This window comes from Geotrypetes seraphini, chromosome 4 (assembly GCF_902459505.1).
Source record: "Geotrypetes seraphini chromosome 4, aGeoSer1.1, whole genome shotgun sequence".
Classification (NCBI taxonomy): Eukaryota; Metazoa; Chordata; class Amphibia; order Gymnophiona; family Dermophiidae; genus Geotrypetes; species Geotrypetes seraphini.
Genome location: NC_047087.1, coordinates 239,130,269 through 239,238,325, shown reverse-complemented (window position 1 = coordinate 239,238,325; position 108,057 = coordinate 239,130,269). Strand labels below are relative to the sequence as shown.

At 44.6% G+C, this 108,057-nt stretch overlaps 1 protein-coding gene across 2 annotated transcripts; it reads left to right on the top strand.

Annotated features, from left to right (window-relative positions):
* The first annotated feature begins 31,174 nt into the window (after nt 1–31,174).
* On the top strand, nt 31,175–107,735 carry LOC117360079 (broad substrate specificity ATP-binding cassette transporter ABCG2-like). 2 transcript variants are annotated; one of them, XM_033943717.1, is made up of 16 exons: nt 31,175–31,231; nt 37,596–37,896; nt 54,859–54,918; nt 56,928–57,042; nt 58,160–58,312; nt 64,146–64,303; nt 65,412–65,563; nt 67,637–67,762; nt 72,814–73,079; nt 79,183–79,265; nt 82,523–82,612; nt 86,080–86,204; nt 89,875–90,029; nt 101,518–101,607; nt 104,122–104,240; nt 107,450–107,735. In XM_033943717.1, exons 2-16 carry the CDS (start codon nt 37,616–37,618, stop codon nt 107,595–107,597), a joined length of 2,121 nt encoding a protein of 706 aa, XP_033799608.1. In that variant the 5' UTR covers nt 31,175–31,231; nt 37,596–37,615; the 3' UTR covers nt 107,598–107,735. The 2 variants fall into 2 exon arrangements, with proteins under 2 accessions (XP_033799608.1, XP_033799609.1); XM_033943718.1 differs by lacking the exons at nt 31,175–31,231; nt 37,596–37,896 and adding an exon at nt 39,778–39,864.
* Nucleotides 107,736–108,057: the final 322 nt, after the last annotated feature.

The window sequence follows — 108,057 nt, the reverse complement described above, 5'->3', positions numbered from 1 at the left end:
GGCTCAGGATGGTCCTGCTTCCCACATAAAGAAGACACACAAACCATTACCTATGGATAGCTTTGACATTTCTGGTGTATAAAAATTTTCTAAATGGGATCCTGTGGAGCTAAATAAATGTGTGCTAATCACAATGCACAGTTCGTGTTTCTTTCTCACTCATTTCCCACCCTATAACAAGATCTGCAGCTACTGTGTGAATTAGTCCATGCTATCATGCTAGTTTGGTAAGTTACCACTCTCATGTGCTAACAGCATGTGCTAATTCACACACAAATCTGCTTAACGCACTTTAGTAAAAGAGCCAGTTTGTCTTGTGTGCTTTTTACAGTATGTCACTGTAACAAGAAAACTTCTAAACAAATTTTTGGTTAAGCAAATTTATTTGGGGGGGTAATTTTATGAAGGAGTGCATAATCTTAGGCACAAACCCTCCGATTTATGTGTCCAAGATGCATAATTTAATTGAGTAACGAGCCCTTAACCATCAGTAATTGAGTGCTAGTAGCCAATTCCTGAAATTTGTGCACACATCTGACTGTGCACTATTCTATAAAGCAATGGCAGAAAACTCTACTCAAAAAGGAGCATGACCACTAGCTTGTCAGGGGTGTTATGAAAACTTGCATGCATCACAGTTGCCTCTTCAAAATGGCTGCCACAACCTCTACCAGCAGGCTCACAGTACTTTGGCAGTGCCGTGAGGCTGCCACCTTTTTGAAGAGGAGCTATGATGGGCATAAGTGAGTATTTCCCTGATGGACCACCAGAAATTGGGCAGATAGGTTAGGAGGGATCAGGGAGGTGGGGGGTAGGGAAGGTGCTCAGAAGGAGGGCTTTCAATGATGTTCTGGAAGGATAGGAGAGAATGAAAGTACCTTGAAACTATGTAGGTGACAGCTAATATTCAGTGCCAGCATTCGCATTGCTAAGTGACCAAAGTTAGGACTGCTATTTACACAGTCTTAATTGGTTGTTTATCTATGCGGACACAGGCACTGAATATTTCCAGTACTTGCATTGCTGTTAGCTCCTTTTGGAATGCCCACCTCCAGCCCATTTCAAATATGGCCGATCACAGCCGAAGTTCAATTACACTGCCAGTCAAGTGCTACTTGTCCACAACCAGCCCACTGAAGGCGATTTTAAGCATGCAGAAGCCTTCCCTGTCTGATTAAGTTGCTTAAACTCTCAATCCCATCCTTGCTAGGTAAAGGCAAATACACCAGCTGGAGAGCTAGTGAGAGTTATTATGCTTTAAATAAAAAGCTCCTTTTCAGCTACTTGCATCAGTATTTTCTAAAGAAAAGTAGCCACCTACTTTTCTTTTTAAAAATAAACTTAAAATAGGCTCCTTAAATAGTGTTGTTAGTACGCTTCCTATTATACAATTACCCTTTTTGAGTGCATTTCATACAAAGCCAAATAAGAGAATATGGTATTAGACCTTAATACGAATAGTGAAAAAATGCGTCATGCTCTGTCAATCATTATTTTAACAAAATCTCTTCAAAACAAAGTATTTAATTGTATATAATGATCTAAACTCAAAATACTATATGACAATATTTGTATTTATATATTATTTATCCAAATATATATGTATATAGTATATTTTTATTTTATATCTGCTTGATTTAACTAGTACAGTGTTATTCTGCAATTTGTTATCATTTCACAGGTAGAATAATTATATGTGTTTATTTATATGTTATCTGCAGTATATAAGATGAATACACTTACCTCTTTGAAACAGTAGTTTATCTCAAGTGTTTCAGGAATATACTGTGTGTCTGAAAATAAAAAGATTAAGATTAGAGCTATGAAAACTGGTGAACTTGTTTGGATGTACATAAGAACATAAGAATTGCCGCTGCTGGGTCAGACCAGTGGTCCATCGTGCCCACCAGTCCGCTCACCCTGCAGCCCCTAGGTCAAAGACCAGCATTCTAACTGAGACTAGCCCTACTTGCGTACGTTCTAGTTCAGCAGGAACTTGTCTAACTTTGTCTTGAATCCCTGGAGTGTGTTTTCCCCTATGACAGACTCCGGAAGAGCGTTCCAGTTTTCTAACACTCTCTGGGTGAAGAAGAACTTCCTTATGTTCGTACATAATCTATCCCCTTTCAATTTTAGAGAGTTCCCTCTCGTTCTCCCTACCTTGGAGAGGGTGAACAACCTGTCCTTATCTACTAAGTCTATTCCCTTCAGTACCTTGAATGTTTCGATCATGTCTCCCTCTGTTCGAGGGAGAAAAGGCCCAGTTTCTCTAATCTTTCACTATACAGCAACTCCTCCAGCCCCGTAACGATGTGGTTTCCTTTTTCATCCTGGCATCAAACTACCTTGGATTCAGGACCCTGAGCCACTTTCCTGTCTCACTGCGAGCGATGCAGTTCATAATTTCTGGTTTCTCAGTTTAAACATTTTCCACAGCCAAACAAGAGGAAGACTTCTATGCCTGATGAGTCTTAAGATCAGCAGCCAGTCCTACAACTTCTATTAATAACATTACAAGATGTACATTTCATTTAATTTTCTATACTCATCTCCCCAGGGAGATCAGACCAGTTTACATGAAGTTATTCAGGTACTCAAGCATTTCTCCGTCCCAGCAGGCTCACAATGAGGGGGGATTACCGTATTTTCGCGGATATAACGCGCGCGTTATACGTGATTTTACGTACCGCGCATACCCCTCGCGCGTTATATGCCTGAGCGCGGTATACAAAAGTTTTTAAACATAGTTCCCACCCCGCCCGACGCCCGATTCACCCCCCCAGCAGGACCGCTCGCACCCCCACCCCGAACGACCGCTCGCACGCGCTCCCACCCGCACCCGCATCCACGATCGGAGCAAGAGGGAGCCCAAGCCCTCTTGCCCGGCCGACTCCCCGACGTCCGATACATCCCCCCCCCCCGGCAGGACCACTCGCACCCTCACCCCGAAGGACCGCCGACTCCCCAAAAATATCGGGCCAGGAGGAAGCCCAAACCCTCCTGGCCACGGCGACCCCCTAACCCCACCCCGCACTACATTACGGGCAGGAGGGATCCCAGGCCCTCCTGCCCTCGACGCAAACCCCCTCCCCCCAACGACCGCCCCCCCCAAGAACCTCCGCCCGTCCCCCAGCCGACCCGCGACCCCCCTGGCCGACCCCCACGACACCCCCACCCGCCTTCCCCGTACTTTGTGTAGTTGGGCCAGAAGGGAGCCCAAACCCTCCTGGCCACGGCGACCCCCTAACCCCACCCCGCACTACATTACGGGCAGGAGGGATCCCAGGCCCTCCTGCCCTCGACGCAAACCCCCCTCCCTCCAACGACCGCCCCCCCCAAGAACCTCCGACCGACCCGCGACCCCCCTGGCCGACCCCCCCACCCCCCTTCCCCGTACCTTTGGAAGTTGGCCGGACAGACGGGATCCAAACCCGCCTGTCCGGCAGGCAGCCAACGAAGGAATGAGGCCGGATTGGCCCATCCGTCCTAAAGCTCCGCCTACTGGTGGGGCCTAAGGCGCGTGGGCCAATCAGAATAGGCCCTGGAGCCTTAGGTCCCACCTGGGGGCGCGGCCTGAGGCACATGGGCCAAACCCGACCATGTGTCTCAGGCCGCGCCCCCAGGTGGGACCTAAGGCTCCAGGGCCTATTCTGATTGGCCCACGCGCCTTAGGCCCCACCAGTAGGCGGAGCTTTAGGACGGATGGGCCAATCCGGCCTCATTCCTTCGTTGGCTGCCTGCCGGACAGGCGGGTTTGGCTCCCGTCTGTCCGGCCAACTTCCAAAGGTACGGGGAAGGGGGGTGGGGGGGTCGGCCAGGGGGGTCGCGGGTCGGTCGGAGGTTCTTGGGGGGGGGCGGTCGTTGGAGGGAGGGGGGTTTGCGTCGAGGGCAGGAGGGCCTGGGATCCCTCCTGCCCGTAATGTAGTGCGGGGTGGGGTTAGGGGGTCGCCGTGGCCAGGAGGGTTTGGGCTCCCTTCTGGCCCAACTACACAAAGTACGGGGAAGGCGGGTGGGGGTGTCGTGGGGGTCGGCCAGGGGGGTCGCGGGTCGGCTGGGGGACGGGCGGAGGTTCTTGGGGGGGGGCGGTCGTTGGGGGGAGGGGGTTTGCGTCGAGGGCAGGAGGGCCTGGGATCCCTCCTGCCCGTAATGTAGTGCGGGGTGGGGTTAGGGGGTCGCCGTGGCCAGGAGGATTTGGGCTCCCTCCTGGCCCAATATTGTCGGGGAGTCGGCGGTCCTTCGGGGTGGGGGTGCGAGTGGTCCTGCCGAGGGGGGAGAAGAATCGGACGTCGAGGGGGGGCATCAGGCTTTCAGAATGGGGACAGGACTTCAAGGGGGGACAGGCAGATCTTCAAGGGGGACAGGCAGACCTTCAAGGGGGACAGGACTTCAAGGGGGGACAGGCAGACCTTCAAGGGGGGACAGGACTTCAAGGGGGACAGGCACGGAGAGGCGGGGCAGTGCACCGAAAGTCAGGGCGGGTGAACGGTGAGTCGGGGCAACCAGAGGAGAGTCGGGGCAGTGCACCGAAAGTCAGGGTGAGTCGGGGCAACCAGAGGAGAGTCGGGGCAGTGCACCGAAAGTCAGGGTGAGTCGGGGCAACCAGATGAGAGTCGGGGAGGGCGAAAGGAGAGTCGGGGTGGCCAGAGGAGAGTCGGGGAGAGCGAAAGGAGAGTCGGGGTGGCCAGAGGAGAGTCGGGCAGCATGCGCGTTATATGCCTGAGCGCGGTATAGAAAAGTTTTTGTACATATCATCGTGATTTCTGCGCGCTATACCCCTGTGCGCGTTTTACAATGGTGCGCGTTATATCCGCGAAAATACGGTAAGTGACTTGCTCAGGGTCACAAGGAGCAGTGTGGGTTTGAACCCACAACCTCACAGTGCTGAGGTTGTAGCTTTAACCACTGCATCACATTATCCCCTTGACTGCTGGGGATCTTTCCCTTGTTCCTGTTTTATACAGCTTAGTCTACTCAGCTGACATACACTGAGAACAAACACACACACTGGAGAAGGCATGACTCCTGAAACGTAGTCAGTTAGGCCAGCATTATCTCTTTATACTACCCATACACCCAGTAAGAGATGGCTAGATCAGTGCTTTTCAACCCAGTCAGGCTTACAGAACATATTTAATGAATATGCACGAGATAAATTTGCATACCAGGAAAGCACTTCATGCAAATCTCTCTAATGCTTTTTGTGACAGGGACACCTGGCTAACTCTCCCTGAACCAGCTAGAGCCCTGTCCGGCCGAGTAGTTTGGTGTATGACTTTAATTATGCAGCCTAAGATTCAGTGCCTCCCATGCAGACTGCTGGACCTGGCTTTACTTGGATATGTTTCACAAATACCACATAGTCTTTAAAGGTGAAAAATAAAGGTTTCAGCTTTATTTTGCCAGACTTGACTTAAAGCAGTGGTCTCAAACTCAAACCCTATGCGGGGCCACATTTTGGATTTGTAGGTACTTGGAGGGCCGCAGAAAAAATAGTTAATGTCTTATTAAAGAAATGACAATTTTGCATAAGGTAAAACTCTTTATAGTTTATAAAAAACTTTCCTTTAACAGTTAAAAGGAAAGATATATAAACTATAAAGAGTTTTACCTCATGCAAAATTGTCATTTCTTTAATAAGACATTAACTATTTTGTCTGCGGCCCTCCAAGTACTCTATTTTTTTCTGCAGCACTCACATTTAAAGTTCAATATCTTTTCTTTCTCAAAACTGGCACATTTCAATCACTAAATTGAAAATAAAATCATTTTCCTACCTTTGTTGGTAATTTCATCAGTCTCTGGTTGCACTTTATTTTTCTGACTGTGCATCCAATACTTCTTCCCTTCTTTATGCTTCCTCCTCCAGACCTCATTCCCTCCCCCAACTTTTTCTTTCTTTCTCTGACTGTCTTTCTCTGATTCCGTGCCCCATTTTTTGCTTTGTTTCTGGTTCCCTGACCCCCTCCTTCTTTCTTCCTTCCTCCGTGCCCCATTTTTTGATTTTTTTTCTGGCTCCCTGTCCCCACCCCACCTTCTTTCTTTCTTTCTTGCTGCCCTTCCCCATTCCATCGCCGCCGCTATCGGGAACAGGCCATCTCCCTGCTTCTCTTCTGCACGGGGCCGACCAACTCTCGCTGCCCGATGTCAATTCTAATGTCGGAAAGGACGTTCCGGGCAGCCAGGCAGCGATTGGCTAGCCAGAACGTCCTCTCGACGTCAGAATTGACGTCGGGCCACCACAGTTGGTCGGCCCTGCAGGGAAGAGAACAGTGGACCCCCCCCCCTTGGTACGCCACTGGAGCAGCAGTGTGTCTGGCCGGCTCGTTCGTTCAAAGCCGCGGGAGGCGGCTCCTTGCGAGATCCGTGCCTGCGTCTGAAGCCTCTCTGATGTTGTGACATCAGAGAGGCTTCCGATGCAGGAGTGGATAGCGCAAGGAGCCACCAACCCGCGGCTTTGAGCGAACGAGCCGGCTGCTGCTCCAAAAGGAAGAGAATGATGGCCTGCAGACCGCGGGCCGCAAATAAAACCTGGAGAGCCACATGCGGCCCGCGGGCTTGAGACCGCTGACTTAAAGCCACTTATTTTTAACTGGTCGGGAATACAATTCACTAGTGAGGATTACAGTTCATTTCTCCTCCATGAGGATAGTAATAGCAGAGCTCAAAACTCTCAACAGAATATTGCAGCTCATTCAAAAACAATAATACAGAACCAATGAATCCAAATAGTCCTTTTCTTCCTGGGAGAAGGAGAGCTTTTGCTTCTCTTCCTCTCCCCTCCCCTGTGCCTGTGGCACACACACACACAAACCAATAAAAACCTCCAAAAGGCAAAAATCCTTTTCCTTCTCTCCCCAGCAGGGAAAAAGAAACCAAACTTTAATGCTGGCTTAACTCAGAATACTAGGCCCTTGATATACCAATCAGCATCGGTCCTGGATGCCAATTGCCTAGGCTGAATCCCAATTCTTTCAAAACCACCCGCCCACCCAATAATTATGCAGGGTGTCTTTTGCACACTACAGCCACTTCCCTGTTCTTCTTCAGGCAAAGTAAAATGGGCAAAATAGCCCCTTAACACTTCTGGGCCTCTCTTTTAAACACAGTCTCAAACATTAGAGAGAGAAAAAACATTCAAAAAACAAGTTTCTCTTAATGTCCCCCAAATGCATGAAGCTTCATCTGGCTTTGCTTTATACAGTTCAGCTGAGCCTGTTTCAAACAGCAACACTCATGTGCCAAGGCTCAGGTTTCCGTACAAAAAAAAACCCCACAGTCGGCAAACTTCCCCATTTTAGCTTTAAAACTCTGACCTGTTTTACAAGCTGTGCTGCAGTCCATGGCCTCGGGCGATAGCTGTGTTACAGGAGCCTTTTCCCAATCCATTGAGCTTGCCTCCAGCATAGGTAACTCCCCAGCAGGAACATCTCCATCAAAACTATGTCCATCAGTTCCCATGTCTCCTACTGACCTGCTCCTCCCCGGCTCTCCTGGAGGATAAGGGCCTAGACGTTTCAGGCCCTTCCCCCCTGATTTGCTTAGGTGAGCACACCTGAGGTTTCCTGGCTTGAAGCCAAGGCAGTTCTCTGTCTCTTCTTAAAGGGACAGGCTTAAAAGGTGCAGCACAAGTCTGCTTAACTTTTCTAGGCTGCACTACTGTAAGCTTGGGAATAGACACAGGGATAGGACTACAAGGCTGCAGATCAATGTCAGGGGAGTGCAGCGCAGTTTCCCTATCACAATATTCACTGTGGATATAATAAATACCCGACTGGCAGCTGATTAGCGGAGGAATGGTTGAGAAGAACTTGTCTAGAATGTGAAGTAGGAACTTTTATTCAAGGGAGAAAAGAGCAAAACAGCGGCAGACTGAAGACAAACCATAGAAAATGTTTTCTTCATGCAGCCTATAATTAAGCTATATAATCTGTTGCTAGTAGATATGGTCAAGGCAACTAACAGTGCAGTTCAAAAGAGGTTTGGACAAGTTCTTGGAAGAAAAGTCCATAATATATATATTTTTTAATATCTTTATTCATTTTTAATACTTTCATTAAGTGAATACAAGAAAAATACATTTTACACTTTATACATCACTTAAAATCCTTAGAATATATAATAAGATCAACACATTTTCCCATCAAAAATTATTATATAGTTATTGATGAAGTATATTCATAACCTTCCAAAAGTGCAAATGTCATATTTTTCATCTTTATAAAGAAATAGTAATCACCTATATAAATATTTAATTATTCAAAACCCAAACCAATCCAACCCACTCACCCCATCATTCAATTAAAAAAAAAAAAAAACCCAAAGAAAAATCCCCCCCTCTGGATGTGCATTTGATATAACAACAAATTCAAAACTATAATAAATCTACAAACGACATCAATGGGCCCCATATTAATTTAAAAATTTTCATATTTCCCGACAAATCAGCATTCATTTTCTCATATTTATAAATTAAACATAAATTTGCCCACCAGAACGTGAAATTTAAACGATCCCAATTTTTCCAGTTTCTCATAATTAATTGTATAGCTGTACCTGTCATAATTAAAAACAATCGTCTCCTATATTTATTTAGGGGATCTTTAACATACAATATAGTCCCACAAATCACTACTTCATAACCCCAATGCGTCTTTCTCATATCTTGGACATTAAGATACCTAGTTATGTTAAAGTAAATACTATTATTTTGGATACTTGGAAGGCCTTGAGATGTATTAACAAGTTAACTGAAATTCCTTTAGAACAACCTCTATGTCAATCTATATGGTTTAACTCCAAGATTCAAAAGTCCATAAAATATTGTTAGCCAGGTAAACTTGGGAAAAACCATTGCTCAACCCTGGAAATGAGCTATGGAAAATAGATCTGCTTTTTGGGATCTGCCAGGTACTTGTGACTCGGACCGTCTGGCTACTGTTGGAAACAGGATGCTGCACTCAATAGATCTGGGTCAGAGTCAGCCTGGTTTTTCTTATGTTCTTATTACAAAGCCCTAGTTAGCTTTTCACTGCTGATCGTCTTTGATTCAGGGATATTTACCATATCAGCTGCAGTTAAGCTTTTATATACCATTGCCCAGGGCAAAGTTCTAGTCAATGGTTCCGAGACAAGAATCTCTCTCCAACATGGAATGCTTTCTGAATGTATTACATCAATGAGGGACTCAGCAGAGAGAAGGCCTTAGTGCAGGCCTTTGAAGATTATTCTCCCTGGTGGCCGAGACTAATAAAGGTAAATTAAGTGCAAGCCGAGAGGAGGGTTGAGACATAAAGTTTAGGTGTGCCGACTCGCATGGGGGGCTGCTGGACTCGTGGGGGGGATTCTGCTGCTATGGCCTGGTCTGGGGACTGAATGGAAGGGAGATAAGGGCTGGAACTGGAGAGAAGAGACAGAAAGGGTGTTAGCCCTGCAAGGGGGGTAACTGGAGCTAGAAGGAATGGAAAAAGGTAATGGACCCATGTGGGTGGGGGCATGGGGCTGGGGCTGGAAGGAATGGAAAGAAGTGCTGGACCATGTGGGTGGGGCTGGGGCTGGTAGGGACAGAGGAACTAGACCTGCAGGGTGCTAGACCCATGTGGAAGAAAGCTGGAGCTGGAGGGAAGGGAAGGGAAGGGAGAAGTGCTGGATCCATATTGGGGGTGACTGGAGCTGGAGGAAAGAGAGAGAGAGATGTTGGCCTGCAAGGAGGAGGAGAGAGAAGGAAAGGGAAAGAGAAGATGCTGAGCCAAGGGGATGAAGGAAGTGGAAGTGAAATACTGAACACAGCAAAGGGAGGAAGATATGAAAGTATAAGGGAGTAAGAAAGGGAAGAAGCTGGACACAGGGAAAAAAGGGAGGAGGTGGGCATGGATGAGCGCATAGGGACAGGGACACAAAGGGGAACACTGCATGGGGGTGGTAAATGGACACAGAGGTGGGAGGGGAGGGGCAATGCTTTCCAGATGACGACACTAACACTCCTCATACATGCTCAGTTTGGGTCTAAGCGGCGCATGCTGCGGCAGGTGACTGCAATCACAGGCAGGCACTGCGCCCAGAATTGCATCTTTTTTTTAAAATAGGTACCTTAATTGTAGGTCAACATTTTAAAGACCTACATTTAAGACGCTAGTCTCGTGCCTATGGAGGCACATAGGGACACATATGGATGCCTAAGGCCACTTCTGGCGCAAATCACATCCACGCCAGCCTTAGGCATCTGTAGCCATCCCTATGCACTTTCGTAGGTGTGAAACAGGCACCTAAGAATGGCACCTGCATTTTTTTTTTTTACAAACGTGCATCCCGATTGGTTCATTAGACGGCGGTAGGACACCTACCACCACCTAACTTCGGGATGCTGATTCACTGTCTATGATGTTATTAAGCCTCATGGATAACAATGCTTCAACTATGTAACATCTCATTCCATAAACTCTGAGAATGAACAATATGAAGAATTAAAGCAGTGGCCACTATTTATCATATGGGAGCCATTTTACCAAAAACAATTGCAGGACATTTCTCGAATAAAGCAGCCAGTACCCTAATAATAACTTTATTCTTCTATACCGCCATCACCAGCAGTTCTATAATAATAATAATTTATTTTTATATACCGCCATACCCATGAGTTCTAGGTGGTTCACAAAAGTTAAGCATAGTACAAAAAACAATGCAAATCGTTTGAGATTCGACAAATTAAGTGCATACAATATAAAAGAAATACATACAATATAAGAAGACTACAACAATGTTAAAATGAAGTAAAAAGTTAAAAAAAATAAGATATATTAAAAACCCAGCCTGTTAAATAATTGAGTTTTTAACTGTTTTCTAAAACTGAGATAAGAAGAAGCTTCTAACACAGTTTTGGCCAGCCAGTTTACATAAAAGAGTACTGAAAATTCAGTGAAGAGTACAACTATACATAGGATACGTGATTACTTCCTCGAAGGGGAGTTTACATTATAATAGTTAAAAACAATCATTTAAAAACACAACAATAGAAATGCATACTACTGTATCAGGACCTTCTGATATAGATAATACATTTATCAAACAGATTAATCTTTACTAGTTCCTAGTACATAGTTCTGTGGTGAAATACATAAATTAATATTTCAAGACCTTCGGGATTAAGTAATAAATTTATCAAAAAAATTAGTCTTCACTAATTTCCGAAAGGAACAGTATGAGGCTTGATGGATACATTCACCGAACCAAGTTTGCAACTTGCCTGCTTGAAATGCAAGCGTCCGGGGAGTCATTTTTCCAGTGATGCAGCTTGCCAGGGCCCTCCGAGAACAAATCATATAACTAAAATTCATTCCTACACCTTATTCATTCCTACACCTTATTTCTCTTGTTAGGATTACATTTTTATGTGAATTTTGGGGATAACAGGGGAGATAGGAAGGTGAACATTAATACATATAAAATGGAGAATAAGGAAAAAGTTTCTCTTCTTACGATGGATGACAGACAGGCCTACGTGGCAAGCCTGGATGTTGTTCTGAGCAACATAGTAACATAGCAGATGACAGATTCAGCTTTGGTTGTTATTTCAATTTTTTTCAAGCCAAATTGTTTGTATTGGACCCAAGAAAAACTAGGACACCAGTGCACATGGAAGATTTTTATCTAATCGACATGACATTGTATCTTCAGGAAAAGAGGCACCTGGGGTTATGGAGCTCACTGTGACCCGGATAGGCTAATGAGCTCTGGGAAGTCATGTTGGGCTGTATGATTTGGACAAACTGGGCTCCTAGATTAGTGGGCTGTGTGATAGAGGAACCAAACTATGCCAATGAGGAAAGGCAATATGTGCCACCCCCTACACAAACACTCATACTCTCCCTCCAGCCGCCACCCCGACCCCCCACCCCCACCCGACACTGTCTGCAGCAGAGGAGATACCCAATTCCTCCTGCCACCACCCCCAAACTCCCACCCACACTGGCTGCGGCAGGAAGGATGCCCAATCCCTCTTTCTGCCACCCCCGAACCTCCCCAAGTCCCCTGGCAGGATGGATGCCCACTTCCTCCTGCCAGAACCCTCGAAACAAACCCCCTCCTACCCACGATAAGCAGAAGAGATGCTCACTCCCTCCTGCCAACAGGCTCCTCCAAACCCATGACAGCACTCCCCTAGACTTGAACCCCTCACCCTGACCCTAAAACCCACCCCATGGGAGTGGCTTTTGGTATCAGACCAATCAGATTGTTAGGCCACTCCCAGTGTATCCCAGAATGCACTGGGAAGGTGGCCTAAGACTCCATTTGGACCAGGTGCCTAAGGCCCCTTCTATGGGCCTTAGGCACCTGGATCAATCAAGGCCTTAGGCCCCTTCCAAGTGTATCCCAGGATGCACCAGGAAGAGTAAGGCCCACCATTGTGAAGAGGCAGGCCTAGTGGCCTGAGGGAGTAGGCATCTCTCCAGCTCGCCAAACTACAGAAGGCATGGGGGATTGTCGCATCTGGGGTGGTGGTGTCATAGGTTTGGGGGTGCCTGCTGGTAGGAGGGTGTGGGCATCCCTCTTGTCTATCATGGGTGGGGGTTGTTTTGGTGGTTCCAGTAGGAAGGAGTGGGCATCCCTCCTGCCGGGGAACTTCAAAGGGGGGTTTGGGGGTGGTGGCAGGAGGAAGTGGACATCCCTCCTGCTGGCTGACTTGTGATGGGGTTCAGGGGTTCTCTGCTGTGGCAGGAAGATTTCCTTGCCGCCATCAATTTAGCAGCCACATCAATTTGAAATGTAGGCCAGCATTTTAATGGCCTACATTACAGGCGCTTATCACGGCCCTAGAGAGACACCTAGAGCTGCATAAGCGCACCCAAGGCCACTTCCAGACGAAACCATGCCCACGTCCTGTATTGGGCAAGCTTAAGCATCCCTAAGCACCTCCCTGAACCCACGACAGATGCCTGTATTGTAGGCAGCCTGCCTTGGGATGTTGTTTTTTTTTTTTTTTAGAAAATGTGTGTCCTGATTTACTGGTTAGACAGCAGTAGGATGCCTACCACTGCCTACAATCAGGATGCCGTTCATAGAATTTACCCCTTACTCTCCACCCAGGGCAGATACCAGACGACTGGAAGCTAGCAAATGTCACGCCGATATTCAAAAAAGGATCAAGAGGAGAGCCGGGCAACTATAGACCTATGAGTCTCACGTCGGTCCCTGGGAAGATGGTTGAGGCGCTGATCAAGGATAGCATAACCCGGCACCTAAACACACACGACCTGATGAAAGCCAGCCAACATGGATTCAGGAAAGGGAAGTCATGCTTGACGAACCTACTTCAATTTTTTGAGACAGTGAACAGACAAATTGATAATGGAGAGCCGGTGGATATTATATACTTGGATTTTCAGAAAGCGTTCGACAAAGTTCCACATGTAAGACTCCTCAGGAAACTGCAGGGCCATGGAATAGAAGGAGATATACTAAGATGGATAGGCAAATGGCTGGTGAACAGAAGGCAGAGAGTGGGCATAAATGGGAAGTTCTCGGACTGGGAAAATGTGACTAGCGGTGTGCCCCAGGGCTCAGTACTTGGGCCCATCTTATTTAATATCTTCATCAATGACCTAGAGGATGGAACATCCAGTGAGATCATCAAGTTTGCAGATGACACAAAGCTATGCCGGGCCATCAAATCGCAGAAGGACAGTGAAGAACTCCAGAGTGACTTGAGCCGATTGGAGAATTGGGCAGATAAATGGCAGATGAAGTTTAATGTAGAAAAATGCAAAGTGATGCACTTAGGCAGAAAAAATAAAGAACACAAGTATAGTATGTCAGGTGCAACTCTGGGAAAATCTGAACAGGAAAAGGACCTGGGAGTATTAATCGATAGGACACTGAAGCCGTCGGTGCAATGTGCACGGCAGCGAAGAACACGAATAGAATGCTAGGCATGATAAAGAAGGGAATCACGAGTAGATCGGAGAAAGTCATAATGCCGCTTTATAGAGCGATGGTCAGACCACACTTGGAATACTGCGTCCAGCATTGGTCTCCATACCTAAAGAAGGATATCATACTGCTAGAGAGGGTGCAGAGTCGAGCAACAAAGCTGGTGAAAGGTATGGAGAACCTGGATTACAAGGAAAGACTTAAGAGACTGGGGTTGTTCTCCCTTGAGAAAAGGAGACTACGAGGGGATATGATCGAGACATTCAAAATACTGAAAGGAATCGACAAGATAGAGCAGAAAAAAACGTTATTTACAATGTCCAATGTGGCACGGACAAGAGGACATGGGCTGAAGCTAAGGGGGGACAAGTTCAAGACAAATATCAGGAAGTTCTGCTTCACACAACGAGTGGTGGAAACCTGGAATGCTCTCCCAGAAGAGGTAATTGCGGAATCCACCATTCTAGGATTTAAGGGTAAGTTAGATGTACATCTCCTTATGAGTGGCATGAAGTGACATGGGTAGGGGTAGGCTAGATGCACTTCTCTTTACGAGAAGCTTGGAGCGATATGGGGACCAAAACTATGCCAGGGTACACCTGACGGGGCCTCCGCGTGTGCGGATCGCCGGACTTGATGGACCTAGGGTCTGTTCCGGAGATGACGCTTCAATGTTCTTATGTTCTAAACACGCCCCCAAAGCTAAAAATAAAAAAGTATTTTTTTAACTCATGGGAAGCATGTGCCAAACTCAAAATTACCATGGGAAGCGTGAGCATACCCTGTGGCAGTGCTTTTTACCTTGTGGTAAGCACATGTTACTGCAGCATAGTAAAAAAGCAACTGAGTAATAAGGTTATTTACCCTAACCTTTAAAAAAAGATTTCTGGTTTTATTTGGCTCCTTCTTTTGTCTTATTGCACAGCAAGATATTTGTAGCATAGAATTTAGATTTTTAGGAAATTAGGGCCTCTTTTACAAAGCTGTGTGAGGGTCTGCGCGGCAAGTGCTCCAATGCCCATTCAATATTTATGGGTGGCGGAGCATTTACCACATCGACCCATGCTGTAGGGCTTTATATTACATTACATTACATTAGTGATTTCTATTCTGCCTTTACCTTGCGGTTCAAGGCAGATTACATAAGAATTATTATGATATTAAGAAGTATATATTGATAAGATATTAAGAAGTACTTAAGGAATAGTTTGAACATTTTCTAATTTGCTAAGGAGTAGTTGGTAATGCAGGAGGAGTTTGGAACATTATTGGTTGTGTTATATTGGTTTTATGTATTTTTTGAAGAGTGGGGTTTTGTTTCTTTTTTGAAGGTTTTGTAGTCTGTGGTCGAAGTCAGCAAATTGATGAGCTGTCGTTCCAGTTTCGCTGCTCTAGTGACCAGTAGGTTGTCATACATTTTTCTTCATTTGACATTTTTGGTTGGCGGGTGTGTGAATATTGTGTGGGTTCTCCTGTGTCTGTTTGAGGTGGAATGAGTTAGTAGATTGTTCCAGTAAGTAGGGCTGTAGGGGATTAGTCTTTTAAGGTTATTGTTTAAAAAAATTATTGGTTTTGTGATCAATGCTTCTTGTCTTATAATGTTATGCATGTTATTTGTAATTTCATTGTAACGCATGCCCCTCCCCCCCCCCACACACACACGTTTACAAAACCACGTAAGAGGTTTTTAGCATCAGCCAGTGCGCTAAATGCTCTGCGCTGCTCTGACGCTTATAGAAACTCTATGACTGTCAGAGCAGCGCAGAGCATTCAGTGCGCCAGCCAGCGCTAAAATCTTTTTGCACGGTTTTGTAAAAGGGGGGGGGTATTTCTGTTATAATTCACCTTGAACTTCTTTTGAAAAAGTATATAATAAAACATGTTTTAAAATAATAAAACTTTCACCTAGAATTTTTTTGTTTGTGTTTCAATTTAATGGCAGGGCATAGGGATTTTATTCTCCCAATAACAATTTTAAAGCACTCTACAGTAATTTCAACACGAGCCACCATAAAACCTGGCCCTGTATTCCTGTGCATGAACAACACCCTCAACAAGCAGGTTTCTGGTGCATTTTTCATTCATATTTGGAGGTACCTTTGCTACGAGTGTCTTGCCATGGTGTGTTATTGTATAAATGGGCCACTCCCTGCAAATTTCATGAGTACTTCCTCACAATGTTTAAAAGTTATGTAACAAATAAGTTCAAAACTCTAGAAACCAAGAATCTAAGAGTCACTGTTAGGAAGCATTGGGCAGAGAAGGAATCATAAGTAACTTCAGTTTATTGAAGTAACTTGAACAATCCTAAAAAGAAGTTTTGAAGGGATCTACTTTGCAAAGTATCATCAGAAACATCCCACACCAGCACCAGATGTCAACAAAATCCACTGTCTAAAGGTAAAAAGTGCTTAAAATTCTCGGACATCTTGTTATTGAATTTAGAGTGTTCGGAGAGATTTAATGGTTTCTCTCGGGGACAAAGTCTCCAAATGAGCTATTTTGTGCATAGTATGACTTTTAGAATTCTTTTCTGTATTTTTGTCAGTTTCAGATGCATCATCATCCATTAAGATGAATTTTGACACTTGTTTGTAATTTAAGCTATTAAAATTTAAGACTGAAAACTGTGTAGATACCTAGCTTATGCATAGATAATACTGCTAAATCACCCACAATGGACAGAAATCTCAAAACCTTGATTAGAAAAACGGCACTTAAGGCTTCAAAACACAACTTCCATTGTTCAATCAATGGAAATGCTTGCACTGATTTATGTCAGTAACAACAGTCAGGGGAAGGAAGTCGTACAGTGAAAGATTAGAGAAACTGGGCCTTTTCTCCCTCGAACAGAGGAGATTGAGAGGGGACATGATCGAAACATTCAAGGTACTGAAGGGAATAGACTTAGTAGATAAGGACAGGTTGTTCACCCTCTCCAAGGTAGGGAGAACAAGAGGGCACTCTCTAAAATTGAAAGGGGATAGATTCCGTATGAACATAAGGAAGTTCTTCTTCACCCAGAGAGTGGTAGAAAACTGGAATGCTCTTCCGGAGTCTGTCATGGGTGAAAACACCCTCCAGGGATTCAAGACAAAGTTTGACAAGTTCCTACTGACCCAGAACGTACGCAGGTAGGGTGAGTCTCAGTTAGGGCACTGGTCTTTGACCTAGGAGCCGCTGCGGGAGCAGACTGCTGGGCACGATGGACCACTGGTCTGACCCAGGAACGGCAATTCTTATGTTCTTAACAAATCACCTCTTCCACTCATTCCTCTGGAAACACACTGGACCTAATCTTTCTCCCAAACAGCCCAGAAATTGACCATAAAACATCCTTGCCGACAAACATCATGGTCCCCTGGACCGATCACCATATACCCGTATTTTCTCGCGTATAACGCGCGCATTATATGTGGTTTTTACGTACCGCGCATACCCTTGCACGATATACGCGTGAGAGCGTTGTACAAAATTTTTTTTACATAGTTCCCCCCCAGACGTCCAATTCACCTCCCCCCCCCGCAGGACCGCTCGCACCCCCACCCCAAAGGATCGCTCGCACGCACCCGCACCCCCACCCCGAAGGACCGCTCGCACGCACTCCCACCTGCACCGGCACCCCCACCCTGAAGGACTGCTCGCACCCCCACAGCCTCCTGACCCCCCCATCATGTAGAAGCTCCTACCGGTGTCCTGCTGCTTCCTCTTGGCGGTCCCGACACCCGACACGATCGACCCTGGGGGCGGGGCCTGAGGCACCTGGGTCCAACCCGACCATGTGCCCAAGGCCCCGCCCCCAGGAGGGACCTAAGGCTCCCGGGCCTATTCTGATTGGCCCAGGCGCCTTAGGCCCCACCAGTAGGCGGAGCTTTGGGACGGAAGGGCCAATCTGGCTTCATTCCGTCGTTGGCTGCCTACCGGACAGGCGGGTTTGGCTCCCGTCTGTCCGGCCAACTACACAAAGGTACGGGGAAGGGGGGGGTGGGGTGTCGTGGGGGTCGGCCAGGGGGGTCGCGGGTCGGTTGGGGGGGGCGGTCGGAGGTTCTTGGGGGGATGGTCGTTGGGGGGAGGGTGGTTTGCGTCGAGGGCAGGAGGGCCTGGGATCCCTCCGGCCCGTAATTTAGTGCGGGGTGGGGGTAGGGGGTCACCGTGGCCAGGAGGGTTTGGGCTCCCTCCTGGCCCGAACAACTAGCGGGGGGGGGGGTCGCCAGGGCCAGGAGGACTTGGGCTCCCTCCTGGCCCAATATTGTCGTGGAGTTGGGGAGTCGGCGGGGCAAGAGGGCTTGGGCTCCCTTTTGCCCTGATCGTGTCGGGGAGTCGGGGGGGGGCAAGAGGGCTTGAGCTCCCTCTTGCCCTGATCGTGTCAGGGGTGCCGCGGTTGGCTGGGGCAAGAGGGCTTGAGCTCCCTCTTGCCCCGATCGTGTCGGGGGTGCCGCGGTTGGCTGGGGCAAGAGGGCTTGAGCTCCCTCTTGCCCCAATCGTGTCGGGGAGTCGGGACCGCCAAGAGGAAGCAGCAGGACACCGGTAGGAGCTTCTACATGATGGGGGGGGTCAGGAGGCTGTGGGGGTGCGAGCGGTCCTTCAGGGTGGGGGTGCGGGTGCAGGTGGGAGTGCGTGCGAGCGGTCCTTCGGGGTGGGGGTGCGGGTGCGTGCGAGCGGTCCTTTGGGGTGGGGGTGCGAGCGGTCCTGTGGGGGGGGTGAATCGGACGTCGGGGGGCATCAGGCTTTCAGGGTGAGGACAGGACTTCAAGGGGGAGAGGAGAGTCGGGGCGGGCGAAAGGAGAGTTGGGGTGGCCAGAGGAGAGTCGGGGCGGACGAAAGGAGAGTCGGGCAGCGTGCGCGGTATATAAAAATTTCTGTACATAAATGTGTGTTTTTCGCGCGCTATACCCATGTGCGCGGTTTACACGGGTGCGCGTTATCTACGTGAAAATACGGTAATCACATTCGGCCTGCACACCAGAGTTAACAAGGCAGTAGACCAAACAAATTCCCAAGAAACAATTACGTTCGACCCAAAGTCAGTAAACCCAACCACATTTTCCCGCAGCATCTCCAAACTACAACTTAGCACAAACTCCCTAGAAGAGAAGACACTGACCTGGCACTCAGGCATTAAAACACTCTATGAGAACCTAGCAAAAGTCAAGGTGACCAAACCTAACTCACGATCATTCTCTTCACCCTGGTTTATAGAAGATCTGAAAGTACAAAAAAGGAGAGTCAGAAAAGCAAAACTCTCAGTGATGAGGACAAATCCTCCTGGAAAAACTTTCTGCAAAACTACAAACTAGCCACATATGAAGCAAAGAAAGCACATTTCTCCTATCCAAGGTCCCAAGTAGATTGAAGGCTATCTTCTCAATAATGAAAAACCTATTCTCCTCATCCCAAGGTCCAATGCATTCCCAGCAAACGAACCTAGACTGCAAATCCCTCTCCACGACAAAATATCAAAAATATGCGCAAATCTGGACTCAGAGACCACAGCACTCCCATACATCCCTGAGACTACCCAAGATGACAATCCACTCAAGATGGAAACCTTGAACAGTTTCAAACCGATCTACCACAACGATCTCAAAACCATAATCAACTCTGTAAGTCCCTGCAACCTCAATCCTGGACCCATGTCCCTCCACTACACTCCTGAACACAAACGAGATATACCTGGAATCCATTCTACCCCTAATAAACAAGTCCCTTACAACAGGTGTAGTTCCACGGAGCTGGAAATCTGCCATAGTAAAACCACCCCTGAAAAAAACAACCATGGACCCAGATAACCCAAGCAGCTTCAGACCTGTCTCAAACCTCCCATTCATCTAAAAAAATATTGCAAAATTAAGTACTCATGCAATTCCAAGACTTCTTGGAGACAAATGCCACCCTCTCCAACTTCCAATCAGGCTTCAGGAAACACCACAGCACAGAAACTGCTTTTGGACATCCTAGATGACTGCTGGAAAATCCTAGATGACGGAAATGATGAATTGCTGGTACTATTAGACCTCAGTGCCGCCTTCGACACCATCGAGCACTCTCTCCTCTTGTCCAGGCTAAAGTCCATTGGAATCCGTGACAACACACTTCAATGGTTCTCTTCATTCCTGACTGACAGATCGCAGAGAGTCCTACTAGGAAATTCCTTATCTGAACCTAAACTACTCCACTATGGAGTGCCTCAAGGAGCCTTACTATCACCTCTCCTCTTCAACCTCTATGTCTAACCAGTACTGGACATAGCGGGAAAACACCGAATCAGAATCCACTCCTTCGCTGATGACCTACAATTCTATCTTAGAAACATAGAAACATAGAAAAATGAGAGCAGAAAAGGGCCAAAGCCCATCAAGTCTTCCCACTCTAGTGACCCTTCGCCTTGAATTTGTTCATCACCCCCTGCCTTTACATCATTAGAGATCCCACGTGAATATCCCATTTATTTTTAAAATCTGCCACGCTGTTGGCCTCAATCACCTGCAGTGGGAGTTCGTTCCAATGATCGACCACCCTCTCGGTGAAGAAATACTTTCTGAAGTCACAATGAAATTTTCCTCCCCTAATTTTCAGCGGATGCCCTCTGGTGGACGAAGGTCCTATAAGACGGAAGATATCCTCTTCCACCTCGATACGGCCCGTGATATATTTAAATGTCTCAATCATGTCCCCTCTCTCTCTTCGTTCTTCAAGTGAGTACAGCTGCAATTTATTCAGCCTTACTTCATACGGGAGATCCTTGAGCCCTGAGACCATCCTGGTGGCCATCTGCTGAACTGACTCAATTCTCAGCACATCTTTCCGGTAATGTGGTCTCCAGAATTGAACACAATATTCCAAATGAGGTCTCACCATGGATCTGTACAGTGGCATTATGACTTCTGGCATCCTGCTGATAAAACCTCTACGGATGCAACCCATCATTTGCCTTGCCTTGGAGGAAGCCTTTTCCATTTGATTGGCAGTTTTCATGTCATCACTAATGATTACTCCTAAATCCCGTTCTTCCGTGGTCCTAGCTAAGGTCTCACCATTTAACGTGTAAGTCCTGCATAGATTTCTTTTACCCAGGTGCATCACTTTACATTTTTTAGCATTGAAGTTGAGCTGCCAAGTCGATGACCATTGTTCCAATAGTAGTAGGTCATACTGTCAGGCATAGTGCTTTTACCTACTATGTTGCACAGTTTGGCGGCGGCGGTGAACAATGATATTTTTCCTCTGAGCCCTTGGGTCATATCACTTATGAATATGTTGAATAGAATTGGACCCAAGACCGAGCCCTGTGGCACTCCACTAGTCACATCTGATGTTTTGGATGGCCATCACCGAGACACACAAATCTACAACCTCCAATCTTGTTTAACTGAAATAAAGACCTGGATGACCGGGAACAAGTTACAGTTAAATGAATCCAAGACAGAACTTCTCTGGATCCATAAAGATCTATGCGCATACCCCCGTCTGTCTTTTTCCAGGGCCACAAACATCCTTACACCCAAAGACAACATCCGCAGCCTAGGAATAACTCTTGACTCTAACTTATCAATGACAGATCACGTATCCAAACTAGTATCATCCTCCTTCTACTACCTCAGCCAGCTAAAAACCATACGTGCATACTTCTCAGAACCCGAATTTGCCTAACTACTCTACGCTTTTGTACTATCGCGCGTAGACTATTGTAACACTCTACTAGTGGGCCTGCCTACCAAAACTCTCTCACGCCTCCAAAGGGTGCAAAATGTTGCAATCTGCCTTCTGAAAACTCCGCAACCATGTTACCCCTGCATTAGCTTCCATGCACTGGCTGCCCATTCAAAAACACTGCATCTTCAAGGCCCTGGTTCTTGCTTTCAAAACCTTCCATGAAACGATTCCGTACTATATGAAAACTAAACTACAAATCTACTTCCCAAAGCGACCACTGAGGTCCCAAGGAGAAAAACGACTGACCATACCTCCTGGCCGCTCTCTCAAAACTGAAACAGCCTGCAAATGCTCCTACTCACATTTCACACCCAACTTTGGCTCACAATCCCCCCATCTGTCAGATCACTAGATGGACTCTGGAATGTCAGGAAAGCCGTGAAATCCTTCCTCTTTACTAACCCAGCACCTTAAAGTCATTCATCCAGAATTTTCACTCAGTCAACACACCTACGCCACCTAATCTCACCAGATGCTACTTAGTGCATATGTTTTACTGTCATTTCTATATTGTAAATTAGTGTCATGTCTATATTGTAATTTATGTAAATTATGTCATCTCTGTTCTGTCTGGATTATTATAGATGTACTTTGTAACCCGTTCTGGGCTCCTTTGAGAGGACAGCCTAAAAAATTGAATAAATAAATAAATAAATATTAGCAGGTCAAGCTTTTCTTTCATAGCTCAGAAACATTTCATAGAAGATAACTCATGCTCTTTGTGCAAATTTAACTCTTAAATAATTCAAACATCAAAAATTAATAGTGTAAAAAAACACCCGCAATTATCTTTAAAATAGCATGTTGCTTAGCCCGATGGGACCCGTTTCGCCAAAATGAGAATGTAATAGAAAATTAGCTGTTCGCACATTTAAAGACCCCTGAAGGGGGTTCTGCAATTAGGGGGTTTGGTTTGACTTAATTTTCCTTGTAAATGTGTTATTAAGATAAGCAAAAAACCAAAAATCAATATAATCGGTACTTGAAAGAATGCCAGAAAAAATAATGAGTAACCAGAAGAATAACCCATCGAACATGGGAGAACAATAAGTGGTTGTAAATTATTAAATGAATCCTCAGTGTGAGGTTGTGAGCTCTAAAGAGAAAATAAGAGCATAAGAACGTAAGCAATGCCTCTGCTGGGTCAGACCTGAGGTCCATCGCGCCCAGCAGTCCACTCACGCGGCAGCCCAACAGGTCCAGGACCTGTGCAGTAATCCTCTATCTATACCCCTCTATCCCCTTTTCCAGTAGGAATTTGTCCAATCCTTTCTTAAACCCCAGTACCGTACTCTGCCCTATTACGTCCTCTGGAAGCGCATTCCAGGTGTCCACCATACGTTGGGTAAAAAAGAACTTCCTAGTATTCGTTTTGAATCTGTCCCCTATCAGCTTTTCCGAGTGCCCTCTTGTTCTTTTATTTTTCGAAAGTTTGAAGAATCTGTTCCTCTCTACTCTCTCTATGCCCTTCATGATCTTGTAAGTCTCTGTCATATCCCCTCTAAGTCTCCTCTTCTCCAGGGAAAAGAGACCCAGTTTCTCCAATCTCTCAGCGTATGAAAGGTTTTCCATACCTTTTATCAGACGTGTCACTCTCCTCTGAACCCTGTCGATTATTGCCATATCCTTCTTAAGGTACGGCGACCAATATTGGACTCAGTACTCCAAATGCGGGCGCACCATCGCCCAATACAACGGCAGGATAACTTCTTTTGTTCTGGCTGTAATACCCTTCTTGATTAACCCTAGCATTCTATTTACCTTCTTAGCAGTCGCTGCGCACTGTGCTGTTGGCTTCATTGTCATGTCCACCATTACCCCCAAGTCCCTTTCCTAGGTACTCTTATTCAATAATATCCCTCCCATCGTATAATTGTACTTCGAGTTTCTGCTTCCCACATGTAATACTTTACATTTCTCAATGTTGAACTTCATCTGCCATCTCGTCGCCCATTCTCCTAGTTTGTTCAAGTCCCTTTGCAATTCTTCGCAGTCCTCTTTAGTCCGAGCTCCATTAAATAGTTTGGTGTCATCCGCAAATTTTATTATCTCACACTTCGTCCCTGTTTCTAGATCATTTATGAAGATATTAAATAGCAGCGGCCCGAGCACCAAGCCCTGCGGGACACCACTCGTGACCCTCCTCCAGTCCGAGTAGTGGCCCTTCACTCCTACCCTCTGTTTTCTACCCTCCAACCAATTTCTGATCCATCTATGTATGTCTCCTTCCACCCCATGGTTCTTCAGTTTCCGGAGTAGACGTTCATGGGGCAACTTGTCAAAGGCCTTTTGGAAATCTAGATATATGATGTCTATGGGGTCTCCTTTGTCCATCCATTTGTTGAACAAGTGCAATAAGTTCTTCAGGCACAATCTCCCTTTGCAGAAACCATGTTGGCTGGTTATCAGATGCTCGTTCCTTTCAAAATGTTCATCGATGTTTTCTTTTATCAGTGCTTCCGCCATTTTCCCCGGAACTGAGGTCAGGCTCACCGGCCTGTAGTTTCCTGGGTCACCTCTTGATCCCTTTTTAAAGATGGGCGTAACGTTGGCTATCTTCCAATCCTCCGGGATCACGCCTGTTTTCAGGGATAAGTTGCAAATTTGCTGCAGTAGTTCCGCTATCTCCTCCTTTAATTCTTCTACAGGAGATCATTCTATTGCTCCTGAACCAGTATAGAAATCATGAATAGATTTCAGCCATACACCATCATTGGATGCACACTTGTGTGTATGTGAACCACATGATTTAAATGAACAATTAGTGAACCAAGGCGAATTTAGAAAATATATATATAAATGTATCTCTCATATTTCAATTCCAATCAAAGTTCAATGAGTAAGCCCCCGTTTACTAGCTAGAACCTGTAAAAAGGATCTAGGTGTAATCGTTGAGGATACATTGAAACCCTTAGCTCAATGTGCAGTGATAGCTAAGAAAGCAAATAGAATGTTAGTAATCAGGAAAGGAATGGAAAACAAAGATGAAAATGTTATAATGCCCCTGTATCACTCTATGGTATGGCCGCACCTAGAACACTGTGCTCAATTCTGGTTGCTGTATCTCAAAAAAGATATAGCGGAATTAGAAAAGGTACAGAGAAGTACGACAAAAACAATAAAAGTGATGGGATGACTTCCCTATTTGGAAAGGCTAAAGCGGCTAGGGCTCTTCAGCATGGAGAAGAGATGGCTCGGCTTGATATGACAGAGGTCTATAAAATACTGAGTAGAGTGAAAAGAGTAAATATGAATTGCTTGTTTACTCTTTCCAAAAATATTAGGACTAGGGGGCATGCAATGAAGCTACTAAGTAGTAGATTTAAAATAAACTGGAGAAAATATTTCTTCACACAATGTGTAATTTAACTCTGGAATTCATTGCTGGAGAATGTTGTGACATCAGTTAGCTTAGCAAGGTTTAATAAAGGTTTGGATAATTTCCTAAAAAAAAAAAGTTCATAGGCCATCATTGAGATGGCTTGGGGAAAACCACTGCTTATTCCTAAGATGAGCAGCATAGAATCTATTTAACCTCTAGGGACCTTGGGACCTGGGTTATTCACTGTTGGAAACAAGATATTGGGCTTGATGGACCTTTGGTCCAGTGGCATACCAAGGTGGAGATTGGGGGGGGGGGAAGTCTACCACAGGTGCATGTTCTAAGGGGGTATACAGCCTGCACACTGGGTCCAGGACCTCCTGCCCTACTCTGCCACTGCTGCTTTTCCAAACCAGCAGCAGCAGTGAACTTTAAATTCAGTCATCATGGGACCTTCCTTCACCTCCTTGCGGCTCTGACGTCACTTGCTTTTTTGGAGCAGAGCCAGCAGCTGCGGGGAGGTGCAGGAAGATCCTGTGATGGCTGCATTTAAGCTTACAGCTGCTGCTAGTTTGAGAAGCAGAGAACAGTAGTGAGGAGGTGAGAGGCAGAATATTGTGTGGCATTGGGGTAGAGGGAGAGAGAGGAGGCAGATGCTGATGGAAGTGGGTTGGAGGGAGTGAGAAAGAGGGAGCAGATGCTGATGGAAGTGGGGTGGATGGAAAGAGAGAAGGGGTAGATGCTGATGAAAATGGGGTGAAGAGAGAAAAAGAAGGGAGGCAGACATTGGATGTTAGTGGGGAGGGGAGGGGGAACAGATGCTGGACTGAAGTGAGGATGGGAGAGAGAGCAGGAGCAGATTCTGGATGGAAGTGGGGAGATGAGAGAGAAAGAGGGGAGCAGCAGACGTGGGGAGGAGAGAAAGAGTGGAGCAGACACTATGGGCTCCTCATATCAAGCCGCGCTATCGGGGTTAACGCACGCAATGTTTCATCACGCACTAACCCCAGTGCTGGCCTAAAAACTACCACCTGCTCAAGAGGAGGTGGTAGCGGCTAGCGTGGCCGGTGGTTTAACACACGCTATTACGCGCGTTAAACCGCTAGCGTGGCTTGATAAAAAGAGCCCTATATGGGAGAGAGGGGGAAGACATTGGATGGAAGTGGAGAGGACAAAGAGAAAATGCTGGATGGAAGGGGTAGAAAAAGAGGACATATGATGGAAGGAGGGGATAAATAGAAAAGGGCACATGCTGGACGGGGGAAGAGGATAGAGTTAGTGAAATACTGTAGGGGGTGGGGGAATGAGGTAGCAAGCTGTAGGTAGACACAGTGAAAAAAGAGAAATTGAGGACTGGATAATAAGAAAAAAAAATTAATCTAGAGAGTTGCAGAAAATAAATTGAGAAGGAAGATGAGGGAAGAAAAGGGAGAGGAGAGAGTTTAATGATAGACCATTGGGGAGGGAAGGAGCGGAGAGAAGAGAAGACCATTGGGGGGAAGGGGGGAGGGACCAGACCAATAGGGGAGGAGGGAGAGCTGGAAGGGGCATAGAACAGTGGTCTCAAACTCACAGCCTGGGAGCCACATGCAGCCCGCCAGGTACTATTTTGAGGCCCTCAGTATGTTTATCATAACCACAAAAGTAAAATAAAACAGTTTCTTGATCATATGTCTCTTTAGCTATAAATTACAATATTATTATTATTAAGACTTAGCCAAAAGGAAAGATTTATTAAGAATTTTACCTCATGCAAAATTGTCATTTCTTTAATAAGACATTAACTATTTTTTCTGAGGCCCTCCAAGTACCTACAAATCCAAAATGTGGCCCTGCAAACGGTTTGAGTTTGAGACCACTAGCATAGAAGGAAAGAAGATGCCTTATGGAAGGGACAGAGAGAGAGAGAGAGCAGACAGTGGATGGAAGGGAGAGATGAGAAGATGAGGAAAGTAGAAACCAGAGGCGACAAATGTAGAAAAATAATTTATATTTCTTTTGTTCATATTTTTGCTGTAGGATATTGTAGCTGTGTTGATACATTTTTATAAATAGAAAATGGAAATAAGGTGATCCTTTTATTGGACTAATATTAATACGTTTTTGAGAAATTCAGAGACCAAAACCCCCTTCCTCCGGTCAGGACAGGTTACCGTAACAGCAGTAGACTTTACTGACCTGAGGAAAGAGGTTTTGGCCTATGAAAGCTAATTGAAAAATGTATTAGTCCAATAAAATGGTTTCTTATTTTCCATTTTTTGTTTTATTTTTGTTAATTTGTAAAGTGATGATTGCTATTTCTCAGGGTTTTTTTCAAATTTACATCTGCTCTCTTTATATTTTGTACAATATTAGGGAAGATGCATCACTGTTTCTGTGGTGTTGCAAATGTATGTAAAGTCTAGCTTCTCTATGGTTCAGTTTAACTTTTGTCTACATATTTCTATTTTTAGTTTGTGATTCCATACTGGTCAAGGGTGTTTCTGTGTTCTGGGTGTACAAAAGACATGGTTTTCTGTTAGCATTGACTGTGTAGGATCAATCTGTACTAGCTGGCTTGTTTAGTTTTACAATGGGTGTATTGATGTTCTGCTGCTCACCGCAGTATGTATATGATGCTGCCTTTTCCTAGGTACACTCTTGTTGTGTGACATATGGATTATTACTAAAAATCATGTTTTTCTTATAGAGGAGAGGGGTGTTAGAAAATGATAGGCCATGGGTGTCACATATGCTAGGTATGTCACTGCTTTGGTCTGTCCCAGTATGGCAGGGGTGTCAAACTCAGGCCCGCGAGCCAAATTTGCTGATTTTTTGGGCTGGTTTCAAATTTTTGTCGCTGTAATTTGGGCTGCATGGCACACTGCAATGAAATCTAACGTATTTTTTCGCTCCATAAGATACACTTTTTCCACCCCCAATAAGGGGGTGGAAAAGTGGGTGCATCTTATGGAGTGAATACAGCTTGCCCCCGGTACCTTATTAAACTGGTGGTTGTCCAGCGCGGTCTCAGCCAATCACGGAGCAGCGTGGGACCAGGCAGGAAGCGTAAAGGTTGCACTCCTGCATTGTGCGCTGCTCTGCAACGAAAGGCAGCCATCTAGCAGGAGACCGCACTGGACCACCGCCAGTTTAAAAAGGTACTTGGGGGAGGGGGGCTGCGGACTGCTTTGGGTTTCCCAGCACCAGATGCACCAGACCACCAGATGCACGCCCCTGTAGTGGAGGAAAAACCAAGAAAAAAAAAATTCTGAACCAAATTTTTTTTCTTTGGTTTTTCCTCCTCTACAGGGGGGTGCGTCTTATGGTTGAGTGTATCTTATAGAACGAAAAATACGGTATATTAAATTCTCGGCAAAATCGGCTCAGCATTTAATTACAAATCAGCACTTAGTCAAAGATGTATTCAGCTTCCCGCCAATAACGGTCCTTGCCCGCCCTCTCCCTGTGACTATACAGCCAATCAGTGGCGTAGCAAAGGTGAGCAGTGTCCCTCCCCTGTCCCCTGCCACGCACCCCTTCCCCGTACCTTTATAACTTCAGCATGAGCAGTCAACTTACTGCCCACATCAGCTTCGGCGCTCTCTCTCATGTTACTTCCTAGGTGCGGGTCCCAGAAGTGATGTCAGAGAGAGCACTGAAGCCGATGTGGGCGGCAAGTTGGTGGCTGCTTGTGCCAAAGTTAAAAAGGTATAGGGGAAGGGAAGGGGCGCTTGCATGGCAGGGGGAGGAGTGGGAAGAGGGGGTGGAGAGGAGGAGGGGTGCTGGCGCCCGAGTAAGATAGCGACCGGGGCAGACCGCCCTCCTCTCCCCTCCTATACTACACCACTGCAGCCAATCACAATCAAAGCCTAGCCTTCTCCACCGGCTAAGCTCTATCTCTAACATGCACTCAACCAGTGGCATAGTAAGGGGAAGGCAGAGGGGCAGTCCGCCCCAGGCGCCATGTTGGTGGGGGCTCCGGCACCCCTCCTCCTCTCTGCACCCCTCCTCCTCTCTGCCCCCACCTCTTCCCATGCGCACGCCCTCCCTTCCCTTCCCCTGTACCTCTAGTTGTTCACCGCCGTGAGCAACAACTTTAATGTGCTCCTCGCGACCACATCATCTTTCCTGCCGATATCATTTCTGCCGCGCATAGGAAGTAACGTCAGTTGGAGAGATAACAGGGTCGCGAGGAGCACGTCGAAGTTCTTGTTGCTCATGGCGGTGAACAACTGGAGGTACAAGGGAAGGGGAGCACGCATGGGGCGGGGGGAGGGATCGGGGAAGGAGCGGGTAGACGGAGACAAGAGAAGGGCGCCACTGCCCCGGGTGCCTCTCACCCTAGCTACGCCACAGCTTAAAAAAATCCCTAGAGCCACAACTATATCTGCGGTAGAAAGCTAGCTCTCCCTCCTCTCTCTTCCTGCCTGGTCCCGCAAACACTAACAGGAAGATTAGGATTACAGTGTGGCTCCACTGAGGACAGAACGTTCAGCCCATTGCCAAAGCAACAGGATTAAACTCTCAGCCCCTTCCAAAAACAAAACCAAACACACACACAAAAAAAGCAAAACCCCCAAACTAATACAGGCCTAGAGAACCTAATCAATGAAATTTAAATGTTCCATCTGCATCTGAAGAGTTTCATTATTCAAATGGGAATGCACGGGCACCTTTTACAGAGCAAGGACTTCACAGAATTTTAAAATTTTGAGCACAGAAGTCCTGCTGTAGAACAGAGGTGGGTAACCTTGGTCCTTGAGGGCCGCACAGGGGTGGACTACCCTGGGCACCATCTTACAATGGATTTATCCCAACAGCAATGCTGAATAATTTCAATTCCAGCTCTTATTCAACCGATGATCATGATGATGACGTTCTACCTTACAAATATTTTGCAGATGAACAAGTTATGCTATGACTTTAATTATAGCCGATTATGCAATTTTTATGTTATGCACTCTTGGAAATAAGAGGAGGTGCTGAAAGGTTCTCAATCCATCCAACAAAGTTGGGGCAGTCTCCACCAAGGGCTATACAGTTAGTCCAGGAATTTCCACTTTTTTCATTCCATCGGAAAAGAACTGAATGAAAAAAAGTAGAAACTCGCTGGACTAAGGGCTCCTTTTACAAAGGTCAAAGGTGCACTAGTGTTTTTAGCACGCCTGCTCAAGAGGAGGCATAGTGGCTAGCACGCGCAGCATTGTAGCGCATGCTATTCCGTGCGTTAAGGCCCTAACGCACCTTTGTAAAAGGAGCCCTAAGTGTATAGCCCTCACAGCCATCTGCCGCAACTGAAGTTGGTTGGGCTGAGAACTTTTCAACCCCCCTCGTACATTGAGCTATTTTTAGGCTGCTTTTTCAAGGTAATCGTGGGAGATTTTTTTTTTTTTTTTAAGTATCTGTCTAAATTCAAGGTGGTTCGGGATACCATTAACAAAATTTTGTAAGAATTGATCATACGTATTTCCCTTTGATTTCTGGTTGGGAGGGTATGGGAGGGAGGTGATATATATTTATTATATTATTTGATTGTATTGACTGCTGATTATTGAATTATTTGTTTGCTTATCTGTTGGCTTTTAAAAATGAATAAAGATTTTTTTTTAAAAAGCATCTGTCAACACTGTACCCCCACCCTAACACAACTCCCTGGACCAAGTCTGAATGGAGCAGGGTGTAAGAATATTTGTGGTATTGCTTTTCTTAGGGAATGCAATGGGGAAATCAGAACTACAGCACTACAAGTCCCAGCCTATGACCATATGAGAGAGAAAGAACAGGAAGAGCAAGTATTTCTGCAGGTAATTATGGAGGGGATGCAATTGAGACATCCCAGAATCAGCAGAATTTACCTCCTGCAGGATCATCATCTTTCGGTGACCTGGAGGCAGGTTTACATTAGAGAGCTGCACGGGAACGGGGATGACGGGAATCCCGCGGGACCCGCGGGGATCCCGCGGGTTCCCCCTTTGGGTCACGGGGATCCCGTGGGGACGCCCCCTAGGGTCGCGGGGATCCCATGGGGACGCCCCCTAGGGTCGCGGGGATCCCGTGGGGACGCCTCCGAGGGTCGCGGGGTTCCTGCGGGGTTGGATCGCAGTGCACTGCATTCGAGCCGCGAGAGTAGTCTTCTCCTCCTTACCTGCACTGTCGCAGCACACAGCCGAACGGAAGTCTTCCCGATGTCAGCGCTGACGTCGGAGGGAGGGCTTAAGCAAAGCCCTCCCTTCCTCCGACGTCAGCGCTGACATCAGGAAGACTTCCGGTCGGCTGTGTGCGGCAGGGCAGGTAGGAAGAAGGCAATGGCGAACGAAAGAGGGGGGAGGGGGCGGTCCGCCCCGAAGAATGTGCACAGCTGGTCAGGTCCCCCGATCGACCGACAACAGGCCCGGCCGACAAACCTCCCTGCCCTGTAGCCGCGAATCTAAATTACCTCTTACAGCAGCTTCAATACTCCAGCTGCTGTAAGAAGGTAATTTAGATTCGCGGCTACAGGACAGGGAGATTTGTCCGACCGGGCCTATTCTGTTGTCAGTCGGGTGCAAAAGCGCCACAAAGGTGGAGGCAGGGAGGGAGGAAAGGTGGAATGGAGAAGAAAAGACGCTTAAGGGGGGAGAAGGCCGCTGAAAGCACTGGGGAAGACAAAGGGGTGGAGAAGGACGCTGAAAGGACATGGGGTAAACGGGAGGAGGGTGGGAAGGATGCTGAAAGCACATGTGGAAGACAGAGGGGGGTGAAGGACCCTGAAAGCACTGGGGAAGACAAAGGGGTGGAGAATGCCACTGAAAGGACATGGGGAAAACGGGTGGAGAAGGCCACTGAAAGGAAATGGGGAAAACAGGGGGGGAGAAGGCTGCTGAAAGGATATGGGGAAGACAGAGGGGGGAGAAGGCCGCTGAAAGGACATGGGGAAGGCAGAGGGGGGAGAAGGATGCTGCCTGACAGGACATGGGGAAGATGGTGGGGGAGAAGGACACTGGAAGGAAATGGGGAAGAGGGAATGGGGAGAAGACCCTGGCAGGGAAGAAGACAGAGGTGCCAGACTATGGGGGGAGTGGAAGGAAAAAGATGGGTGCCAGACCAATTTGGGATGGGGGAGAAAGGGAGAGGCACAGTAACAGAGCAAATGGAAGACACAGAGAGAAGAGAGGCAGTGGATGGAAGGAATTGAATGAGAATATGAAGAAAGCAGAAACCAGGCAACAAAGGTAGGAAAAAAATTCTTTTTTTTTTTTTTTGCTTAAGGATAAAGTAGTATATTAGTTGTGTTGATAAAAATTTATAAACATTAGAGGCTCTGGTAGAAACCCGTTTACAAAGTATGTATTCTTCCCAATTAATATTTCCAAATTAATAAAGTCTTTTTGCTTATTTTTAAATGGGTTTCTACCAGAGCCTTTAATTCAGTAGCATAATTAAATGAAATAACTATTTCTGTAGTTTATAGGGACGGGCGGGGACGTAGGGGATTCCTCGCGGGGACGTAGGGGATTCCTCGCGGGGACGGGCGGGGATGGAGGGATTCCTCGCGGGGACGGGTGGGGACGGAGGGATTCCTCGCGGGGACGGGTGGGGACGGGTGGGAGTCCTCACGGGGACGGGTGGGGACGGGTGGGACTTTGGCGGGGACGGGTGGGGACGGAGGGATTCCTCGCGGGGACGGGTGGGGACGGGTGGGAGTCCTCACGGGGACGGGTGGGGACGGGTGGGACTTTGGCGGGGACGGGTGGGGACGGGTGGGATTTCTGTCCCCGCGCAACTCTCTAGTTTACATTCCTGGTGAGAGTTGGCATTAGAAGTTAAAGTGTGTGTAGAGGTTCATTAATAAAGGAAATGAGAGATTTTATCTTTACACACAATGAAGGCTTAGAAAACAAGGCACATGGTGTACAATATCCAAGATGGAAAAACAAAGGAGGAGACCTGCAAGGAAATAGTCTTTATTGATGCATTTTTAACCTACCCTCTTGTTCTTACTCTATTTGTTCTTACGTCTTGATATATTGTAAACCTATCCTGCCCTCGATTGTCATTTTGTATCTAGTATTGTTAATTGAACAGCGTACATTTCCCTGTGTGTATTTTATTGATTTAATTATTTCTCAATGATTTTTTTTTTAGAATCTATTCTTAACTGCTTTCATTTGACTTTTTTGTTAAAAATGGTGGAATATCAAATAAAATAACTGTATTAAACAATACTGCCCAGAAATGGTCATGTTTAGCCCAACAACTACGTTAGGGGCAATAAAAACTCCATATATCATAAGCTACAATTAATTTTAAAACTGCTCACGAGGAGATGGCTTATCCAATTGGTGCAAGACATCAGGTTCCACCAAAGCTTATGATATATTTATTTATTTACTCAATTTTCTATACCGTTCTCCCAAGGAAGCTCAGAACAGTTTACATGAATTTACTGTATTCAGGTACTCAAGCATTTTTCCCTGTCTCTCCCGGTGGGCTCACAATCTATCTAATGTACCCGGAGCAATGGGGGAGATTAAGTGACTTGCCCAGGGTCACAAGGAGCAGCATGCGTTTGAACCCACAACCTCAGGGTGCTTAGGCTGTAGCTTTAACCACTGCGCCAGACTTGCAAGAAATGACAGCAGCCATTCGGGGAGCAGCACGGGGCCAGGCAGGAGCGTGAAAAACTATCTGCCCAATTAAAATTAAAAATAAAAAAGCCGGTAGAAGCCCTGACAGCAGTGACAGGAGGCTGCTTCTCCTGTCACTACTGTCAGGGTCTGTGCATGCTCCAGGATCACTCTCCAGTAATCCTGGCCGTGGGTAGGGGGAGTGTTAACGATCGTCCCCATTTGCATGCAGACCTTTTGTGAATTTGTCAATCTGCATGTAATTGGGGACGGATCGGACACGAAATCGGGGGTTAGTGAATCTAGCCCATGATCTTTAGAGCACCTGGGCCTCAACTCCCTGGAAGGAAAGTCAACAACACCTCTGGAAGTGTAATTGACTTTCCATGAACATAAAGCTTGAAAAATTTAACACAAACGGCATTATTCATTGTCAACAATAATGAGCTGCTTTGCTTATAGTTTACTAGCTGATGCCCCAGCGTTGCACGGGTATTTAATTATAGCAATAACACTGTAAATGGATTCAACTAAAGATACTTTATAGTGGTGAATGAAATTATTGTTTTACAGCTTAATAAAAAGTACAATATTCAAATTATAATGTGAAATATTTGACAAAATGAATACAATACAACTAATGCAAAACGTGATTATAAACAACATTTTTAGTTTCACCTCCAGGAGCAAGAACATATAAATTGTTGGGTGAACCCACCCTTGAGCAAGCAACATAGAGTTGTGGGCCGCGAGACCCCCAGAACATATCACCCCAGGTAGTGAGGGATCTGCATACCAAGTTTCGTTCAAATCGGTCAAGCCGTTTTTGAATTACAGTGAGAATGGCAGCTTTTTACATTTTTTCCATTGACATGAATGGGTGAAATCTGATTTTCTGTTTGTAGCTCCGCCCACGTGTGCAGGTGGGCCGCGAGACTCCCAGAACATATCATCCCAGGTAGTGAGGGATCTGCATACCAAGTTTCGTTCAAATCGGTCAAGCCGTTTTTGCGTGATCGCGGCACATACACACATACATACCTCCGATTTTATATATATAGATTATTTATATTTCGTATTTATACAAGGCGGATCACAACATTTCAGAAATAATAAAATACAAAAACAAACAACATACAAAATGTTTTACAAAGCAATCGATAACATGCAATCATCAACAAAGAATCATCACAGAAGAATGCCTGCAGGAAGCTGATCTTAATATCAAACGCCATAAAAATCCATCACATCAGGAGGCATATTTCATCTGACCAAAAAGATACCGCTTCAGCAGTTCTTAAACTGACCCAGATCTTTCTGCTCTGGAACATACACTGGAAGTTTGTTCCATTCCACAGTTCCTTAAACGTTGAAAGTAGAAGCAGGGAAAATGTCCATTATCAAAAAAAAGTCCAAAAGGAGATTTTTTTTTATAATGGCTGGCCTCTACGTTCATCTGTTTAAACACCCAGACCACCACTACGTCTAAACTTATACCTTATAATCAACCTAAAAAAAGCCTAAGCCCCAAACATCCAAAGCAAGGGCTTTTAGGCGAAGGAGGAGGCAGTCCTTTGCCTAAAAGCTGGACTCTGTAACCGGTGTCTGTCAAACACAACACCGGTTACAGAATCCACCCCCCCCCCCCAACGATCCAGGCAGGAGGGAGCCCAAGCCCTCCTGCCCTGTCGAACTACGACCCCCACAACATCGGGGCAAGAGGGAGCCCAAGCCCTCTTGCCCCGCGATTCCCCCCCCCCCCCCTCTGCTGTGTCCGATGGGGCTAGGAGGGAGCCCAAGCCCTCCTGGCCCAGCGAACTCCAACCCCCCTCCGCCACACACACACACGATCCGGCCAGGAGGGAGCCCAAGCCCTCCTGGCCCGGGGACACCCTCTAACCCCCACCCCCACTAAAATACGGGCAGGAGGATCCCAGGCCCTCCTGCCTACAATGCAACCCCCCCATGACTGCCCCCCGGAACCCCCGATCGTCCTCCCCAATGATCTGCGACCCCCCCGCCGACCCCATGACCCCCACCCCAATCCCACCCCCGTACCTTGAAATCATTGGCCGGATGGGTGCCAAGCCCGCCCATCTGGCAGGCCAGCCATCCCAGGAATGGGGCCAGTTTGGCCCAGGCAGCTCAAACCCTGCCCACAGGTGGGGCCTGAGGCACCTGGGCCAACCAGAATAGGCCCAGGAGCCTTAGGCACAAGGACCCAACCCGGCCCATGTGCCTAAGGCCCCACCCACAGGAGGAGCCTAAGGTCCCTGGGCCTATTCTGGTTGGCCCAGGTGCCTCAGGCCCCACCTGTGGGCGGGGTTTGAGCTGCCTGGGCCAATCCGGCCCCATTCCTGGGATGGCTGGCCTGCCAGACAGGCGGGCTTGGCACCCGTCCGTCAAGTCAACGATTTCAAGGTTTGGGGGGTGGGATTGAGGGTAGGGAGGGTCAGCGGGGGGGACACAGGTCGGCGAGGGGGCCGATCGGGGTTCGGGAGGGTGGTCATGGGGGGGGTTGTGTCGAGGGCAGGAGAGCCTGGGATCCATCCTGCCTGTATTTTAGTGGGGGGTGGGGGGTCAGAGGGTGTCCCCGGGCCAGATCGTGTGGGGGGGGGGGGTTTGGGGATCGCGGGGCAAGAGGGTTCGGGCTCCCTCTTGCCCCGATGTTGTCGGGGTGCTGCCGGGCAAGAGGGCTTGGGCTCCCTCTTGCCCGATCATTGTCGGGGGGGCCAGGAGGGCATGGGCTCTCTCCTGGCCCGATCGTATCAGGGGGAGGGGTGGATCGCTGCAGGAGAGATGGGTCGTCTCTCCTGCCGTTTTAGCGATCCCAAGTCCCACGTTTGGCGGCACTTGGTAGTATCACTATTGCGGCAGAGGAGATGAGGCATTTCTCCTGCCCCGATGGTTGCGATGGGGGGTGGGTAGGATGCCGGGCCGCTGAGCTGATCGCGCCAGCCACCATCAGCTCAGCGGCCCCTTTTTCAGCACTTATACCTGTTTTTGACTTGGTCTAAGTCAAAGCGTATAAGTGCCGACTAGGCAACCTGTCAAAACGTTTGGTTATACCTGCTGTACGCCTAGGTGTAGGTCGGCCCACCTCCCGCCCTTTCCCCACCTCAAAAAACACCTCTTTTCGCTCTATGCATTTAGAGGCAGGGGAAAGGCCTAAGCTGGTTTTAGATACGTCTAAAACCAGCTTTGATTATGGGTACTTGGACGATCAGGCTTTTTGATCATCCAAGTAGCCATTTAGGCAACTTTTTAGACTTTTTTTTAAAATTATTATGAGCCCCATACTGTATAGCTCATTATGTAGAAAAAACTGTTTTCGGCAAATGATATGTTACTGCCAAATAATGAATGTTATTTTGCCATCACACAGCTTAGTAAACAGTACCCTTAATTGCATCAATTTTATAATAAATGTTTGATTTGATTTTGATTTATTTTTGAGAGTTATTAATTTGTTATTCCACCATTGACAAAGCAAACATATTTGACTATCAATCTCAGCCCTTGATCACTCCTAGATCCTGATTCACTAAGCTTTCTTTCCCATTTAATCAGACCCTAACGCCACTGAGACAATATCCCCTGAGATGTTACTTCTTGCAAACCACAATTTGTAAATAATTCTAGCTCTACTCAGAATATTGACAGGACAGAAAAACTTATTTAAGTTTAATTCGTAAGGCGTGACACAAAAATAAAAAAGATACCCTATCAGGATACTGGCTTTGTAGTTAACACTGAAAATCTTGAATGCATACCATTAACACCTCTTCCCCCGCCCTTTCTGGCCTCCCCTCCCCCAGCCTTCTTCCTCTACCTGCAGCAATTTTCTCAGCAGGTACTTTGGGGGATTTGAAACTTGAATGTCGAGGTAGTTTATACAACTGGACTGCACTGCAATTGGCTAACAGAAACACCAACCAAACATATAGCAGCATTTCGAACATCTAGGAAATTATAACACGGTGGTAGAAGAGAAGGGATCATTTTGTTTGTTAAAACTACGAAAAAAAAGTTGTTTTCTATTATTTCAGACTCGAGCAGCGTTAGATAAATGGGTCCTGAAATGAAAAAGGACCTGTCTAGCAGCATCATAGCAGTGGACTTCAAACCTTTCGGTAAAACCCCGGGAAGCCAGTTCAACGACCCTGGGCTACCTATGGAAGAGGAGGAGAGAGGAGGCTTCTTCCAGCGTGCCATCCCGACCCGCGAGTCCCTAAGATGTCCTCGAGGGTCCGTGGTGAGCTTTCACAATATCAAGTACATCATCAAAAGCTCCAGCGGTCTCCCCTGCAAGCGCCGACACGCGCGAAAACAGATTCTGCAGGGAGTCAAGTAAGTGCATGCCGAGTACAATGGCCGAGAACTGCCAGAGACCACTAAGAGACAGCCTTTAAGGTAGACCAGTAAAAAAAGGGGGGGAGGAGAGAAATGGGCAGACCCGCAAACAGAACTGGAAGGGTCACTGGTGAAAACTATGGCTGAGGTGATGAGCTCCAGCAGCCACAAGGCTGTTCTTGATGCTGTTGTTGCCAAGTTTGTGTTGCTGCACATGAGAGTACAGGGGAGGGAGGGAAAAGAGAGAGATAATAGACTTGGGGGGGAGAGGGAGAAATGTTGGATCTGCAAGTGGGAGGGAGAGAAATTCAGTTCTTTACAGACGAGAAGGGAGATGGGATTTGATGTAATGCCTTTCTGTGGTTACAGTCAAAGCAGTTAACATATTATATATACTGGTACAGGTACTTGCTTTTGCATGGGGAAATGGAGGGTTAAGTTTCCTGCCCAGAGTCACAAGGAGATGCATTGATTTGATAGATACATAAATAAATAATATACCTTTAATGATACAATTAATGATCTAAAATGTACTGACATGCTCTACATTAACATACCCTGTTCTACTATATTATATATACCCTATTATCTATCTATCTATATATGATATATATATATATATATATATAAAAAAAATATATATATATATATATATATATATAATCAGTTGTATGTATGTATGTTCCAGCATAACTCCGAAACGCATGGACAGATTTCAACCAAACTTGGTATACGTACCAATTACTATCTGGGAAAAAATACTGTGGTGGTGGGAAGGGGGTGACATGTAAAGAATCTCTGAAAAAGACAGATATTGCTTTGACCAATTGTGTGAAGCTTGGGGAATGATGTAACAATGCCTCCAAGGAAATGTAATGTAATTGGCCAAGTGCAATCAAAGCTACATCTAGAGCTTCAGAGACAGTCCAGCAGCATAAGGCCCGACTACAGGATATGAAAGATATTTATTTATTTATTCAATTTTCTATACCTTCTCCCAGGAGAGCTCAGAATGGTTTACATGAGTTTATTCAGGTACTCAAGCATTTTTCCCTGTCTGTCCTGGCAGGCTCACAAACTATCTAATGTACCTAGGGCAATGAGGGGATTAAAGGGCAAATTCTATAAGAAGCGCCCAAACATTAGGCGCCTAATTAGGCACTGTTCAGCACGATTCAAGTAAAATTGGGTGCTGTTTAGTGAAACGTGTTAAGCGGCACCTATTTTGGAGGTGCCAAATAAATAGGACAGCCCTAGGCGCCCATGCGAGTGCCCACTGCATCGCCCTCGACCAGGGCCGCACAAAATACTTCACGGGGCCGCAGGTTGGACACCCCTGGTTTGCACAATCAAACTAGTTTACATGGGGCAGTGGAATGTTGAGTGACTTGCCCAGAGTCACAAGGAGCTGCAGTGGGAATCAAACTCACAACCCCAGGGTGCTGAGGCAGCTGCTCTAACTACTAGGGCCCAGATGCACTAAAGTCAGCAATCATTGCTAAACCAGTTATGACTGCTTTAGCGCTAATTGCATTTGCCGATCCGATGCAGAAAACGGCTCACTGCATGTTTTTCACTTCAATTTCCCATTTTCTGATCCAGCCATGCAAATTATCTAAAGCCCCCATGCAAACTAGCCAAGCAACTGATGCACTAACATTGTTTGGCTATGCAAAAAAAACCAAACAGGGGTTTTAGCGATCCATAAAAAGCGACTGGTCAAGACCAGTCATTTACCTGTCACCAATAGTTCAGCCCTTTTTTTTTAAATGGGCACAGAGGGAGGAGCTTAAGGCCCTGATTGAGCCAACCGGGAGAGGCCTTAGGCATCTAAGACAATCATGGTCTTTGGCCCTTCCCTGTGCATCACATGATGAACCGGGGAGGGGAAGGCCTGCTATTTTGGACTGTCGGGCCTTGGAGCAGATGGAACTACATCCCTCCTGCTCCCAACTTGTGAAAAAGGTACTGGGTGGGTTTAGGGAATGGGGGCATTCCTCCTGCCTTTTTTGGGGGGAGGGGAGGGGATGGTTCAGGGTGGTGGCACCTGAAGCAGGGGGGCTCCATGGTCAGGAGGGAGTGGCCATCCTTCCTGCCAATTTTTACTGGCATGGGGGGGGGGTTGTCAGTCCGATGCCGGTTTCTCAGGGAGACATCAGGGAGGGCCGTCATCAGTGGTTGGGGGGAGCTTCTGTTTTTTTAATGGGGCAGATATTGTGTATGTGTAATACACACACAGCATTTGTGCCCATAAAAAAAAAAAGATAAAAAAGGGTTTCCTGCCATGAACAGCTGAGTGGCAGGAGGCTGATTTGGGGCTTCCCCTGCCGGCTCTGTGCATGTGCGACAGTCACCCTCACAGCGATCAATCGGATGGAAGAGTTGGGGGATTATGCCAAACCTCCATGCGAATCATGTGCATGCAAATTTTAGAGAAACAATAGCTCTTTTAGAATTGGCCAAAAATCAGATTGCAGTAGACCCATGCAGTCTTACCGATCCTGTTTAGTGCATCACAACGGTTCCTAGGACAAGTATGTTTGGTGGGGAGTGTGTTGGCTTACCATAATTGTTTCAATTTTAGACCACAGATTCTTTATTTGGGTTGCTGGTTTGGATTCTGTTTTACTGATTTGGCCTACAGTGAAATGCAGAGATAGAATTAGGGATAAGAAAGCTTAGGTGTTGTATAGGGATAGGGAATCATATTGTATATGGTTAATTACGGTAAGTAAAGGCCAGGATTGTTGTCTTCTGAATGTGTGCTGTATTTTAGAAGCGTAATTTAGGATGGTTGTAAAGTTACTGTTTAACCTCTGAAGTCACTTTGTTGTCAGACAGAAGGGATGGAAATATTGATTATAGATAAAGAGATAACAAGGCCCTGCCTGACGGCTCAGTGTTAAGGTTCAACACTCACATGCAGCGCAAAGTTATGGAAGACATTAACACTGTATTGGGCTCTTTAACAAACATACATGTGGGTGCCACTACAATGGAAACACTCCCCCCCTGTTTATTTTATGAATTTTGTCCCTCCCCTCATACGGTTATTTTCCATACTCTTCTTCGTCCTACTACTACTTATCATTTCTATAGTGCTACCAGTCCCTGCTTGAAAGAGCTTACAATCTAATTGTGACAGACAAAAAGGGTGACTCAATACACACTGCTCAGGTAGAGAATTACAAAGGGAATGATGAGGTGGATATGGTAAGGGACCATAGAGCAAGGATCTCAAAGTCCCTCCTTGAGGTCCGCAATTCAGTCGGGTTTTCAGGATTTCCCCAATGAATGTGCATTAAAAGCAGTACATGTACATAGATCTCATGCATATTCATTGGGGAAATCCTGACAACCCTACTGGATTGCCCTCAAGGAGGGACTTTGAGATCCCTGCTATAGAGAGATTGACAAACAGATATGGGTACTTTACACAGAAACATATAAACATGACAGCACATAAAGGCCAGATGGACCATCCAGTCTGCCCATCCACAGCATCCACTATGTCCTCCTCTCCCTAAGAGATCCCACATGCCTGTCCCACACTTTCTTGAATTCAGACACAATCTTTGTCTCCACCACCTTTACCGGGAGACTATTCAATGCATCTAAAACCCTTTCTGTAAAAAGATATTTCCTTAGATTACTTCTGAGCCTTTCACCTCTTAACCTCATTCTATGCCCTTTCCCCCAAAGAATACATATTAAGATCTTTAAGTCCCTGTACACCAGTGGTCTCAAACTCAAACCCTTTGCAGGGCCACATTTTGGATTTGTAGGTACTTGCAGGGCCTCAGAAAAAGTAGTTAATGTCTTATTAAAGAAATGACAATTTTGCATCAGGTAAAACACTTTATAGTTTATAAATCTTTCCTTTTGGCTAAGTCTTAAAAATAATGTAATTTATAACAAAGAGACATATGATCAAGAAACTTTTATTTTACTTTTGTGATTATGATAAACATACCGAGGGCCCCAAAATAGTACATGGCAGGCCGCATGTGGCCCCAGGCCACGAGTTTGAGACCACTACTGTACACCTTATGACTTAGACCAGTTTTCTTTAACCCAACATCATTCAGGTTGCTGGTACAGGCACTGATCTTATCCATTCTTGACTACTGCAACATCATCTACCTGGGCATCCCACAAAAAACAATAAAAAAACTGAGATTAATACAAAACACCGCCGTTCGACTAATCTTCGGACTAAGAAAAAACGACCACATCAGCCCCTACTATAAAAAGCTGCACTGGCTTCCAATTGAAGCGCGAATACTATTCAAATTTGCTTGCACCTGTTTCAAGCAAGTCTGGGGACTAGCACCTTCATACCTACAAACTCACTTCATCCTACACAACCCCACACGAGCGACCAGAAACAAAAACATATTTGCATACCCAAAGATTACGGGCTGCAGATACAAATCATTCCTGGATAGAACCTTTAAGTTCCAAGCGAACAGACAGCAAGTTTGGCTGAAAAACTACATAAACGAACCCAACCTGTCTTACAGTGCATTCCGCAAATCGATCAAAACCGCCCTATTCGAAAAAATTCACTGACTAAAATCGTCCCCTCCCGCACTAGGACTTCCCTCCCTTTAAACGCCTTTCTTTCTTTCTCAAGATGCCCCTCATGTATTCAGATATTCGCTATCCATAGTACTCCAATTCAAATGGAAGTTCTAAAGAAATACTCAGTTACTCATTACCCATTGAACCCCAATCTGTAACTTTCCCCTCTTCACTATTGTATTATATTTAGACTCATTGTACGATACTGTATTAGACTTATGTATGGTGTTGTCTTTAGACTTATTGTATTGTATTATATTTAGACTCGTTGTATTATATTGTACTGTGTTGTATACACTCATTGTATTGTATTGTATTGTATTGTTTTGTCTTGTATTGTATGTTGACTTATTGTATTGTATTGTGACCTTGTTATTCGCTGAATGTCCAGCCTTCTTACAGTGTGAACCGCCTAGAAGTCACCTGACTATGGCGGTATAGAAAAATAAAGTTATTATTATTATTATTATTATTATTAGACCAGTGTTCTTTAACCGCCGGTCCATGGACCAGTGCTGGTCCGCAGAAATTTCCTGCTGGTCCACAGGGCTGGCACATGCATCGGGCCCCAGACAGTGCTCTTCAGCCGCCGGTCCACGGTGTGATCGATGCGTTGTTGTCTTCGGGCTGGCTCCCTCTTCCTCAGTGCTGCAGTGTACAAAGCCGTGGGCAGAGGCTCCTACATGTGTCCTGCACCTGAACCGGAAGCCTTCTCTCTGACATCGCGATGTCAGAGGGAAGGATTCCAGATGAGGAGCAAGACGCGCGAGGAGCCGCTGCCCACGGCTTTTTACACTGCAGCACTGAGGAAGAGGGAGCCGGCTCGAAGATAACACCATGGGGCAGGCCAGAAGGCAAGGCACAGCATGGAGAGAGAGAGACAACAACGGTAGGGGGAATGATTTTAGTTTTGAATTTAGTGATTGATTTATATCTGCTGTCTGTTCAGGAAGAAATGCGTTTCTTTTTCTCTGGGGGTTGTACTGCATGCAGAGTCTTGCATCTTAGGGTTTGTTTGTATATATTAGTATTTTTAGTTTTTGGTCCCGTCTTTGCATGGGGGTATCTGTGTTCTGGTAATAATGAATATTGAGAAGCATACAGTGTGCTCTGTGTAGTTTAATTTTGTGTTGTTAACACAAAAAATGAATGGAAAAAATGGTGTTACAATTAGTACTATTATGGGAGTGGAGTCTGGGGCAAAGATTGGGTGGAGATGGGCGGGGTCTGGCCCATAACATAGCCCAGTGTTTTTCAACTGCCAGTCCACAAAATAATTACTTTATTTCCGCTAGTCCATAGGTGTCAAAAGGTTGAAGAACACTGACTTAGACCAGTGTTCTTCAACCACCAGTCCATGGACCAGTGCCAATCCACAGCAATTTCCTGCCGGTCCACAGGGCCAGCATGCGAATCAGGCCCAAAACAGTGTTCTTCAACCGCCGGTCCATGGTGCGATCGATGCGGCGTTATTTTCGAGCCAGCTCCCTCTTCCTAACTGATTCAGTGCAGAAAGCCACGGGCAGTGGCTCCTACGGGCATCCTGCGCCTGAACTTTGCAACGTCAGAGAGAAGGCTTCCAGATGAGGCCCGGGACGTGCAAGGTGCAATTAGTACTATTATGGGGGCGGGGTCTGGGGTGGAGATTGGGTAGAGATGGGCAGGGTCTGGCCCACAACTTAGCCCATTGTTCTTCAACCGCTGATCCATGGACCGATGCCGGTCCACACAATAATTATTTTATTTCTGCCGGTCCATAGGTGTAAAAAGGTTGAAAAACACTGACTTAGACCATCAACCATTGTAGCTGCCTTCCTCTGGACCAACCAGTGGGTTAGAGTTAGGACTTAAAAGCAGCTTCAAAAAAAGTGGGCTTTTGGCATGGATTTGAATATTGCATAAATCATAGCAAATCATAGTATAGCAGGTAATGCAATTTAACTATTAATTGCACCAGAAATAGTTTTCAATCTTACATATGCTCAAAAGAGTGTAGCCCTCCCAGAGACAAGCCCTATAGGAAAACCCACTGCCTAATCTCTGCAATGACTGAAAGCTTAAATGATTTTTAACGCTGCTTTAAACATTTGAATGAGTTGTGAGTTCAACACTTCTTGACTTATAATAAGTTAAAGAACTTTTCTCTAAAATATTTTAGAGGGTCCCAACATGGTCCACGTTTCGCCGTCTTCGTCAGGAGACCCAATGCTAAAACTTCCAGAGCATTAAGCTGTCAAAGTTGTGCTGTTTCAAAACGCCTTGTAGCTCAATACGTCGACCGGTAGATCGAGAAGGCAACGCGAGTCAATTGCAGAGCCCATCCCGGGCTCCGTGATAGAATTGTATTGCCATCCCGATCTACCGGGCTGATCAGCCTTCCTCTCACCGACATCCCCCACCACCACCCCAAGCTCTCCCTGCAGAAGCGTTGGACTGACCAGCATTCCTTTCCCAACGTCAATTCTGACATCGAAGAGGAAGTTCTGGGCCAGCCAATCGCTGCCTGGCTGGCCCGGAATTTCCTCTCTGACATCAGAATTGATGTCAGGGAGCAGAATGCTGGTCAGTTCGACGCTTCTGCAGGGAGAGCTTGGGGTGGCGGTGGCTTGGGAACCTGTTCCCTGATGGTGGAGGCAGCAAACCTGGTGGCTTGGGGGAGGGAAGGGAGAAAGAAAGAAGGAGGGGCATGGAGACAAAGAAAGAAGGGAAACAGAAAGAAAGAAGGAGGCAGGGAGGAAGAACGAAAAAGTTGGGGGAGAGAATGAGGTCTGGAGGAGAAGAAGTATACAAGAGGCTGAAAGAAGGGAAGAAATATTGATTGCACAGTCAGAAGAAGAAAGTGCAACCAGAGACTCATGAAATCACCAGACAACAATGATTATTTTCAATTTAGTGATCAAAATGTGTCCATTTTGAGAATTTATATCTGCTGTCTATATTTTGCACCATGGCTCCCTTTTACTAAACCGCAATAGCGGTTTTTAGTGCAGAGAGCCTATGAGTGTCGAGAACAGCGCGGGGCATTCAGCGCAGCTCCCTGCACTAAAAACTGCTATCGTGGTTTAGTAAAAAGGAAGGGGTATATTTGTCTATTTTTGTATGGTTGTTACTGAGGTGACATTGCATAGAGTCATCTGCCTTGACCTCTTTGAAAAAAAACCCGGAATATGAATGATAATTAACATTTTCTCTGCCTTTCAGTGTGCTTTGTGTTTTTTTTTAAAAAAATTTTATTGTTGGTAGATCATTTTGACTTGGTCATTTTAAAAGTAGCTTGCAAGCCCAAAAAGTGTGGGCACCCCTGGTTTAGCGGAAGACCTGTGAGAAGTCTTGGCAAGAAGTGATGAGAGTGTGGATGAGGGTCTTAGCAGCGTGCTCAGAAAAGAATGGTTAAATTATAGTGATGTTGTAAAGAAAGAAATTGGTTTTAGCGGTCTGTTGGATATGTGAAAAGAAGGAGAGAGATGAATCAAAGATGACCCTGAGGCTGCGAGCTGTTGAGGATGAGAGCGTTATCCACAGAAACAGAGAACAAAACAGAAAGGTGAGTTTAATGGCCGTGTTAAATTTTAGGTGGTGGTGAGACATCCAGGTAGCAATGTCAGACAGGTAGGCTGAGACTCAAGCTCAGATTCCTGTGGAAATTTCAGGCGTAGAGAGGTAGATCTGTGAGTCGTCATCATAGAGGTGATACTGAAAGCCAAGGGAAGAGATTAGAGAACCAAGGAAAGAAGTATAGATGGAGAAACGAAGAGGTCCCAGGACAGAGGCCTGAGGTACACTGACTGATGGCGGGATGGCATTGGAGGAGGATCCACCAGAGCAAACGCTAAAAATATGATGGGAAAAATAAGATAACAGAGTTCCCAGTATCTTCATTCAACATGGTAGAGGTCAACTGAAACCAGCAGTTTTGGTTGCAGCCAAACCCAGATCTGCAGCTCGGTTTCAGCTTTAATAGTAACCAAAACTTTAAGATGCAATGTTAATGAATATTTGGGTTTTAACTTTTTACAGTTTTATTGTTGAATGTTTAATTGATAAGATGTTTGTCCACATCTATGCGGTATAACAATTTTTAAATAAATAAATAAAATTAGTCCTGCTGTTGCTGCTGGCCAATCTTCCCCCACTCAACAGAACCCACCCCATTTTCCCAGGCTGTCCACCATTCTGCCCTCCTCTCTCCCCCCCCCGATGGACCATCTCTGGGCTTACCTTGCAAAGGCCCTGGTGTCTAGTGGTATCTTTCATGCAAGAGCATCCTGAGTTGCTCCTGCCTCCATCTGCTGAGCTGAAAAATTGGGATCCGCAACTTCTCGCAACTGTCTTGGCTGCCATATTTTTAGCATGGCCTAAGTGGGTAGGAGCAATTCCGGATGCTCCTACCTCAAAGACACTACTACACCACAAGTGCCTTTACAAGGTAGGCCTGAGGAGGACCTACCAAGGGGAGGGGGAGGAGGAGGGGACATGGCAGTGGCTGAACAATGGGGGAGGGGGAAGTATTTTCTGTCTGGAGGTGGGTGAGGAGAGGTTGGCTGGGGGCTTTACAGTTTTGGGTTTCCTCTAAAATGCAGAGGCATTTATGGCTGAAACCCAAATCCAGATTACAGGTTAGTTATGGTGCTGTCTTGACAGTTACCTGCAACTCCTAGCAACTTCACCTGGCTGCCTAGTGCAGTAGGTCACTTCACTATGACCTGAGTTTGAATCCACATGTTATCTACCGTATTTTCGCGGATATAACGCGCACCCGTGTAAAACGCGCACACGGGTATAGCGCGCAGAAATCACGATGATATGTACAAAAACTTTTGTATACCGCGCTCACGGGTATACCGCGCATGATGCCCGACGCTCCTTTCGCCCGCCCTGACTTTCCGTGCGCTGTCCCGACTCTCCGTTCACCCCCCCTGACTTCCGTGCACTGCCCTGACTTTCCGTGCGCTGTCCCGACTCTCCGTTCACCCCCCCTGACTTCCGTGCACTGCCCTGACTTTCCGTGCGCTGTCCCGACTCTCCGTTCACCCCCCCTGACTTTCCGTGCACTGTCCCCCCTTGAAGTCCTGTCCCCCCTTGAAGGTCTGTCCCCATCCTGAAAGCCTGATGCCCCCCCCCCGACGTCCGATACATCCCCCCCCCGGCAGGACCACTCGTACCCCCACCCCGAAGGACCGCCGACTCCCCAACAATATCGGGCCAGGAGGGAGCCCAAACCCTCCTGGCCACGGCGACCCCCTAACCCCACCCCGCACTACATTACGGGCAGGAGGGATCCCAGGCCCTCCTGCCCTCGACGCAAACCCCCTCCCCCAACGACCGCCCCCCGCAAGAACCTCCGCCCGTCCCCCAGCCGACCCGCGACCCCCCCTGGCCGACCCCCACGACACCCCCACCCGCCTTCCCCGTACCTTTGTGTAGTTGGGCCAGAAGGGAGCCCAAACCCTCCTGGCCACGGCGACCCCCTAACCCCACCCCGCACTACATTACGGGCAGGAGGGATCCCAGGCCCTCCTGCCCTCGACGCAAACCCCCCCCCCCCCCCAACGACCGCCCCCCCCAAGAACCTCCGACCGCCCACCCAGCCGACCCGCGACCCCCACGACCCCCCCACCCCCCTTCCCCGTACCTTTGGTAGTTGGCCGGACAGACGGGAGCCAGACCCGCCTGTCCGGCAGGCAGCCAACGAAGGAATGAGGCCGGATTGGCCCATCCGTCCTAAAGCTCCGCCTACTGGTGGGGCCTAAGGCGCGTGGACCAATCAGAATAGGCCCTGGAGCCTTAGGTCCCACCTGGGGGCGCGGCCTGAGGCACATGGTCGGGTTGGGCCCATGTGCCTCAGGCCGCGCCCCCAGGTGGGACCTAAGGCTCCAGGGCCTATTCTGATTGGCCCACGCGCCTTAGGCCCCACCAGTAGGCGGAGCTTTAGGACGGATGGGCCAATCCGGCCTCATTCCTTCGTTGGCTGCCTGCCGGACAGGCGGGTTTGGCTCCCGTCTGTCCGGCCAACTACCAAAGGTACGGGGAAGGGGGGTGAGGGGGTCGTGGGGGTCGGCCAGGGGGGTCGCGGGTCGGCTGGGGGGGCGGTCAGAGGTTCTTGGGGGGGGCGGTCGTTGGGGGGGGAGGGGGGTTTGCGTCGAGGGCAGGAGGGCCTGGGATCCCTCCTGCCCGTAATGTAGTGCGGGGTGGGGTTAGGGGGTCGCCGTGGCCAGGAGGGTTTGGGCTCCCTTCTGGCCCGATATTGTCTGGAAGTCGGCGGTCCTTCGGGGTGGGGGTGCGAGTGGTCCTGCCGGGGGGGGGATGTATCGGACGTCGGGGAGTCGGCCGGGCAAGAGGGTTTGGGCTCCCTCTTGCTCCGATCGTGGATGCGGGTGCGGGTGGGAGCACGTGCGAGCGGTCGTTCGGGGTGGGGGTGCGAGCGGTCCTGCTGGGGGGGGTGAATCGGGCGTCGGGCGGGGTGGGAACTATGTTTAAAAACTTTTGTATACCGCGCTCAGGCATATAACGCGCGAGGGGTATGCGCGGTAGGTAAAAACGCGTATAACGCGCGCGTTATATCCGCGAAAATACGGTATTAACTGGCCAACTCAGCCATCCATCGATCTACTTTCAGTTGGTAAATGAGTACCCAGCCCTAGCTAGGGATAAAGGTGACTTGAGGCAGGCGGTGTCAATCCACTTCACTAACAGTCTGCCAAGAAACTGTCATGCAAGTAGCAGCCCCATAAGTCATTAGTGAATTGGTACTTGCATACAGGAAATGAACCTTTACTCTAGCATCTTTCTTTTCAATCTGCAATCAGTTCAGTTAAATCAGGGGTGTCCAATGTCGGTCCTCGAGGGCCGCAATCCAGTCGGGTTTTCAGGATTTCCCCAATGAATATGCATGAGATCTATTTGCATGCACTGCTTTCATTGTATGCTAATAGATCTTATACATATTCATTGGGGAAATCCTGAAAACCCGACTGGATTGCGGCCCTCGAGGACCGACATTGGACACCCCTGAGTTAAATGAACTTGTGCTTTTTAATTGTCTCATGGTTTTAATATTTTAAAAATAATATACTGGATTAAAAATAACAGATTTTGTGTCCTGATTCTATAACGTCCATCTAAAGTTAGGTGCCAATATCAACACTGAGTCTAAAAAACTTTAGCGCCCATTATAGAATCATGCTCAGCGTAGGTGGCACTCAGCATCCTAACATTTAGGCATCTCCAATTTAATCAAGGTGTTTTATGCCTAAAGTTTAGGCGCTGATATCAGAGCCTGATGGCACCTGATTCACAAAGAGGTGCCTAACTCAAGAATATGCCCATGATCCGCCCCCCCCAACCACACCCACTTTTAGTGTAGGCACTTTGGGCTAGGCACCTTCTTTATTTTTAGTATCAAGATTTTCGAGTTAGGCACCTAACTTTCAAATAAGGCCAATTGTGAGGTGTTGACTATCAATATTACATTACATTACATTAGGGATTTCTATTCCGCCATTACCTTGTGGTTCAAGGTGGATTACAAATGGTTTGTTCGGATATTAGAAGTGTTTAGGGAGTAGTTTGTACAATTCTTTGAGTTGTTAAGGATTACATCTGAGTTGTCATGATATTAGAAGTTCATATGTTGTAGCTGCAGGTGATGCCGGTATTAGTTCGGTTTTATGTGTTTTATGAAAAGAAGGGTTTTTATTTCTTTTTTGAAGGTTTTGTAGTCTGTGGTTGTGGTCAATAGGTTGTAGAGTTGTGGGTCAAGTTTTGCAGCTTGAGTGGCTAGGAGGTTGTCGTATAGTTTTTTTTTCTTTTGACATTTTTGGTTGGAGGGTATGTGAATTAGAGAGTTGCGCGGGGACAGAAATCCCACCCATCCCCACCCGTCCCCGGCAAAGTCCCACCCGTCCCCACCCGTCCCCGTGAGGAATCTCACCCGTCCCCACCCGTCCCCGTGAGGAATCCCTCCGTCCCCACCCGTCCCCGCGAGGAATCCCCTCCGTCCCCGTGAGGAATCCCCTTCGTCCCCGCTTGTCCCTATAAACTTCAGAAATAGTTATTTCATTTAATTATGCTACTGAATTAAAGGCTCTGGTAGAAACCCATTTACAAATAAGCAAAAAGACTTTATTAATTTGAAAATATTAATTGGGAAGAATACATACTTTGTAAACGGGTTTCTACCAGAGCCTCTAATGTTTATAAATTTTTATCAACACAACTAATATACTACTTTATCCTGAAGCAAAAAAAAAAAAAGAAATAGAATTCTTTTCCTACCTTTGTTGCCTGGTTTCTGCTTTCCTCATGTTAATAATAATAATAATAATAACTTTATTTTTGTATACCGCCATACCCCGAAGAGTTCTAGGCGGTTCACATCAATTAAATAGAGTTACAAATGGTTCACATCGATTAAACAGAATAACAGCGGTTCAAGACCAACTTGATCAGAGTTGCCAGGGGGGAGGGGGAGGAGGTGAGGGGGAGGTTTATTTAGTTAGGAAGGGGTATTAAGGATCCTGGTCTTGGAAGAGGTGGGTTTTGAGCATTTTTCTGAAGCCGAGGTAGTTGGGGGCCTTGAGGCCATTTGGGTTAGCCATGGGTTTAGCTTGGCAGCTTGGAAGGCGAAGGTTTTGTCAAGGAATTTTTTAGAGTGGCATAGTTTTAGGGAGGGGTAGGCGAAGAGTTGAATTCTGCGGGTGTTCTTGATGATGTGATTCAGGAGGAAGTGAGGGATGATGTAGCTTGGGGATAAACCAAACACTGTTTTATAGCAAAAGCAGGCAAATTTGAATAGGACTCTGGATTCCAGTGGTAGCCAGTGGAGTTTGTGGTAAAAAGGGGAGACGTGTTCCCATTTTTTCAGACCGAATATGAGGCGGACCACGGTGTTTTGGATCATTTTGAATCTCCTGATGGTTTTTTTTGTGGAGCTCAAGTAGATAATATTGCAGTAGTCTAATAAGCTGAGGATGGAGGATTGTACTAACAGGCGGAATGAGGTGTCGTCAAAGTATTTTTTTATGGTGCGGAGTTTCCAGAGCACCGAGATACTTTTTCTGACTGTGATATCAGTGTGCTTGTCAAGGGATAGATGTTTGTCCAGTGTGACTCCCAGTATTTTTAAGGTTTGTTCGAGGGGGAAAATGGATCCTTTTACTTGAATTGTGGTGTCTTTGATTTTGTCTTTGGGGGTCGCTAGGAAGAATTTTGTTTTGTCCGGGTTTAGTTTTAGTCTGTAGGCTAGCATCCAGTGTTCTATCTGGTTGAGTATGCTTGAAAGGGAGGTGAGGAGCTCTGGTGTGAAACTGGTTAGCGGGATGACTATAGTGATGTCATCTGCGTAGATGAAGAATTTGAGCTTGAGGCTTTGCAAAAGGTTTCCTAGGGATGAGAGGTAGACATTAAACAGGGTGGGGGACAGGGGGGAGCCCCGTGGCATGCCACAGGAGTTATCCCAGCTGTATGAGAAAGTGTTGTTCTTAAATACCCTGTACGATCTGTTCCGTAAGAATCCGTGGAACCAGTTGAGGACCTGGCCGGAGATGCCTATGTAGGCGAGGCAGTCTAGGAGAATGTTGTGGTCAACTAGGTCGAATGCGCTGCTCAGATCAAGTTGTAAAATCAAGGCGCTGGAGCCCTGGCTGAATAGTGTGTGTAGGTGATCTAGGAGAGAGGCTATGATGGTTTCGGTGCTGTGGTGGGAGCGGAAGCCTGATTGATTGTCGTTTAGGATATTGAATTTTTCTAGGTATGTGGTAAGTTCGGCGTTTACCACCCCTTCTGCTATTTTGGTGAATAGCGGGATACCTGCAATTGGTCTGTAGTTGGACAGGGCATTAGGTGGTTCTTTCGTGTTTTTTATGATTGGAGTGATTGAGATGTGGCCCTGTTCAGCTGGGAAGCTACCGGTGGATAGTAGGAGGTTTACCCATGCCAGCATGTTTGCTTTAAAGTGGATTGGAGCCGCTTTCATAATGTTAGGGGGGCAGGTGTCTAGTCTGCAGAAGGAGTTGGTATATTTGTTCTCATTCAATTCCTTCCATCCACTGTCTCTCTTCCTTCTGCATCTTCCATTTGCTCTGCTACTGTGCCTCTCCCTTTCTTCTCCCTTCCAAATTGGTCTGGCACCCATCTTCTTCTCTCCACTCCCCCCATAGTCTGGCATCTGTCTTCTTCCCTGCCAGCGTCTTCTCCCTACTCTCTCTTCCCCCTTTCAGCATCCTTCTCCCCCCCATCTTCCCCACGTCCTGTCAGCGTCCTTCTCCCCCCCTCTGTCTTCCACATGTGCTTTCAGCGTCCTTCTCCCCCCTCTGTCTTCCACATGTGCTTTCAGTGTCCTTCTTCCCCCTCTGCTTCCCCATGTCCTTTCAGCGTCCTTCTCCACCCCCTTTGTCTTCCCCAAGTGCTTTCAGCGTCCTTCTCCCTCCTCTGTCTTCAAGTGCTTTCAGAGTCCTTCCCCCCCCTCCCGTCTTCCCCATGGCCTTTCAGCATCCTTCTCCCCCCTCCTTCTCTACCGCCCCGGGTGCAGCACAGCTGGCCAGGTCCCCTTACTTTTGTGGCACTTCCCCGACTGACCGACAACAGCCCCGGTCCGACAAACCTCTCTGCCCTTAACCGCGAATCTAAATTACCTTCTTACAGCTGTTGTAAGAAGGTAATTTAGATTTGCAGCTACAGGGCAGGGAGGATTGTTGGACCGGGGCTGTTGTCGGTCGGTCGGGGAAGTGCCACAAATGTAAGAGGACCTGGCCGGCTGTGCTGCAACTGGGGCGGACCGCCCCCCTCAATTGGTAGCCACTCGAACCGCGAGGCTACTCTCCTTCTCCTTACTTGCCCTGCCTGCAGCACAGAGCCGAACGGAAGTCTTCCCAATGTCAGCGCTGACGTCGGGAAGACTTCCGTTCGGCTCTGTGCTGCAAGCAGAGCAGGTAGGGAGAAGAAGAGCTGCGCGACCCTCGGAGGCGTCCCCACGGGATCCCTGCGACACTGGGGGGCTTCCCCACGGGATCCCCGTGACCCTAGGGGGCGTCCCCACGGGATCCCCGTGACCCGAAGGGGGAACCCGTGGGATGCCCGCAGGTCCCGCGGGATTCCCGTCGTCCCCGTTCCCGTGCAGCTCTCTAATGTGAATGGTGCGTGGGTTCTCCTATGTCTGGTTGAGGTGGATTGAATTAGTTGATTGTTCCAATAGGCTGGGCTGTCTCCGTTTATTGCTTTAAATAGTAGGCAGTAAAATTTGAAGTGTATTCTCTCGCTTGTATTGGGAGCCAGTGTGAGTCGTGGTATGCCTCTATGATGTGGTCATATTTCTTCAGTGAGTAAACCAATCTTAGGGCTGTGTTTTCTATTATTTGTAATTGTTTTATCATAGTTGCTATGCATGGGAAATATAATATGTTGCAGTAGTCTATTAGACCCAGGATTAGGGATTGTACCAAGAGTTGGAATTGTTTTCTGTCGAAGAATTTTCTGATTTGCCTCAGGTTTCTCATGACTGCGAATGATTATTTTATTGTATTGTTGATTCGTGGCTGCATTGTACACCCTCTGTCTATTAGCACTCCCAGGAGTTTTAAAGTGGGTTGGATGTGGTATGTTGTAGAGTTTATGATAAGGCTTGTTACGGTTGGGGTTTTGTTATTTTCGATTAGTTTTAGTTTGTGGTCTTTCATCCAAGTTGCTATTGTTTCAAGTGTTCTATGTATTTTGTCTGTCATGGATGGTGCTGGTTGATTGAACGGAAGGAGAATGGTGATGTCGTCTGCATAGCTGTAGGATGTTAGACCTTGTTTGTCTAGGTAGGAGCTAAGGGAGGCAATGTATAGGTTGAAGAGTGTGGGAGAAAGAGGTGATCCTTGGGGTACTCCGCAGGGGTTAGCCCATGGCTCAGATTTTTCTTTGTTTGTTTTAACTCTGTATGTTCTGGATTGTAGGAATCCTTTAAACCTTGATAGTACCTTACCACTGATTCCTATTGAGCTAAGTATCTGTAGAAGGATGTTATGGTCCACCAGGTCAAAGGCTGCGGAGAGATCTAGCTGGATAACTAGCATTTTTCTGCCTGTGCTGAGGAGTTGTCTGGCGGTGTCCATGAGTGAGCCAAGTAGAGTCTCAGTGCTGTGGTTGGTTCTGAAGCCTGATTGTGTTGGGTGGAGTAGGTTGTGATTCTCTAGGTATGATTAAGCAATGATTAAGCCTATTGCTCAATTAAAATAACTTTAGGCAGACTTTATAGAATCAGTGCCTTTGTGTTTCTGAAAATGCCCGGTATGATTTTTCCACTCTCTGTCAGTCATAGCCATCAAACACACGGTAACATGCCTGCCTAAACTTATACCTAGGAGGAATCATGGTGTTTTTCCATTTGTTTTCCAGTGGCATTATGAAACCTGGCTTGAATGCTATTCTTGGACCTACAGGAAGTGGTAAATCTTCGTAAGTGATTTTTTTTTGTTTACTGAAAACTTAGAGCTATATATTTAGAGTGAAATGGTTTTTATTGATGACATTTAATCAGTACAAGGCCACCAAAAAAAATTATACTAGGTAGTGCACAGTATAGTGGTCAATAATACTAACAAATAAAGTGGTTAACGAGCGATTTAAGTGTCTTAACAAGCACTAATTGGCACTTGGGCGTCCAAAAGATGTGGACGCGAATTCAGAGATGCGTCCACAATTTCATGGGCGCCCATCTGGAAAATCTATGCCTAAATAGGTAGGCATAGGCGTGAAGTAGGCATGACATGGGAGAGGCTTCAATATGGACGTCTGTTGACTGATTTACATAACGCTGAGTGCCAATGGGCGTCCATATAGCGCCTACATTGTAGGCGAAAGGAACCCAGGTCTACTTTTCAGTGTGGTTTGGGCTTCAGATAGGCGTGAGTTCTGTGGACGAGACTTAGGCATCCTTTGGATGTTTCCAATGCAATCTGCTAAATAGGTTTCTGGGTTTTATTTTTGCTGTAGTAAGCTCAAAATACATTTAATAACGCACCAAAAAAACAGGGCACATGAATACAAAGATAGTGTATGCAAAACCTACTAGTTTTCAGGGCAAACAGCAATGTCATTTGATAATTATAGCACATAAAAAACACGGCTTTATGTTTCTTGCTAAAAAGCTACCCTTTTTTTCTGACTAACGAGTGCTCCAATGAGCTCATTCTTGAAAGAGAAGCATTCAACATACAAAGCACATGTGGGCAGGGTTTGAGGCGCCTGGCCATTCAATGGATGGTGGGCCTGCCAGATGGACAGGCTAGGGACCCGTCCGTCTGGCCAACTGGTTTTCAGGTACGGGGGGGTGTTGAGGGTGTGGGGGGTGGTGTCGAGAGGTCGGCAGGTGGGGGGATTGTGGGGTCGGTGGGTTGGGGGCCGATCAGGGGTTCAGGGGCGATCATGGGAGGGGGATGCGCTGAGGGCAGGAAGGCCTGGGATCCCTCCTGCCTGTATCTTAGTGGGGGTAAGGGATAGGGGGTTTCACTGGGACCGGAGGGCTTGGCCTCCCTCCTGCCCTGATCGAGTGGGGGGGTCAAGGGGGGTCACTAGGACAGGAGGACTTGGGCTCCCTCCTGCCCTGATCGTGTTGGGGAGGGTGGCGGTTCTTCAGGCAGGAGAGCTTGGGCTCCCTCCTGCCCTGATCATTGTCGGGAGTGGTAGGCAGGTTTTTGGGGCCGCTGAGCTCATCACGGCAGCGCAATTAACTCAGCGGCCCCTTTTTTGGCACTTATACCTGTTTTGACTTGGTCTGAGTCAAAACGTATAAATGCCGACTAGGCAACCTGCCTAAAGTTTTGGTTATACTCCTGTACGCCTATGTATAGGTCGGCCCACCTCCTGCCCTTTCCCCTCCTCTAAAAACGCCTCTTTTCGCTCTATGCGTTTAGAGGCAGGGGAAAGGCCTAAGCTGGTTTTAGATACGTCTTAAACCAATTTTGGTTATGGGTACTTGGACGATCAGGCTTTTTGATCGTCCAAGTACCCATTTAGGCCACTTTTTAGACGTTGGGGTTGGTTTTTTTTTATTATTATGAGCCCCATAGTATCAGTTCATTCAATTGCATCTAGCACTCCAGCATAGCCAGCTCTGTGGGTGCTGAGCACTTCCCAATATTGAGCAAGCTCTTTTGTGTATGGAGAAGGGTAATTTGTATTGTGATGGGCAACCCAAATCACTTTGAAATATTGGTGCCTAAGCACCCCAGTAAAATGATTAATTTTGGAATAGTATGTTCATTTTGCTGGGAGATTAAGATATCCCGCAATTCTAAAGCTTTAAAAGATTTTTACTATCCCTTGTCAAAAAAGAGCCTCGGTACCATGGGTTGCAGTTAAGTTACCCTTGCCAGAAATACTGTTAAAGTATTCTACAACTTTCATAGCATTAGAAATACCATACGCTATAATGCTTGTTGACAAAAGGTCATTTCTATTTGCAGGCTTTTAGATATTTTGGCTGCAAGAAAAGACCCCTCTGGTTTGTCTGGTGAAGTGCTCATTGATGGAATTCCACAGCCTCCAAACTTCAAATGTATTTCAGGCTATGTAGTGCAGGTTAGTATGCCAATATTTTATTGTTATCACCACTATTAAACCCATCTCCAGATCTCTAGAGGACAGTTGTGAATGTAGTTGGGGGGGGGGGGGGGAGAGTGAATGAGAAAGGTCACAGGTGTTGATAAGCTGCAGACACTATAAATAAAAACTAAGGGTTCCCAACTCAGGAGAGCGAAAGAGTAAAGTTTTCTGTGAGGTGGAGGAGTAGTAGTGTACCATTTATAGCAGTCGGCTGAGGAAGTCGGACTCCTACAGCCTTTGTAGAGATGGTTTATGTGCCAAACAAGGCTGAAATCCCAGCTGAGGTTCCTTGTGATCTTAGATAAATCATGTCACCTTCTATAGCCCTAGATACATTTAGAAATGTGTGTTAACATGTTAATGCAATTTAATGCAGGCAAGGCTGGCCTTAGGAGATGGCAAACGGAGCAATTGAGCTGGGCCCCCATACCACAAGAGACTCCCCAAGACTGCCTAAATCTGAAGGAGGCATGGCCTGCAGGTGGATTTTGGGGCCCCTTCTCCAGTTTCTGCCCTGGGCCCCTGTATGTCTAACACCAGCCATGATTGCAGGCCCTGTTACTCTCAACTGGTCCAATATTCAGAGCAAATTATACAGGTGGCAAATATGCATCTCATCTGTCTGTGCTTTTTAAACAATTGTCCAGAAGGCATTGGGCTGTCTAAATCGCTAAACGAAGGGGTTATCAACATACAGTAAAAGGGGGGCTTTTTTGAAACATTCTTTATTACAATTTTCAAATAAACAAAGAAACATCACCTGAGCTATGAATAACGCCCAACCAAAAATCCCTCCCAAGGCCATAGCCCCTCCACCCCCCCAACCCCCCACCCCCGTGCCTACCTTAGTCTAAATCCCTAGCAATAGTACTGTGAGACTACCCTTAGACAATATCAGTGCTGTCAAGAATGACTAGGGGATCACTCCTGCCCACCGTAGTCTAAATTCCTGCTGTCTAGTGATGTGGGCAGGAGTGATCCCCAGCATTTCAATAACCAGTTGTTACACATGTCTCCAGAAATAACACTATCTAAGTTGCCATACACATATGTTTAATAACTATGCGTTGAACTTGCATTTTGTCCTTCACAGGATGATGTAGTCATGGGCACGCTAACGGTGAAAGAGAATTTGCTCTTTTCTGCTGCCTTGAGGCTTCCCACTTCAATAAACTTTCAAGAAAAAGAAGAGAGGGTAGACCAAGTTATCACTGAGCTTGGACTAACAAAAGTAGCCAACTCAAGGGTAAGCTCCATAAAATGACGGGGTGAACAAAGCCAAGCTGTAATTTGATTATTTCATTAATGGTTATGGTAAAAAGTAACTAGGATTGGCATGGCAAATTAAAGAAATAGGCTCTGGTCCTAAGAATTCCCCCACAAGAAACAACAGCTATCACAACAAAGAATTGACACATTTGCCTAGAAGGTGCTAACTTAACTTTCACATAAATATGAGGGGAAAGGACCTCAGAAAAATGTCTGCATTTCTTGTAACATACCCCGTTCCCCTTTTATGAAGCTTTGTTAGGCTTTTTTTATCGCCGGCTGTGATATTAGCTCGGACACTCATAGAATTCTTATGAGCACTGGAGCTAATACCCCCATGGCCGGCAATTAAAAAAGCTAATCGTGGTTTCATAAAAAGGGGGGGGGGGGGGATAGTGACTAATGGTCTGTGAACTTCCATCGTGGGTTATAAAAACTCCTCAATATAATCCATAAATAGTGTTCAATTTATTATTATAACACCATATTTTGTCCACAGAACATCAGGCAGGTTACTTTTAGAATAATTTACTAGATTGTGGGTGGGTCAGCTTATTCTGGGAGGTCAGCATGCTCCTTTCATCTAGTAAGTCAGTCCATGCCAGAATTTAAGTTCTGAACCAAAGGGTTTACTTAAATTTGGATACTTCAGGAACAAAACATGAGATTATTTTTAGTATCAGCTATATAGAGACAAAGGTAAAGAAAAATTTAGTTTTAATCACTTGAGGTTCTTTTTACTAATCAGCAGAAGAGCTTCTTTAAAAAAAAATCTTTATTAATTTTCAATTTGAGAACAGTGCATTAAATATATACATACAATTAACGTCATAGACAGCACTTACAATCGATCAATGAATACAACAAAATATATTACCCGCCCTCCCTGGATGTGCAAATCAAATAGGAAATAAAGGCATAATCCAACTAATCAGAGTTAACAATATTTGTCAATGGACCCCATGTTAATTTAAATAGTTTATTATGACATGATATTTCTAAATTCATTTTTTCATATTTATAACATAAACATAAAAGTTTCCCACCAAAAGGAAAAATTAAGTCTGTCCCAATTTTTCCAGTTCTTGGTAATCATAGTATGGGACCTAACGCTGGGTTTTACTAAACTGTGGAAGAGCTTCTTACCGCGAACCAGCAAGCTAAATGCTCCAACACTCATTCTATTCCTATGAGTGTCAGAACATTTACTTTGCCAGCTCGCAATAAGTAGCTCTTCCACAGTTTAGTAAAACCCAGCGTTAGTTTCCATACTATAGACTTTTTCTAGACAAAAATCCTTTTACATAAGAACATAAGAATTGCCATACTGGGACAGATCAAAGGTCCATTAAGCCTAGTATCCTGATTCCAACAGTGACCAACACAGGGTCTCAAGTATCTAGCCAGATCCCAAGTAGTAAAACAGATTTATGCTGCTTATCCTAGGAATAAGAAGTGGATTTCCCAAAGCCATCTCAAGAATGTAATGTAATGTAATGTAATTTATTTCTTATATACCGCTACATCCGTTAGGTTCTAAGCGGTTTACAGAAAATATACATTAAGATTAGAAATAAGAAAGGTACTTGAAAAATTCCCTTACTGTCCCGAAGGCTCACAATCTAACTAAAGTACCTGGAGGGTAATAGAGAAGTGAAAAGTAGAGTTAGAGGAAAAATAAAAATAAAATAAACATTTTAATAAGACAGCATTGATCTAAATACTTTGGAAGGTAGAAGAGAATAGAAGCAGAAGGGGGAGCCGTTGAACAGTAGAATTCTGGAGAAATTTAAATGATAGAAATAGAACAAAACAAAGACAAAAGGCAAAACAATAGATAAGATTAAAGATAAATCATAAACTGGAAAGAAAAATAAAATAAAACTTTGTCTTCAATCCACGGTTTCAGCGTCAGTGATGAAGTGGAGCAAGTAAGTTTAGGAGGAGCGATTGACGTTTCCAGAAAGGGCTTCTTCAGGGAAGAGACTTGGCCGACAGTCCCAGGATGCCTATGTCTCCTCCCCTGCGATGTTCTCCCATCCATGCATTTCCTCCCAGACACACTGCCCGTGCCCCAGCCGCTCCAAGGAGGCTGTCCCAGATGAGGCCCACGGTGAATGCAGGATTCTCTTCTCTGCGGGAAAGCCACCCAGAGCCGACAGTCGATCTTCTTAGCGGATTGCATGGGGGGAAGAGTTCACACTCTTGGTAGGATTGGGTCTGTGTGCTCTCGGTGGTTGTGGCTGGTCTCGTTGCTGCTTAGGTGTAAAAGCAGTTGATCTCCACTGCTGCTGATATTTAAAAGTAGGTAGATTGATCTCTCCAATGGACTGCAGGGGGAGGAGTTCACATTCCTGGCAGGATCGGGTCTGTGGGCTCTTGGTGGTTGCGGTAGGTCTCGCTGCTGCTTGTATGTAAAAGCAGTTGTTTTTCTACTTCTGCTGATATTTAAAGCAGGTAGATTGATCTCTTAAACGGGATATAGGGGGAGGAGCTCACATGCCTGGCTGGATCGGGGCAAGGGCTCCTATTATAGGCAGCTGGTCTTGCTGCTACTTAGGTGTTAAAGCAGTTGATCTTCCTAGCGGACTGCAGGAGGTGTGGAGCTCACACTCCTGTCATGATCTGGTCTATGGGCTCTTGGTAGTTGCGGTTGGTCCCAATCCTGCTTAGGTGTAAAAGCAGTTGTTCTCCCACTGCTGCTGATATTTAAAAGCAGGTAGATTGATCTATCCAATGGAATGCTGGGGGAAGATCTTATATGTCTGGCTGGATCGTGGCAAAGGGTTCCCGGTAGTGGCGGCTGGTCCTATTGCTGCTTAGGTGTAAAAACAGTTGATCTTCTTATCGAATTGTAGGGGGGGCGGATCTCACATTCCTGGCAGGTTCGGGTCTGTGGGTTCTTGGTGGTTGCGGATGGACCCGCTGCTGCTTAGGTGTAAAAGCAGTTGTTTTCCCAATGCTGCTTATATTTAAAAGCAGGCAGATTGATCTCTCCAACAAATTGTATGGTGAAAAGCATACACGTCTGGCTGGATTGGGACAAAAGCTTTCGATAGTGGCGGCTGGTCTTGGTGCTGCTTAGGTGTAAAAGCAGTTGATCTCCTACTTCTGATAATATTTAAAAGCAAGCATATTGATTTTTCCAACGGAATGCTGGGGGAAGAGCTTACTTGTTTGGCTGGATCAGGGCAAAGGGCTCTCGGTAGTGGTGGCTGGTCCTGTTGCTGCTTAGGTGTAAAAAACAGTTGATCTTCCTAGTGGACTGCAAGGGGAGGTGGAGTTCACACTCTTGGCTGGATCGGGTCTGTGGGCTCTTGGTAGTTGCGGATAGTTCCGCTGCTGCTGAGGTGTAAAAGCAGTTGATTTCCCACTGTTGCTAATATTTAAAAGCAGGTAGATTGATCTCTCCAATGGACTGCAGAGGGAGGAGCTCACATGCCTGGCTGGATCGGGGCAAAGGGCTCTTAGTAGTGGTGGCTGGTCCTGCTGCTGCTTAGGTGTAAAAGCAGTTGATTTTCCTAGCGGACTGCAGGGAGGGTGGAGCTCATATTTTTGCAGGATCGGGACTGTGGGATTTTGGTGGGTTGGTCCCGTTGCTGCTTAGGTGTAAAAGTAATTGATCTCCCACTGCTGCTGATATTTAAAAGCAGGCAGATTGTCCAGGGAGAGGAGCTCTGCATTCAAACTGCCATGGCCTATGGATTTCTCTTTTAGGAAATTATTCAAACCTTTTTTAAACCCCATTAAGCTAACTGATCTCACCACATTCTCCGGCAACGAATTCCAGAGTGAAGCCTCTCTGTAAGCCTTTGTATCAGTTAAGTATGGCTAAATGAGCCTTCTGGTACAAAATCCTTAATAGGTTGTCCTTTCCTTGATGGTAGCTCAGCTACCGGGGTTCTGTATCCTGGTGGCTCTTCAGAGACTGTCCTCTGGTCGCATCCTACTCCTTCAGGCTTGATATTCCAACACTTCCTCCTCTTTCTCCTTTGAAGAATGTAGTGGTGGCCTGGCTCTCCATTCTAGTTACCACCAATGGTAAGTGTAGCAGGAGTGAAGGAGTAGCCTAATGGTTAGTGGAGTAGACTGAGATCCTGGAGAAGTGAGTTCAATTCCCACTGCTGTTCCTTGTGACCCTAGACAAGTCACTTAACACTCCATTACCCCTGGTACAAAAGCTTAAAATTTTTAGCCCCCTAGGGACAGCGTAAGTACCTGCATATAATGTATACAGTGCTGTGTATGTGTAATAGTTTATAGGCTCTATTAATGTTCCCACTCCTTCACCCTCCACATTCAATGACTGGGCTAGTAAGACAAAGACAAAGAAAACTCCTTTGGCCTTAGTTTTCCCTCCAGAAGTGTCACCTATTACCATTGTCAGTCACTGACAGGAGAATTAGCCTTTTGTTCCAGAACTGTTCGAGTAAGGATAATGGAGTTTTGACCTTTTTCTAATGGAACCGCTAGAGGTCTCTGCAAATCAAGAAAGGACCAGAACGTTATATCTTTACATTCCCCTCATCCATAGGAGAAAAAAAAATGGTGAATTTAGTAATAAAGAGAAACACAAAGCAGAGATGGCCAACAGACAGAAGAGGGGAATGTAAAAACTATCCCCCTCCTTTACAAAGCCACGCTAGCGTTTTTAACGCCAGCCACTGCGGTAACAGCTCCGACACTCATAGAATTCCTATGAGCATCCCAGGTGTTACCGCCATAGCCGGCATTATAAACACTAGCATGGCTTTGTAAAGGAGGGGGTATGTTTATTAAGGTACTTATATACCACCCTTTGCAAAACCATGAAGGTGGTTTATACGTTCAGGTACTATTAAGTATTTATCAGAGCATCTCACCGTGGTCTTTTCCATGCAGCCTCCGACTCTGCCATACAAATGTAGTACAACGAGATCATTACTATTAAAATGATAGTAAAATGGGCTCATTAATATTTAAATGAGCACTCCAGGTGATTCTCTATCATCGCCGGATGATTGTCCAAGCAAAGCACCAGCTTTTGACGAGCAAAATTTACCAGTTGGTCCGGGGGGTGCTGGTACTGTGAAAAGTGCATCTCAGGCTGTGGCTCATGATAAAAAATTTTAAAACAACACTATTCACATATATTATAATAATATATTGATGAGGAAAAAAATCTCACATGCATGCATCTTGAGCATGTGTATTAGAGGCATGTATTAAAGAAATGTCGTGTATACTCATGTTGAAAGCCAACGATTGCACTTCCCCTCCATCTAATAACACTGGCGTGCCTATGATTGACACAACGACATAGCGTTGCTGGTAGTTCTCCACCCCCTCCTATCCACCCATGCCTCTTTCTGTGGACTATTCTGCACATGTGCCAATCGCTATCACCAGCGGCTGATCTCATGTAAATTTGGCGACCCTCTGCAACCTCATTTCCAAGTGTGGTTCTTCGAGAATGACTCATCTTTTTTGAAACGTTACATTTACAGCCGCTACAGCGACCCGTCAGATTTTACCAGTGATATTAGAGAATCTGGCCCTTAGTTAGGCCCTATTTATAATGTAATGTAAACCGATTAGTTTGCAAGCAAAAGATGGTATATTAAATCCAATAACAAACATAAAACAAAACAATGCATTATCGACAATTAAAGGCCCTTGTGTGACTACTTCTATTTCTAGCTGAAATTTTGTCCTTGCTTCTCTACTCACACTGTGTCCCATTCTGCCTTAGAATTTAGTACTTAGTGCACAATGCAAATTGTTGAATTTCTGAACTTTCTACTAATAACAAATCAAATTCTTTGCCATAGGTGGGAACTGAGCTCATAAGAGGGGTGTCAGGTGGAGAACGAAAGAGAACAAACATTGGAATGGAACTCATTACTGAGCCCCCAGTTCTTTTCCTGGATGAACCCACCACAGGCCTTGATGCCAGCACTGCCAGTGCTGTGTTATTACTCCTTAAAAGGTAAGAACCCATGTTACAATGAGGACTAGTCTTTGGTAGTATAAGATTGTTGTTGTTAGGTGCCATCGACTTGTGCTTGAGTCCTAGCAACTTGATGAATTGTGGATATAAAAAGAAATTGGTTTTGTTCTAGGCTGAAAAGGTCTTCCAGCGTTATCCCCAGTCTAAGGGATCTGGCCAATCGGAGACTTAGCCCACCTCTAGGGCATCCCAGAATGCACTGGGAGGGAGGCCCAAGATTCCCCGTTGGCCCGGGTGCCTCAGGCCCCTCCTATGAGAGGGGCTTTAGTTGTCTGGGCCAGTCAAGGCCTTATGCCCCTCCCCAGTGCAACCCAGGATCCACCAGAAAGGGGAAGGCCCGCCATTCTGTGGAGGCAGGCCTGCCAGCCGGAGGGAATAAGCATCCCTCCAGCCAGCCTGTGAGAAATAGGTATGGGAGGAGGTCTAGGTGAGCTTTGGGGTGTCGGGGAGTGGGCATCCCTCATGCTGGTGATTAGGAATTAGGGAAGGGGATGGGGAAAGAAAAGCTTAAGTGGGATGGAAGGTGTAGATTAAAGATTTGGGGGGAAAGGGGCTAGAGAGGGAGATGAGGGTGAGAAGCACATTTTTATTTATAGCATTACTTTCCAATACAGTTGAAAAGCAGTTTTACAGGATTGTATATTAAGATACAATACAATGATAACATCTTGAAGCCTGATTGTTTGAACATGCTTTCTAATTTTAATCGATAGTCAGATCCGGCTCAACCGCCTAGATAAGGCCCTGGCCCAGGGTGCCAAAATCCTAGACCTGTCTACCTTCTAACTTCTAGAGGAATAGATGCCAGGCTGAAATTTTGGCACCTTTATCATCAGTGCCCTAAGCCAGTGCCTCACTTGATCCAGGAGAAGGGGAAGACTTGAGAGAGGGGAGGAAATACCAGATCACAGGTAGGGTGGTGAAGGAGAAGGATACCAGATTGGAGGGGGGTCAATGCAAAAGTTGGCTCAGGGTACCACAGTCCCATGAGCTGGCCTTGTCAATGGTACAGTATATGAATAATTTTAGGAAGTTTCAGAGAAGAAAAACAAAATTGTGATCCTCACTAAAATGTGTCTTTTTGAAGGCTTTCCAAAAAAGGAAGAACCATGATTCTCTCCATTCACCAGCCCCGCTATTCTATATTCAAGCTCTTTGATAGTCTGACATTGCTGGCTACTGGAAAGATGTTGTACCATGGTCCTGCATCTGAGTCTATTGAATACTTTAAAACTATTGGTAAGTTTAATTAGTATGTTCTAGCAACTCTAAGATTCACAAATGTACATTGAATAGTAGAGGAAATTAAGAAGACAATTAAGGGATAATTCTATTTATTTCATTTTCTATACTGTTCTCCCAAGGGAATTTAGAATGGTATACATTAATTTATTTAGGTACTCAAGCATTTTTCCCTGTCTATACCTGTGGGCTCACAATCTATCTAATGTACCTGGGGCAATGGGAGGATTAAGTGACTTGCCCAGGGTCACAAGGAGTGTGTTTGAACCCACAACCCCAGGGTTCTGAGGCTGTAACTTTAACCACTGTGCCACACACACCCAGCTAATTCTGTAAGGTGATGCCATGTTTTAGGTGCTAACAACAGGTGTAAGTATTGTAGTTATTTATATACATATGTATGCAGGTAAATGACTTCTTGTACAATACCAACCAAAAGAGCACATAGATATGCACATAAATATCATGATGAACATATGTTCTCTCTAGTATATATAATCAATTTGCTAACAGCACTTTAATATTTTACAAATCAATTAGCGAGGATCATCAAGACCATGTACTATTAAGAGTACATGATTTCATATACAGCCCTTATAGTCCTCACATAGAATATGTTACTGCCCGATCCTCAGAGGTACCACCTGGGACTCAAATACTTTCACTGTCCAAGGATTTTTTTTGTTTGTTTGTTTTTAATTCTTTATTTAGATTTTTTAAAATAAACAACAATTGTGCTTAACAGGCAACATACAATATTAATACATCCAATATTTCTATTAGTAACCAGCAGGTGAAACATGTTGGCTTTACAATCCCTGAAAGACAGACCACACAGCTAAGTACTTTTAAGATATAGTACGCTAAGCTATGCTTAAAATATTTATAAAAATTATTATTAAAACTACAAAAATAAGATCCAGTGAGGAGGTGGTGCTTAAATCCTTGGACAGTGAAAGTATTTGAGGCCCAGGTGGTACCTCTGAGGAACGGGGAGTAACATATTCTTATGTGAGGACCATAAGGGCTGCATAAGCACTCTTAATAGTACACTCTCTAGCATGTAGGCATGGCCATATATTCCAGCAGCAGGGCTAGTGTAAGAGATTACACCTTAAATCGAGGTCAATTACACTAGTATTTGAGAAAGAAAACTAGGTGACTACTTTTCTTTATAAAATAGACTTAAATAGGCACCTTAATTAGCCCTTAGTAGCCATCCTGCTATAGAATTGCCCTCTTAGAAGGCTATTCTGTAGAGGATGCCAACATTTAGGTGCCAAGAACGAGCATAAATGAACATACCACCAGCACATATGTGCACATATGTACAGAAAATCATAGGCATCGGAACAGGGGAGGCCACAGGGTCCATGGCTTCCCCAAAAATTGGTGGTCAACAGTTGGTGTCCGCCCTCCCACCCATTTCTCGATGTCGTACTTTATATCTTCGGGGCAGCTGCCACGCAGCGTCAATGAGCAGACCTGCCCCGGAACCCTTCATTCTGCTTCCAAGGGCTGACCTGCTCGTCGATGCTGCGCGGCAACTGCCCTGAAGATTTAAGATACAACACACCGGGAGGAGGTAGGAGGTAGAATTGGGAGGTAGAGTGCAGCAGTGCCACAGGATTCCGCTGGGGCTAGAGTGGTGCTCCTTGCCCCCCGCCCCAAAAAAAAAAAACAGTATTCCGCTGCCTATGCGTGAAATGGTGTATACTTTGAAAGTGAACATATGCATGGACAGACAGACTGGAGTCAGAAGCATTGCTCTTAATGTCTATGAAAAATGTTTTACGTAGCTAACGTCCATGATTGTATTGTGCAAAATATGTAGATTAACTTTTGTAATTAGTCCACTTAAAAAAAAAATTTCCAAATCATATCCCAAATAGTATATAAATAGTAACTCATCTCTTTTTTGATGTCCATTCAGTATTCAAGAATCTTCATCACTTGCAAAATGTACTGAGTGCTGATGTGCACATAATCCTTCAGACTACAAATGAATAAAACCCCCAACATGGCTGTAGAACTGCCCTCATAATGCTTCTTCCATTCTGTTTTTTGAAGGCTATGAATGTGAACCCTATAATAACCCAGCAGATTTCTTTCTGGACGTTATTAATGGAGAGTCCACGGCTGTGACTGCAAACAAAAAAGATGGAGAATTCCTGAGCATTGCACATTCTAACAAAGGTAAAATTTTGGATAATCTCTGTAACACAAGGTACCAACAAAAAGTTCAGATTCTGTCTCTAATTTACAAAAGCAGTAAGGTTCAGATATGTTTTTGAAAGTGAGCAAACCCTATGCTTCCAGATTGGAATGTTCTGCTTTCAAAAGTACCTAGCGTAAAGCCTTGGGGCTAGATTCTCTAACCAGTGCCGTTGTCGGCAGCCGCCTTAAAAGTGGCCGCCGATTGTGTGCCAATCGTGCACTAGCTCCGGTTACAGAATCGCGCCTTCAGCAAAGGCAGGCGCCGGAAAGGTAGGCCAGGGTTTTCCAGGCCTACATTTCTGGTCCCTACCTTTGATGTAAATCGTTTCTCCATAGGCACTTTAGGCTGCCTAACTCCACTTCCAGCATTAGCCACGCCTACAGTGGTTTTAGGCAACCTGAAGCACCTATTCCGGTGCCAATTTTTTTAGGCGCTGGTAGGCATCTTGAAACTCAGTTAAAAACACTGTTTAAATGGTATTTTTTTTACTGAGTTTGGGTGCCATTTAGAGCATTGGTTCCCAACCCTGTCCTGGAGGACCACCAGGCCAGTCGGGTTTTCAGGATAACCCTAATGAATATACATGGAGCAGATTTGCATGCCTGGCACCTCCATTATATGGAGATCACCTCTCATTATATGGAGATCTCTCTCTCTCTATCCTGAAAACCCAACTGGCCTGGTGGTCCTCCAGGACAGGGTTGGGAACCACTAGTTTAGAGCATCCCGGCCTAGGTGTATAATATCAAAGCAAGTTTCTGTGTTGTGCTTCGCTTGAAATCTGAATTGAAAAGATCAAGAATATATTGAGGCTCAATATAATCCTGAAGCTCATTTAAAAAATTTATTTTCAAAACGTTTTGATAAAAATAGCAGTAAAGAAATTGGATTCATCTGACCCAACCAGTCTATGGCTCTTGAAAAGAGGACAGGCATTAGCTCTTTTAAAATATATGTTAACTATCCTTCAGAAAAGGACTTATTTATAATTAGTGCCAAATTCTCATTCACTCACTGAGATACAAAAGATTTTTACATAGAAGCAGAACAGAGACCCAAAGGGCCTGAAATATTGCACATTACAGAAATTAATTTCTGGACTTGTTTGGCAGTACTGTTTATACTTGAATATAAGCCGACCTGAATATAAACCGGGGCCAAAGTATGGGATAGAGACTGGCTGAATATCCTCCCCTCCTTTCCGCGCTCCTGTCCCACTGCTGAGCCGGTTGCTGCCCTGAGTTCTGGTGGTTCAGGTGTACTAAGCAGGATCGCACTTTGGGCACTGCTTCTTGGCGTTGAGCAGCTTCCTGAATGGCTGTGGCGAGTCTCACGAGAATTCACAGGAGCCATTCAGGAAGCCGCTCAGCGCTGAAAAGCAGTGCCCAAAGCATACTCCTGCTCAGTGCAGCTGAAGCCAGAACTTGCAGCAGCAACTGGCTTAGCAGTGGGGCAGGAGAATGGAAAGCTCACTCCTGCCTGCTACACCTCTAGACCACCAGGGATTCCAGGTACGTATATCATACGAATATTGCAGCGGCATGCAGGATATTGGCAGAGAGGAGGTACAATGGGCAGGGCAGGGAGGGGAGACAGGGTGCAGAGCCTAGCAGCCCAGCAGAGGCCTGCAACAAGTCTGTAAGGGGGACGGGTGGGCACTGGCCCGAATATAAACCAAGACCCCCATTTTTGGGCCAATTTTTTGGCTCAAAAATCTCAGTTTATATTCTAGTATATAAGGTATTTATTGGCACACAAACTGCCTGTTTCCTCACAGGTACTGGCAACAGTTATACTTTTTCAACCAACAGGAATGGAACTAAGGTTCTGAATTACAGGAACAAAAATAGGCTTCCAATGGCTAGCAGCTGCCACGCCTCAAACACAAGGTTAGCAGTCATCTCGTTCAGCCAGGGCTATTTCTAGCCAGACCCTGGAAATAAGTTCATAACTCCACAAACAATAGCTTACCTCAACCTAGCAGTGTGTGAAAACAGTTTAGAATATCAGGTTGGAACCCTCTTCTCTTCTCTTTTCTCTCTAGGCTCTCTACTCCTTCAGACCTCTCCAAATGATTCCAGACTGGGGCAGAAATACTTCTCCCTGTCTAAGTCCCAACCCTCTGACTCAGCATTGAGCTGCAAAACTCAGGGCATTCTGGGACAGGTAGTTCTCGCAGATTTGTCTACCGCCTCCTACTGTCCCAGTGTATAACTGCAGGGTCATTCCATATTAAGTAGTCCAGAACTTCCCACTCAGCCATCTCAGAAATTGTTGACTTTTTTTCAGGGGATACATTGGCACCTCTAATAAAGATATCCAAAGTTTTGGGGCATGATCTCAACCAGTTCAAGAGTTAGGGGCCCCTTTTTTATATCTACAGAAGATGTCAAATGTGGACCCTCCATGAAATTGGACTAGTTGATATGGAATTACCCTGCAGCTTCAGTGAATAAAATCCCTGAATCTCTCACATCTGCCTAGAACTCCACTCTGAGAGGATTCAGTGAGACATAAGACCACATATAACATAACTTAACCCTCCATTGCCCCAGATATAATATGTAAACCACTTTGACTGTAAGTGCAGAAAGGCAGTATATCAAGTCCCATCCCCTAAAGGTAGGCTTCCATTTTATACAATTGCTCTTATAGTGTGACAGAATGGTACATTTCCCTTTCCTCCATTTCCAAAGACATGCAGGTCTGTTCAGCGACTGGGTGTGAAAAGACATAGCAAAATGTGCCTTGTTAGGGGCTATATGAGGCATATATGTCTGTGTGTCTATGTGTACAGATAGACAGATGGAGCCTCCCCAGTAGGTACTAACACTTGGGGAAAATATATCTAAAAATGTTTCTCCCATTATATGTCAATGAAAATAAGGCCTTAGGGGTTTCTTTCCTTGGGTACTCTGGGCCATGTTTACCGAAGAGCGTTTAGGTTTTTGCACCTAACGCGGGTTAACAGTCAACAGCAGCGTGCCTTAAGTGTGAAGAGTCTGTGGTAACTGTTAGGTGCATGTCTAGTATTCCTCCTGCAGTTTCCATATAAACGATGAAACCTTCCGCCCAATGTGCGGCGGTGGCCAAAAAAGCAAATAGGATGCTAGGAATTATTAAAAAAGGGATGGTTAACAAGACTAAGAATGTTATAATGCCCTTGTATTGCTCCATGATGCGACCTCATCTGGAGTATTGCGTTCAATTCTGGTCTCCTTATCTCAAGAAAGATATAGTGGCGCTAGAAAAGGTTCAAAGAAGAGCGACCAAGATGGTAAAGGGGATGGAACTCCTCTCGTATGAAGAAAGACTAAAATGGTTAGGGCTCTTCAGCTTGGAAAAGAGACGGCTGAGGGGAGATATGATTGAAGTCTACAAAATCCTGAGTGGAGTAGAACGGGTACAAGTGGATCGATTTTTCACGCCGTCAAAAATTACAAAGACTAGGGGACACTCGATTAAGTTACTTTTAAAACCAATAGGAGGACATTTTTTTTCACTCAAAGAATAGATAAGCTCTGGAACGGGTTGCCACAGGATGTAAGAGCGGATAGCGTAGCAGGTTTTAAGAAAGGTTTGGACAAGTTCCTGGAGGAAAAGTCTATAGTCTATTATTGATAAAGACATGGGGGATGAAAAGGTTCAGATCCCAATACTGCCTTACACACATACTCTGTCGTCTCTGGTACCGATGCAAAAAAAGGGGGAGGCATCTCATTAGGAAGAAAAGAACACACATGCAGACTATTACAGGGGAAAGCCACTGCTTGCTCTGTATTGGTAGCATGGAATATTGCTACACTTTGGGTTCTGGCCAGGTACTAGTGACCTGGATTGGCCACCGTAAGAACAGGCTACTGGGCTTGATGGACCATTGGTCTGACCTAGTAAGGCTATTCTTATGTTCTTAACACTCTTTACTTTCAGACACTATGAAAGCAGATGCTCCTACCACAATGTACTGAGATAGGTTCAACTAATGCTATGGTAACTGCACGTTTGATAGCCTGTGCTCAGTAGTGTAGAGCAGGTGAGAGGCAACCCAAACCCACCCTCTTCTACGCTCCCCCCATCCACTTCTCCCCCCCCCCCTGCCTTGTGCGCGCACCCCTTCCCTTTCCACATACTTTTTTAACATGAGCAGCAACCCCAACCTGCTGCTCGTGCCAGCATCGGCTCTTCCTCTGATGTCACTTCCTGGGCATGGGTTCAGGAAGTGACATCAGAAGAAGAGCCGACGCTGGCCACAAGCAGCAGGCTGGGGTTGTTGCTCGTGCCGTATATGTTAAAAAGGTACGGGGGAAGGGAAGTGGCACATGTGCAAAGTAGGAGGGGGGGCGGGGAAGGAAGGGTGCTTGTGCCCCCACCATGAGGGCAACCGAGATGGACCATCCCCCACCCCTTTACTATGCCACTGCCTGTGCACAGTGATGGAAATGTGCAGGCCCAGTCCAGTCTCCACCCATACCCTAGCCACTGCCCACTTTATCATATGCTAATCATTTAGTGCCAGATACAGGCTAGTACTTATGGTCAGAACATGCTAAAACCTGTGCTAACTGCTTACCATACCTTGGTAAACATGCCCCTGTATTCTTTTTTATAAAAGTTTTTCACTTTTCATTTTGAAGGCTCTTACAATATAGGATTTTGGATGGCAATGAATGCTAAGTAAAATACGCTTGTACTGTACATGGTTTAAGAAAGTTTATGTAGTTAAATTATAGTATTTTACTTTTACTTTTTTAGAGAATGTTTCTAATACTGATTTTATTATATTGTGACCATGTATAAACCATCTTGAACTTGGTAACTGGCTAATGCTGGGTTTTACTAAAAAAACAGTAGCGGTTTCAACTGTGGGCTGGTGAGGTAATTACTCCGACGCTCATGAGCATCAGAGCATTTACCTCGCTGGCCCATGGTAGAAACCTCTGCCACCATTTAGTAAAAGGAACCCTATGGTGATATAAATTCAAATTCAGAAAACAAAAATGTGGTTTGACGGTATCATCCTGTTCTTCAGAGACCAACACTGTTTCTGAATATGGCCTCGAAAAGAAGGAGAGCTCTCTGGTTGACAAGCTGCATGAAGAGTACCTGAAATCCAAGCAGTACACAGACACAATGAAGGAGCTACAAAAAATTGAGACTGGCAGGAAAAATAAAAAGAAGCGCTCGAGACTCATGAACGAAGTTACTTATGCCAATGGCTTCATTAATCAGTTCTACTGGGTAACAAAGAGGTCATTAATGAATATTGTCAGAAGTCCTCAGAGTTCAATCGCGCAGGTAAGCCTTTATTATAGGATGCAAATCTTTGTGCAGTTCAAAAGACTAGATCATGTGGTTGCTCTCAAGTAATGGCAAAATAGTCTTGACCAGTTGGTTGCTCTTATTGATGACTCATGATAATTCTTCTTCTTGGATTCTGTTTCAAAACGATGCCCTTATTCTTTTCTTGGATGCTTGAAAATGCAGCTAAGTTAGAATTTTTGTCTTTTGTAGCTAACTCAGCCCACTGGGAAGATACAGGAGGTGGAGAGTGTTAGCATGATTTTTTGAGCTCCTGGGCTGTTACCACATTTTACCACATGCCCTCAGCAGCAGTGGCATAGGGAGCGGGGGAGGGGGGTTGCCTGTCGTCATGGTGGGAGCACAGACACCCATCCTTCTCTCCCCCCAATCCTTGAAACTCCTCCTTCACACGTGCCTTCACTCCCCCCTCTCCACCGTACCTCTAGCTCTTCGCTGGCGCAAGCAGCAACTACAACCATCTAACGCCAGCGTCGGCTTTCCCTCTGACGTCACTTCTGGGTCCTGCGCCTAAGAAGTGACATAAGATGGAGAGCTAATGTGGGCAGCAAGTTGGTGATGCTGTTTGCGCCGGGAAAGTTGAAAAGGTACGGGGGAAGGGAATGGGCGGAGAAGGAGCAGGGGGGGACAGAGAAGTGGGCAGGGGAGGGGTGCCACCGCCCCGGTGCCTCTCACCCTCACTACGCCACTGCTCAGCAATATCTTTAAGGTGTCTTTAAAGAAGTTGCAAGCTGTGTGTATAAGACCTCTCTGGCTCCTTTTACATCCAAATCCAGAGAGCTGTTAAATGAAGAGGAAGACTTTCTTCTTGCCTTCAGGGCTCAAGTGACAAAGAGAGAATCTTCAATTCTAGGATCCTGTGCTCCATGGATGATCTCTCTAAACAACCATCCAACTCACCCAAATGAAATAGATATCCAGTCCTGGTTTTGCCCAGTATTCAAAAGCAATTATCCAGGTAGCAGAGCATGTTGCCCAGACAAGAGCCACTGACTGGGGCTAGTCATTGATTTAAAATGGTGATATCCAAATAATGTTGCTGCCAATCATTATGTACTGCCCTGATGTAATCAGAGTAGTTTGTGGGCAGATCAAGGTTGGTATCTGGAGTTATTTACAGGCTAATTCTCAGAACTCCCACAGTAAAGCCAACAGGGTAGATCCCATACCGCTGGAACAGCACTGAAAACTAGCTCTCCAATGCTCAAAGGAAATTATATTCAAATGATATGCATGCTGTAAAAGTGAAAAGAAAGCAGAGGAATGTGCTTGGCACATGCGCAGAAGAGTTTTGTGGTAAGCGCAGCTCGTGAGTGCAAGCACCAGGCAAACTTGACCATGAATCGGTGCCGCTCTTCAACTTTAAATATAGGCTTCTCAATTATTTTACTTGAAAGTTTTATATTTAAGCACCAATTTGTGCTTTCATTTTTGGGTTTGCTTGAACTTGCACACATTAATTTTTTTAGTACTACTGCTTACAGGTTTACACGGGCTTTCTTCCATGTCCAAAAGAAATCTAAAACTGGCAGATTTTCAACTAGAAATCAAAAGAAATCTTCTTATAGCACCTTCCATTGCCAGCTCTGAGCTGGTGCTGGTGTTGGTGTTATTTTTGCAAGGTTTGTTTGTGTGCTGTTCTCTGAGCAATTGAAGGCGCAGCAAACAACATCATTAACATACATTTGACTAAATTTAAATACAATTTGCGGCCATCTCTGTGACTCATGTTCCTGCACTGAAGCCCTCTGAACATTCCACGCAGATTTATATCCACACTGTTCCTGTGCTAATTGGCCTTTCCACCAACAGTAGGGTTCGAGAATCGGCTTGTTGGTTAGCAGCAATATTCAGCACAGTAAGGAGATAATTCTATAATAGTGTGTCTATACATAGTTAGATGCACATTCTATAGGAGAAAGGTGAAATACTTGCATATGCTGTTAAGCAAGAGCACTTCAAACCAGTCGGAGGCAACATGGATTCACTAGAGGCAGGTCTTGTCAGACAAATCTGATCAATTTCTTGACTGGGTGACTAGAGAATTGGATAGAGGATGTGCGCTAGATGTGATGTATTTAGATATTAGCAAAGCCTTTGACAGTGTTCCAGACAGATGTCTAATAAATAAACTGAGTTCCCTCGGGATGGGTCCCAAAGTGACGGGCTGGATCAGGAACTGGTTGAGTGGAAGGCAACAGAGGGTAGTGATCAATGGAAATCGCTCTGAGGAAAGGGATGTTACCGGTGGTGTGCCTCAAGGTTCTGTTTAACATTTTTATAAACGGTATTGCTGAAGGGTTGTCGGGTAAGATTTGCCTCTTTGCGGATGATACCAAAATCTGCAATAGAGTAGACATGTCAGATGGTGTGAATAACATGAAGAAAGACCTGGCAAGCTTGAAGAATGGTCTGAAATTTGGCAGCTAAAATTTAAAGCTAAGAAATGCAAGGTCATGCTTTTGGGCTGCAAAAACCCAAAGGAATGGCACAGTTTAGGGGGTGAAGAACTTATGTGCCTGACAGAAGAGCAGGACTTGGGTGTGATTGTATGTGATGATCTTAAGGTGGCCAAACAGGTTGAAAAGGTGACAGCAAAAGATAGAAGGATGCTAAGGTGCATAGGAAGAGGTATAGCCAGTAGGAAAAAGGAGGTATTGATGCTCCTGTATAAGACTTTGATGAGACCTCATTTAAAATATTGTGTACAATTCTGGAGGCTGCACCTTCAAAAAGATACAAAAATGATGGAGTCGGTCTAGAAGAAGGCTACTAAAATGGTGCATGGTCATCATCATAAGGCGTATGGGGACAGACTTAAATATCTTAATCTGCATACTTTGGAGGAAAGGTAGGAGAGGGGAGATATGATAGAGATGTTTAAATACCTACTTCATGTAAATGTGCACAAGTTGAGTCTCTTTCATTTGAAAGGAAACTGCAATGAGAGGGCATAGGATGAAGTTAAGATGTGATAGGCTCCGGAGTAATCTGAGGAAATACTTTTTTTACGGAAAGGGTTGTAGATGCGTGGAACAGTCTTCCGGAAGAGGTGGTGGAGACAGAGACTGTGTCTGAATTCAAGAGGGTCTGGGATAGGCACGTGGGATCTCTGAGAGAGAGAAATAGATAATGGTTACTGCAGCTGGGCAGACTAGATGGGTCATTTGGCCTTTATCTGCCATCATGTTTCTATGTTTCTAAGTTACATAGATGAGTCCCACATGCCACCTATGTATATCCCAGGTACATGTTCAGACCTCAAATTTTGAAGGGTGCCAAAGTACAAGGTGGAGGAAACACAATTTTGTGTCATCTTGTTACTGCTCTTTGTCACTCCGAAATTTCCACATACCACCCAGAGCTAGTTAGGGTCCCCAATCCTGCCAGCAGACGTGCTCCTCCCACCTGCAACTACTGCTACTTCATGTAAGGCCTCCCCCCACCCCAGTACATGCTTGGTGTTCATGAAACTGAACATGTGGAAGTGGAGGAGCACTACCACTGGCGAGGCATGGGGACCCCTGCCAGCCAGGGGCCCCCAAGACTCCCTTGTGGCTACACCCCTGTTATACCCCTAGCTGTAAAACTCCAAAACATTTTTTAAAAAAACAAACAAATAAATTGGCACGTGGATATTTTTCTTGCTAAAATGTCTAAGTGCTGTTTTTTTAAAAGTTGGACATTTTGCAGGACATTCTCCCTTCAGAACATCTAAGCGGTAAAGGAGCATGTTAGGGGCGAATTAGAGGATGACTATGGGCAGGTTCTGGCAGGCTTAGATTTGGGCATCTTGCAGATAAAATCAAACTATTCCAAGGACATCCTGGAAGGAACTTAGATATTTCAGGCTAGACCTGTTTTAGAAGTGTCTAAGTGCCTGACCAGATGACCACTGGAGGTAAGTATGCACGACCCTCCCACACACTCCCCCAGTGGTCACTAACCCATTCCCACCCCCAAAAAATCAGAATGAAAAGTACTTACCTGTCTCTAGAACATCAGCATCTAGCATGGGGAAACCTAATAGTGCATCTTTAAGTAATCTGGTGGGTAGACTGCTGAGCCAAAAGAGAGGAGGAGCCAGTCCCATAAGCCACTCTAACCATTACATTTATGCTAGAGAACGTGAGGCCACCAAAACCCTACTATATTACCATGTAGGTGCCACCTGCAGCCATAAGGGATGTTGGGAGTGGTAGACAGGTAGGTATAGTAGGTTTTGGGAGAGTTGTGGAGGACTCACCATAAATTTTAAGGGCTTATGGTGAGATGTACATGTGCACCCTTTTATGTGAAGTTCACAGCAGTGCCCTCTAAGGTGCCCCACTGCTCTGTTAACATGTCTATAAGACCTGTCCATCAAAATGCTGGCTCCTTCCACATCTAAATGGTCTGCATTTGGATGTTTCTGTGGTTGAAAATGGGGTATAAAGTTGAACATTCTGGTGGCCTAGATGTCCCATCGACCTAGATGTTCAAATAGACACCTTTCAAAAAAAGGTTTTGGACATCAAGAAGTGACGCTTTTGAAATTGTGCATTTCTCCCCCCCCTCCCCCCCGATTTTGGATGTTTTGCAGGAAATATCCAAATCAGACTTAGACATTTTTTGTAAAAATGGCCCTCCTTGTAAGTTAGGCCAACAATGCAGTTAGGCGGACCATGGCTGAATAGCACGATCTTCGTAATTCATATATATTCTTTTATAATATATTAAGTTTTTCACTTCACTTTGCATTTTGCATAGATTCATATATCTTTTGTCTTCACATGTTTGTGATATTCATCACGATCTTTCACCAACTCATTACTATCAGTTTCATTCACATCTTTCATCTCACATTGTCAATATTCTTTGCAAGTTAGATATCACTCACAGTTATAGATTTCATAACCACTACCTTTCATAACTTACATATATATCCTTAACATACCCCTCATTATTTATAGAACCGCTGAAGAAGACTTTTGGTTGAAAAGCAGACCATGTTGGATCCTGTATCCCTAGCGGAATAGGTCCTTTAAGATTTTTATGTGGATCATTTTACTTTTATGTAGATGATTTTGTTTTATGTGGATGATATTAGTGTACCTTTGGAACTTTGACATTTTCAAATAAAGTTCATTTAGGAACATCGTCATTCCACAGAGTTTCTTTTTGGTTTCTTCTGAATATCAGCTAGGACATGCATAACCTTTAAAATTTTTCTGATCTCTCAGATTTTCTCCCCCGCACCCCCCCCCCCCTTGAAGGTCACAATAGGACCCGCAGACCTACCTAAGACTCCCTAGTGGTTCAAAGGGGGCAGGCATGAACCCCACTCGCTCCTGCCCATAGTAGCTTCCTCAACAAAATGGTTGCCATTGCCTCTCACTAGATAGAGTGGAATTAGGAAAGATACAGAGAAGAGCGGCAAAAATGATAAAGGGAATGGGAAGGCTTCCCTATGAGGAAAGGCTAAAGTGGCTGGTGCTTTTCATCTTGGAGGAGCAATGGCCAAGGGGGGGGTATGATAGGGATTTATAAAATACTGAGTGGAGTGGAATGGGTAGATGTAAATTGCTTGTTTACCCCTTCCAAAACTACTAGGACTAGTGGCATGCAATAATCTACTAAGTAGTAAATTTAAAACAAACTAGAGAAAATATTTCTTCACTCAACATGTAATTAAACTCTGGAATTTATTGCCAGAGAATATGGTAAAAGCAGCTGGTTTAGCAAGGTTTGGATAATGTCTTAAAAGAAAAGTCCATAAGCCATTATTAAGATGGACGTGGGAAAATCCACTGCTTATTTCTAGGATAAACAGCATAAAATCTGTTTTACTCTTTTGGGCTCTTGCCAGATACTTGTGACTTGGATTGGCCACTGTTGGGGAAGCAATATACTGGGCTTGATTGACCATCAGTCTGTCTCGGTATGGCAAACATTTATGTTCTCATATTTGGACTTGAGTTTTTCTGTCACTAACACTGCATGTACACTGCTTAAGTTATCTTTTGGCTTTAAACTGGTATTATATACTGCAAAATATTCTTTAGCTAAAAGTTCAGAAATGTATTTCCTCTTCTTGCAGGTGGTAGTCACTATTATACTGGCTCTGATAGTTGGAGCTATCTTTTTTGGTGTAAAACTGGATCGCAGTGGTATACAAAACAGGTAACTCTTTGAAAGAATGCATGTCCCTGAGACTGGTTTAACCATTAGGGAAATGACACAGATGCTAAGGGCAGCAATGTTGGAGAGGGGTATTGGGGGGGGGGGGTGGATGCAAAGAGCAACTGCAGTCAAAGTAGAATAGTTCTTCACAGCCACCCAAAGATCAATCATTCTTAGCTATAGCAAGAGAGTGTAATTTTCAAATAGGTTGTTTACTCAAGTAAATGGCTTTTGGATACTGAGCTCATTATGAATTGAAAAACATTCTTTTAAATATTGCACTTTGACTTGTTAGATCAATGTCTCGCAAACTTTGCGAGCCATGGCACACTAAACGGGCAGCCACAGCTTGAGGGCACCCGGAAGTGCGCAGACATTGCCATGATGATGTCACGCGCATGTGTGACATCATCACGTCTACGTCCAAGCATGCGTGGAGATCCTCCAGTTGGGGCCCTGAGCCGCCAGTAAAGGGGATGCTGAAAAAGAAGAAGCATGGAGAGGAGGAGAGACGCCAGGGAGGAGGAGAGGCGCTGGCAGCGGCTGACTGCCTACAGGATGTGCCTCTTGCCGGCACACCTGATATCTCGATTGCGATACACTGTGTTAGACAAACACGGATTTTTCCCAAAATTAATTTTTTTTTTAAAAGTGGGGGCTGGGGGCCACTAAAGTTCCAGGGATTTGGGTTTTAATGTCAGGGTTAGATCAGTTTGGTTTGTGAGTGGAAAATGTGAGCCAATAAACTACCATAGGTTAAAGAGACCAATGCAGAAAACTACCGTACATTAGGGTAGGGGTTTTAGATTAGGGTGTAGACTCAGTGGCTTTTTTTTTTTTTTTTTAAATGCCTCTTCCTGTCAACGTGTGAGTTGTGATTGACAGGCAGGGGAAATTTTAGCAGTGAGCTACAGGTTACTGCTGCATTTTCAATGCAATAATTTGCATACATATTGATAACTGCATTGCTGCAATATTTTTATGAACTTATTTTGCAGTAGAAGCTGCAACCTTAGAGCAGTGGTTCCCAACCCTGTCCTGGAGGACCACCAGGCCAATCGGGTTTTCAGGCTAGCCCTAATAAATATTCATGGAGCAGATTTGCATGCCTGTCACATCCATTATATGCAAATCTCTCTCATGCATATTCATTAGGGCTAGCCTGAAAACCCGATTGGTTTGGTGGTCCTCCAGGACAAGGTTAGGAACCACTGCCTTAGACAACAGAGTGCTGCTCTCCTTGTAGTTTTCTGAATCAGCCCCTTAGTGAAGAAAATGTAAAATCACAATTTGTTTCCTTACATATACGTATCTCCTCATTTTTTCTAAAGCCACTGGAAAAATCTCAAATACCATTAAAAGGGAAATGGTATATGGATCCCAGCCCTCCTGGATCCAATTCCTGTGAAGTTTCTATTAGCCCCTGAGCTGGTTCTGCTATGATCAGAAGAACTCCTTTTCCTCCTCCTCCTCCTCCTAAAGCTTCATTTGACCTCCAATTCTTTTCTCACTTAAGGGAAGATTCTCAAATGTTCATGGTAAAATCTGACAGGTTGCTGACGCGGCCACTATTGTAATGCTTTCAAAAAAGCGAGTCATTCTTAATCATGCATGCAAATGAGGTTCACGGAGGGTCCCTAAATTTGTGTGTGCCAATTGCTGGTGATAGCGATCGGCACATGCGCAGAATAAACCTACAAATTTTTTTTTTAAAAGACCTCAAATCAAAGATCAGCAGGAGAGATGCCTTCTCCCTCCTGCCATTGCCGTCAAGCAACCCACCCAACACTGCCCTCCTCCCCACAGCAGGAGAGATGCCCAATCCCTCTTGCCACTGCCATCAAGCAACCTTCCCCGATACCCCCATCCCTGGGAACGGAAGGGATACCCACTCCTGCTGCTGCTATAAAGCGACACCCCCCTCCCCATACAGGCAGCAGTCGGCATGCCTACTCCCCCTGCTGCCATTGTGCCCCCGACGACCCCCCCACCTACCTTTTTCAGAATTGCTGGCCAGAGGGGTGCTTAATCCCTCCGGCCAGCAGACTTGCTTCTTCAAAATGGCAGGCCTTCCCCTCCCCGGAACATCCTGAGATGCATCAGGGAAGGGCCTGAGGCTCTGATTGGCCCAGGTTGCTTAAGGACCCTCCTGTGGGGAAGTGGTGGGAAGGACTGAACATCTCTCCTGCCAGGTGTGTCGAGGGGAGGTGCAAAATTTTCTGTCATTGCATGAGCCAATCAGTGCTCATGCACTGACCAGAAATTAAGACTATGACAGCTCAGACCTGCTGGAAACTTTTGCATGCAAATGTAGGACAGCGAGGTTAGGGAATCACCCAGCAAATTAGGGAATCACCCAGCGATAATGAAGAATCGCCCGGAGTGCTCGTTTAAATATTAATGACCTTGTTGTAATACATTTGCATAGCAGAGTCAGAGACTGCCAGGAAAAGACCATGGTGAGCCCTTTTGAGAACTGGCTAGTAGAATACTTCCATGCTAAACCAGTTGAAACCGGTTTAGTGACCATCATTAAAGGCACGGTGGGTTTTGAGAATCTTCCCCTTAGTTCAGAGATGAAATCTGTGTTTAGGCTACAATACATACAGACTTCAGATTTCCCACCTTTTGGACAGGGCTTCCTCCTACTTAGACCTTATCACTCTCCCTAACCTGGAGCTGCTAAACAATAATAGTTCATATACTTGGTAGAGCCACTAGAGGACTCTACATCATTATATCAGTGCCTTACAGTAAACTGACAGAAGTATTCATCTTTTTGAGTGACTCTTTTTTCAAAACAATCAGTGATTTTACAAGCAGGGCCATTGTGTGGGTAGTGTGGTTGTACAGGGGAGATGGGATGCAAAAATCATTCCCTATCTTGTCTCTCAGTTATGCTACAGTAAGCGATAGCTGTGTGGTGGAGGTGTTTTTCTAAATATTTTTTCTTTGTAATTTTATACCTATGGTCAGGAGCATCGCAAGCCACAAATGTGCCCTAGGCAACACATCCCCAAGTACTCCGATCTTTCTTCCCACCTTACTCACTTTTGTGGCATCAACAAGGGAAGCCAATGGATGGGATGCAATTTTGGCACTATGGCTTCCCTCATACCCCTGTGCGGCCACACTTAGATAGCTATGGCCATGCCTATGTTATTGATCAACTCTGATAGAACTAATGAGAACAATTTAAAAACAAGCAAATAAAAGGTGTTCAGTGTGGTAATGTTTTGTAATCTCTGTCTTTTTAGGATTGGCTCTTTGTTTTTCATATCTACGAACCAATGTTTTTCAAGTGTGTCCGTAATTGAACTGTTCATCAGGAATAAAAAATTGTTCATGTAAGTATGGCTTCTTCTGAAATACAATTATTGTTTACCACATGCACTGTAGCACGTTGGAGTTGGTTGGGCCTGAACATGCAGGCCAACTACTGAGGTGGTCCCTGCTAACTGATGAACTGTACTGAGACTGTGCTCACAGGATGCTTGCTTATAGAATACCTGTTTAGAGCGAATCTTGTGTCAAACTTTGGGCGCAGCACTTATGCCTACTGAAACCTGGTTTAAATGCTGGTACGCAACTAATGCACACATCAACTACAAAACCAACCACTGTAACATACTAATCATAAGCAGAGAAAACGTATTTAAAAGAAGGCCTTCAGAAATGGCACTCAAATCGGATAATCACTTCTCCCTCGAGTCTTTGCCGCTGGCTTCCTCATTGGCCCATTTGTTTTATGTTTTCCGATATATATATATATATATATATATATATATATATATATATATATATATATATACGTCTTATAGCCCGTTACATTAACGGGTGCTAGAATATATGTGTGTGTGTTTGTCTTTATTTCTTTCTCTCTCTCTCCTTAGCCGCTTTCTGTATTTCTGTCTTTCTTTCTGTCTTTCTTTTTCCTTGGCTGTCCACTACCATCCCGCACCCCTCCTGACCCAACTCCCGCTGTCTTTCTTTCTGTCTGTCTCTGTCCCTGGCCCCCTTTGTCTGTTTGTCTTTCTGTATATGTCCCTGGCCCTGTGTCTTTCTTCTTTTCTTTCTGTCTCCCTTCCTCCCTCTTTCTGTCTGTCAAAAGCAGCATCCCCTCCCCCTCTATTTCCCTCCCCCCACACCAGTTCCCTGTGCACCTGCCCCTGTGTCTTTCTGTCTCCCTTCCTCCCTCTGTCTGTGCAAAGCAGCATTCCCTCCCCCTTCCATTTCCCTCCCCCCCACACCAGTTCCCTGTACAGCAGCATTAGCGTTTCCTCTACCCTCTTTCCCTTCCCACAGTGGCGACTACAAACGCGGGTCCGAGTCATTTGCCGCCGCCCCCCCTTCCGTTCCCGCGGGCCCGACTGGCGATTTAAGCAGCGTGTGCATCAGTGTTCACACGCTGCTTCGGGTCCTTCTACTGCCCTGATTTACTCAGGCACGTCCGGAGCAAATCAGGGCAGTAGAAGGGCCCGAAGCAGCGTGTGAAGACTGATGCATACGCTGCTTAAATTGCCAGTCGTGCCCGCGGGAACGGAAGGGGGGGCGGCGGCAAATGACTCGGGTCCCGGGCAGCGGAAAGTTGCTGGGCTCCGCAGGCCTCCCCACCCCACCATCCTAACGTCAAACTGATACCTGAGGCCGGCCACCACCACCACCACTTCCGCAGCTCGCTCGCGCTTCGGCCGGTAGGTGGAGAGCAGGGAAGCTTTTGTGATGCGCGAACACGCAGCAGCAGGACGGACCAGAAGCCGCACTTGCGCACTTCCTATGTGTCGCTACAGCTCACAGAAAAGCGGCACACACTTAGGAACTGCGCATGCGCGGCCTAGCATTTTATTATATTAGATAGATATATATATATATATATATATATATATATCTTTTTCAAATCACCCAAATTACACAATATTTAATTTCATATAGTAACATATAATTTCATCGGAAAACAAAATAAATGGGCCAATGAGGAAGCCAGCGGCAAAGACTCGAAGGAGAAGTGATTATCCGATTTGAGAGCCACATCTGAAGGCCTTTTAAATACGTTTTTTCTGCTTTTGATTAGTATATTACAGTGGTTGGTTTTTATTTCCCCATCCATTATCCCTTTCTCCTTTACCGCCCTCATTTCTTTCCCTCATTCTTTTATCCTATGCCTCTCCCCTTCTCTCCCACCCTTATAATTTTTTCCTCTCTGATGTTGCTCCCGACTTTCTTGAACAGTAGTAGCAGTATGGGTCATGGAGTCTGTGAACAGATGTGTCACTGCTTGTCCCTGTGGCCTGTCTCTTATGAACAGGAAATTTGTAACTAGAGAAAGGAGGTGGGCTCCATGCAAATTTAAATGGAGCCAGAAGGCTGACATGGCAGTCTTTAAGCAGAAAATGGGTGCTATGAATCAAGGAAAGAGCCTTGAGATACAGTGCTTCATAATAATCCAACCATCCACTGCCCATTGATCAGTTCCAGAAGATGGCTCTGAGCATCACTTTGTTCGTAAACAGGGCTTGCACTTTTCCACTGCTCTTTAAATATAATTCAAGAGATTCCCTGAAATAGAAGCAAAATCAGGTTTGCTAATAAGAATCATGATTGGGTAGGGACCAAATCCACTGACCATGTTCAGCTAATTTTTGTAGAACTTCACTGGCTCCTGGTTGACAGTAGGGTAAAATTCAAATCACCATGCTTCTTCAGATGCTTGAACCATTTAATGCCAATTATAGCCAAAACTTTGCAGTTATTTGAAGTTAAGTTATGCACACAACTGTCCCTGTTCTATAACTTGTGCACGTACATTTTTATGATAGCTGGAAATTTGAGTGCCCAAGTTTATAGAATGATGATAGCGCATATTGTGGTAGCCAATTTGCTCCTTGTTAATTTTTCTAAAAGAAAGGATCCCATTTTGATGGCTTTCCAACAAAAAGCATATCACTGTATCAATTCCTTTCAAATATAGAGTAGAATCTCAGTTAGTATAGCAGGGTTTAAAAAAGATTTGGACAATTTCCTAAAAGAGAAGTCTGTAGGCCATTATTGAGATGGCTTGGGGAAATTCACTGCTTATTCCTAGGATAAACAGCATAAAATCCATTTTACTACTTGGGATCTAGCTAGGTACTTGGGACCTGGGTTGGCCACTGTTAGAAACAAGATACTGGGCTTGATGAACCTTCAGTCTGTCCTAGTATGGCAATTCTTATGTTCTTTGGAGTTTCACTCCATCAGTCCTCAAAAGAGAAAGCAAATCAATTCAAGTGTCCCAGCATACATGAGAGAATCTCATTCCATCAAGGCCCACAAAAATAAGCATAAAATTATATTCATCCCTTACATTTTCAAGGGGCTTTCATTAATGAAGTGACGGGGTTCCCCTTTTGAGGCTTGATGGAGTAAAATTCTCTTGAGTACAATGGATTTCTGAAGTGATTAGGACATTTGTTGATGGCATATGAATCCTTTTGATGTTTGTCAAGGGTCTCTTAGGGGTAGGAAGAGATAGCAGATGATGTGGATGGGCAGACTGGACGGGCCACGTGACCTTTACCTGCCATCATTTTCTATGCTTCTGTATTTGGGGAATTTTTAAAAAAATAATATTATACATTACTGAATAAAGAATGTTTGAAATATTTAGATTGAAATGCTTTTTTTGATTGCTTGGGTATATTGCCATCCATCATTAATTGTGATTTCCCTTATGAAAAGGTATAGAATGAAATGCATAGAGAGAAGAGAGTTTTACTGCATGCATTTCACATGGATGCGCTAAACATCAGTATTCCTGTTCTCTTGCTTTGTATAGCCATGAATACACCAGTGGATATTACAGAATATCTGCATATTTCTTTGCTCTGATATTGGGTGACTTGGTGATTTTGAGAACTATTCCACCCATTGTGTTCTCATGCATAACTTACTGGATGATAGGTAAGTGGGATAAAATGTTGGTATAAATTCATAACAACAGATCAGATCCAGTCATATATAAAAATATCTTTTTTATTGAATGCTTCCCCAAATTCACCAATCATATAAGAGGATAGCTAAGCAATTCAGATAGAAGCCAACTATCCATAGAGTTAAAGGCTATCTATACTTCACTCTTGCTCTATACTGTAAGTAGCAAATTACCTGGACTGGACGGTATACACATCACAGTACTGATATTTTAGTTATATTATTAGTCATTTCTAACTTATCTTTGGTATCTGAAGATTGGAGGGAGGCCAGTATAATGCCGGATTTTAAGAAGTATTCCAGAAGTGACCTGGGAAATCATAGACTAGTGAGCCTGATATTGGCACGAGGCAAAATAATAGACTATTATAAAGAACAAAATTACTGAACGTATACATAGGCTCGAATTAATGGAACAAAGCCATTATGTATAGATGCACCTTTTTGTCCAGTTTCTGTTTTAACTAGATTATAAGCTCTTTCAAGCAGGGACTGTCTCCTTTATATTTTGGTATACAGCACTGCATATGCCTGGTAATGCTATAGAAATTAGTAGTAGTATGTTCAGGCTGCTCTATGGAGTAAAGACCTAGAACAACTCCTATTGCCCACCACTTATGAGGTATTCAGGAAACGCCTCAAAACCCACCTATTCCTGAAATACCTAGACAGTTGACCCATTTCCCTCTTTCCCCTCCCTTGCCCTTTCTCCCCATTGTTCCCCACATCCCTTAAGTTAATTCAACTTGTACGTCAACTCAACTTGTACTCCACTAATCTTTTGTAAACCACATAGAACTTAACGGTATTGCGGTATATAAACTATTATTATTATTATTAGCGTTTCATCAAATTTTAATAAACTTGAAACTTAAATGTTGTCTTATCAGACTGGTACAGAATTTTTAAGGCATGAATAAACATGTAGATAAAGATGAACTGGTTGATACTGTGTATCTGGATATTCAGAAAACATTTGACAAAATACCTCATGAAAGACTCATGAGGAAATTTTAAAAAATCTTGCAGCAGAAGGCAATATCCTATTATGGATTAAGCACTGGTTAAAAATAGAAAACAGAGAAGGGTTAAATGATCAGTATTCTCAATGGAAAAGGATAAATATTTGGTTCCCAAGGACTGCTGCTTTTTAACGTACTCTGGGGTGGAGAGTAAGCTTGACAATGCAAATCAACACAGCCAAATTATCATGTGCTAACTGATTAGTGTGTGAACCCTTAGGCCCAAATTCTCTAAACGGCACCGTTGTTTTAATTGATATTAATTAGCATAGTAATTAACCATGTCTTATAAAACTAACTAAAAATTCGGGCACCTACAAAAGAAAAAGGACACCGTAATCACAACTATACCTAATGGCACCTAAGGTCAAAAGGTATGGTTTACGACGGAAATGGCCTTAGGTACCACTGGGTGCCTCTGTAGATTCGATTCTCGTCAAACATAGGCACCGGTAATGTAGGTTCTATGCTAATGACTCCCAGATCTACCTCTCCATGCCGGATATCTCTATGGGAGTTCAGGCCCGAATTTCAGCCTGCCTGTCCGACATTGCCGCTTGGATGTCTCACCGCCATCTCAAGCTTAATATGGCTAAAATTGAACTCCTTATCTTTCCGCCTAGACTCGTCTCCCCCCTCCCACCATTCTCTATTTCGGTGGATAACGTTATCCTACTCCCTGTCTCGTCGGCTCGCAATCTTTGATTCCTCTCTCCTCTGCTCAGATCCAACAGACAGCCAAATCCTGTCACTTCCTTCTCTATAATATTACCGAAATCCGTCCTCTTCTCTCTGAACACACGAATCAAAACCCTTGTCCATGCTCTCGTCACCTCGCATTTAGACTACTGCAACATACTTCTCTTGGGCCTCCCGCGTGCCCACCTCTCGCCTCTTCAATCCATTCAAAATGCTGCTGCGCGACTCATATTCCATGACAGCCATTATTCTCATGTTACCCCCTCTCCTCAAGTTGCTTCATTGGCTCCCCGTCCATCTCCAAATACAGTTTAAACTCCTCTTGCCGATTTACAAGTGCGTTCGCTCAGAAGCCCCTCCCATATCTCTCTTCACTTATCCCCCCTATGCTCCTATCCGTGATCTCCGTTCATCAAAAAAGCCCCTCTTATCTGTACCCTTCTCTTCCACTGCCAACTCCAGACTCTGTCCCTTCTTTCTTGCGGCGCTGTATGCCTGGAACAGGCTGCCTGAATCAATAAGTCAAGCTCCCTCCCTGGCAGCGTTCATATCCAAGGCCACTTTTTTGAATCTGTTTTCAACTCCTAACTCCCACTCACTGCTGTCAGATACCTATACCCACTGTCTCATTTCCTCTACCACAATCTCCCCAACCCTGAAATTTCCTGTCTAAATTAGATTGTAAACTCTTCTGAGCAGGGACCATCTATTGTATGTTAAGAACATAAGAGCATAAGAAGTGCCTCTGCTGGGTCAGACCGGAGGTCCATCGTGCCCAGCAGTCTGCTTGTGCGGCAGCCCGACAGGTCCAGGACCTGTGTAGTAGTCCTCTATCTATACCCTTCTATCCCCTTTTCCTTCAGAAAATTGTCCAATCCCTTCTTGAACCCTAATACTGTACGCTGTCCTATCACGCACTCTGGAAGCGCATTCCAGGTGTCCACCACCCATTGGGTGAAGAAAAATTTCCTAGCATTGGTTTTGAATCTGTTCCCTTTCAACTTTTCCGAATACCCTCTCGTTTCTGTAGTTTTCGAAAGTTTGAAGAATCTGTCCCTCTCCACTTTCTCTATGCCCTTCTCAATCATGTCCCCTCTAAGTCTTCTCTTCTCCAGGGAAAAGAGCCCCAGTTTCTCCAGTCTCTCAGTGTATGAAAGGTTTTCCATTCCTTTTATCAAACATGTTGCTCTCCTCTGAACCCTCTCGAGTATCGCCATATCCTTTTTAAGGTATGGCAACCAATATTGGTACGCCTTTCAGAAATAATAAATAGTAGTAGATATAAGCCGTGATTCTCTTAATGGCATCTACGTGTGATAGACTTGTAGCCAGTGCCATTTTTGGAGATGCCAGCCAATGTAGGAGACATTACTAGAATCCAGCCCTTACTGCCTACAAAATGGGTGTCAGTAAGGGCCTGTGTGCTAATTTTTGTTAATGGCTATGTCTAATGGCCAACAAAAACCAAAAAAATATACCAATACTGACAAAAGTCCAAAATCACCAATACTGACATTAGCACGTGGCCATTAATTGGGAAAATGGAAAATTGGCCATTTTCTGGCTGAGATAAACATGATCTTAATGTACAGGAAAGACATATATTCGAGGGTGCGCTAAGACCACTTTTTACCATAGCTTAGTAAAGGACCCCTTAGTGTCTAAGATCTATGAAAATAAATTTTAATTGCTCATTTTTTTTTTGTAAGCAGAATGCCTTTTGGTGCAAGGTCTACTGAAGGCCATTGCAAGAAAGAAAGGGCTCTAGGAAATGGTCACTGTATTACAAAGTTCACTACAAGTAGAAATTGCTGTACTGTACCTAGGAAGTCATGCTTGGTTTTGAAATCCACTCTATGTAATCTTCTATAATGTCTTTGTATGAAAAGTCCAAAGCTGAGTTCTTTTTGTTTTAACAGGATTTCAGAAACTGGCAGGACATTTCTTCTTCTTCATGCTGACACTGATACTTTTGTCACATACGGCTACTGCAATGACCCTGGCGATCAGTTCTGGAATGGATGTAGTGGCCATCGCCAATTTACTCATTACAATTTGTTTTGTCCTCATGCTGGTATGTATTCGTGGAAGGTGGATTTATCTTTTGTCAAGAGTTTCTGATTAAAGTTAGACAAGTTCCTGCTAAACCAGAACGTATGCAGGTAAGGCTAGTCTCAGTTAGGGCACTGGTCTTTGACCTAGGGGCCACCGCGAGAGTGGACTGCTGGGCAAGATGGACCACTGGTCTGACCCAGCAGCAGCAATTCTTATGTTCTTATGTAAAAGTCACTTCATGAAAATGCCTATGTCATTAGTGCATTTTCAGTACGCTATGTTTTTGTCTTCACCAGATCTGCTTATTATAGATCTGCTTATAATAGATCACCAGATCTATTATAGTCAGTGTCTCAGCATTTCATGAGTTGACTTTTAATCAGAGACTCTTGATAAAGGCATTATTGCCGAAACACTGTCAGTGTCGAATCGATACTACTATCAATGAAGTGCATCCTGAATAGTCCACGACTGATTGATTGACATCTTTTCCTCATGATTCATTGAGTTAGCTGGGCATGATTTAGGCAGGTCTCAAACATACATGTATGTCCTCTTCAGCAAAGGAAATACACATCTACTTCATAACACCTAAGCATTTGCATTTAAACCTGCTCCAAGTAACAGGTTAATTGTTTGGACCTAAGCTTTATAAGAGTGATAAAGAAAGCAGTTGTGATTACTTATTTGGCATTAATACCCACATTAAAAATGTTCTTTAAATTGGTCCCCTTGGATGTCCAGTTTTGTAAACTCTGCCATTTACGCTTAGGTTGCAAAATAGCCCCTTGTGCATGTAAGTATTAGTGCTTATGTAAAGCCCTAAGTGATGCCGCCCTATTTTTGTCCATGTTTTTTTGCACAATGGGGTTCCTGCTGAAAGTGCTGCAAATTACACCTGCTTTTTGCTTGGTGTAGAGGTATTTTATAAAGGGTTATATATTCAGCTAACCTTTTGTAAAATACTCTACAAACTGTGAACACCTAGAGCTGGAATGCTCCATGCAAACCAGATCCAATTATTTTCCAAGTATAATCAAAGTATAAATTTACCCTTAATCCTTTGGAGACAGACAAATAAATCACCTGTTACTGACTTACCTAGGACTTGATGGCACTTTTAAAAGTAGTTAGGTTCCAAATAATTAAAATTAAATAAGCATAGATGTGACAACATGGATAACTACAATATTGCAAAAGGTAAAGTGGGGAAATATAAATAAAGTAGTCCAAAAAAATTCCACTTATAGGTAACTGAGAGTCTGCTCAAATGGAAGAAAAAGCCTCAGGTTATATTGGCAGAGCTCAAGCTCAAACCACCACCTCCACATCATTGGCTAAAAAACTTCCATAGAGTGACAACTCGCTGTTGAGGTTTAAAATAATTGAGGACTGAGATATTTTGCAACTGAAACCACTGTAAGTGTTTAAAGCAGTCTGTTAAAATGCCAACGTTTCATAGCACTAAGCCGTTTCTTCAGGGCTAATATGACCTTGCTTGAATCTTCACAGAGTGACAGTTGTGCTCACGATCTCACCAATGTCCAATATGATAGCTGCACACGAAGAACAATAACACCCCCCCAACTTCATATATTGGGACTAATTGTATAAGGATCTGCCTAACTTTTATTTATCTATCTATCTTGATATACCAACCTTTGAGACAGGCCCATTAAAGCAGTTAATAATTAATGGTTCTCTAAACCAGCAGTGGTAGCCATGGGTGGGCACAAGCCCATCCAGTAGCAATGTGGCTAGTGGTGATTCCCAAGCACTGCCAACTGAAGACTCCTGGCATCTCTCCCTTCCCTTCCCCTGGTAATTGGTTGTCTCTTGACTGTATTCCCTGATACCTTTTTAAATTATTTTATTTCACTGGCAGAAAGCAGGAATGTATACCTATTGCTCTCGGCGTTACAAGATATTTTCTTTTTAACTTTTTAAATTTATTATCTTATGTGTATGTTATATTATTATTGAGAATTTCTTGTTTATTAATGTACATATTTATAATTGTAGACTCCTGAGGCAGGCCGTTTGGGCTGAAACATGCGCATGTCGAGTCGATGTATGTTGTATTAAAGGAATAAAGGGTTTTGTGGAATACTCAGAGTTCACCAGTCTTTTTTGGACTTATCCACTCTTTCGTGTCTACCTATTGCTCTCACCAGTCCCAAGCCTTCCCTCTGACATAACTTCCTGTTTGTGAAACCGGGAAATTGCATCAGAAGGAAGGCTCAAGGCCAATGCAAGCAGTAGGTATTCTTCACTGGCAGCAAGCAGGGATGTAAAGAAGGATTTGAAAAGTAGTGGGGGGCTTGAAGAAGTGCAGTTAAGAGACTCCTGATCATCAGAGGGAGGGGGGGGGAGAGGGTGAGGTTTTCATGACCACTCACTTTGGGCTTAGGCCAAAATTTAGTGTCTGGCTACGTTCTTTCTCTAAACAAATCAGTTTTTAACTTTTTTTGTTAGACCTGAGCTTTAACCCTCAGGAAACGCCAAAGTATAGAAATAGGTTTTGAATTCTTTCTTGATGGGGGGGTCCCAGGACAGAGCCCTAGGGTACCCCAACTGATAATGGGATAGCAGTGGAGGAGGATCAACCACTGCATACAGTCATACACTAAAGGTGTGATATGAGAGATGTTACGCCACTTATTTCTGTCAGATGGGATGATCAGTGACACTCAAAAAAGCACACAGACAATATAAAAGCATAGACAATAACCCTTTATTATACTTATATATATATATGAATATAAAAATAGAATAACTTCACCGTGATCCCAGGCGTCACCATCGGGAATCCCTGTGACTGATAGGTGGGTAGGATATGGACTGCCCTGTGGTTACAACTAAATGGATTCTGATTCTGGGGGACAGTCCCGTTTCTTATATAGGGTGGAAACTGCTGAGTTCATAGTTATACAAGCTGATCCTGCAGTAACCAGCTTCCTTCACTACGACTCAGGCACACCCGGTCCTGTTCTTTTGTTCTTTGTTTTGGCAACACCCAGGTCACTGTGGTCAAGAGGTCAGGATAGCAGATAAGCAGGCTTGTTGCAGAAACCAGCTTTCTTCACTCGGACACCTGGTCAACCTGGTTTTACTGTTCTTTTGTTCTTTGTTTTGGCAACACCCAGGTCACTGAGGTCAGGATAGCAGATAAGCAGGCTTGAGGAGACATGTCACGCAGTATGCTGAGTTTCAGTTACCCCCTGGCCATAGGCATAACAAGAGATAAGAGAACCAAGACAGAACAGAGCCCTGAATCCAAGTGAGGACAGGGTGTCAAGGAGAAGATGGTGGTCTACAGTGTCAAAAGCAACATATAGATTGAGAAGGATGAGGATAGAATGGAGGTCTTTGAATCTGGTCAGGAACAGGTCATTTTAGACTTTAGCAAGGGCAGTTTCTGTAGAGTGCAGGGGGAGAAAGCCTGATTGGAGTGGGCCAAGAATAGCTCGGGATGACAGAAAGTCAAGGCAACAATGGTGAACAGCATGTTCAAGTAGCTTGGATAAAAAGGGTAGGAGGGAGATGGGGTGATTAGTTGAAAGGGAAGATAGGGTTCAGTGAAGGTTTTTGGGGTATGGTGTAATTATGGCATATTTGAAGACATCGGGGACAGTTACAGTGGAAAGTGATAAATTGAGGATGTGACAGATGGAAGGGGTGAGACATTAAGAGAGATGGTGCTGAGTAGACGGATGGGAATCAGAGGAGCAGGTAGTGAGTTTGGAGGAGGAAAGAAAATGTTCAGTTTCCTCTTCAGTGATTTCAAGAAAGGAAGAAAAGGTGGCATGGGCCGGGGGAGGGTTGATAGAGTGAACTAGTGGAAGGAGAGCTGGAGGTGGCTTGGTTGAAAACTCAAGGTTAATCTTGTGAACATTGTTATGGAAGAATTCAGCCAAAATCTGGGAGAAGAGTGATGGAGGAGTTGGCGGTGAGGGGACTTTGAGTAGAGAGTTCAGTGTGACAGAGATGGCGAGGGCTGGAGCAGAGAGAGTTAGTCAAATGGGTGTTGTAGATTAAAGAGTAGACTGGAAGGAAGTCAGGAGGAATTTAAACTGTATGAAGTCAGCATGAGTGCAGGATTTGAGCCAAAGATGTTCAGCAGACTTGACACAGGAATGTAAGTAGCAGATTTTATAGGTTAGCCAGGGCTGGGACTTGGCACGCCTTACAGAACATGGAACGGGGGGAGCAAGGGTATCTAAAGCAGAAGAGAGAATTGTATTATAGGAGGAGACAACCTAGTTTACAGGCTTGTATAACATAGTGGTAGAGAGGAGGGGTGAGACAGCAGTAGAGAGTGTGCAAGAATCAATAGCCTGAAGATTCCTGAATGTAGTGGTGGAGATTATCTAGGTCTTGGGGGAGGGTGACGAATTGTAAAAGTTATCATATGATGGTCAGAGAGGAGAAGAACTGCAGTAGAGAGGTTTGTGATGGAGTGGTTGGAGAAGAAGACAAAATCAAGGAAGTGATCATTCTGGTGCGTAGGGATGGTGGAGCATAGCTGAAGATTGAATGAGGATGTTAAGTCTAGAAGCATAAGAGTCTGAGGGGTCATTAACATGAGTGTTAGTCACCAAGAATAAGGGAAGAAGATGAAGGTTCAAGAAAGAAGGAAAGCGAGGAGTCAAAGTCGGTGAGAAAGGAAGAGAGGGACTTATTAGGAGGATGGTAAATGACTGCTACATGGAGAGATAGTGGAGCATATAGACAGACGGAGAGGACTTCGAAGGAGGAAAAGGTGGAAGAAGGGGTTTAAATCTACAAGAGGGTAAGAGTTATAGCCCAACACCTCCCCTGCAACCAGCTGGGCAAGGTGTATGGGAGAAAAGGTGACCTCCAGAGTCTTCAGGGCAGAGCCAGGTCTCAGTTAGTGCAAGCAGGTGGAGGGTTCAAGAGATAAAGAGATTGTGGCTGTAAACAAGCTTATTGCAGACAGAGCGGGCATTCCACAAGCACATGAGAAAGATAGAGAAGAGATGGGAAGAAGAGGAACAGAAATGAGATTGGCGACATTGTACTGTGACTCGCATGAGTAGGGTGAGAATTGATTAGGAGGTCCAGGATTGGGATTGATGTCCCTGGCAGAGAGCAAAAGAAGGAGCAGGAGAATATGGATGAGAGTAGGAGAGAAATGGTTAGGGGAGCGTCACAGATGAGTTGCACACAAAAGAGTAGGGATGGCTGAATGAGGGGAAGAAAATATTGACGCTTTAGGGCTGAGAAAAAAGTTAAAGACAAAAGGGAAGGTGAGGTAATGAATTCAGAGACAGTGACATAGTGCTGAGGAGTTAAGTGGTTTGGGGTGAGGACAGAGATTGGAAAGGGTCAGTATCAGGAGGAGGAGGTGTGCAGGAGCCATGGAGATTGAAGAGGGGTGAGGTGAAGGAGTGGGCACCTGGATCAAGGCCTAGGAAATGGGGGTGGAATGGGATGGATAGGGAGTTGCCTGGAGAATGGGAGGAGTATGCAGGTGACTGCAAGACTTCCTCAGCAAGGCCTCCTCAATAGTCAATAAGATTTATCCTAAATATGGGAGAATTTCACTAGGCCTAGACTTAGGAAATACTGCTGGCACATTGAGCTGTGGGGTGAAAACTGCATAGGTGCTAGTATCAAAACATGAGGATGAGAAGTGGCTTAGTAAAAGTAAACTTAACCAGGAGAATTCATGCGCAAAAAGGTAAGTTTCAAGTTTCAAGTTTATTAAATTATTTGATTAAACGCTTTTCAGGATACAAAGCGTTTTACAAAGAAATAAAATTCGATTTCTTAAATCATAAATACATCGTTAATACAAATAATAACTTTAAAATTAAAAACGAACTGGGATAACAAACACATGGAACAATAGGAAAGGAGGGAAAAGAAAAAATACAATATAAAAAAAAAAAAAAAAAAAAGTATTAATCAAATTAGGTTAGAACATAAGGATGATGTGAGAAAAGAATTTGCAAACTTGAAAATCCAAAAAAGGGGATATATAATCAGAGTTTAATACTAAACGATGAGATTAGGAATCAACAGAAAAATAAACTTTTAGTTAAAGGCTTCTTTAAAAAGAAAACACTTTAAACTATTTTTGAATTTTTTCAAATCTTGTTCAAGTCTTAAATAAAGAGGGAGTGAGTTCCAAATGGTAGGGGCTGTAACCGAAAAAATCAGGTCACGGCGAGTACCGATGATTTTTAAAGAGGGAACATATAGGGATGCTTGTGAGGATGATCTGAGAGCTCTTGACGGGCTGTAAGGAATCAGAAGCCTATCTATAAATGCAGGAGTATTGTTTCTTAATGTCTTAAAGACTAATAGTGCTATTTTGTATGTGATCCTATATGAAATTGGCAGCCAGTGAGCGTTTTGAAGCAGAGGTGTAACATGATCGAATTTTTTTGAACCTGAGATTACCTTTATTGCAGTGTTTTGTATGATTTGGAGGCGCCTTATATCCTTAAGATATGCCCCCTTTAACAAGGAATTGCAGTAGTCTAGTTTTGAAATCACTAGAGAATGAATTAAAGTATTGAGCGAAAATGAATCGAGAAGGGGAACCAATGAACGAATCATTCTCAGTTTATAGAAACAATTTTTCACCAAAGCACTGATGTGTAATCGGAAAGAGAGATTATTGTCTAAAATGACACCTAAGATTTTTGTATTGGTGGTGAGGTATAGAGGTTTGTTATCTATTAAGATTGGGTTGATGAGTTGTACACCTTCTTTCCCTGAAAAAAGCATAGAAGTAGATTTATTGATACTTAAAGAAAGTTGATTTTTGTTCAACCAATCATGAACTTTGGCCAGCTTATGGTTGATTTCTAATATATCCTGGGAACTTGAAGAATCTATGGGGTGTAGAAGTTGAAAATCATCCGCGTAAGCATACACTGTAAATCCTATAGATTGACATAGGGTTAAGAGGGGGGCCAGATAAATATTAAATAGTAATGGAGACAATATGGACCCTTGAGGTACTCCATAATTTGATTGATATGGCTTTGAAATAGAATTGTTGAAATGTACTGAAGAAGATCTATTAGTAAAATATGACTGAAACCAATCTAAAACTTGGTCTTTGATGCCAATGGAAGAAAGGCGGTGAAGTAATAAATGGTGATCAATAGTGTCAAAGGCTGCCGCTAAGTCTAAAGAAATGAGAATGACAGATTTATGTTGGTCCAGAAAGTAATGAATAGTTGTGACAAGACCTAGTAAAGAGTGTTCAGTTGAGTGATTCTTGCGAAATCCTGCTTGATTAGGATGCAAGACATGAGTTTTGTCTACAAATTCTGACAACTGTTGAAAAACTACCTTTTCAGTTAGCTTTGCTAGGAATGGAAGACTCGCTATTGGACGATAGTTAGAACAATCGCGCGGACTAGTTATAGAATCCTTGATAATTGGTAGAAGAACTGAATGTTTCCAGTCTTCTGGAATTGATGATGTTGACAAACTTTTGTGAATAATTTGTAGAATAATTGGACCGAAAATTGAGAAGTATCGTTTAAGAAGAAAAGGAGGAAAAGCTTCAATTTTAGAACCTTTGAGTTTTATTGATTGAAATAACTGTCTTAGTTCAGATAGGGTGGGGAGGATGAACTTCGAACATGTAGCTTGAAAATTGATTTGATCTTCATCAGAAATAGCAGGAGTTTTGTTGACTAAATTAGCTTTGATATTAGTAATTTTTGTGTGAAAAAAATCAGCTAAACAGTCGGCTGAGAGAGAATCATTAGCAGGAATATCCGGTTTATGTTTAAAGGTAGTTAATTGTTTTAACATTTTGAAAAGTAATGAAGAATTCTTAGTCATAGATATTTTTTTATTATAATATTTTTTTTTTGCATTGTTGATCATTTGGCGGTAATATTGGGAGTAATTTTTGTAAGTGTCCAGATTGTTTGATGTAGGTTTAGCTCGCCATTTACGTTCGGCTGAACCTAACTGTTGTTTTAGTAATACAAGAGAAGAGTTGAACCAGGGGTTTTTTTGTTTTTTAGGTGAAATTGTTTTAATTGTTATAGGAGCAATTTTATTTAAAAGGGATTGACAGGTGTTGTTCCAGGTGAATAGTTGGTCATTTATAGATAGAGATTTAAAATTATCCAGATCCAGTAATGGTGCAGCGAGAAGCGAGTCATCTATATTTTGGAGGTCTCTTACTTTAATGATTTTGGGAGATCTAAAAGGATCGTGAGGGGGGTGAATAACTAGTGTTGATTGAATGAGACTATGGTCAGACCATGGGACTTTTGAGATTTCGAGATTTGAAAAATTATCAAATAATTCCTCTGAGGCAAAAATCATATCTAGAGTGTGTCCTTTAATATGTGTTGGGCCAATTTTGAAAGGTATAAGGTCAAGATCTTTCATATGAACAAGAAATTCAGAAGTATAAGGGTTGGATTTATCCTCGAAATGGAGATTAAAATCTCCAAGAAGTATAGTAAAAGGTGAAGTGGTAACAAAATTTGAGACAATAGATAATAACTGAGTGAAAGTAGATTGATTAATTGGAGGAGGGTTGTATAGTAGAAGTAATTTGATATTTGGATTCGAATTAAGTTTTACTTGAATATATTCAATAGTACCAATGATTTGAGTGAATTCAACTACTGGGGATAAGTTAGCTTTGTAAATGATTGCAAGACCACCTCCTTTTTTACCTGTGCGATGGTTAAAACAAAAGTTATAGTTAGGGGGAGAAGCATAAGACAGATAAGCTTCATCACCCTCCTTGAGCCAGGTTTCTACAATACAAAGAAGATCGAGCGATTGGTTGGTTAGAAGATCTTTAATAATGTGATGTTTAGAACGTAGTGATCTGACATTAATTAAACCTATTTTTAAAATCTTTTTTGATGTTGCTGGAGTAGTGTATTTGGATGAAAATTTGTTTGATGACTGAAAAGAAGTAGACGAAGTAAGGTTAATTAGATTAGAGGGGTTAAAAGTGGTCAAGGAGTCTACTGGGGGAGGTCTGTGACCCCATTGAACCTGAATTTGAGATGAGAAAGGATTCATGGATAAATGAATGGTGAAAGACCAAAATAAAATTAGAAGAATTCTAGATTTACGAAGGATTTTAATGAGAATAGATATTGAATTTAAGACAAAGAGAAAAAAAGAAAGCGCTAAGAAAAGAAGAACGAGTAGGTTAAATAAATCATAAAGTTGCCCACAAAGTTGCGCACAAAGGAGCGCAACAAGGAGCAGGACCTGCTCCTTGTTCGCCGCAAGAGGGGGGGAATTTAACTGCATGTACCAGCTGAGTGTAGGCGTGTCCAGCGGGCCGCCGCTTTGCGGCGGCGATTCAAAATGGTGGAAAGAGACTGAAGGAATGAAACACAAGACAGAAGATTAATAATGTGAACCTGCCAGAATATGGGTGATAAAAGAAAACTATAAAACTTGAAATATAAACTTAGTAAAATAAAACTAAAAAATTGACTTAGTAAAAACTTGTAGAAACCAAACACACATAAAATAAAATCATTACAGATAAAAGTTAAATTTACAGATAAAATACAGTAAAACTTACTGATAAAAGATAAAACATGCAAATAGAATAAAATTAAAACTTATGAATAGTGAAGTTAGGAAACAGACACAATAAAATTAAAAACTTACGTACAAACCGGAATGTGAGTATTCTTGGAATTAAATGGTACTTAGTACAATAAACATTGAAACAGGTTAAACAAGCTTAAGGTTGACAAAATACGTCTAAAACCTTGCTGACAATAGCAAAACAATCAAAGGTCTTTGGCGTAATGGGCGTGCGCCGCAAGAGGGGGGGAATTTAACTGCATGTACCAGCTGAGTGTAGGCGTGTCCAGCGGGCCGCCGCTTTGCGGCGGCGATTCAAAATGGTGGAAAGAGACAGCTGAGTGTAGGCGTGTCCAGCGGGCTGCCGCTTTGCGGCGGCGATTCAAAATGGTGGAAAGAGAGTACAAACCGGAATGTGAGTATTCTTGGAATTAAATGGTACTTAGTACAATAAACATTGAAACAGGTTAAACAAGCTTAAGGTTGACAAAATACGTCTAAAACCTTGCTGACAATAGCAAAACAATCAAAGGTCTTTGGCCAGGGATAAGAAGACAAGGTTTAAGTAAGAGTAATAAATTGGTTCACGCCAAAGGCGCAAGCTGTCCCCACACATACAGGTAAAAGATTGAGTCAGTTTAAAAGCCTAATGCAGCTTAGTAAAAGGTTCCCTCAGTGCATAAATTGAAGGGGGCTTTCACAGGGGAGGGTACATAGGGATGTCCAACATTTACATGTAATTTATGGGCTACAGTGCCACATTTAGGCATGTGTATTTACACCTGCTGTTGATATGGCATAAGTTAGCTCAAAAATGCCAGCTTACATTAGTATTCTATAATAGAATCTGGAGCCTGGTTGCAATGTTAGAATTTGCACACAGCATGCTGAATCTTGGCATCTAACCTTTGGCGCCCTTTATAGAGTTTTAGAATACAGTGGTACCTCAGTTTACGAGTGCACCGGTTTACGAGTGTTTTGCAAGATGAGCAAAACATTCGCAAAATTGGCGCCTCGGAAACCGAGCGCACTTCGATTTGCAAGCGCCCCCCCCCATGCGAACCGGCACCCTCCCCCCCGCGATCCGGCACACTTCCCCCCCCCCGCCGCCATCGGGCCCCCCCGCCGCCATCGGGCACCCCCCCCCCCGCTGCGACCTGAGGTCCCCCCAACCCATTCAAACACTCTTCTTACTTTGCTGTAGCCTCCGCAGCAGCACCGGCACCAGCATGTCCTGTGCGTGGTGCAGTGCCTGAAGATCTGCTTCCTGTGCTGGGCCTTGAGCATGTGCGCATGCTCAAGGCCTGAGAGTTCACGTCGAACGTGAACTCTCACGTCGAACGTGAACTCTCAAGGCCCAGCACAGGAAGCAGATCTTCAGGCACTGGCACCACGCACAGGACATGCTGGTGCCGGTGCCGCTGCAGAGGCTACAGCAAAGTAAGAAGATGGTTCGGGTGGGTTGGGGGGACCTCAGGTCGCGGCGAGGGGGTGCCCGATGGCGGCGGGGGGGGGGTGCGGATCGCGGGGGGGAGGGTGCCGGTTCGCGGGGGGGCCTTCGGGGGGAGCAATGCCGGTTCTCGTGGGGGGGGAGCAGCGCTGCTGGCCTCGGGGGGGGGGAACCTATCAAAGCGAGGTTCCATTATTTCCTATGGGGAAACTCGCTTTGATAAACGAGCATTTTGGATTACGAGCATGCTCCTGGAACGGATTATGCTCGTAATCCAAGGTACCACTGTATTGACATCTGTCTTGTGGATATTGGCAGGTATGTGCACATTTCTGATTTAGTTGCTCAAAAACCCCATCTGTTGTTGTAGATTGGGTATCGTTTCTGAGGACTAACTATGATTCACTTCTAAGTGGACATTTGTATTTTTCTGTAGAGGACAAAACAGGAGTCAGCATCAAATAATGCTATGTTCTTTCTATTCTAGATTTTCTCTGGTCTTCTGGTAAATCTCCCAAGTGTGATGGATTGGTTGAACTGGCTCAAATACTTCAGCATTCCTAGATATGGCTTGACGGTTAGTACGGCTTCAAAAACTAACAAATCGGAATGTACTTGCTATGGCATATCACAAAATGGATTTATCTTATAGTTCTAATTTGAATTTGTTTAGTGCCTCTTATCCAAACCAGATCTTAATGCATGTTATAGCTAAATTAACGTTTCTGAAACGGCAGTGAGCATTGAAGAGATACATTCACACTCACCTTTATTAATCTATCAGGACTCTTCATTCAGATTAAGGCAATCATGGAGGTAATCTAAGTTTGCATGTGAAATCCTACAGATCCTGATGCAGGTGTTTTTGCCAAAACACAGACCCATGTCAAGTCTAAACATCATAGCAAACCTCTTGGTGCAGTGTTGTACTGTTTTTCCATATAATTTTTGTTTCATTCTCTGGTAATAGCTATTGTTTCAAGTTTCAGGTTCAAGTTTCAAGTTATGGCTTGACATACCGACCATCATATGTATCTGGACGGTTTACAATATTAAAAATTAGAAAAATCTAATAAAATTTAAGATTTAAAATAAAATAAAAAGGGGGTAAAACTAGGACTAAGACAGATTAAGACTTGTTAGAAATGAAAGGTGCTAGGGGATAGGGAAGTTTTAATTACAATATGTAAATAAAAATAAAAGGAGGGGGTGAAGGGATAGGAGGGGGTGAAGGGATAGGAAGTAACAAGAGGGAAACAGGGATGTCACTTCTTAAGGGCTTTTTTTTCCTTATTGATAGGCATCTTTAAAAAGAAATGTTTTAAGATTTGTTTTAAATTTATTTAGGGAATTTTCACTTCGGAGATAAGGTGGCATTGCACTCCAGAGTGATGGTGTGACTATAGAAAAATGGAATTTCTAGTGTAGTATAGGTCCTTGATTGAGGGTACTGTCAATAAGTTCTGATTCGTAGATCTAAGGGCCCTAGGAGGGGTATGTGGAATGAGATATTTGTCTAGGAAAACAAGGAGATGGGAGGTCTTAATTTTAAAGGTTAGAAGGATTTTATATGTTGTTCTATGAGAAACTGGTAGCCAGTGTAACTCTCGAAGAAGCGGGGTAACATGATCATATTTTTTGGCCTTATAGATAAGTTTGATCGCAGTATTTTGGATTAGTTGTAATCTATGGGTTTCTTTTTGAGTTATGCCCGTGGTAAAGAGAGTTACAATAGTCTATGTGGGAGATGTGTTGGGAAGACCAAGGGTCCACCCCTTACTCTTTTGTATTCTTGGCTATTTATGTAGCAGCAAATGGTAAAGTACAGTTATGTGCATGTCTTGCTGTCCACTACATGGGGGACTCCAACTTATGGATTGATTGGGAGAACCAGAGTAAGTCATTAATACAGCTGGAATTACACACAAATACATTAGCTTAGTATGATCCCAAAAGGCTTCTGGATTCAAAAGGGACCCACTTTATATAAATATGATATTCAGTTTAGAGAGAAATGGAGTATAATTGATCTAATGTTATTAATTATTGAGCAAAATCCAAATCTGGTCTTGGGTGATTCCTCGCAACATATTTCTAAAAGCAATTTAACTTCAGGGAAACAAAACATTGTAACAGACAAGTTGAGCAGACTCCTTCAACCTTACAAGTGGTCACTCAACTTAATCATCTTGTGTCAGATATTCTCGGATTGGGGGACCCCAGAAGTGGACCTTTTTGTTCCCACCCTCCCACCCCCATAACCACAAACTTCCATTCCTCTGTTCCAGATTAGAGAGCTGCACAGGAATCCCATGAGGATGTCCCCTCGGGTCACGGGGATCCCACACGGTTGGAGGCAGCTCGAGCCGAGAGGCTTGTCTTTTTTTCCTGCCTTAAAAATTTAAAGTTAAAAAAGTAAATAGGAAAACTTCTCCACACATAACCATAAATATTTTTTTGGGGGGGGTATATTAGTCTACGGCTAGATATTTATAGGAAGATTCGATACTTTCTGTTAATACATCTCACTGTTACTTTCCTCTTTCTCCCCATCTACTGATTATAATTGATTTGTAAACCGCTTATATAATTATTTTATTTGCGATATATTAAATAAACTTGAAAGGTAAAATATAACAGCATTGTGTTGCTGACACATGTTCAGCTTGTGTTTATTGCAATCTAGGAATTCTCTATTTGTCAGTAATTTAAAATTTTGCCCACATACCTGCAAAGTCCACTTTACCAAGTTTCAAAGCGGACAAGTTTGTATGCAATACTTTCACTTTGAGAATTGCCTAAGGAGAAAGTACCCAGAGAGGCTTGTACCTCCTTTTCTGTGGGCACTTTTGGCCACATTCAACATGTTTTGAGTTTCAAAAGGTAAAACATGTGTTTACCCACATATAATATGCATTTCCATTTTTAGTTTTTGGATATTGCTTTGAAAACAGCATATTCCAGTTTTCCTTCCCATGTGCAATGTTTTATGTATCTGGTTACCCTATAAACTATGATCCAAAATTCTAACTTGAGTCATTGTATTACATTTTCTGTATGTTTAATGATTTGGATTTGGATTTAACTGTAGGCCCTGCAAGTGAATGAGTTCAGAGGGCTCTACTTCTGTGCTGATAAACCACCTAATATCACCAACACTGAAATAATTAAAGGGAAATGTGCCAAAGATCCTTCACAATACACTGAAGTGTAAGTACCATTTCGTTACACAAGCTGTCTACTCATTGCATTCTGAATTTACACCATGTCGTCATAGCAAATATAGGGCTCCTTTTACTAAAGCTTACATGTGCTAATGGAACTAGCTCATGTTAAATGCTAAGAAGCATATAGACATAAAATGAGATTCTTATTAGAGAATGGCACGGTGGCTGTTCCCGCAGTTAGCCGCGGGTAACCCACCAAAACAGTAGGGGGAAAAAGTGTTCACCGCAATTACAGAGAAGGCCATTCACCGCCCTGTGGGGCAGTGAATGGCCTTGTCTCCACAGTTAAGGGAGGGAATGCATGTGGTCACCGATCACGCTCCCTCCCTCCTTACTACTTTTCCTGCAGCCACACACAACTTCAATGCTCCAGCTGCTCATAGGAAGGAAATTTAGAAATCGCCCGCCACAAAGGTAAGGCGAAGGGAGGGAGAAAGGGAGGAAAGATGGGGTGGAGAAGAACAGACGCTGAAGGGAACTGGGGAAGGGAGAGAGGGAGGGAAGGTGGGGTGAAGAGGAACAAACACTGAAGGGAAATGGGGAAGAGAGAGTGGGGAGAAGATGCTGAAGGGAAATGGGGAAGAGAGAGATTCCAGGCTATGGGGGGAACGGAGGGAAGAAGATGGGTGCCAAACCAATGGGAGGGGGAAGGAGCGATGGAAGGGAGAGGCACAGTTATTGAGCATATGGAAGAGGCAGAGAGAAGGCAGAGAGTGGATGGAAGGAAATGAATGAGAAGATGAGGAAAGCAGAAACCAGATAACAAAGGTAGAAAAAAAAATCTATTTATTTTCTTTTTTTTTTTTGCTTTAGTATTAAGTAGTATATTAGTTGTGTTGATAAACATTTATAACCAAAGCCCTGCCAGCTGAACATCTCTTTTTCTAGTTCAGCAGCCAGAACTTTGATTTATAAAATGACAATTGTACAGAATATTGTTTCTTTTTATACTTTAATAAAATAAGTTCAGTATAAACCTATTCGAGGCTTGTCTGGATGGGATCAGATGGTTTGCAGTGACGGGGACGGGAATGAGCTGACAGGACGGGGACTGAGCTCGCGGAGACGGGGTGGCGACAGGGTTTTTCCCTGTGTCATTCTCTACTTCTTAGTATTTAGTGCACGCAAAGCTGTAGTAAAAAGGCTCCATAATAGTTTAGAATGAGGTTATAAAATTAAGGCTCCTTCAGTGCCAAACTGTTATAGAGGTAATCTACTTAAGTACTGCTGCCAGTTTTTTTTAAAGCATTTTTTTCCTACAAGAAAGTGGGTTTTTAGTTGTGTTCTTTTTTTTTCTGACAACACCAACCAATGATAAGAACATAACATAAGAATAGACTTACTGGGTCAGACCAAAGGTCCATCAAGCCCAGTAGTCCGTTCTCATGGTGGCCAATCCAGGTCACTAGTACCTGGCCAAAACCTAAAGAGTAGCAACATTCCATGCTACTGATCCAGGGCTTCCCTCATGTCTTAATAACAGACTATGGACTTTTCCTCCAGGAATTTGTCCAAAACCTTTCTTAAAACCAGCTATGCTATCCGCTTAGTTTTCTGAGCTCCAGAAAAGCATAGTTCATTTGGGCAGTTGTCCTGCTCTCTATGCTTGTTGAGACCTGTGAGGCTGTTTTTCTATACTGTTATATAAATATGCGTCACACCCTCAGCAGGAAAGGAAAATAATAAAATACATACTAGTTGCTTTATATAATTGCTAGGTTGAAGTGTCTTCCCTCATTCTGTGTGGTTCTTTTTCTGCCGTAATTGAACATTTCAGAAGATGTTCAAGGCACGATTTGGATGTCTGGGGCTAGACCTGTTTTAAAAACCAGTAAGGGAGAAAAAGGAGCCCAAATTGACCAGAAGACCCCTGGAGGGATGTAAGCATGACCTCTCCCTCTCCCCCCCCCCCCCAAGGATGTAAATGAAACAGAACATACCTGCTTGTATGACAGCTTCAGATGTTATAGCCAGCCCCAGTAGAGCAGCAAGCAGGTTCCTGGAGTAGCTTGGCAGGCAGTATAGTCAACCATAGAGATTGAGACTCAGGCCCATACTCCACTTTAGCCACTACACTTATGGTGGAATCTGTGAGCCTTCCAAACTCCACCCAAATCCCACAAAAGAGGTATCAACGACAGGCATTAGGGCTATTAGTTTGGTATACAGTTGGGTCCAATAGGTTTTGGGTAGATTTTGGAGGGCTCACCATACACCATAAGGGAGTTATGGAGATATGTGTACGTGGGACCTTTTATGGGAATTTCGCTATGCTGCCCCCACTGCTCTGCTGGGATGTCTTTTTGGCCAGTCTAGTGTAAATGCTGAGCCTTCTTACATTCCAATGGCTTGTTTTGTGCATTTTTTTATTTGGAAATTTTGTTTTTCGAAAATGGTTCAAAAAGGTAGATGCACAGAGCACAAACATCCATCCATTTTCAAAAAAACAAGATAGACGTTTGCAGTTTTGAAAATGGGCATGTTTGGTATTGGATTTATGTGTGCCTATAAAAAAAAGGGCACTGTAAATGCATCCACAGAAGCACCTAACGGTGCGTAGAGTCAAAGTAGGTGTGGTTTATACCAGAAATGACCTTATATGCTACACAGGTCCTGGACCTGATGGGCCTCCGCGTGTGCGGACTGCTGGGCATGATGGACCTCTGGTCTGACCCAGCGGAGGCAATGCTTATGTGCTTATGTGCTTATGCACCTCTGTAGACGTAATTCTCATCAAACATAGGCGCTAGTAATGTAGGCCTACAAAACTCTGGCCTACATTACCAGTGCCTATATTAGACATGAGCTGTGATTCTCTTAACAGCACCTATGCATGATTGACATTCAGCCAGTGACATTTTTTGAGGTGCCAGCTGATGTAGATGCCGTTACTAGAATTACGTCCGTAGGGGCCCAAGGCAGAAACTTAGAAGAGGCCTAAACACCTGCCTTCAGGCTATTCCTCTTTCATATTGAGGCAGGCTTTGGGCTCCTTGGGGGCCCAAGACAGTTACCTTGGTGCCACCTCCTAATGCTGGCCCTGCTTTTTTATATGGTATTAGCATAGTCCCAGTGAGAAGATAATGCCTAGAACCTGTGAGAGGAATTTCAAATATATTTTAATAAATGCAGTTCCTTGACATTAGGAAATAGTCTATGAAGCTTCTCATGCTTCTGTATTTTATCATGCAGGTGCTACGGAGAGGAACATCTGTGCAGTCAAGGAAACGGAATTGATGACTGGGCCATGTGGGAAAATATTGTAGCTCTAATCTGCATGACTCTCATTTTCCTGGTGATAACATATACGAAGCTCAGATTAATGAAGAAATTCACTTAAAACCTAGTGTCCGCATAATGTGATATCACCATATGAAAATAGCATTTCTCCATTTGAAGTGTATTTCCTTATAAAGAAAATTTATTTTCGTATTGATTGGTGTCTGTATATATCACACAATTAAAACTCTGTATTAAAATGATCATGTGAGCAGCCTCATTAAACATGTCTCAATACAAATGATCATCACTGCAGCCTCATGCAGAATCCAGATATTCAGAGCCACTCTCCAGATAAAGTGGCCAACTGCAGAACTTATCCAGACAGTGGCTGTACTAAGTCATCCAAATAAGTTATCCAGATAGCAGACTGAATATTGCCACTATCTTGATAAGTTTTGGACCACCCTGGACCTACAGTACAGTACGTGAATTCTATTCCATTACTTACTCAATGGGTTTAGTGTGGATTACAAAAGATATTAAGAGGATCACAGCTTTCCTGGATTTACAATAAATCA

Coding starts and splice junctions, on each gene's coding strand:
- LOC117360079 (XM_033943717.1), top strand. CDS start 37,616: ATGGGTCCTGAAATGAAAAAGGACCTGTCTAGCAGCATCATAGCAGTG. Junction 65,564..67,636: donor TGAATACTTTAAAACTATTG/GTAAGTTTAATT, acceptor TGTTTTTTGAAG/GCTATGAATGTGAACCCTAT. Junction 82,613..86,079: donor AGGAATAAAAAATTGTTCAT/GTAAGTATGGCT, acceptor TGCTTTGTATAG/CCATGAATACACCAGTGGAT.